We start from the raw sequence: 139,142 nt of genomic DNA on the forward strand, positions 1-139,142 counted from the left end.
ATCACTTACTATACACGGCCCTACGAAGGGGTTAGGAGCGTTTTCAAGATGATTCTTTCTTTGTCGAGACGAAAAAGGAACCCATCTTTTCGATTGAAAAATGTGAGTCTGTTTTGCCCACTTTATCCATCCCCCTCTATAAAAATGATAAAAAAGGCATTTTAAATGCTTCTTATTCCCGTGTTTGATCTTATCCATCTCTGCCCCGCTTCCATGTGGGCAGAGACCCCTGTAGAGAATGAAGAGGAGCCAAGGATCTTACTCTCAAGAGTGCTTCGATAGGCTCCACTCTCTCCCCTGAATAAGTCAGGCTCCGTTAGCCTGGGCTGAGATGGGGATAACGAGTCGACGATTGAAGCCCCCAACGTTCTGCCAGACACTGGACAGGGGTAAGCTCTGTAAATGTGTAGAGCCAAGTGTAGTGTGGTGTAGTAGTAGGCACTTCTAGGCCCCTTCCCGGCTACTGGATCACTCCAGTGCTTCGGGTACTACGGACCCTCTGCCATCCATTGCAGCAGAGCCGTTTCATGAGCGGGGGGGCTAAGCGCAGTTCTTTGAATCAAAGGTTTCATGAAATCAAAATCGATTCTTTTTTAGATATCTGGATAGATGGATGGATCTATCTTTCTATTCAGATATCTTTTGCAATCAGCCCCAAATCCTTGATTTGGCCAGGAAACAAAGCACTGCTTTGGGCCCAGGAAGCGAAGCTGCTTCTCCTCCACACTTCTTTATTTCTCCGTGCCCCTTCCGCCTTCGCGCGCCATTGGCGCTTTGCTCTCCTCTTATTTCTTCATTGGAGGGTTCGGATGGACTTCGCCGTTCTTTCCCAACGAAAATGGAAAGGGCTGTATCACATCGAGATGTCGATTCGTTTTCCGCCCCAAATGAGATGGGGAATTAGTCACCTCTGTCCCTTCATCTTTATGAAAGGAATCGAGGCCCGGCTCGCGTCGTTCCAACAACCGACGGGGAGCACCCCAGTATACGATCGCGCGCAGTAACTGGGAGTCCTATTACACCTAAGGCCAACTTCCATTCACCAAACCCAGGTTCATCTCGTGTAGTGATTGTGGACTCGTACAAGGATATGGAGTCGACGGTTGATGTATCAGACTCGACCCTGTCTTTCGTAGCATGCATTCCCATCTGTGTTGCAACTGATTCGGTAAGCTACGTGTCCGGTGCACGGAAAACAGCCTTCGGTCTCCCAACCTTACTCATGGCAACCTTCCGGCCGCCCAACGACCTATAACGCTAGTCACTACTCCCACTGGGGCTAGGAAGTAAGCCCCACAACCCAAAGCGGCGAAGAACAAATAGAATTTGCTACAAAAGCCGGCTAACGGGGGTATTCCTGCGTATGAGAACATTGTAATGGAGAAGGTCATAGCCAAAATAGGATTCGTTTTGGCTAGAGCGCCCAAATCCGCTATATATTTGACACGGGTTTGCCGTAATGCTGGAACTATGGCGAATGCATCTATCGTCATTGATGCATAAATAAATATACCAATTAGTAGTGATTGAATTCCTTCTATGGTTCCACATGAGAAACCAGTACGAATATAACCTACATGTCCAATCGAACTATGAGCTAGAGGTCTTTTTACTTTCGTTTGGGCCATGGCGGCCAGTGCTCCTAAGATCATAGAAGCAATGCTGCAGAAAAAGAAGATTTGTTGTAATGTACCCCCATAGGAAGCAACAATAGAAACACGTGACATATTTGCAGAAATAGAGATTTTAGGCGCAATAGAAAGGAATGCTGTCACCGGGGTGGGTGAACCCTCATAGATATCAGGTGCCCACATATATAGAGTCAAAAGAGAGATTGAGTCCGAGGGAGAGGGGGGTTTTCTTGGGGCTCGAGAGATTGAATAGATAGGGCCCCACAAGTTGGTTAATTCGCCGCTGGGGAATTCACACAAAAGGGAAGGACTTATTCTCAACGAAAAAAGTGCTCTCTGAACCGAACGTGAAAGTTGTTTTCCATCAGACGGCTGTTCACGTAACTCCACTCTCGGCTTGGATTATATATCCATTTGGTCCGCTCTCGGCCATTCCACACGCTGCCTAGCAGAGACGTGGTTATCTGAAGTGGATTCTCTCTTTTCTTTGGGTGTAGTCGGACATTCCACTTTGTTAAGTTCTTTTCTTTTCTTTTGTATTGTAGTAGATGCCGAACCTGCTGCTCAGTGGGCGGGCGCAGCAGCTACATGGACCCCTTTCTTTATGTTGTTGCCAGCGCTTTCCCGGGCCGAGCCGGAATTCTTTATTAGAACGTCGGCAGGCAAAGCCCGAAGGAAGGCTGCTATCCCCTCGGCCTTCTTCCTTTTCGATGAAAAACAAATCAATCTCCGAAAGCGTTTTCCTTACCCTTCCCCCCCTTCGTCGAGCCTTTCCTTTAGTGGTAAGGGATATGCACCTTATCTGAACGTCGGCAGGCATTCCGGAATTCTCCTTTTTGAGCCCCGGGTGAACATAGGCTCAAACATGATTGGGGGGGTCCTAGCTACGCCATGCGTTCAATACAAAAAAAAGCCTCTGGGAAGCAGCAGAGATTACAAAAAGAGGGTGCTTTCCTGTGTTGCACTGAAAAAAGGACAAAGGAGAAGACGCTCTTCGACTTTCTTTCTTCCTCCCGCGCCCGCCTAAGCCCGGCCCGCGTTAGAGGGGAAGATTAGCAAAGCGGAAAAAGACAGAGGGAGGGGGAGCTGCATCTTATTCTCTTCGCGTTCAGGATCGGAGAAGCATTCGGAAGGGGCTAGGCCTTCATTTCGTTGGCAGAAGCAGAAACGATCCAATCCATTCGGGGAACCCAAAAACGAACTCTGTTTACTTTTTTCATAGATAGATGATATATATAGGAATAATATATACATCCCTTTACTGTATATGTCTATGTATCTTTTAATCTCCCGATTCTCTTTTTTTTTTAGTTCGCACTGCTCTTTCTCTCTAAATTGCATCAAAGAAAATAGAGAGAGAGAGCAGATGGATCCTATCCCCTATAACGAACACTCATTCCTATCTATTGATAGAAAGATCTTCGTCACGGACTTTGCCTTAGACTGACGGAACAAAGCTAAGAAGTAGGCTGAATGGAAAAAGGAAAGGGACAAGGGCGGTCGTCGCTTGGCGCGAAGGCTGCTGGTTCGGTACGGTACTAAAGGTCCTCGGACTTCCAGGCGGTTTTTCTTTTGGGCTGCTGTGAACCCTTGGATCTCGCCAATACAGCCTCCTATGGTTTTCGTTACCGAGATATCTTTTCTTTTTTCCCAGGGATTTTTTGGGTAATCAGCTCCCATGCTGCAAACAGTCAAATCTGAACCTTGCCGCTCTTCTTTCCTCGTGGGCAGGAAGCACACCAGCTGCGTGCGTTGCGTGATTCCACTGTGTTTTTTGCACTTGACTGGGCGGACAGTTGACCGGAAGATAACTTCGATTCGCCCGGCCAGCAGGCGGGCGGCGTGCTTATCTTGTGTGACAACACTACAGAGCGAGTAGCTCTTCTAGTCGGGCAGCTGTGTGACAACACTCCAGAGAAAGCGGCGCTTTTGTGTAACATGCTATGGTCTCAACGCCCTTACGAGGTAGTGATGAGTTTCACGCGCTCTAAGCCCGGCCCGCGCGCAGTTAGGAGGATTGGCCGCTATCTGAGCGGTACCACCCATCCTACCCTACTACCTATAGGGGGCCGTCCGTCCTACAGCCGCCCGAAAAGGAACTGCAGTAATCTTGAATAGGGATCCTACAGCGATAAAAAGAATCCCCATAAAAATACCACTAGATCGAGCACCAGTGATTTCGTATCCGGTCAAAATCTTGGCTAATTGATCGAAGTGGGTAGCTCCAGTAGACCCATAGATCATGGAACAAATAGGGTGGGTAGGCCCAACCACCACACTACACGTATAGACGCGAACCCCCCTCCTTACCGTACGTGCGACTCTCACCGCATACGGCTCGCACAAAGACTCAAAAATCCATCCCGAGCTTTTTATTCCACCTCTCCTCTCCAATCCTCGATCAAACCTCTACTTCAATGAACCACGTCGCGTTCTTTATCTTTCTCACTCGTCGTTTCGTTGGTCTTTTATTGGTCATTGATTGTTTAGTCTCGTGGAAGCAACCGATGCTTTGGTCATTCGACTCCTTGATGCCAGTCTGTGCTTGCTGTCATGCTGGCAAAAGCGGGGGTTTCGGCCGGTTTTACCTACTATTGGATTTGAACCAATGACTCTCGCCGTATGAAAGCGATACTCTAACCGCTGAGTCAAGTAGGTCAAGCTGAGTCAAGTCAGAGAAAATAGAAAAAAAGAGAAAGCCAACCAAAGCGCAACCAGAGTTCCCCGCGGGGTGGAGCGCTAAGAAAGAGAAAGCGTTATCGCTATACGAAATGAAGCAGCGGCTAGCACGCTAAGATAAACCACTTGGTTTAGGCTCCTGCTTAGTGGCGTGTGATTTCAACACTATTCCAGAGGTATATGACAAAAATGGTGGGAGAGACCTCTATGTTCCTCAGCTTAAATCATTCTAAGATTGTTTACAATTCTGTCATCTATTTGACATGAGGGCTAGAGGGTGGTCTTGGAGCAAGAAAAGTGTTGAGTCCAGGCGCATTATGGTACGACTGAGACTGAGTTGGGCAGGAGCAAGCGGTTGGATTGGCCTGACTCTTCAAGACCAAAGATACTCGGCTTCCTCTTCATCAAGTCACGAAATTCGACCCAAAGATTAGTTAGCTGCACCAAAACTAGAGTAGGGCCAAGCAAAGCCTAGGATGAATCTCTCTTCTAGTCTAGCTTCCGCTTACACTGAAGCTTCCACTCCCATATGGGCAAGAAGAGCTCCTTCTCTTTTTGCCAAAGCAAAGACTCGCCTTTCTTCTTTTCTGGCGGGATATGAAGACGGAAGCATGAGGACTGAGATGAATAGCCCATCCTTTAGTGAGCTGCTGAAAGACGTGCTGTTAGCCAACGCGAGTCATCAGTATGCAGGGAATAGGGTAGGTTAGCATATATAAAGGACGTGAGATTGAAGCAAGAAAATCTCTTCCTTCCCCTTCCTATGCAAGCCTGATTAGCTAATGGAGACAGAACGGAGTCATTTTCCCTATACTATAGAGCGATAGACAGAACCAAGGCGAATCTCTCTGTTAGGCATGATGACTACGTCATGTTTTCTTTTGCTGGAAAGCATCCACTCGGCCTTCTTCCCCAGTCTACCACTGATGGCAGACTAATCCCTCAATATGAAAACAATATCGAAGCGAGGACAGAGTCTTTGATCTCTGTTTTCGAACCTTTTGCTCAACCGTGAAAGGCTTTGACCATTCCCAAGAAAAAAAAAGCAAAATCTATCATCCAATTTGATCTCTAAGATAGACAAAGTCTGGTTCACCAAAGAGCCTTATCCTACGTCACTGCCTCGTCAACCTGACTTCCATCTCCTGACATCGGTACTTGTTTTCTAGTTTGCCCAGGAAAAGTGGAATTGAAACCTGCCGCACGCGTTCAATAGTATGCGCAGCTGCTGGTCTTTCACTTGGAATGGAACAGGTATATCTCTTTGGCCCGGGGAATCCCAAACAAAATGTCGTCGGCGTATCGCGCATAGTAGATCCTGAGTGACCATTAGCAGCCAGCCAGTGCCATACCAACTCTGCCTCACCAGCCAGCGAGCGTAAGAATGGAGCGAGCGAGCCTGCAACTATGTAGCGAGCCTATTTTAAACGATGCCAGACATTGCAATGAAAGAAAAAAACTTTCCTGTCTGTGTTATAGCTAGGACTTGGATGTTCCGGAATCCTCTTGCCGAGCTGGAACGACCCATCTCCTATTTCTGCTTCCAACGCCTACACGTTGAGTCTCAGTTACTCGAGAAAGACTTATTCATAGTGGAGATAGTCAACCTCCACCAGCAAGCAGCACCGGAGTGAATCCTTTCGATCTTTTTTGAGAGGGTAATGAAAAAGGAGAAAAAAAAACGCTGAGAGACACATTGCAAAAAGAATCGCTTATTTCAATGTTGTAAACTAGTGAGTGGTACAGGAGTTATGTGGTCAGTAACCCTCATCCTAATAGGGACACCTTGATTAGTGAGGTCAAGAATAGGTTTCTGTGCATCCAAATCTGTAACCCAGTTGATGAATTAAGAAAATGACATCAGGTTGGATCTGTAAGGGAGTATATGAGCCAGTTTGAAAAAGTAAAGGCCGGACTGGACTGATCTTGGAAAACCCTAATCTTACTGAGAAGTTTTTCTTTTCCTCTTTTCTAAGTGGTTTAAAGGAGGAAGTGAAGTATATGGTCACTGCTCAACACCCTACCCTAATAGTGTGAACAAGGCTTATGAACATGCTATGCACTATGAGTTAGCACTTGAGTCAGCCAGTAAGAAATCTAGAGTGGTACCTAGGTGCAGAATTCCGAAAGAGAGAGCGCGGCTCACTTCAAACTACCGCTTTCTTTCTACTTATGAGATTTGCACTAGAAAGACAGAAGTGGAAAGAGACAGAGAGGAGACTAGTAAAGCCAATTTCACCTAAAAAGCGGAAAATGACACTAACTTCTACTGTGGGCAAGTCATCATTTCCAGAATGGATTCAGTCGTAGAATGCTGAAGTAGAGCAGTACCAAGGTTCGGTTTTGGGACAGACAGAAAGTTGGATAAGAGGATCGTTCTTAGCCCCAGCTACGAGAGAATAATATGCATCTTCCGTCATTTCATTAGACGTTCTTGTTGGATTTGAACGCGCATCGGATTACTTACCTTCTACAACCTTCTCTCTTTGAATTCATCTCTCAAAATAGAAAAGCTTCTTTCTTCTGGATTCAGTGTTCAGATTAGCTTCCTTCTGAAAGCAAGTATACCGAGCATTCATTCGATGACATCTAGGTCCTAAATCCAAAACCTTAAACACTAGATCACCGGCATACCTAGCGTAAAAGAAGAGTTGCTGCCCATTTGCATGTTCCATTGCTTTTTCAAGAGCTAGGTCTAATGGAAAAAAATTCATTAATAATGGTGAAAAGGGCTCCCTCACACTCATCTGCCTTTCCCTTCTTCTACCCGCACCGCAATCAATGTTTAGGAATTTTCCCGGCTCCCACTTTTCCACTTCTTCAGTCGGCTCACTCATTTTCTTTTCCTTCTGCTTGGCTTCGGGGGTCTAACGGTTTACCTTTTCGCCTTCTCTTGGTTCGTCCCATGGATCCTCTTATATCACCTCTTCCTTCTCAACTGCTGCCACATGCCCCTTCTTCCCCTTCAGAGACATCAAATAACATTCCCTCGCCATTTTATGGTGACCGGACTCTACTCCCACTCCTGCTTCCGTTGGGATCAATTTCATCATCAGATGGGATGTAGATACTACCGCCCCTATCGCATTCAACGTTCCTCGTCCCAGAATCGCATTATACGCCGAAGGAGCGTCAACTACCAGAAAGTCTATCATTGCCGAAGACCGGGCCGAACTCGACCCTTAGGGGAATTTTGCCTAACGGTTGCAGAGTATCTCCAGTGAATCCCACTAGGGGTGTTCGTACCTGACCTAGATGACGCAGCTCTAGGTTCATTTGATCGAATGCTCGTTTGTATAATATATCCGCCGAACTCCCTGTATCAACCAAAACACGTTTGACTCTGTTTCCTCCTATTTTCAGGACAAGAACTATCGCATCATCATGAGGTCGCTGTATGCCCTCAGAATCTTGATCCGAAAAGCTGATCACGCTACCTTCCCTTGGCCTTTTCTTGTCGACCTGAAGGATGATCGGGAACTTCATTTTGGTGCTATACTGTCGCCGTCCTTTGTTCGTGTCCCCTCCCGACGCTATCCCCCAGCGATTACGTGAATTATAGGGGGGCTCTATGGATATTGTTCGTCTCCTTTCCTTCCCTTACCTTATTATTCGGCCTACCTGTCCCGGGGTCCCTATTTCCACTGCGGGGGTCCTTCAGGCCTCTTTCATCCAGCCTTCCTGTTCCCTTGCCATTCACATACTTTTTATGAACTGATATAACTTCCCCAGCCGGCTCTTCTTTCGAGCTCATCTTTGAGTTGCAAGCACTCTATTTGGGTTGGGTGTGACCCGGACTTTCTTTATATTCACAATACTTGCTCGCTTCTCTTATTTCATGCACTTCCAACGGCCTCGGTCGTCGAAGATCAAAGTCGCTTCTATGCTGAATTCTTCTCCAAATTGAATCCCGGTGAATTCGGTGTATGCGGGAAATCGTCGCCGATACTCTGTGGGGCTATCCGGTTTGCTCGCTCCGCCCTTTCACTTACTTCGAGGGATCGCAGACTACTTTCTTTGGGGCTATGCTAACTCATAGCAGCACCTATCACTAGAAACTCTTTCATTCCTCACTAGCAGTTCTTTGGAACTAGTTCCGTAGTACCTGTAAGAGCAGAACACTTCCCTCCACTCATACTCTTTACCTGTGGGGCTGTATGGTACTTTAGCTGGACTTTACACCAGCTCTATTCACTGATAGCGTTACTGGCTCTTTTCCAGCATTTTCTGAAAGCAGCTCGCACTCACCGCTGCGCGCCTAGTTAGGCTTAAAAATAATAGGAACAAAGATCTTCCGCAATCACTGTTGTACTCAAATCCTCTCTGGCCGGAGAGGGGGATCTCTTAAGCAGAGTATTCCGAGTCTAGGGCTAGTGGAAGCGTTGAAGAGGGATATCGTTTTCAAAGAAGGCATGGGGCCCTTTCGTCTTTGTAGAGACTTTCACAATATACAAAGTGGATAATACCATCCAAGAGAGAAGGCCCATAAAAAGAAGCAGGCAACAAAACATCTTGATTTATAGGAATCAACGACCTCGCCACTGCAAAGGAGGAAGTCGAATGATTTGGATTCGGACAGGCTGTCTCGACAGTAAGAAATCGACATCATCATCTGTCCTTTCATGATGGTGAGAGGGCAAGATTTCGTGGTAAAGCACAAACCAAGCAAAGTGGATAGCAACTTATACTATGGAGGCAGAGTCTCCTCCCCTCATTTCGCAGCTTCTTTGCTCTGATCCTGATCTCTCTTTCGAAATTGCTACATGATTTGTGAAAAGTGAACAAATAGGTCAGCCACATAAAGAAGAATATGGGTGGTGTAAGCTTTTCCCGCCTGATCTTTACCTAAAAAATGGAAGTAGCTCGATTCCAGTATCAAGGAAAATGGGTTGTATAAATAGAATGAGAAAAAGTTAAACACTAGGAAAAAAGATTCTTTTAGTAATACTTATAAGCATGGAAGACCCTAGCAACGTTAGGTATTACTAAAGATGAAGATCGAAGTCCATCCAAGTCTAGAAGTAAGCCCGAGACAAGTGAACAAAGGCTGGCGTAAGCACAAGGGCGAGCTGAAGAAAGCTTTTGAATTGAAGAAATTGGTTCTGACGTCGAAGATAGGCTAGCTAGGACTGAAGCTTTGAAGCGGATTGGTACTGCTTTTCCTTTGGGCTCAGGCATGGTTGACAAGCGGGACTTTCCCTTTTTTTTTTCCCTTCGGAACTGGAACTACTGCTGGAGCATCCAATTCGTCAGTTACTGGCATGTCTGTGCTGTGGTGAAAGCACCTTTTTTCAAAGCAAAGGCGCGATTAAATAATGGGCAAATCGGAGTTTGCAAGCTACGAACTTGTGGTAGTGTAGAAGAAGGTCCGGCATATCGAGGAATAGGAGCCACACCAACCATGAATGGTCGAATCGTCGAGTAGTAAGTAGTAGGGGAAGTTAATCTTCTTCTTTTTTCGAAGCTGTCGGTTCATCCTAGTTTTGGTGAGTACTTCAATATCTTTACCATCCTTTCCCTTCGCCAGTCTTAGTTCTTAGAAAATCAAGTAAACCACTGCCCAGGATTTCTTTCTGGGGCTCGCCCCATCCTATAATGTTTCACACACCAGAAAAAACCAGAACGAAGCAAGCTTCATGCGTGGTACCAGATAGATGTCATCAAAGACAGATCACTGATTCGGAGACTACCTAATAGTATGATCTATATCATCCAGGTGGAGTATGCATGAAAGAGTCAGATGCTTCTTCTATTCTTTCCTCCTCGCCTTGTGCCAAATAGCGAATCGAATATAGAAGAAAAGTTCTTCTGCTTCCTGCTCAACAACTTAATAATAAGGAAATATCTATATACGCAACATAAGCTCCTTCGTACCCAACAACTTAATATAGGAGAAATCCAAAGTCCTAGTTTGAAACATCAAGAAAATGCATATTCTTTCTATACCAGTGGACAAGAAGAGATGGAATGTTCCATTCCTGGACGTAAGACCGTGCTGTAGTAAGCTTTCTTTTGCTCAGGAAAGTGGGTCATTTCAGATACCACAGTTTTGGAGAATAATAAGAATTCTCATAGGCAAAGAAGTAAGTCAGCACTAGTCAAAGTAGGAAAAAAAACAAGTAGGAATAGCTAGAAGTACTTACTATAGCTATAGTAGTTGGCATGTCAAGCTCTATACATAATAGGTCTTTTCATAGCTTCGAAGGGTCACAAGTTTACTTTCAAAGGAATAGAAGACGGGATGGCAAGTATAGGTAATTATAGTCAAGAAAGTAGAAGTAAAAACCTACAGAAGCAATGGTATTTCAGGTTGGATATATGCAAGAAAACAACTAGTAGAAATGCTTAGGGTATATGGAAGGTAGACAAGATATGCCTATTTCAAAGTTACTAGGTAAAGTAATGTAAGGGATAAGTAAAGTAAGAAGAGAAAGATAGTCAAAGTTGACATCTTGAAATCGACTCGCATGGGCCAAGTAAGTGCTTATAAAAGGAGGCTAAAGCATAAAACAATAATGAAAAACTATAGGCATGTTGGATCATCTATAGTCCTAGAACATGTAGGACCTGGAAAATGATCCGAGCGAGCGACAATGCCCTTATAGGAAGCCTCTCTTTTTAGACTAGTCAACTATGCACGCCTTTTCCAATATGCTAGAGCAGGCGATTGTTCAAGGGTAAGTTACTTCCTCCTTTATGCAGATGAAATACTTGCTTAAGCGTGAGGCTTAGCAAAAGTGCTTTGACACAGTAGGAAAGGTCAGTACTTATCTTTGAAGAAAGACCTAGGCCTTATGATCGATCCTATGGTAAGATGTTTTTCCCTTACTTAATTAATAAGCAGCCATAGTCCGTGCTAGGAAGACTTTCATTATAAGAATTCTAGCAGTCGGACTTTGAAACAGAAAAAGCCTTAGGAATGGAAACCCTAGGCCCAGCCTGACAAGGCTAGAGAGAAAAAGCAATAGCAAGAGATCAGCGAACGAAGCGGAGACATGATCACAATTAGGTCGATCCTACCATAGCCGAGTCTACATCCAGGACCTGACACGATGAAAAATAAGATTCTTTCTAAAAGAGCTAAGAAAAGGAGTACGAGGACTAGCTCAACGTATACCCGCACGAAAGACTTGAAAGAGCTCACGCGTATTATGCCTACCTTGGCTACTGGTGAAGATGGAGTCGTAAATTCACTTAACCAAAGCCATACCTGATTGCCTACGAAGGTCTAAGTCTCCGCATGCCCAACACCTACCCCTACCTCTATCCTTAACAAGGTCGGGATATCCACGCAGAATACTAATAAAATAAATAGATTAATGATTGGATGGCAAGGCGGATGTACTAGTCAAGATATATCTGTCCTCTTTTCCATCTTAAAAATAAGACTTCTGGCGAAAAGAGTGGAGTTGACTACCCTTGCTTAATAACTAGTTGCAGGCATGGCTTATTAGGTTTCTGAAAAGAAATTAAATTGAGTTACCAAAGAAAATAGACGGCACAAAACGGGCGTAGCGATAGAAAGAGGGCTAATTCGACTCCTGTCCGATCAGAAGAGTTTCTTTTCCCCCACCATAAACAGAGTTGATCTACCATCTATACCCTCTCTACCACCAGTCCTACCTGACAGACGGTTTATTCCCACTTTCCTCCCTCCATCCCCGTACTCTTCGGGTGGACGGTATCCTAACCTTGCTTCTGGACGGTCTGCTTTCTCAATCAATCCGGTTTTCTTCTTCCGCTCGGTACTCATCTACCCTCACCCCTCGCAGGAGCTCGGCCGTCCTGTACACCAAGAAATCAAAGGAAAGATGAATTTTTGCCATCTTGTCCACGAGAAAGCTAGAACAGACTTGTTTTGTTGGTACCAGCTAGATAGAAAGAAAGGACAGACTCGCTAACGCTCACACATCGTTAAGGTTTTGCTCTTTTACGCCCCACCAGAGTCATGTTTTCTTCGCCCTCTCCGACCAACCAATAGTTGCTCCACCACTCTTCCCCAAGTCCGTACTAACTGGACTCGCTTCTATTCTCGATTGGATATAGATGGGGAATCTCTATAGATCGTCTTTTTCGACAACCTCTCTAAAACGCATACGATAAAATTGCACTTCACGGCACGGCCAAAAAAAGAAAGAGCTTCGCTCGGTTGGCCCTCCTAGGCTTCCGCCTACTTTCTCTTCTCTTAAGTCTACAACAAGTGGGAGAGGCAGGATTCGACCTACGTAGAAAACCTTCAACAGATTTACAGTCTGTCGCTTTTGACCGCTCGGCCACTCTCCCCTTCCCTGGGATACGCCCTCCTCAAACAAAGGGTTCCTGAATAAGAAGGATGGCGGCCCTTCGTTCTTATTCTTAAGTTAAGTTAAGAAGAGCAGATGGAACTATTAGATTTGCTAGCGTTCCGGGAGAATAAATAAGGTCATTTAGTAAGTTCATAACAATTTATGTAAAGCAAGGGGCAAAGCTTCTACGACAGCTTCCCCCTCATTGCCATCGTCGGCCTTCCCCAGCTCCCCTCCTTCGTCTGGCTAAGCTAAGCATCTTTCGGCGGAGGAAAGGAGGCGACTAGTCGCTTCTGGCGAAGCTGCGAGTTCATGAGCAAGTGACATGAACGAGCTGCGAGTGAAGTGCAACAGTCGTAAGTAAGGCTCGCCATGTTCCTAAAAGGAGTGACCATCTTTTCTTCCCTTCTACTGACACTGAGCGAGCAGCAAGCATAGGCAATAGTTTCCGTAGCGTAGGGGTGGGGCGCAAGCAAGCGTTTTCAGGCTCCGCTAGCTAGCGTACTCTTCTGCTATCAATGAAACCAAAAGAAAAAACCTGTGCCCTTTCGTATAGATCGAGACGCAGTACTTTTTCTTGACTTCTTCCATACTAGGAAGAATGGAAGGAAATCCTTCGATAACACTTCTTCTTCCTTATTTGAAGAAATGATATGATATCCGACTCTTTCATTTTTAAAAGTTCTTCTTCTTATCTTAAGTCTTAAGATTAAGAAGCAAATAGCATTTCCTATTGATTTGTCCCCTCCCCTGGACCTAGACCTATGTAGATTCGGAATTATCCGTCGCTACGCTGTTCCCAAGGACTAGCAAAATCAAAATAGCGAAATTCTTGGGTCATCTCAATGGGTTCAGAAACCACACGTTTCTCTGGATCATCATAGCGTACTTCCACATATCCACTCAGAGGAAAGTCTTTTCGTAATGGATGACCCTCGAAACCATAATCAGTTGATATACGGCGTAAATCCGGATGATTGATGGAAGAAACACCAGACATATCCCATACTTCTCGCTCCCACCGGCCGGCTGATGGAAATGGACTGACTACCGGAGATATTCGTGTTACTTTCGTCCGCACTTGTTTGTACACGAATGCGTGAGTTATACCGAGTACTCAGTAATTATGGACAACTTCAAATCTGCGTTTTCGAGAGGGATGATCCACTCCGCAAATATCGATCGAAACTTGAACCCTTGTATAGGTATGCCATTTTAGAAAGCACAACAATGGAAATGGGTTAGTCAGTATTGGTATAAGATCTATTCCCATGTTCCGATCTTTTCATTTTATGTACCCATTTCTTGGGTAAAATCTCCCAACTATATTTGAAAATGGATTGGTTATCCATAAATGAAAATAAAGAAAGCTTGATTTTTGTTCCGCTTCTTGCTCTAAGCAGAAAGACTTGTCGGAAATCGCCGGTTGGGTTGTCCGACCAAGAAAGGCATGGGAGTGGAGAGGCGGAAGTGAAAGACTGGCTACCAATAAAGATCCCTCACTGCACACTTTCTATAGTTCTGTATCCAGGATCGGCTGCATGCTCTAGTGTTGAATCGGGTATAGAACCCAGGATGCTTGGTTACAATTCCGAATCCGCTAAAACCATGTTTGTTTTCTTTTTTTTTCTCGACTGGCTTTCTTTGCCCATGGGTAATGAGTTTCGATGTATTGGGCTGGGCGTTTCCGTTTAGAAATAGAAGCTTTTTCGTGCTTGCTTGCGAATGGCCTGAATGGAATGAATATTAAGATAAATAAAAGACAAAAAATAAACCATTGAGAAAGTTATTCATTCTTATATTAATTTCCTATACTTGACCGAACAACTTCCAATTCCGTTATTTCAACTACACCAAATGAATTGGTCAAGACTCTCCTGTTTATGGCCCCTTCTATTCTATTAGTTTCAGATCGTGCGGGGAAAACGGGGTTCGAACCCGCGAACTTCTGGCGTGACAGACCAGCACTCTACCCAACTGAGCTAACTTGCTGTTTTTCCAGTCTTCGAGCAATGATGTGAGACATACCTGTTTCCCTTACTAGAGCCGAGCGGTTGCCAGGCCCGCGTCCTTCCCCAATTGGCAGGCACGATTGCAGTCCCATAAGGTCCTTGACCCCTACCTTTTCTGAGATTCATGGAATCATCACATCACTATATTTATTAATTACGCATTTCTCGCTTCCACAAGGACGAAAAAATAGGACGATTACGGAACTTTTTCTGTCAATTGCTAAAAACAGCAGTTCTAGAAGGGACATAGCCAACCGCATAAACTCTGGTTTGAATGCCCACAGAGCTACAGGAGGGAGAACCATTCAACGAGAAATGACGATCAACATGGCATATCAGTAACCGTCGTTGAATCAGTAAGCGGTTCTAGTGCTTGAGTACTAATGAGGGAAAGGGATACATAGCCTTTAATGACAAAGATAGAGAAGTTCCACAGCAAGTTCAAGAAGAGATGGCTGAGCCATACATAGATTCTATATTTCCATCGCCTAGGAGTTAAGTTCTTAGCGGCCAAACCACTCCCTTTTGTGCTCTTTCGCCCAGATAGATATCAATATCTATCTCAATCCGCATAGGCGAATGCTAAAAGACAAGCATAGGCAGAAGCAGAAAGAACAGATTTACCCTATCCCAGAATCAGATCTCTAGGTTACCAAATCCTGATCAACCAAATGTCTTGTGAAAGAGGGCTTTAAGTCAGGTCTGGAATCTTTCGAACAGAAAGAGGTGGCTGATCCCTCCGCATCAGAATAGGCATACGAGTCTGCTTTAACCAACAGGGGTGTGTATTTCCTACTTTCCTGGTAAGATAGAGCGAAGACAAGCTTGCCTTCATCTGTGTGGAGCAAAGTAAAAAGTGGATAAGATTGCCAATCTCAAAGAAAAACGAGGAGGAAGGGCAAAGCCAAATGATGATGGAAACCCACAGCTTGCTCAATCATATAAGTAGTAGCTTCTTCCTTGTCTTCTTTTCCTGTGAACTTAACATCACCACTACCAATAGGAAAAGATATTAGGACATTTAGCAAAGTCCCGCTCGTGAAAGTGTAGTATTCCTGCACGATAGATGCGCCCTCTAAAATAAATCAATGCTGGAAAGTAAATATCATACCCAACATATGCACGTGCCAATGCTAACAAGCCTTGTTCATATCTAGCGCGTTGAATGCGCTTCACAATCACTCGATACATATAAGATAAGAATACCTAAATTTACCTTTAAATCTATCAGAGTTTAGCTCATTTTTAAGAGCCAGCCTCACTACAGAAAGAAAGCAGCAATGCCCTCCCGAAGGAAAACGTTTGGATTAGAGCTCGACACGAAGCAAAATGTAGATGATCTCCGCAAATGGGCGAGGTAGGAGGACGTGGACGTGGTTGGATGTTATTTGACACGAGGCCTTGTGCAAAAGACGAGTACTTCAGAGTCCACCAGGAAAAGGATATTGGTTCGCATCTCTATATTGATCCGCGGCGCTTCTATTTCTATTTCTATGAAGTAGTTTTCCTTGTCTCCGATTTCAAAGCTGAATGGATGACTGAATCTGTCGAAGCATCATTCGATATTTGCGGATTAGCGTAATGCTATGAGGAGTTAGAGTCTTCCGCGGGAAAGACATTTCTTGAAGATCTTTTAGCTCTACTTTTTAGAGAACTAGTATTCCTTACATAAGATCTCGGAAGAGCCGATGTTTCCTTCCGCTTTTCTTCCCGGTAAATAGGAATTCTATATCCTCTAGCTCTTCGTGACCTGTTGTGTCTGCCCTCGACTTAGCCTAGCCGTCTTAGAATAGAAAGGTTTCTAACCGTTGAAAAAAGGATACTTCTAAACGTTAAGGGGCGCTCAACCTTCCACTCAAATCCTTTTTGGAGTGAGCTGTGCGATGAACCTGCTGATATACTCTATCCTTCCCAGGAATCCTCTTCTTTCCTTTCTTTTCGGATCAATGAGACAAATCTTTGAGGTAGTTCAAGCTGTCGTTAGGGTCTTTGGCAAAGGAATGGAAATGGGACCCCCTCGACTTCTAAGCGAGTCAATCCTAGTAGAGAGAGGAAGACCTTTAAAAAGGAAAGTAGGAACGATTCTGAAGCGGTACTCAGGAAAGTAGTAGCCGTGTAAGTCAGTCACTGGTTAAAAGCAAGCAATTAGTTAGCAATCAAGCTCTTCCGCAGCGCGCCTTGTCTACGATTAAGAATGTCATGCCTAACCCACCCTTATCCACTAATAAAGGCAACTCTAGCTTCTGGCACAACTGGACTTATGAAACCGATCATGCTGGACAATAAAATACTTCTTCCCTCATACTTATCTACTTCGCTTAGGCAAAAGATTTCAAAAGTCTGTATCTGTCTACATGTGCCTCCGTCTATGTTACCCCTTCCCCGGAAAGGTGATTATACGTATAGTATAAAAAACTAGAATAAAAAATAAAAAGAAAGAAGAGAAAGGGCAGTAGAATTTCTGACTACGTCAAAGGCTCGTTTCACTCTAATTTAAAGGCTGTAACTCCTACTTATTTATATTAATTAAAGCTTGCCCATGGCTGCTTTCTTCCCATTCTTTCTTCTTTCCACTAATCTAATGGTTTCATTCTCCCATCGAGAGGTTATGATACTAGCAAGAGTCCTATTCTTCTCCTCTCGATCCTACCTTGGGTTATGTTTGACAGGGATGGTCAGTGAACTTCTACTGGTTTCAAAGGAGGATAGAGATCCATTGGGGAAGGCTCGAAAGGTTATTCGATATCAACCCTCGACGCGCCGCAGCCACTATTTTGACTCCTTTTATGCAATTATGAACGAAACTTTCTCGATTCCAATGCAACTTATCCTTTTGGAGTTGACGTAACAAACTACGCGAGCCTCCCGATGAAGCCAACAGAAATCCTATCCGAATACTAAAAATAAAAGGCAATTTCATTATGGTGGTATACCAGCCGCCAGTTCTGGAACTTCCAGTTCCAATCGGAGCATATAGATCCGTCAATGGATTTGTATGTATAGCCACTTCAGTCGTGCTCCTCGTTTCTCGCGACCAGTAGTATCTTCTTTCTGGGAACATGCTAAACCAGAAATTCTTATGTTCGTGATTCTTCATCAGAAAATCTTCCAGTTTTCCATTCTCATATGAGGCAGGAAAGTTTATGGGCAACAGGTCGGCACGAAGTGATTCATCATGTTCAAACATGAACCTTTCGCTCGTTGGGGACGGTTTATAAATCATAAAATTCCCACAAATGGAATGAGAAGTGGGTCCATGTAAATGATCGAGACCTCGCAAACAACAACGTTCCTTCCCCATATGGAGTTCGGGACCCAAAGGCAATCGTTGAGTGAACTGTATCTTATTCGTATTAGTTGACCTAAGCTGCACCATTATTGCAGGGGTGGGGCTCGGCCTCCGAACCGTACGTGGGACGAGTTTCTGCCTCATACAGCTCGGGCCGAAGACCGGGGAAGTTGAGGAGAGATGGGGAGACCCAACTGCTGCCGGTCGGGACGGACAGGAAAGGGGGCGGGGATAAGCTTGTGAAGAAGCAAGCTTATTGCCCCACCCCCAAAAAACAAACCAAGAAAACGTATGCGCTTTAGCAACAAAGCGCTCATCCCTTGCTTGTTGCTTCGCGTTTCCATCCCAGTCCATTCCGGGATAGGCGGCTAATATAATATGTGCAGTAGTCGTCGTCTGACCAATCGGCTCGGACACCAGACCGCTTGTGCCCGCCCATTCTGTCTCGCACTAAATGGAATGGCTCTCTTATCTTAGTTACGCTGTGCCCCGACCCGAGTCCCCACGTCCGCTTTTATCCGCCCGCAACCCGGCCAACACAACATTAGGGCCGTCCCCCCCCCCATTCTATGCTGACCCGGGCCGGGGCTCGCTTTTTGGGAAGCCCGTTCCCACCGCGCTCACGGCCCGGCTGGCCTGCCTGCGGTAGTGGGAATTCTCCCGTTCCCTGGTAAAAAAAGGGTTGGTTGGATGCGGGATCTACTCCACGAGGAGCGGTACGGACGTAGATGATATCATCACGACCTCTCTTTGCGTACCGCTAGGGATGCTTAACGCCACTTCGCCAACTGGCATTACCTGCGCTTTCGTGTCTCTCAGTGTGGTCAGCACTGGGTGTTTCCGAGCTGCGAGGCTTACACCCATTCGCATTAATTCATCCAAAGTTCCTTACCCTTATGCACGAATTTAGGAATAAGCCATCTTCCTATCAAGGTTAAGGAGTCAACTGAGCATCTCAGCGGCGGGATTGAATACCCGGATCGAATCAGAGTTCACGCCGCCCGCCCTGAACAAATAGAATAGGAGGCGTGGGCCACAGGTCGCACATAAGCCATCGGGTCGCACGACAGAAGAACACCCAACATAAAGATGCACACTCCTCCATGTGAAATAGAAAGATTCATCTTCACTTTTTTGTAGTAGTCGTGACCAACAGCCATCAACAGTCGGCTCGTTGGTAAGGCGAGAGCTTCAAGCCCGATTTCAGGTGGCACACCCCCCAAACAAGCACCACTCGACGAGGGGGGGGCGGGGAAAGCTACAGGCCCAAAACCTTCGACCCTTCTTTCTATATGGGGGTGCCCGGGGCACCTCATCTTGTCATTTTGTTGCTCATTCCCCTTAGGCCGAAGTGTTTGGCCTTTACTTCGGAGCGCCCGCTCACGCTTCGCTGACCTATCGCGTGGTAAAGAGAAGAGAGTACGAAAGAATTGTAAACAGAGCAGACCGCAGAAAGATTCTAAATATGACAAGTCCCCCATGGATTCGATAATAAGGAAATGAAGAACGGGAACGAAACGAAATAAAGCATTTCTAGCGGATGAGCTTCTCCCAATTTTGTCTGGTAATAGAATAGGGCGGCTTGCTTTGACCAACACTCCACTTTTTGCTCTGTCCATGGAGCGTATGAATTTCCTTGAATGTAGATAGACCAAAAAAGGGAATAAAGAGATAGGAATAGGAATTATAGTACCATTGGAAGAAGAGGCACCAGTGGGAACATCTCTACTGACGAACCATTTCAATAGTACGGGTGCTGCCGTGCCACGGGGCACGACCATGGAAGTAATGAAAAAGAAGAAGTTCTGTAGTTGGACCATCTGCTCTATCCGTTCGATTTGAGCTTCTCCAGAGAAGATGAGACGCTAAAAATGAAAGTGTTCGCAACGCATACCGAAAAAGGGTACCTATGTTGCCGACCATTAATGACTAGTTCGAAGACCAGGAGCAGGGGCACGTGCCAAGAAAGATTTGTTACTTTCCCTATGGTTTTCGAACGTTTTCAATAAAACCTTCTCGTACTCGTAGAAGTATAGTGTGAAAGCTCTCGGGAGAAGGGAATCGACAACACAACTGGAGCTGCCCTTTCTTTGGTTTAGTAAGAAGCTTCCTCAAGTATGTCGATTTGTAGTACGGTCAGTTCACTCGAATCCACTGACTTCATGCACGGGGACTCGACCATCATTTCTTGTGACGAGCTGTGACTGGGTGCTCTGAAACCTCCTTAAAAGGAGGGGTAAGGTAATTGAAGTAACTAGCCAGTATTAAGATTAGGCATAAGCATAATAAACTGATGCATCCGAAGACGGTGAATCTAGAATAGAGGCCGGGTGGGGAAGCAAAAGATGCAAGAGAGCCTTTTTCCGGGATTGGATTTCACTCATTTAGTGCTTGGGATGCAGACAGGCGTGGAAGATGAACATAAGAGAGCTCCGCCCTTGCCTTGCACCGGTGAACAAAAGAAAGAAAGGAGACAAGGTCGGAACTAAGACGTCAATAGCTTATTTTAAGTGACGTATTCCGCGAGCAAGGATAAAATGAGAGTATGAGCCCACACCCATATAGAAATCAGTCATATGCCTGATAGTCGTTATCTATTCTTTCTCAATGATAGTATTATTACCCGAAAACAATATGTACAGAGGAAGCTAGTTCTGTACTCTAGTTCAGTCCCCAAGGCGCGAGTGAAGCCCTTCTCCAGTATGGTAAAGTGAAACCGCTTCGGAGTTTATGGTTCGAAAGAAAGAGAGAGGAAAGCACTTCTAAAGCGGTGGGCTCTTATTCTTATTCTTATTCTTATAGTAAACAAGAGTTCCGTTAAGCTCTGGGACTCTAGGCAAGATAGCTGTAGTTTTGAAAACGTAAATTGACCGAAGTTTGTCTTTACTTTCCCCTATTCTACGTATACCATCTCCGAGCCTCTCGTTAAATCGAATCAATTGATGAAAGATGCCCGTCCTTGCTAGGCCAGTTAGAAGTTCCTGGGGATGTGATTGACCTAAGAAGCCCGTGTTATCGATAGATGTAAGTTCATAGTTGAAGACAAGGGAGTTTTAGCTTTTCGTAGATAGTCTGAGTTCGAGCTACTGTAGTCTCCCCCGTTGACCTTCTTTTTTAGATAGAATCCTCAATGAGTGGAAAGGACTCCCAGACTTGCTCCGCAGTACGAGCCCCATACAGAGCCGCGCCCTTGTGATATGATAAGAAGAAAAGGGGCCAGGCCACCCTCTTTTCTTTTCCGCACCAAGCCTTCTTGTAAAATAGGGTGTATAGCTCAGTTGGTAGAGCATTGGGCTTTTAACCTAATGGTCGCAGGTTCAAGTCCTGCTATACCCAAAAAAAACCACTCTTGTATTCGTAAGGATGCGGGACAAAGACCCTAATCAATGCATCCATTTAGGTCAGAATTCTCTATACCATAACTCCTCTTTTCCCTACTGAGATAGATTTCAGGAGTACCCTGGCCGATGAAGGAGTCTACTTTCTTGCTTACCTACCCGAGTCGGCAACTTCCTTTGATGAGTCACATCCCTCCTTTTTATCGAGTTCCGCTAAGACCTCTTTGACTTATTACGCCTTAACCTACCTGGTACTAGGACTCATTGTGGAAATCCCATAGGCCTATCCTCCTTGGGCTTATCCCCTAACTACTTCCACGGAGCAGGTGGTTGACCTACTTCCTCGGGTTGGAATCCTCCGTTTTGGAATACTTTACCTCATCCGTCCTGTGACCTATCCTCAGCCTCAGTCGTAGCCTGATCCACTCTCTTTTTCCCAGCAAGTGAATGCGAGTCCAGTTCACCCTCGGCCTCGAAAACCTGTGAAGTACGAGGAAAGAGTAGGGATCGAGTGTGAGTTCCGATCCCAGGCAAGAATGAAATTGGACGGTCTCAGCCCAGAAAGTGAAAAGAACGAGATCTATAAAGAATTCTACTAGCTGAACGAGGCTGTGAAAGAATCTCTGTCAGGTGGTGCAGATGAATAGAATAAGCCAAGCCCTGCTTTTTCTCTTTTTAGCCTTATCCGCTCTCATCTCGCATGTAGAAAACAGCGCTCATTGTGTATAGCTATCATTGAAAGACCCTCTCAATAATAACTTAAACAAAGAAAGTACGTAATGGCCTCAGGCCTGCTCTATTACATCGACCACCTTCGAGTTCTCTATATGCGAAGAGCCTGGAATGGTGATAGAACTATCGGAAACTACCCAACGACGAGCGAGCCTGAGATCGCCTACCAGTCATTCCATTGCTTGAAAAAGTTAGCCTGGATCTTATCTTATCTTATCTTAGGAGGAAGGATTGAAGAGCTCTAGAGAAGGTCTGGAAAGGATGGTCGGCCACTAGAAAGCAACAATTCAGCCGGAAGTTTGGACACATTGGCTCTCGTCTTAAAGTTCCCATTGACGACCAAAGGATTAATTCCTCATGGAGGAAAGCCTCACTACCGATGCTTTACTTTCGGCTCCATTGATCTTACTCCAACCTAAAGAATACACTGTCTTGCTCAATGTGCAAGGGATCATTCTATAAACTTGGTCTTGGAAAGCCTATCAAGAGTAGCTCGGCATCGGGAATCTATGAAGGAAGAATACCCCTTTGCTTTCTTAGGGGAATAGCCGATCTTTTATCAGAAGCGAGATTACCGGTCTGTCTCCTTAATAAAGAGTCGAGGAATAGGAGGAGAATCCACTGGCACTCTTAGCAAGAAGGAGCTCCCCTCCAAGTCATGCACCTAGGAACGAATGTTCTTGTGGAGCCTGTCTCTTTATGTGATACCGCCGCTACTCATCACATGGAAAATTGAACTCGTACTTGCACTCTCTGATTGGCTCTCTATGACATGCCAACAAATGCTCCCAAGCAATCAGTTACTTCGCTATTGATAGTACCGGGGTAACCCTATCTCAGATCAGAAAAGTAAGTCGGAGAGGAATAGCTATCCTGAAGCAGTAACTCTAAAGTATGGGCTTTTTCCACTATATATATATAATATATATAAAGTATGGGCGTGGATGTTCTTATTTGGGCATCTTGTTTAGGTCCCGGGCCTAAAGCATTTACTAGGAACTGGGCTCAAGAGTCTGATTGCATTACTAGTTGTTCAGCCCTAAGGTACAACATGTCTGGGCTTGGAATGTATGTCACGCATGAGAGGACGCATTGGACTTTATTGGGAATCTTCTTGCCTTGCTGTACTTCACAGTAAGTACAAGATTGACAGAAGAAGGCATAGGCTTAGGGACTGATAGAGAACTGTGAGCTGTTTAGTTAGCGGAGGGACGAATACTTACTAATAGCACTATCCTAGTCGTAGGAGGGGAATGCTTTCCCGGCTAGCTAGATGTAATTCACCAGCTTTCAAAGGTTTTTGAGGTTGGAAGGGGCATTCCTATTTTATTGACTTGCTTGCTAGCTTTCCAACTGTCACTACCGAGTATACGACGTTCACAAGGTGTTGGCTTACACATCAACAGTTCGTTTTTAGGATTGATATAAGAATATCCGGAGCATTTAGTGTAAGCTGGCCTACTTATGCCTCCATTTCAGTCTCGGGTGAATATTTCCATGCTGCGAAGAGCTTTCCAAAGGTTGGTTCAGAAAGGGGTTAACAATCCCGCAAAAATGAGTTTTCTGGCCGCAGGAGCTTATTAGTGAGAAGGAATCTATCCTGGCGCTCGTACTTTACTGAACTGATTGAGAACCTTATAATGTCGAGGAGGTCTCGTTGATCACGCTAGTTATGAATCTTGTAATCTTAGGAACTTGGTATGGTTCTAATAAACCAACACAACATCTCGTGCCAGTCTCTAGCTCAGTGACTGGTGGGAGTAGTTTGCAGAATGAGCAAAGCTTTTTAGAAGGCAGATCTCTATGGAACGAACTCCCTTGAGGGTATACAGACCTATTCAATATGTCATTTCCGAAACCGTACCCGCCTGCTCAATCTTAGACACAGTGGCTACGTGCCTTCAAACCACCGGGGTTCCGTCTTATGTCCGCCGACAGGACTTGACTTCTAGAGCCAAGGCAAGGAAACAGAACTTCCACATCCTCTGTTCACACTACCTGGATTGGAATTGGTTCTATCGAGATATACAGACTTGAAACAGGAATTTCTTGGTAACAGCTTCTTCTTTGAAGCAAGTGCTTTCGGGTTGGCTCTTCTGATATGTTTATTTGCTACCCATACGGAACAATTTCATTGATGAAAGATGGATGGCTATATGATCAAAGGACTGGAAGAGAGTATTCTATGGTGGATAGGATGCAGAATAAGAGATAATGAAAGAAAGAGGAGCAGTAGCTTCAATCTAAAGCATGTAATCTGAGCTGTCTATCCCGATAGGAAGTCAAGACCTAAAGTAAGCGGAAGCCAATCCTTATGAGAATGATAGGAGGGAGGCTAATCCGAGCAGTGGTAGATGCTCTTTATAGTTGTTCAATATGGCTCTTCAAGCTGAATGCGAGGAATGGAAGCAGTAGCACAACTGACTCATTCTTAGCTTCATTGCAATATTAGGCTTAGCTTTAGTATTAGTAGAAGTACGGTGAAATAGATCGAGTTTCAAGTATCAGGTATCGCAGAATTTCTGCAAATTCCCGTTAGGGCAATGAACTCTTCTCTGGCAACTCAACGGCATCAACACGGCCAGCACTCTTGATCAACTTCCCATTCTTATCTCGGGCCATCATCATCCCCATTGAATCCACTTCTCCCATGCCTCAGAACTATGGAAATCGGTTTCAGTCCCATATCAGTTTATCCATTGGTAATTCTAAAGCTTCACCATTTCCTAAGCTAGTCTATCTGAGGTTTTCTTTGCAACTTAGTTACTTTACCAGCCTCGACTGACCCGGATTATCACAATCGCAACCCTAACCTAGCGAAGGCTAGGGCCTATCTAGTTTAGTCAGTACTTTATCTAGATCTAGTTTAGTTAGTACTTTAGAGTTTAGGGTGTCTTCTCTTCCTTATGGGAATTCACTACTTATTTGATTGTTCTTGGAATTCTTATGGGCATATTTCCACAAGACTACGCTACCTTTCTTCTAGGATCTGCAGTTCAGGTTTAGGCTTTCATGGCTCTTTCTTTCGCTTGTTCCACGTTGCCATGGGTATCGAAACCCTGATACTCCCATCACTTGTCAATGAGACAACCAATCCTAGAACAATTAACCTACCTTTTCTCTGGCCTTGTGGCCTATTCAATCTTGTTTGTTATTTAAGTACATGAGAACTTCAGTTGTAGAGGGCTAAAAGCGAGTTACTCCCCTCTACCATCAAAGGGTTAAAGATTAGTTGACACTAAACCAGACATAGCTCATCTTAGGAACACTGCAGAAACACTGCTTTGAAGTAGTAGATTAGGGGATAAGAAAAGAAAAAGGCGAGTGAGAGTCTCATTTTCAAATGAATAAAGAATTCCGAGTGAAAAGTAATTTCTCATTTACTTTCGTTCCCTCTTTTGATTCCATCAATTGCTTGATTTAGAATTGACATTGCATCAAGCGAAAGGGAACTCAGCCTGCCTACCCTATACAGTTGGTCAATAAGCTACCTCCCCTCCTCGATGACTAGGGGAGGGGGGTTCGCCCTACATTCAAAAAAGCCTTTTCTAGCTCAATCCTATCTTTGCTTTAAGCTTCAACTGGGCTTAGAGCTTTCTTAAAAAACTCTGACATGGAATGGGTGCTTAGTCATCTCAACGGTATTCTAATTCGACTCCTTCACCCTTGACCGAACCTCTTCTCTTGACCAGACTTCAATCCGGACTGTTGAGGCAGGAACTTATCTAACCCATTACGATTTCGGAAGAGAAAGAATGTCTCGCTATAGGACCTTGCTCTATCCCCAAGGATAGACATTTCTTCTTTTCCTCAGATTCTAGTTCTCCTAAGCTCCGTAGAAGAAGCCTATGGTTGACAAGCAATTCCATTATACTCCTTAGTTAGACTCCTCGTCCTATTCCAATCACTAAAGGAATACATAACCTAAGACAGATAGATGATAGTCGTCCCAAGCAACAAACTCCTAGCCGCCTATTCCTTTCCTATTGGTTGATACTCTTTGTGAATATGTCAAAAGTACACCTACTTTAACTCATTCTTTCTTTACTTCATAAACTAATATGACAGATTCTAGGTGAGTGCTGGTAGACTTGACCCCAATCAATGATCTCCACTGTACTGTACCTATGCCAATGCCTATATGTACTCATCTGTGGTCCTATGTTTACTTTCCCTATATTCCAGCCAGAAGGCAATAAGCTTCTGACATTCATTAACTCTTCCCTCAGAAAGAAAAGAAAGGAATATCGAGTTGACTTATCTAGTATCTTACCTATTTCCATAGCCCTACCCAAGCAAAGACTCAGCTTATGCACGAGAACAGAAGGAGCTGTACCGGCAGGCTAAGGAGAAGAGGAGTCAGTCCCTCGGCAGGCATCATCGAACAGAGAAGACAAGATATGAGAGTTGCTTATCAAGTAGTACCACCTGAGTAAGAAAGGAATAGATTTCCGCAAATAGAGAATCTAAGTTAGAGTATAGTTGAGGAAGCTGACCCACATTTGCTCATGTCTCATGTAGAGTTAGAAGAAAGTAGAGCCCTGGTGGATTTGCACTAGTAGATTGATTAGCAAGCAGCACGAGCAGAAAGAGGACCCCAGCCCCAGACTCAGTGAATCTCTGAGAGCAACACGCCTACCTCTTGGTTGTGCGCATCGCATCTAGTTAAGTGAGTTAATCGACGCTAGCTAGCGTTATTCCTTTCTTTGATTCTCCGCTACCCACCAAGGTAGAAGACTGCTTGATCCGCAAAAGAAGTATGCTTTATTTGCTTATAGAACAAAAGTATACGCTTGGGAAAGATAGACTTCATATGGAATAGGGCATTCAGCAGATTGAAGAAGTAGCCTTTTTCAGTAGCTGTCTTGTAAGCAAGCGCCATACGTTCAATCTATACTGGCGAGAGTCTTTCCTCTTATAATACAAAGCCTGAGCGCGTTGGATGACTTAATGCCAGCTCTTTATCATACATCTTCTGTAGAACCAATAAATTGAAGGGATATGTGTTAGCACAGTCTTCTTGCTCGTCCTCTGCACCACGGTTTTCCTGTATACCGGCAGCTAGCATCCCATCAGTAACCTACTGGCGATATTTATTGAGGGGGGCTGGCCATGGTTTTTTAACCCACCCTTCCATTCAGATCCCAATCAGGGGGAGAGACGGGTTCAGCGAGCCCAATCTTACCGACGGTGAAACCTTAGCCCCCACATTTACTACATTTCTTTTTGGAGTGAAGCTAGCTACCATCCTAGTCAGAGGGAGAGGTCCTTTGCTTTGAACTGCCTTTACTCGGCTTCCGTTCAAAGATTCGTATCTGTTTTTCCGAACCAAATGATCAGATCGAACTCAGTCGTTCCTGAACTATGCTCCCCAAGGGTTAAAGCAACTCGAATCTCTCTCCTTTCCTCAAAGGAATCGTTACGAGCAGAAAACTTGGAAGAAAAGTAAAGTACTGTACCACACAGTAGCGGCGTATTTAGCTACCTTAGAACCGTTACTCCACCGAGGAGCCGTTTATCCGACGCAAGACTAGCGCAATCCTTTTTTTCCAATGGCAACTATAAAATCCGAAACAATAGGTGTCTTCGGCCGATCAATTGGAGCCGAATCCCGTAGAGTAATCCGTTTTCGTAGCAAGGAAGGTGCCCTAAGCTAGGAAGCCGTGATTGGTAGGATCTTTCCTTAGAAGGAAATTCGCAACGCTCTAAATTTATCTATTTTGATTCGCCATAGCCGCTTAGGGATAGCGCCGTTACTGTACCTGCTTTCGCTATTGCTGTTCCGCTTTGCCGTTATCCGTCCCTGGCCTTAGCATAATAGGAGGGTGCCTTTTTAGCGCAAGACGATGAAATAACAACCTAAGCTTTTCGGCATTAGCAAATTGATAAATCGAATAGATCCCCGGCCGTTGGATAGGAGCACTGCCGTTACCGTGCTTAGAATTGATGAAATTCGATTTATTACTAAACCCAGGATATTCCTATTCGTAGGTGGTATACAATTACCCCTATCCCTATTGTTTTGATACATGGCGTATTGGCTTTGCCGTAGAGCTAGCTAAAGATCCATCTTTCCTGGATTAGTGATTACTTCAATCCATACCCCTATGGAATAACAAAAAGCAAGGGCAGAGGGACCAGGATCCGAAACCATACAATAATTCGTAGGAACCCACACCGGATAGAGGGCCGTCCCTTCCTCTTAAGAGGTGTAATTGGGGATGAAATTGGAGAATCCGAATCGTAGTCCTCGTGGGAATGGTCGCAAAATGCGAAGGAGGACGCCTTGTCGAAGCTGGGGATCTAGATAGGTACCGATCTCGGTGGGGATGACCCTATTGAATCTATTGAATTTGTTTCATTCCTTTCATGCGCAGATGAACCTTGTCTGCTTTGGAAGTACCTTTGCCCTGGAGTGGAGGATTGTCCCGTGATTGAGGGATGTCCTTTCTCCTCGGAAGTAGGGTATTCGTATTCGTATTCGTATTTTAGTAGAGGAGGTTCCGCCTTGCCTACTGCTTTGTTACCAGAGCTGGATCGATTTCATCTTTTCCCAGTGCCCATGCTCCTACTACTACTTATGCAGCTATTCAACCTCCCATAGATGGTAATGGTGCTTCCCCAGCAGCTGTTCCTACTCCTTTGGCCCAAATCAGGTGACTTTTAAGTTGAAGCTTAGCTTGCCCGCAGAACGATGTAACCATGCTGGCAGTACTATACTATACTATACTATACTATGATTGCCTTAGAGCGCAGATGTCTCTGTCCCTAGGAACGTGATGCTTAGGTGCGAGGTGAAACACAAGCAGGAGATCGAGAAGAAATCATACGGATTGCAACCTACAGATGAAGAATCTGCTTCATTGTTCCCACCATCTATATCAGATGTTTAATAAGAATAGGAATCGAATAAGCTGCTGATTGACTGAGGAAGCATTTGAAAAGAAAGGAAGGGTGATGCTTGTTAAACAAAGCTGCGTGTGGGGCCGCCACGTATAGCTGTAGTTTCTGCTGTAGCATCGGTTATTTCCGTTATTGCTGTAGTAGCATCGGTTATTGCTCAGGTTACGAATGACCCAATCTATCTATGGCAACCACCCCTACTTTTAGTAGATAGAGATGCGCACCTAGAAAAGACGGATGAAAGAGAACCTGCCCTTCTGACTTCTTCTCTTGTCTGTCCTTTACGCAAAGCGATCTATGGTCTCAACAAGCCCCGATAGCGTCGGTTTTTGAAGTTCAGCACAGTGGTTATCCAGGCAGGGTTTGCTCGGAGTGATCATGATTCGGCCATGTTCGTATCAGTTTATCCTCGAGGACGTGCTATTCTGTTGTTGTATGTTGATGATATCAAACTGACTGGTGATTACTCCGTTACCATATCGCTGATCGAGTGTCGCCTTCATCAATTATTTGCTATGAAGGCGCTGACGCGCCCTAAGCCTTTTCTTGGCTTGGAGGTCGCATCGCACATTCTCCTCGTGGATATTTGGTATCTCAGATCAAATAACGTCATGACTTGATCACTCGAGCTCAACTCAATGATGAGAAGACTGTTGACACTCCCTTGGAGCTTTACGTTAAACTCCGTCCGACTGATGGCTCACCATTATCTGATCCGACGCAGTACAGACAGTAGGTCGGCAGTTTGGTTTATCTGACGATCTCTTGCCCAGATGGCTTTTCTTAAGAAAGTCAGCCTTTCATGGCTGCGCTGCCCCCCGGTCAGTTCACTTTGCAGCAGTTCATCGGATTCTTAGATATATTCGAGGTACCTTTTCTCGAGCCGTCCTTTTTTCCGTCATCGTCTTCTTTAGAGTTGCGTGCAACTACTGATGCCGATTGGGCCTTCAGATAGGTGCTCAACTACAGGCTTCTCTATTTTTTGGGGAGACTCTCCACTATCTTATCTTGGATGAGATAAAAGCAATAGACAGTTGCTCCTTCCACTGCCGAAGCGGAGTACCGTGCCATGGCACACTACTAGATAGATTGTATGGCTCCGTTGGTGACTTTCTGATCGCGGGTTTCATTTTTAAAACCCCAAATTCATCTTGCGTCAAATCCGGTCTTTCATGCAAGAGTTTCATTTGCTACTACGTTCGTCGAAAACTTCTTGATGACACCATCATCTCATTACCTTATTTTTTTCCTTCGACTTCGGCTATGACCAATGCCCCACCTAGCTGAATAGGCGTAACAAAGCTACCTGAAAAAGGCAAGGTAAGGTGTACCTTAAATTGAAATCGACAAATTGCGTTTTGCCAGATGGATTCTTTAGAAAGATTCCCGGATAAAGTTCAGTATAATATTTAGTTAGAATCTAAATAAAGGCGCATACGTGGGCGGGCAGGGGGCCCCACTACTTCTTCATTCAGGGGGGCTAGCCTCATGACTTCCCACTGGGCGAGGGGTGCACCTAACCCACCTACTCACTCATCAATTACGGTGTTCAGCTGACTTGCACAGAAAGACCCCTATTGTTTAGTAATTTGGCGCCTGATTGACTGTTGTCAACTAATCTTTTCAATGTTCGATTCTACTCTATGTTAGAACATTTCAGTGAATGCTATTTCGATCTAAGTGGTCCTATTCTCTGTCCCGTGCTAGGAAGCATTACTCCTCTTTTCATTCCAAATTCTTCAATAAGACCGATACGATTGATTGGTCTGTGCGTTTCTCTTATTACTTTTTTGTATCCCCCTGTTCCTCGGATACAATTCGATCCTTCTACGGCCAATTCTCAATTTGTGGAAAGCCTTCGATGGCTTCCTTATGAAAACATCCATTTGTATATGGGTATAGACGGTCTTTCATTATTCTTCGTGATATTGACCACATTTCTGATCCCTATTTGCATTTCAGTGGGTTGGTCTGGTATGAGAAGTTTTGGGAAAGAGTATATTACAGCATTTCTAATTCGTGAATTTCTAATGATCGCCGTGTCCTGCATGCTGGATCCTCTACTATTCTATGTTCTTTCCGAAAGCGTGCCAATCCCTATGTTGTGCGGAGCTGAGCATCTTCTATTCGCTGGGATCAAGCTTTTCCTCTGCAGGGGCCTTGTGCAGTAAACCCCCTACGGGCGGTCCCCCGTCGTCGTAAAGTAGTCAAGGTCCCCGCGAAGCTTTCGGGAAGAGGGGTAGTCTTGTGCGTAAGCATAGCATTTCTGGTCGAACCACCGAACCACACATCTTTTTTTGGTGGGAGGGTACTCCGAGTAGTGGGTACCTCGTAGGACCTCGACCCGCCTACTCAGGTCTTGTATGGATATGCAGGAAGGGGTGCTCCTAGGTGTGTGTAGGGGGGTGTGTTTGTTCGCGAGAATGGATTCCTCGTCAAGTCAGGGGGGGTGTGGACACACTTGCGCGAATTCGGGTAACGGCTACAAGGGATAAAAATAAAGGAAACTGTACCCGACCAGGGATGGACGTAAACTCGTAAGCTACCGAGGGTAGGGATAATCGTCCAGGTCTTATTGTTGTTTAAAGCCGCCCCGCCACAGCAGGCAGGTTAGTTCCTCTGTCGTTGCCGGAGAGTTCTTGGCGAAGAGACCTTAGGATAAGTTGCTAAAACAAACGGAGGGGAGGATCGACCCGTTCAGTAGAATTCCGAAGAAAGACTGTTGGCAGCAGGTGGAGACATTTCTTTGGCCCCCTTCCAAATAAATGCGGGCAGGGTAGAGCTCGGCAGAGGGTTCGAGAATAGGGTAGGGTCCTGTCCTAATAAAGATAAATAAAGGGGCGGGTCCCTTTATGCATGCATCTTCGTACAAGTGGAGGCCGGAAAGATCAAACCAATAGAACCGCTCACATCACAGTAGTCGTAGTTGCGTAAAGGCCGTGGGGGGCGACCATAACATAAGGCAATGACTTTCACGGATCTCTCTCTATCTATAGATATAACGAACGGGCGGGTTCGAAAGGTAGGGTTTTTTACGGTCGGGTCCCCTACCACTAGTCCGGCTAGCCTTCTTCGGGCAGGAAGCAGGCCGGGCCCGACGGGCGGGCATCTCCCGCAACGCAAGCTGCATTGTTCGCCACCACCCGAGAAGCAAAAGATTCGAGAGTCAAGGCGGAAAAGACAAGCATAGTGGTCTAATGACAAGGGCCGACGACGGAAGCTCGGGACGGAGCCGTATGATGCGGAAGTCTCACGTACGGTTCCCTGAGAAGGGAGTGGCTACCCACTGGAGCTTCGACCAACCACCACCGGTCAATTCCGCTTTGGGGCCACCCCTGACTCTACCATCATTATAGGGGTATGGGGTTCGAGACAAAGAAAGATCAAGGCAGCATATCAGTTTTTCCTATATACTTTACTTGGATCCGTTTTTATGCTATTAGCTATTCTGTTGATTCTTCTCCAAACAGGAACCACCGATTTACAAATTTTATTAACCACAGAATTTAGTGAGCGGCGCCAAATCCTTCTATGGATTGCCTTTTTCGCCTCTTTTGCCGTCAAAGTGCCTATGGTACCAGTTCATATTTGGTTACCCGAAGCCCATGTAGAGGCACCTACGGCTGGATCCGTCATCTTGGCAGGAATTCTTTTAAAATTGGGAACCTACGGGTTTTTAAGATTTTCAATACCCATGTTTCCCGAAGCGACACTTTGTTTCACTCCTTTCATTTATACTCTAAGTGCGATTGCTATAATATATACTTCCTTGACCACTTTAAGACAGATCGATCTTAAGAAGATCATTGCCTACTCCTCAGTAGCCCATATGAATTTGGTGACTATTGGTATGTTTAGTCGGGCGGCGGCCGTTAGGTCACCTATTTTGAGTTATGGACACACAAGCAAGGCCAAAACATGTGTGCCGGGCGTGCGACCCATCAACCTACTAGCAATAGGGGAGAAAACTTAGCATGTCGCAACAAAAGCGTCGATTCGAGGCGTCAGCAAAACACCGCCGTCTGTTCCTAAAACAAAACCCCTTAGCGCCCCGGGACGGGAGTGGGGCCCCACGCAGACAGCAGCAGCACCGGCTCTACGAAGTCCGAATCGAATCTTTCGGTTGGCTTTCCGAATAGTTGGGCGCGGCGAAGCGAGCGCTTCTAGCTGTTTCGCTTGCTTCTTTCTTATTGTGGCGGCGCGTGGCTGAAATGAACGAAAAGCGAGATGAACCTTTCAAATCGATTGATAGATGGCCTGATCTGTTCTGATAGATCGAAAGGGAATCTATCAATAATAAGGGTTGACCTCTTTCTATCTATTGATGATACAAGATATCTATCTATTCTGGATCCATCATAAAGAAATCGATATGTATCTGATGGAGTCTACATCGTATGTAGAGCGCCCAAGCGCTTTTTTGGCCTGCTCAGTTCTATTATCCATCGGTCCAATGCACTGGCTCATCTCATGGAGGGAAAAAGCAAATGTAGTTAGTTGTCTTGTTGTTGTTCGCCGCCTCGACACATTCCCCGGCATCGTCCCACACAGAAAGAAAGAGCGTGGAGCCCCGGCCCGACCTGTAAGTCCGCTAACGTAAAGCGAGGAGTTGAGCCTGAACTGGCGAACCGAAGTCACTTTCGTAACCATACTTCCTACAGCTAACACGTGTCCAGTCCAGCGGGAACGCGCAGCGCAAACGAACGTAAGCTGCTATACCGAATCCCCCGCAGGCCATCGGGGACCTAGTGGTAAGGCCATGATCCGCAGGGGAAGGGATCACTCATTCTTCTATTGGGGACAGGTGCACGAACGACAACTCCAAACGTCATACATCCGCCGCCTATACCTACCGTTTAGGTGGCACCAGCGAGATCCAGCTAAGGTAAGGAACTTCGTGTCGCGGCTGCTCCACTCCGCTGCGGTCTTTTGAACTGAACTTCGTTGCCTTCCCGCGCGCGAAACGAATGGGCGCTGTGTCGTGGGTCAGTTTTGGGGCGGGGGGCAGAGAGAGACCAGAAGAATGATTCATTTGGATCGACGAGCCATTTCGCGAATCAATAGAATGTCTCTCTATCCATATCTATTCTATCTTTATATGACGAAAAAAGAAGTATTTTTTTTATGGCATGTGAGATGATCGCGCCTAGTAGCCACATATCAGCAGCGCTTAATATGCGGGATTTCCGTTGGATCAGATCTTTCGCTTTGACGAATTTGGACCTAGCGAAAAGGACTCTAAGCCTTCGCGCAAACAAGCAAAGTAGAAGCAAGACGAGGAAGCGGAGCTGTCGTAGAAGCAGTAGCTTCCCCCGACAATATACAATACAACAGTAGCGACCATGAATAAAAAAGCCCCTAGTTTATAACGAGTTCGCAGCTTTTCCCGGGCCGGAGAAGGGCAACTACTTATTTTATTGATTGATCGCCTTTCTTTGATATGTGTTCAATTTAGTACAGTACAAACTACAACTAGATCAAAGCGGAAGGGCCACTCACTATAGAAGCTATAACTAGCCTAGCCCTAGCCAATAGTATAGAGTTTAGTAGTCGGCCAAACCCCCATGCTCACGACATGTTCTTGATATTGATTGAGTTGGAGGGAGTCAGAGACTACCACGGAATCCTTCCATAGTCACCCCGGTGACCTTCGTCACCAAAGCGTCACGACAGTTTCAAAGACCCCTCATCTCCAGTGGGGATCAGTCGGAGCACGTAGGAATGCCGACCACTACATAAGCCGCTGGCGGAGAAAGCTCGAAGAGCTTCCCTTCATTCGCTTCGCGGGAGTCGCACACAGCACATAGCTGGAAGTCAGAGGGCCCGTACTACCTGCCTAACCCTTCGGTCCGAGGGACCGTAGAACGGAAAGCGCCTTCTAAACAACTCGGCAGAAGGGAAGGGGCCTATGTATTTGCATGACCCCTGCGGATTTGACCCTACCTACACCCGGAGCCAATCCCCTAGCGGTCCTGCCACCACGCCGCAGAACAGGAGCTCGTGTGGAACCTTGGATTTCTGGCGTAACAGCGGTGGAAGGTATAAAAATATTACGGCCGCATAACCGGGCCTACGCTAAGGTCGGCCAAAATATGGACACCCGAAGGGCCCGGCGCGCACAATCCTATCCTATCTGAGCCCGTCATTGCATGCACTTCGGACAGCCGTCCGTAGCATCATAAAGAGCACCTCCCTTTCGAGGTACCCAAATGGAACGGTCTTTATTTGTGTTGTTGGTTGGTCTTTCTCAACGTGGTCTATAGCACGAAAAACCATTCTTTACAAGATAGGGCCGTTCACATGAAAGAAAAGCTAAAATCCATTCTTCATGGTCGGGCGCATTTCTCCAAATCCTCCAGGATCACAAGTGGAACGCTAAGCAAGGGTGGGGAGGCTGCGAGCTCCGCGTCGAACAGAAAGAAGCAAGCAGGGGGTGTTGCCGTAGCGCGCCCCGGAGAGCAAGCGTAGGCAACCAAACTAAAAAAGGCTACAAAAGTAGCTAGCTAGCGTTTTTAAGCTGGCTGCCTTTTCTAGCGCGCGTACTCTTCTGTGGAGTCGCACGGAACGAGCCTTGTCTTCCCTCCAACGACTAGCTCCCTTTTCTTGTTCCGGTCACCCTTCTCTTGCCGTGGAAGGACTTTTGCCTGTGGTCCAACCCGTGAGTCGCCCTCATCCCCTCATTGCTCAGTGCTCCCTGCAGCTTCGCAGGGCTTTACCCGCGTGGACGCGGGCTTCTATAAGAGAATGAAAAGCTCTCTCTTTACAATTACAATAAAACGCGAACTGCGCGGAGCCCACCCTTTTTCGTTTTCTGCCGCCACTGGGTGGCCGCTGGGGAAACACAGCCCGGCCGCCTCTCGGGAAAGGAGGGGTGGGGGATGGGCCTACCTATCCCGAGGGAGCAGTTGAGAGGTTCCATATGCCGAGCCGAAGGGCAGAACTTCAGTGCGTGATCGTAGTATGTCACCTCGTCTCGTCCTCGCAGCATCGAAGAGTACCTATGCACTATGTTCCGGTTCACTGATAAGGAAGATAGAGTTGGGGTGGGGGTCTACGATGTGATACTATAGTATGCCCCGGGGAGAAAGATGCGCAACTCAAAACGGAAGCAGGAAGCGTGTTGTAAAAAATATCGGAGGTTACCAGATCTCTGAGACTACCATTGATCCGACAGAGCGGAACAACCAGAAAAAGAAGTGGAGTTAGAAAGCCGTATGATAGGTGGTAACTATCTTGTACGGTTCGGGGGGTAAGCGGCGTACTCCGGGGGAATATTAGGCTCTATCGAACATACCGGGAATTGGAGGTAGCATTTTACTTATGTTAAGTCATGGACTGGTTTCTTCAGCCCTTTTTCTATGTGTTGGTGTTCTATATGACCGACATAAGACTCGACTTGTTAGATATTATGGAGGTTTAGTGAGCACCATGCCGAATTTCTCTACCATTTTCTTCTTTTTCACTTTAGCCAATATGAGTTTACCCGGCACTAGCAGCTTTATCGGGGAATTTCTAATCTTAGTAGGAGCTTTCCAAAGAAATAGCTTAGTAGCCACATTAGCAGCGCTTGGGATGATTTTAGGCGCGGCGTATTCCCTTTGGCTATATAATCGTGTGGTTTCTGGAAATTTAAAACCCGATTTCCTCTATAAATTCTCCGATCTAAATGGCAGAGAAGTTTCCATATTTCTACCTTTTCTTGTTGGAGGGGCGACCGTCCGTTGAACTACCAAAAAAGGGTAAACCAATGTGATCATAACATTGTAGGTGCTTGCGATGGGACGGATGCGACTTCCCTCATAAGTAAAGTAATGGGTGGCATAGCCCGTAGCAGAAGTCCCCTTTTTTTATCCATTTCTTTATTACCCCAGAGGGGCCCGCCCTGGTGGGACCGAGAGAAAGAAAGGACGGGGGGGGGGCGACCATGCATGGCACTTCTCGACCGTGTCTCCGAGGGACAGTTGAACGAGCGACTCATGAATGCTGCCGGGTCGGACGAGCCAATAACTCGAACGTGTTCGGTCAGTTTTTTGAGCAAGAATCACAGCGTTACCTTACCTTCACCATGATACGGACTCCAAGTTCTTATGGCAGAGCACGAGGAGTTTCCTTCAATATGATGATGAGAATGGAAACCAGAAGCACGACTGGGTCTTCGTAGTCCGAGATCATACTTATATATCAGTCACAGTAACGTAAGCATGAGACTTTTTGGTAGTACCGGTGAACCAGATGGCCGCGGCGAGGGAATCTAGGACGGAGGACTCGTAATATCTCTATAGATCTGGCAAAAGCGAAAGACCCCTAACGTCAGGGGCTGACCACTGAGCTCACTCAGGCCTCGCTGGGCGGGCCAGAGTGGGTGCGAGCTGGAATTGCCATAGCTTATGGTTAGAGCAATAGGAAAGGGCCCAGCGGAGAGAACAGTCAGGATAACGAGCGCGGAGCCCGCTTGGCAGGCGGCAGGAGCTGTGGGCAAGTGCTTGCTTGGTAGGCCAACAGCCCTGTGAACCGGGCGGGGCACTCGACGAAAGGGGGCACACTGAGCAAGTACGCAAAATTGGCCCCGCGGAGCTTTCAAAAAGAAAAGCAAGGACCACTACGGGAGGTCGAACCACGGACCGGAGGTAGTAGAACGTGATCCGCACCGGTCAATATTGGATCAAACAATAGGGGACCGTAGCACTGACCTTTCTTTTTCAAGACAATAGGTACTGTTCCCTACCGAGACAAGGGACACTCTCAACGGATCCTCCACGCGCTGGGCATACCATAGTTCTTCCGTGCGTCTTTATCGTGGCGGAAACAGAACAAAAGGGAAGACCCGGCCGACTCGCCCAGGGCTCGAGGGCGAGCCATACGAGAGTGAGTCGAATTCTGTTTACGTTCTCGGTTTGGTTCGGGCCCCTCTCGATCTTTTGCGTATAAGGGAAGGGGGAAGGAGTCTCAATCTATGGACATTAATGAACCACCATTGATGGGCGTTGCACATGACACGATCAATTCGACTCGACGGTCCGGTGCTAATAGAAGTCGCTTACTCTCCGTCTAGCGAAGGTGCCAGGGCAGGGCTTTTTTGTAGTAATAGTGGGCTGGGCGGGTCTCATGAGATTTCATCTATGCCGGCTCAAACGAGGGTCGAAGGACCATTCGATTCATTAAGGGGGACGGCCCATTTGTAAGGCGGGGGGGGGCCTGAATGAAGAGCGGACCAGACTCTTCTTTGTTTCAGCTGCTCCCACGCACGCAGACCGGAAGATCTCAGTTGTCCTGGACTAGACAAGTACGTAGAGATCTTCGTGGAACCGGGGAGGGAGTCTCAATCGATCTTTTCTAGGATTCCAACTCACGCCACGCACGAAGATTTATCTATTGATAGAGTTAAGGGCTCGGCTCCCCCGACTCTAAAAGGTTAGGTTACTACCAGCTTGCCTCTACGGAAGAGGTGTACTTTGTACTGTCTAGAGGTCATATAGATCGGAACCCGGAGCGAGTTGAACGAAAGCCTTACCCACTGCTACAACTACTGGCGCTTCAAAGGGCTTAGATTCTAAGGTAGGGGTGTCAGCCGTGAAAGCCTTTGGTACTTTAGTAAGGCGAGCAGCCCTTAAACAAAAGAAAAGGCGCGACCATCCCCCCCTTCCCCTATTTTTGCATTTCATTCTCTATTTGGCCCGCCTCATGAAAAATGATAGGCCTATTGATTCGAAGTAAGTACGAAAGGGTCGGTCAATAGCATAGCTCTTTTTTTTTTCTCCTTTCGAAGGAAAGGCCTTCGCATTCTTAATCTGGTAGGGCCGGACGGCTTTGTTTGCCCTAGCTTGGCGAATCGCGCCCCTGACCGTTCTCGCGAAGTCTTTGCAACGGCTGGGAAACCTGTCTACGAAGCTAAGCATATTGCCACGCCGACCATCAAATACGAGATTGGGCCCCTTCTCAAAGATGGAATGGCCCAGCCCAATAAAGGAAGGTTAACGTACGCGATGCCTTCCATTTGTACGAATCGCGAACATACCACGCACGACCGGACGTAGAGCCAAAATTCACTGGCAGACCGAGTCGGGCGCAGGTGCCAGATCCTCAAAGTATCGTAAAGTTAAGTTAAGTATCGTAAAGTATCGATCAGCCTAGTGTACCAACCACGTGGTACGACGGGCACTCAAAGACCTGGCGAATGAGGGCCCACCCAAGAGCGCTTATGTCATATGGGAACTCTTGGCTGGAAACAATCCTTATGGTTTTTATATCCGGTTAGAATAATAAGAAAGAATCAAAGTCCAGGTTGGTTGGTGAGCCTAGTGATAGGAGACTATCTAGCTTGGTTCGGAGAGCACTTGTTGGGTTTAAGATTAGTTTTTTGCTAAATGTTACGGCCTAAATGCTGAACTATTGACCCTACTTGTTCGGATGGGTGTTCACCCCAAAGTGTTCCCGGACTGCATGCATACATCCGTAAGTAACTTAGTGCAACATGGCAAATTTCATTGAGAGGAATCAGCAAAGAAAAGAAATCTTCTCCGGGTGACTGGATCGCCCCGGAACCACAAGAATCCTTAGAATGGGATTCCAACTCAGCACCTTTTGTTTTGGGATTTTGAGAAGAGTTGCTCTTTGGAGAGCACAGTACGATGAAAGTTGTAAGCTGTGTTCGGGGGGGAGTTATTGCCTATCGTTGTCCTCTATGGTAGAACCCGTCGGGGAGGCCTGAGAGGCGGTGGTTTACCCTGTGGCGGATGTCAGCGGTTCGAGTCCGCTTATCTCCAGCCCGTGAACTTAGCGGATACTATGATAGCACCGAAGGTTGCCAATTCGTCAGTTCGATCTATGATTTCGCATTCATGGACGTTGATAAGATCCTTCCATTTAGTAGCACCTTAGGATGGCATAGCCTTAACGTTAATGGCGAGGTTCAAAAGAGGAAAGGCTTGCGGTGGATACCTAGGCACCCAGAGACGAGGAAGGGCGTAGCAAGCGACGAAATGCTTCGGGGAGTTGAAAATAAGCATAGATCCGGAGATTCCCAAATAGGTCAACCTTTTGAACTGCCTGCTGAATCCATGAGCAGGCAAGAGACAACCTGGCGAACTGAAACATCTTAGTAGCCAGAGGAAAAGAAAGCAAAAGCGATTCCCGTACCCGTACCGTAGTAGCGGCGAGCGAAATGGGAGCAGCCTAAACCGTGAAAACGGGGTTGTGGGAGAGCAATACAAGCGTTGTGCTGCTAGGCGAAGCGGTTGAGTGCCGCACCCTAGATGGCTAAAGTCCAGTAGCCGAAAGCATCACTAGCTTACGCTCTGACCCGAGTAGCATGGGGCACGTGGAATCCCGTGTGAATCAGCAAGGAAAGGACCACCTTGCAAGGCTAAATACTCCTGGGTGACCGATAGCGAAGTAGTACCGTGAGGGAAAGGTGAAAAGAACCCCCAGTGGGTAGTGAAATAGAACGTGAAACCGTGCTGAGCTCCCGGAGGGGAAAGTGATCTCTGACCGCGTGCCTGTTGAAGAATGAGCCGGCGACTCATAGGCAGTGGCTTGGTTAAGGGAATGGAACCCACCGGAGCCGTAGCGAAAGCGAGTCTTCATAGGGCGATTGTCACTGCTTATGGACCCGAACCTGGGTGATCTATCCATGACCAGGATGAAGCTTGGATGAAACTAAGCAGAGGTCCGAACCGACTGATGTTGAAGAATCAGCGGATGAGTTGTGGTTAGGGGTGAAATGCCACTCGAACCCAGAGCTAGCTGGTTCTCCCCGAAATGAGTTTGTTTCTATGGCAGAAATGAGCTTAGCTTCCTTTCTGGAGTGAAGTGGAAGCATGAGTGCTTACACGAACGGAGGAAAGCGAATTACTTACTTGCTTGGGGCTCGGTGGAAAGCTATTCCACTGGCCGGATAAATAGTGGCTATCCCGGCACCTTGACTTGAATTGAGTTGACTGCTTCTTAGCATTGACCTCTTAGCCGAGTTCTGTCACAATCGCCGGCTAGGCTGCTTACTCGAAAGGGACTGACAACTCTTTGAGGCCGGTGTGAATCTACCCATTTCTTATCCATTGGCCAGGTCCCTGTTCTGTCTTTCGTATTCTACTCGCATTGAGTGAACTGACACATTGATTGGTATTGGTACCAGATGTGAATGAATGAGATCATTTCTGTTTGTCGGGATGGGATGGGAGCTGATATCGGTCCTTTGGACCTTGATAGGTGGAAGGGGAGTTCATGAAGTCGGAAGTTTGATACAGCCTAAGATTGGATCTCTTGATATCTGACCTTGTTTCCAATTCGGCTGCCAGCAGATCAGAAAAAGTGTGTCCAGCATTCAAGTAGGCAACCCTATTATTCCAAGCGTGGGCCGGGGCAATCATTCCTTGCTGCTAGAGACTAGAGAACAGACAAGAGATTTGAACCGAGGCTGCAATCAATCAACGGCTTTCCTCCCTTCTTCGTGTAGTGTAGATTGGCAGTACGGGAGACTGTTCTTCTTTTGTTATTGGAGTCGAGGTACCCACCACCGGGAAAAGGAAATCGGCCTTCATTCGTTTTTCTTCGTCGTAGTCGTTTTCGTCCTCGGCTAAGGTATCATCAGATATAGAAGAAGCAGAGAGTGGGGTAATAGCAAAAAAGGAATATAACTCGTCCGAGGAAGTGGGCTGTGGCAAGGTCTCTTTCGTAGAGAGGGTAAGTTCTTGCACCAGCATAAGCTTTTCTTGCACCTTCTTTAGCATAGGGTTGGGTTGGAGGTGAAGTTATGGCTCAGCTTTCTTGATCTGCTTTCTTGAGTGACAGTAGTTGTTTCTTTTCGAATAGGAAGTCACTCGGATTCGGATAAAGGAGAAGGACCACGATCAGAAAGAAAAGGGGAATGCCGAACTGGATACTCTGCTTAAAGGAATAAGCCTCCCTTGGATAGATCGAAGAAAGAAGCACTGTGCGTTACCAGGTGTAGTGGAGAAAGCAAGGGCAAAGGTTTCATCAGAAAGAGATGCTCGAGCGATACCAGGATCACGATACGATTAATCTGATGGCGCAGCACGAACAGGAAATAGATAACCGCAAGGAAAGGGAACAGTTTAGTCCCTCCGATCCGTCAATCAACGATAGGGTTACCCAGAATTCTAATTAATAGGAAGGTTGGACTACCTCGAATGGCAACATGCTCGCTGATTCCTACCACTCCTATCTACATAACTGCTCCAGAGAAGGGAAGGCAGATGTCGAACCAGCGATTGAGTGTACTAGTTCATTTAATGATTGCAAAGCGGAGGCTAAGGACATAACGAACAGTGCGCAAAGAAGAAAGCATGGGCATGGATACGAGACCAGAAGGAAAGAACGATCACCGTAATGCGATTAACCAGAGTAGCCGCCAGGGTGCAGTGCACCCTACGCTTTGAATTCTTCTTGGCAGCTCAAGACCTTTCTTGTTCGTTCCTTGCTCCCAGCAAAAGAAGCAGCTTCTTAAGTGGATTTATCCGGGACTGATACTCTTTTCCGAACTAATAACCAATGATTTCCATTTTGACCAATGGATACAGCTCATGGTAAGACAACATATGGCTTCTTCCTTGAGGGAATGTTCTAGCCGCCTCCTTCCGCCGTGCTTCCTCCGATCAAACAGCTACCTAGGCTTCCTCGCATACTCGGCTTTATCTAGTTTAGGATTGACTATTCTCTGGTGGATTATCTGGTGTCATAGTAGGAATCACCCCTTTCTTCTCAGATGGTCCAGTATATTGGTCAAGGCAGCTTGCTCCAATCATGCTTTGTTTATTGAATGAAGAGTTCACTCGTAGAAATGTCCGTTCTTTCCTTTGAGCATATCCGTTTGATTGCTCGTAGCGCTAACTAGCATAGCATCCGTTTTCTTGCTTGGTTTCTTTAGTATCACAAGCCACGGATTGAGCAACTAGCGCGGTCGGGTAGCTGCTTTCCTCTTTTCCAACCTCTTACCAACTCGGGATGGCCTCCTCTCGGTCAAGGATCCGACCTTCCCCTCGCTCCGGGGTTCTATACTTTCGATGCTTCTCTCGATAGCTATCCCCTGTTTAGTTTCTCGGCTTCCTATCTCTTAGGAAAGACTAGCTGGATCAGGTTAAGGGAAGGAAGTACGGGTCAAGTAAAGAAATACAACTGTTATCCACGAACAACCTTTTCTCATATGAATACCGTGCGCCAGTAAGTAGTCCATCAAAGCTAACCCGGGTTAACTACTCTCTAGGAAGCTTCCCCGTCCTAATCTAAGGAATGAATGAGGGAAAGTCTTGTCTCTTCTTTTCCGACACCCACTTCTGGATTGCCAATTCTCAGATTTCTCGGTTCCTTCTTTGGCTCGCCTTGACGGATTACTTCGATTACTACCGGACTTCCAGATTAGCTGCTTTTTACGCTTCACGCCTTTCCCTGCTGGGGTGGTGTCTTTCGTAGTCAGAAGCCTTGTTTGGCCATCAGGCATTATGTAGTTGGCACGGGATGCGTACTCCTCTCCTCCTAAGAAGCAAGGCAAGGGATTTTTCGCAAACTAGCGCGTTGTCGACGATGAAAAGAATGCGAACCGAAGACCCCTTCCTCTCGAAGTGCGGTGCGTGCCATCGTAAGTGTGACCCTCCATCTCATATTTATTCATTCAGCAGAAACATAAATCTACTCGAGGAATCACTCCTTTCTTCTTCATTATATATAATCTAAGGTGATAAAGAGTAGGATTTGGAAATTCCTGATCCCGCCAAAGCAAAGTCCGTCCCTCCTTCCTGACGAATGCTTATTTGCCATCTAATTTCCCAGAAGAGCAGAAGTATATCTGGGGATCGTCCACATTGAGGACTTGCCATTTGCATCTTTCATCTCAATGAAATAGTATTTTATCACGTTGAGGATTTCCCCGGTAGTTGTTTTGGTCTAATCTTGATTACTAATCATCTGGCTTAGCTCGACCTACCAATTTAACTTATCCTAGGGACTCGTTCGTTCACCGTGGACTATACTCTACTAAACTCAGAGTCGAGGTCTCTTCTTCTGGAATTGATCCTTTTCTGAGTTCGCTTATCAACTTATCTTTCCTATCGTCGTACTGGTTAAGGGTAGAAATCCAAGGATAAAGGAGAGGAAAAAGCGTTCATTCTGCCCAATGCCTTGAACCCGTTCGGTCTCCCTTAATTGTGATTGAAATGACGATGGCAACAGGTTTCGCTTCTGCAGCGGGCATATTATAAGCATCAGCCATAAAATCTAGAGATCGCAATGCGTTACCCACTTTTGGATCCGTAAAACGGAGAACATCAGTCCATAGAGGGACTTTCCTGAATTAGTGATACGAAAAAGTAAACGAATAAATGTGGGAAAAGTTGGGGACAGAAAAAGTTCCGTAATCGTCCTATTTTTTCGTCCTTGTGGAAGCGAGAAATGCGTAACGACTTGATTTTTAGATAGAGGATATTGGAAAGAAGTGCGTAGGTAGGCCTCAACGTGTTCATTGAGTAGCTTGAGGAAGTTTGCCATTGTGAGACGGTTAAGGCCACCCCTAAACTCCTGGACCAGTCTACCAGTGCTAATACTTTTCCCCCACATCTTTAAAGGAATCCTAACTTTGATGCCCCCACTATCTGTAAAAGAGACAAGCAACCCTGTCCCACCAAGAAAAATGAGAAGTTTCTCAGAGGTAATCTCCTCCCAGCAGGTCTAACTTATCGCAATAATTTTTGAGTCGCATTAAAGAAATTTGGAATTCGTGGAATGCCTAACAAGATGGTGATCCACAGTAAGAAGATAGTATGTAACTAGAGGGCGAGAGTTGTAAGCCAATAGGGGGAAGTAGAATGCTCAGGTGGGAGGAATCCAAGCCTAAGCACCGGATAACTCGTACAGAAGGATAGAGGAAGAGAACCGGGTGGCTTGACACCTGGTGATGTTAGAAAGAAGACAAGTGCTTATGCTTATAAGGAACCCCAAGGTTAGCTTATAGCTCTTGAGTCTTATCTTATCCCTCCTTCATCCCTATTGCTTCATGCTATGCTTGTACGACTTCTTACTGATTCCTATCTTCTCGGCGTTGGCTTGTACTTCTGCTTATAGGGTACCTGCGTTCTTCATCAATACTGAAAGCGGATGGACTGTTGGCCAAGCTAAGGCAAAGCCGAATCTCAACTAAATCTGACTTATTTTCACAGAGGAAGAAGCTTCTTTTTAGCCTAGTGCTTAGAACGAAAGCCATTGCAAAGAAGCGAAGGGCGCTAAGCGGGGATGGTCAAAAAGTAGAAACTTATACTTTCTGGTAAACAACTGGTTAGAAAACCGTATCCCTGCCCCATTAAGCGTGCTTGGGAAAGACTCCAGCTTTATGAAAGAGGTAGGCCCCCGTAACCAATTTGAAAGGGACACTGGCCTACTAGGAATTTGCAAATAGAAAGCCAGGACATGAAAGTAAGACAGATAGGAAAGGGGATACCTAACCCCCCACCCAGGAAAAAAACTATGTGTGGTCATACTCTCTGCCACAACTTTACTTTACTTTTGCCCCTTTCCGCCCTATGGTTCTTGCTATTTGTGGGTCCTTTCCAAAGGGTTTCAAGTGAGATAACTAGTAGTGTAGTGCAAATAGTGGGCTCGTAGCAGGCTGTCTTAGGGAGTTTGACAAGATCCCAAGTTTGATTCTTTTCAAGTGCTCTTAGCTCCTCCAACATGGCCTCTTGCGGCTCCTACGAGCTTAGCTTACTATCAAACAAACTTATATCCTGCTTTTCATCTGTAGGTTTTCCCCCATTCATAGGTCATCTACTTCGGCTTTTCCTTCTTCATCTTGTTGTTGAAGAATATCGTCTCCATCCATTTAGGGAATTCATACATCTGGACTCGTTGCCCATTCATTTCACTTCTGCTCGCAGCACTTCCGTACGGGCCAGCAGTGCCTAAGTCAAAGCCTTTGATTCTTCTCCCTTAGTGAAAGTGGGGCAAGATTAGACCTATGATGAGACTACCTATTAGTGTGTTGCTTTGGTGCAAGAGGTGATCCTATTTTATCATTCGTTGAGGAGAAGAAAACTGCGAAGGAAGTGATAGATCATGGCACCGGGGATGATGCGATTCAAATATTAGGGAGGCCACATCCAGTACCACACATTTTCTTCCGTGGATAAGAAAGCCTATTATATTATATTAAGTAAGGGCCTATGGCTTGGGCTACTGTGACATCTGTTTAGTCATAACTGCTTTTATAATTAATAAAGGCACTGCGGCATCTGTAATGGACTACCTTCCGCTACTGTTTAGTCTGTTCTCTTTAACTGTCCCTTTATTGTTTATAGGACTCGTATTGAAGTCTTGGAGTTTTATTTTACTTGATCTTTCTCACCCACTAGACTCTTTCAATATCATATAGAAAGGATGAATTAAATATCATTAATCAAGGCGCGTAGCGATTAAGGTGAATCAAATCCTCACTCTGTCCTTGTGTTCATGATAGCCCTAGGCAGCATAGTTGGTGTCCTGTAGGAATGGTTGTAGAAGGTAGGCAGTCCCAATCCTAGCCCATTGCTTTTACTTAGTCCATACACTCCATGGCTTACATGACATATCGGACATACTACAGCATGAGGCATACTGGACAGACTGCATAGGCTTAAGTAGTAGACTCATGGCTTACATACTGGACAGACTGACTCCTGTAATGCTTATTGCCAATCTAGCTAATGGGCTGACTTCATTGGCTTGCTCTCCTCACCTATGGATTCGTATTGAAGTCTTGGATGATGTAGTTTATCAATCTTAGAGCATGGTTCGTACCATACCTGTAGTGCCGTTCCTTGTGGTTCTTCTCCTGTGGTTGCTTTAACGAGCTGGAAGCGCCCTTCGACCGGCCCAGCGTTGCCGAAGAGGATTCGAAGACAAATGGCAATGAAAGGTTGTGGGAAGAGCTTATTTGAATGAAAAGAGCAGAAAGAAGCAAGTCGGGGTGAAGAAGACGTACGGTGAGACAAATACTGACTTGTAATCGCTGAGTCTACTGACTTGTATTCGCGGAGTCTATAGTATGCTCTTTTCTCTCTTTCTTGCAACTTCGTTCTTTTCTTTTTTGCATCCTTTTCTCAATGTCTTATTTGATCTCTTCCACCTTGCCTATGCCTATCGGGTATCCTGCCCCGGTGTATGTACCATAATGGATTTTAGCATAAGAACAGTGCTCTTCCTCGTTGGCTCGGTCCCCCCTCTCTCGTTGTCAGTTTGTCCACTAATTCTTCTTACCAAGGCACAAATCTGCTGCATCTATTTCAAGAGTTGCACCTCACTCGTCACCACGCCATATTGGCTTTTCTCTTTCCACTGCCTCAGCCACCACTCCTTAGCTGCATAATCCTTGACGAGATCGTAATGTTTAATTAGTTCCAGCCACGCTGTGTCAGATTTCATTCCTGATGCATTTTTCTTTTATTGTCTGGTGATTTTGAAAAGTCGGCACCCACAGATCTTCAGTGCGAATATTAGAGCAGACAACTCAAAATCGTGCGTAGGATAGTTATGCTAGTGGGCAACTGGCCTTTCCCATAGGCTATGACACAGCATAAGAAGAAAGCTTCGCTCAGCCTAAGTCAATAGGGTATGATCCGTCTCTGGCACGGGCATGGCTAGAATGGGCACGAACTGGTCATTGTCATAGGGATGCTAGCCATGGTGTAGTAGCATGATTATAATAGGGTTGAGGTCAAACTTTCTATTTGAATAGGGACCAGTTAATATATACATTTTGAAACTAGAAGGTGTTTCCTTAGCTTCAAAGTCTGGGTCGAATAAAGAGAAACTCCACTGGTAATGTGAAAAGAGCCCTACCCGCCTTCATAGAAGATAAGACGGAACAAACTTCTTCTTTGAAACTAGGCTAAGGCTTGTATTCTTTAAAGTATTTGTTTTCATTCTTTACCTTTCTTGCAGCTTTGGAAAGAGTTATCCAGCAAAATGAGATTCAAGTCCCTTGCCCTGGTACTTTCCTTATGATAGATGGTAGTTCGGTCGTTTATTCGCCCTCTCCCTAGTTTCAGTGAAGAATTGCTTGCTCTACCTACTACAAGAAGAACCTATCGTAGCATACTATGGAAAATTGAAGGGTGTGCGGACTTAATGACAAAGATTAAGGCCAGTACCTGTGTGTACTTGTGGTGTGGTATAGTAAGTGGTAAAAGGCAGGCTACTAAAGCGTCCGATGTGTGCACCTTTTTCACTGCTTCTACTAAGCCTTTTTGCATGGATTACGAACAAGACCCTCCTTCATCCCTATTGCTTCATGCTATGCTCTAAAAAAGCATTACCATTCATCCTCTCATTTTCCATAAGAGCAAAAGCAAGCTCAAAATCCAGAAACTGCGTTCGCAGCGGAACGGAAAGAAGACCCTTCCATTTTACTTTGAGGTGAAATGCAGAGAGTACACCAATTAATGTCTGCGAGTTAGGCACCAAGAGCAATAAGAAAGCGTTGGAAATGTTGGCTAATGGATGCAAATCTCATCCTTTGTCTTTGAGTTTATCTCTACCGCTGACGTCCACAACACTGCCTGGATTGAGACTCATTATCTCCTCCTGCCCCTACTTCTATGAGAGAATCATCCCACTTTAAGCCATATATCCCCCACATTGCTAATTAGTTTCCTTGCCAAAGTTTTTATTTCGGTATGTTATTTGAATACCGAACTTCTGTTCAAGCTATTTTTTAATAACCTTCACTGCAACAGGATAGATCCCTTTCACTTGAGATTCTTATTAATTATAGAGCTATCCAACCTTTTCTTCCTTCTTTCCACATCAAATCCACAGCACGCATGCTCAGGTTGAAAAGTCTTAAGTTAGACCATCTTCGCCAACTTATGCATGGATCCAAAAACGATATTCCTGCTTGACACACTTTGCCTTTACCCAGGATCACTCTTCTTCGGAAAAGCATACTCCATCTACTTTTTAATAGCTCCACTAAATGCTATTGCGTGAGGGTACTGTGCACCTACTTACATCTTAGCCTTGTACTGCGCCGGGTGCTTTGCTCACTATGAAAGCTGGTAATAAGATTCGATATAAGGAATGACTCAGCTACGCTTCCTTCTTCCGCACCAGTAGCTTCTAAGTCCAAATAAGGTTATTTCCTGGTCAATCGATCACATGATGACTTCTTCAATAACTCTTTGACCCTAACTATGTATGCATCTGCTTTGCCAATAATGAGATTTCCAAGCATTCCAGGCTTTGACACCACCTTTTTCTAGGCCATGTCAGAGCTAAAAAGAAGTTGTTAATTGATAAATAAAAGCAAAGAGATTTGAGCCATATGCATAAAGCTTAAACTTACTTATTGGCATACGAGCAGAAGCACAGGAAATGATGAGAGGCGCGCAGCGATTGATTACTAGCATATTCAATTAGACAGGTTTCTTTTCAATCAACACAAGCAGCAGGCGTAGCTTTTCATTCACTCGCTCTAAGCACGGGAATAGAATAAAGGTATGGGTCCCCCACCTTACCATCCGTTCTGTCAGACCAATTGCTAAAGAGTTTTATTCGATTTGAGACAATCAGGAGATGGGCCTTTCTCAAATTGAACAGCCGGCCGCTACTAAGCTATACTATATATAGGCTCTAAAGGTCTTACTTTAAGAGTACTCCTATTATGTATGGGTGGATCCGCTCTACGTAATGAAGCCAGCCTAATTGGATAGCAGCAGGACTTGCGAAGTACCCAGGCAGGATAGTAAGCTACTCATAAGGTTTTAGGGAATGGCGTTTGGACTCCAAGTCTATGCCTCCAACCATGTTACAAGTGCCCAAGTCTAAGTTCTTCCAAGAGTTCAGACAGGGGATAGGGTATTTACCGGTAAGCTCTTTCTCAATGCATATTTTAAAATCGATGGGGGTGGGTCGGATTTGAAAAGAAAGGACCCCTATTACGGAAGTAGCTCAGTCAGTCAGCTATCTTGAACGTTCTTTGCAAGCACTATTGAGCACTAAGCAACTCTTGCTGTCCCTAAAGGGCCCTTCTACCTTTTCAGAGATAGCTGGTACATGACATCCATTATATGCTATTTTGGAAGTGAGAGAATGCACAACATACTGACAGATAGGCCAAAGGCTCCCTTGGCTCCAAAAAGGAAGGACGGTGCCCTCTTTCTCGCTACATCGGTTTTCGTTTGGTTTATGCTTGCTTTCGTACTGTGTGTGATCTTTCCGACCTCTTCTCTTCCTTTCTTTTTGGCGAAGCGAAGAGAAAAAACGGGACCATGAGCACAGGAGCCGCAGGCGAGGGTACATGGACCGCATACAGGGTAGTTCCCCGCACTTGAAGCATAGCCCACGAGCACGGCGATAAGTTCGTTTGGTAAACAAACGGCTCTGCCCTAGCTTCTACTTCCTAGTTTAGTTGATATCTAGGTTCCAGTGTAGTAAGTCTTCCAAATGTATAAACACTTTTCTGGTGTGGTTGAACCTATGATTATGATCGGTTGGGCGATCCGCCTATAGCCAGCCTTGGTCCAGGGCGAGCATTCACAAAGGTTTTTCTTCTAAAGGAAAGAGGGCTAAGAAGTTCCAGGTGAGCGATCTACTCATCTTCCTGCTAAAGGCAATCTCTATTACCGGAACGTTTTTTCTTATTCTTTACCCAGGCAGGCCTATCTCAGTTCCGTTAGTAGTTAAAGAATATAAGGTACCATGATGTATTATTAGTTGGAACCAAGCATTATAGAAAGTACTAGTTATTACAAGCCTAGGTAGAGTGCTTTTATCCAGCCAGGTGAAGCTCCACTCAACAGCTTCCATCCGCTGGGCTCTTCTTTACAGTACAGGCCATCAACAAGTAGAGGAAGGTCGATTGGATCATGTCCGAATCCCATTGCAGAAGAGTGAAAAGCAGATTTATGTATACATACCATATGACTGAACAACTCTTTTGACTGCAGACCCGTAGGAGGAAGGTGGAGTTAGTTAGATGAATTGCACCCGACATGGCTCGATGCGTCGCAGCACGCCATCCGTGGAAGAACACACATGAATAGAATAGGCCTCCATACTTGCCCAGCCCACAGCAAGCATCAGTGGTGGTCACAAAACCTGCACATTGTAATTCGATCATAATGTGAGTGCTTCCCCAGAGGCAGAAGCTGAGTCTACAAAAAGGTGGGAGCATAAAATGTAGGTGAGTCAATTGCGTGTGGCCTTCAAGTATTTCGTATTGTAACAATATTCAATCGGCATCCAAACAAAGGTGCATGTACGGTTCCTAAGGGATACAATTTTGTCCTAATCAACCAAACAAGCAACGGATTGAGCAACTAGCGCTAGGCGCATCCGTTTTCTTGCTTCATCGAGAAAGATTAAATAAGTTGATAGCGCGATCTCGTACTAACACATACTCTCTAAATATTGAAGAACTTGCATGCGGCCACAACCGCGGTATGAGTTCTGATCTCAGACTTTGTTTGGGGGCTGCTTGCCCCTTCGCGTCGACAAGGAAACTGTGGACGACAATGGGTTTAGAATTAGAATAGAACGAGGACCCTATCGAACAAATAGAGGAAAGGGCAGAAAGGGGCAAAAGTAAAGTCTAAGCGACATATGGCACGAAAAGGAAATCCAATTTCGGTAAGACTTGATCTGAATCGTAGTTCAGATCCAAGTCGGTTCAGTGAGGGCGACCGCGAAAGTCACCGAATGGGTTCGGTCCGTCTTTTCCTGATCTTTGTTTGTCCCCCCAAAGGCGTGAGAGGACGTTGCAGATGTCCGGGACGGACACGACTTCTTCTAACGCTAGAAGACCACAGGAAGAAACCCGGGACCAGAGCATGTCGTGAAAGACGCACACGGGGCGGGCGTGCTTCGACCGTGTCTCCGGGGCACAGTTGAATGTAGATATCATGAACGCGAGGATAAGGATACCAGGCCGAGAAACCCGGGCAAGTACTCTACTCCCCTAATGTGCCGATCGCTAGCGCATCCAGGGCCCCGGCGCCCAGCTCCGCTGGAGAGGCCGTCACTGATCTTAAAAGTGCGTCTGCGGTTCGGATAGACTGATTCTGCGAACGCCTAGCCCCAGGAATCAAGAAAAAAACAAGTGCTAAGTTTCATTTCAGATCAGTGAATAAACCGAAAAAAGAGACCTTTTTCGCTCGGCGCCGCACTATGCTCCGCTTCAACAAATGAGAGTTTTCGGTGGAACCGGTGAACCACGCGAGCTGGTTAGATGCGTGGGGCAGAGGGCTCGTAGTACCTGATAGCGCAGCTATGCAGTGGAAGGGAAGGAGCCTAAATCGACCCCCTTCTTTCTTTTTTATTCAAAGACATAAAAGCACAGTACAAAGAGATTGGACTCTCGGATGAGACCTTGCAGCTACCGTTCCGACGCGCCCCTGACCCTATCTTGATTAAAAAAAACCGAAAACCCTCTCTAAGGTGGAGCCTAGTTGAAGCTGTCATTCAAAGAAAAAATGGGAATCAAAATCCACTTTTAGGGATATAGATGAAGTCTCGCTCAGTAAAGAGAGTTGTAGATTCGTAGAAGAGGATCAGAGTACGCGCGCTACAAAAGGCAGCTAGCCAATGAAAGTAAGTGGAAAGAATATAGTACTTTTGTACTGACCCCTCCGGGGCCCCCGGTTGTTTTGGCGCGCCCTACCCCAACGTTAGACTATTGCCTTTTTAGCCTACGCTTGCTGCTTGCAGCATGGATTCGATAGATCTATCGAATCCATGCTTCCCCCGCCCCGAAGCGAGACTCTATCCAGATCTCAAAGAATAACGAGCTAGGCGGCCGGCGGGCAAAGAAAGGGGGCGGGCCGGCCGGTCGGGGCCTTGGCGATACGTTCTTCTTTCGAAGCGTTTTGCCAATAGAGCGAGGGCGTCCTTCTGGGGTGGGGCGTTTACTTGAAAATGACAACCGCCTGTTCCAGCAGCGGGGGCCTTGCACGAAAGCAAACCGCCCGATTAAGTAGCAGTTGCTTCGCTGATGGGCCCTGCGAGGGGGGCATTGTCCCTCAGTTCTTACCAACCTCAGGTGTGTAATCGACATCTAACTTATTATCTTCTATTTTTCATGCAAGCTACTGAGATATGCCTCAGCTGTCCATTTCTTATTCATTCAGGGCGCCCCTAGTGGACTTGGCGGTGCTCCTTTCTAAAACCAGAACAACTCTGAACGTTAGGGAAAATAAGGGAAGACCACCTGAGCGAACCGACCGAAGGGACTTTCTTACTTATCCGAACCGAACGTTAGCGGCTTAAGCTAAGCCTATCACGAGCAGCGTTGCTGCTTGATCGGCGGGGAGGAAGATCTCCAAGTATGGGGCAAAGGATCAAGCGCTTTTACTTTGCTTTGTCCCCCGGGATCCACCACAGGTTGGGTTTGAGAGCCGTGTGATGGGTGACTATCTAGCACGGTTCAGAGAGCACGTGTATGTAGTCTGCGCTGGTGAATGGAAGCCCCCGCCGCAAAAAAGAAGCGGCTTTTCCCACGGCTCTGTCACCATTGACTCTATTTATTATTATGGTAAATCATTGTATCAAGATGTCAATCTTAGATCTTATTTCAGTTCGATACGTCCACCTACGAGACTCACCTTTGGCTTTCGTCTCGGTAGGTGTATTATTCTACATTTTCCCAAAAGGACATTCATTCATTTCTTTCTTCCCCGTCGACCACTACGACTAAAACGACGCGACAAATCAAGACCCGGAAAGGATAAGGGCCGGTGGTGGGCATTTGGGAAAGTCGGGCCGATCGGGTGTCTTCATTCAAGCGAGGGTACAGAGGAAGAACGAAACGAAGTGAGAGGCCGGGGGGCAGGGAAAAGAGTCGAGTCGATCGACCGGGAGAAGCAAAACGAAATCAGGATTTGGCCGAAAAAGATGCAACGTTATGGATACCATGACCGATCACCATCGAGAAAGAAGAATTTTTCTAAATCACTTCGGGTGAGCGGGGCCTTCAAGCATCCGAAATACGCCGGGGTTGTAAATGACATAGCCTTCCTGATAGAAAATGACGACTCCTTCATAAAAACAAAGTTATTCAAGTTCTTTTTTTTACCAAAGAAGTCCCGCTCTGACGGCCCGACGAGTCATCTACTAAAAAGGACCCTCCCCGCTGTGCGCCCCTCCTTGAATTATTCGGTCATGCAATACTTTTTTAATACAAAGAACAAAATGCATTTCGACCCCGTCGTAGTTCTCAATCATTTCGTGGCACCGGGTGTGGCTGAACCATCTACGATGGGGGGAGCGAAGGGAGGAAGCTTAGATAAGAGAATACGCTCTCGCATCGCTTTTTTTGTAGAAAGCTCGACCAGCGATAAAAAGTGTTTGGCCCGAGCCAAAAAGAGGTTGATCCACTTCATTCGCCAAGCGAATGATCTTCGCTTCGCGGGAACAACAAAAACCACCATCTCGCTCTTTCCTTTCTTCGGTGCTACCTTTTTTTTTTCAAGGGATGGGGTTGGGGTGTATAATAACCCATTTTATGAGTATGCCCGGGAACAACTCCTAGGTCAATTAAGGATCAAATGTAGGAACCTCATGGGTAAGGATAAGGTAATGGAATTGATAGAGAAATTCATAGACCTAGGTAGGATAGGCAAATTGATAAAGGGAATAGAGATGATGATAGAGATCATACTGAGAAAGAGGAGAATTCCGTACGGGTACAACTCTTATTTGAACGAAGTGCAAAAAATGCGATCTTTTTTGTCTAATAGAACAAACACTAATACCTTAATTGAGTCGGTAAAGATCAAATCAGTTTATCAAAGTGCTTCTCTGATTGCTCAAGACATCTCTTTTCAACTGAGGAACAATCCAATCTCATTTCGTTCCATTTTTAGTAAAATAGTTAAGGATATTCCATTAATAATGCCAAAAGGGGTGGAGGGGATACGTATTTGTTGTTCTGGTCGATTAGGGGGTGCGGAAATAGCTAGAACTGAATGCGGAAAGTATGGAAAAACATCTTGTAATGTATTTAACCAGAAAATCGATTATGCTCCTGCGGAAGTATCTACTCGTGACGGAATTTCAGGTGTCAAAGTGCGGATCTCATATAGTCAAAATAAGAAGGGACGTGCTATATCCGAAACGTACGAAATATAGTAAATATAGTAAATGCAGATGTAGTAGGGGTCGCGAACCGGATGGTACACAACTTGGTTTTGGAAGATATGGCACCAAAAGTAGTAGAGCTGGTCGTCTTTCATATCGAGCCATTGAAGCAGCGCGTCGGGCTACAATCGGACAATTCCGTCGTGCTATGAGCGGACAATTCCGAAGAAATTGTAAGATATGGGTAAGAGTTCTCGCAGATCTTCCTATTACGGGGAAACCCGCAGAAGTTCGAATGGGAAGAGGAAAAGGAAATCCTACGGGTTGGATTGCTCGTGTGTCCACGGGACAAATCCCATTTGAAATGGATGGTGTGAGTTTGTCAAATGCTCGACAAGCCGCTAGATTAGCGGCGCATAAACCATGTTCGTCAACCAAGTTTGTTCAGTGGTCGTAACGTAATTGGTTAGTGGGGAAAAACCGGGCCGGGACTCAAAATAATTTTACGAAGTGTTTGTTCCGGAAGTGGAAAGACAAAGAGGGATAGGGAGCTCGCCTCCTTCTTTTTTGTAATCGCCGAAATGGAAATTGTACGACGACCCTTCTTGTTCCAGGCATACGACCCTGAGACGTGACGGTGTCACTTTTCCGGCCCGGTAAAGTGACAGTTATATAAAAAAGAATAAGAAAGAGAAGCGTGATGTTGTCAGCAATCAAATTATCGTAAATAGATAGTATAGTACGGTTGCGTTGTTTCAATTTCTGTTCGTCGGTCCTTGGGTTACGAAGAAGAAGATGCACAAAGACTCCCATGTCTTTCTTTTGGTTGGAAAACCCAACCTGCGATTTCAGATAAGTCTTTCTGCTTAGAGCAAAGCAAGAAGCGGAGCTACAATCATGCTTTCTTAAGTATGGAGAACAATATTTTACTTAGTTCATTTGAAACGTCAGTACTACTCTGTGCTATTTGTACTATTATTTTAGTAGGCACGGCCACGTGCAGAAGATTAAGGGGGGAACAGACCTCACTTGGTAAACGACCGAGGGAAGATGAAATTCTTGACTTACCCCAAAAGCGAATTTGGAAACGGGGGAGTCATCATCCTCCGGTCAACCCGGAAGCCCCACAAATCGAGGGGGTCCCGGAAGCCCCTCAACTAGAGGCGGGGACTCCAGTGGCTTCCCCCGTCCAAGTAGAAGAAGTGAAGCAAGAAGGACACCAGAAATGCAGGGACATAATTGGAATTCAAGATGAATCACGGTAAACACTTGTAGATCTTTCAGCTACACCATATGACCTAAAGTGAGAATAACTATTCGTTCTGGTATCACCCCTCTAAGCACCTCTTAATGATCCTAATTACCTAAAAAGAGAAAAGACTGGGACCGTCTCAACTGTAGCAGGGGTAATGTGCCCAAGAGCTCCTATCCTAGGCTTTCCCAGGCACCTAACCTAGCCTTGACATAGCATTCCTGTCTACACCTCTAGGCTACGAGCAAATAGTATTTCTAATACATAAATTAGAGTGCTTTGTTGGCTGAAAGACTATGGAATTAGAGAAAGAAACAGTCTCCCACTGGCAATTCTTCACAAGTTCGAAACTTAACACGAACCCTTGATCGCTGTAGCTGAAGTGGTAAAACAAGAAAAATTGGTTCTTTTAGCCTTTCCTTCCCTATTTGACTTTCCTTATTCTAAATGGGAATCTTTCTTTGAAGAAATAAGAAAGGACTACTTGGAAAGTGACACAGACACTGGTACATCAGGAAAACCTTTAGAACTCACCGTTCAACTTGATCTTCGCAGGAAAAAGCTTCTTCTCTATTAGGACCTAATAGCAATAAATAGACCAGCCAGGCGAGTGAGAAAGGAGGAAACATTACTCTCTTTCTGCAAAGTCCGAGTCCCATTTGATGAGCCAAAAGAACCATCTCTATCTCTTCTTATATTCCAGAGATTACTCGCTCACCTACAATGCTTTGGGCCCAGTCTTCTCTATGCATGGATGGCTTTGAAAGAAAGATAACTAGAATCAATCTCTTCTCCTAGGAAAAGAATCGGATTTCTTCGAAGAGCTGCGAACTTGACCAGAAGAAAGGTCAGTGTAGAGAAGCTCGGTCAGTGATAGTCTTCCCCCGACCGTATTCTGACTAGAAAATCTGGCTTCTATTACAATTACAAGTTCCGTTCCTAATGAAACTACTCAAATAAAAAAGTACGTGTACAATACAGAATTGTTATATGGGAAGTTTACTATTGGATATAACATGAGAAGAGCAAGCGGAGAACCTGTGCCCTTTATCATAGGTCATGCTATTTCTCTTTGGAAGATTCAAGTGGGAATGCTGCGCCCAACATGGATGTCTATGCTATTATTGAGAAAAAATGAATCAAAAAAGCAGCAGAATACGAGAAGGATTTATTTTCTGAAAGGGTGTATACATTAGAGTGTACCTGCTTGGTAGGCATGAAATCACTGACAAAGAGTTGCCTAGCTCCGATGAAATTGCAAGCATAATTTGGAATTTAATAGAAGCGGGCATAGCTAGGGGTGAACCACGAGAAGTTAGAGCAAGAGCTCCGGGTAGGTATCGTAAACATCCTGAGTGTATCACGGCATTGAAGCAGAAGAAACAGAAATGTTTTCCTTTCATTGTAGCCGATATAGAGACTGTTATACTAAATAATGTGCTTGTACCTTATGCTGCGGGGCTCTTAGTGGTGAATCCGGGGGATGATGTGGCTGCCATGGATGATCAAATAGACACATATTTTTTTGAAGATTACAATTTGATAATACCTTCCCTTGAAGAAAGGAGTACTAAAATGTTGGTAGATTTTATAGAGCGTATAGCCAAACTGGGATCTACTCACAAGGGCGTGAAAACAGTTTACTTTTCGAATCTAATTTCTCGATCCGATCGACTTAATGAAGTTTTTAGCCAGTCATATGGTCGAGTACACCATCAAACCGCTGATGAGGAACAAGAAGCTTTACCAGTTATCAATTTATAGGAAAAAAAGGGGGAATAAGAAATTGGTGTTCCATCTACGAGATTCATACACTCAACTCCCTAATAGTCTAGAAACATTGGCTAAGACTTTATGTCCGCACTTAGGTTCAAAAGGCTCAATAGCACATGACGAAGTTCAAGTGTCTTCTCTTCAGGAGAATAGAGCCCAATTGTTGGATTATATGGAGCTGGATATCAGTCTTTTAGGTGATGTGATGCTTCGGGCTAAATCAATTTATTGGACTAGATACAATGTGGATATCGGGGTATGTTTGACATTGTCATCGCTAGCTAAAAAAATATATCGAATGAAGTATTTGCAAAATATGAATGAAAATGAGATTCACGAAGGGATTTGTGGCAGCCATCAAGGAGCCAGAACCTTAGCTAAGCGAGTCCTACGAGATGGGTTTTATTGGCTGGCCTACTTTGCGAGCAGAAGCGTAATATTTAGTGAGTCTCAGTTTGAAAAGTGCCAGTACCACAGTCGTATGACTCACAGACCTCCGACAACCTTGACGAGTATAGTGACCTGACCCCATGGCCGTTGCTTTTGAACCTGGGGAGTTTGCTTTTGTACTTAAGCAAGGGAATTTGATGAAAGTGATTGAGCTGACCTACTATCTATAGTAAGACATGCCCTTTCCACAGGAGTGGAGGAGCTCCCACGTGATGGTGTAGTGTGAGGCTGTTTGGAGACCCCTCTGGAACTTGACCCTAGCTCCATTTCTTTTCCTCTTAATAGCAAGATTTTCTTTGTCGTAAGACGGTCGATATGGGTCTTTCCATTGCATCCACACCTCACTGGCATAAGCTTATTAAATGGTTAAGGGTGAAGATCGGGCATGGCAAGGACTGGGCCGTATACATAGGTTCTTTGAGCTGCTGTAAAGCTTCTTACGAGTTCTTTTGAAACAGTTCGGTAAGCGGGCTTGCTGATCTACCCATACCCAGGCGCTTCTGAACCGATAATATCTTAGCCTGAACTCCTTCATTTAGTAGCCGAACATTTCACATTGCCTATATCTTCTGCCGGGTCTGGACACCCTCTGAGGCGCGAAGCGGTGAGCTCAGCTCTGAGACTTGCGCCTTTCTAGCTAATAAAACCTCTTCGACCAATCCCCACATTAGAACTCCGCGTTGTGGAACTACGACATATGTCCCTCCCGCGTATTCCCTAATAGTGCTTCTCGGAAGGCCGTCTTAACTCGGATTGTCCGTCCTTTGAGAGTATTCCCAATTAGGTTAGGGATTTTTATTGGTTGGTGAGGTATTTTTATCATTCCCTTCGTATTGCAGGAAGTATGCTATTACCAATGTGTTGCTTGTACTGGAGAAAAAACCCTCAGATCAGTTGGATTTTTTAGAGTCACGCGTTAGGGTAGGAGTCTTTGATCATCTCTGAATCAAGTATATATTTTGGAATGAAAAGAGGATTTTCCTAGTAGAAATCCCTTATATAGAGTAAGTATAATATATTAGTAGATCGCCATTCTTTCTATCTATATCATTTGGAGAAACTCAAGACTTTGTGAACTGGATGACTACAGCCCCGGGGTTCCCTCACTCAAAACTCTACCAAGTGAGCTGAATTGAGATACTCTATATAGATTTCGAATGAGCTAATCCGTATAGTGAACTCAACGCCTAGTTCACTTCACTCTTTCGCTTACCAGATGTGAACCAAGCTTCTTTTCTTTCTCCCATAGTTCTACTATCAGTGTTTTGCTTTGTTCTTCAATCCATTGATTTCTTCTAGTTATTAGTACAAGTAGGGCGTCTTACTTTGCTTTTCTTTCCAAGCAAGCGGACCACCTATTCAAAGAGATCTGACTTCTCCTACTACTACTTCTTCCTAGGTAAGCAATTCCACTACTTCTCAAAAGCCTGACGCTCCGCGCCTCGTGCCTTTCTTCAATCAACTCGTAGGCTCCTCGCTTGACTATATTTTATTAGTGCATATATTTCTATTTTCGTAGTGATTCATTGCGACTCGTCCCGTTTCATTAAGGTCATTGGAAGGCTGCCGGAGTAGCAAACTTCTCTCAAACCAGCCCCCAGCCAGAATTTTGATTTACCTTATCGCTAGTGCAAACCCAAAATACAATACGATCTCATGTACTCTTAGAAAAATTATATGGTTGCAAATAGACAACAGCTAGACTAGTGGTAGTAGTAGCAAAAGTAATGGGTTGCTTTGAATGAAGAAAATAATACGAAGCTAGGCCTCGGGAGATGGGAGTTATTAAGAAGAGAACGGATGACACAATCACCACCACTGGCTTTACCCAAATCCCCCCCTTTGCCCTCGAGAACCACTACAAGAATACCGCATCTTATGAAAAAAAAAAGAAGATAATTACCCACACCCCAATCATGATTGAATCGTTTCATCATATCATGAAAACAAGAATTAATGATTCTCCTTCTAGGCTGATCCCTACAATGGCTTACCATTACTGTGTCTTCTTTCTCTCTCTATGGAGCACTGTTACTCTATTATCTTCAGAAAGGATAGTAGATGGAACAAGAGACTCTCGAAGAATTTGCTATCGAGCTCTAAGTTGAACGATAAGTAACGATGGGTAAAGCAAGGTATGCATGGGCTAGACTAAGAGATGTAAAAGGATTACGAGGGTTTGCTTGAGAAGGTTCTAATAGGGGATCGGGATTCAGGCCCAGAAAACAAACCACTGACCGACCAGACCAATTCAAGAAAAGAAGGACTCTTGAATTCAAAGCAGGATGTGGAAGCTGAAGGAAGGCCCAATTCATCACAGAGCAAGCTTCACCTTCTGTTTTTTCTTCAACCGAAGCACTCTGGCATAAACGTTTGTTTAGGCCATCCCTCCAACAAAGTCATCAGTCATCTGTTCTATGAGAGGAGAATCCCAGTCAAGCCAGATGATCAGCAAAGTTGTTCAGCTTGCTGTCAGGCCAAGGCACACCGGATCCAGAGACCTAATCTACGATAGAATCACTCTAGGGTTTGATCCTCATAAATACACATCGATTCACTCATATCACTATGAACGCGCGCATAGGAAAAGGGAGAGGACAGAGCTCTCCATTCCTTCTTTGAGAGAAGAGATTGTTGAGAAATCCACTGTGAGAAGGCAGGGACAGGCTAACTGGTTGGTCAAGGGCTACGACTCAGCTTAAGAAAGCAGCACACTGGACCTACATGCGGGCCATCTGAGAAAGAAGAAGACGCATCTGAAAATACGAAATACCAAAAAGAAAGTAACTAAGAAAAGCAGTCCGCACTCCCATCCCAGAAGCAAGTCCGATCGGAATTCCTACTCCTGCGTATTGCCTCTCGCAAAGTACGAGTTTAGTCCAAGAGATGAGGGTTCTTCCTTTCTGCCACTCCGTCCAAACCACTCACACGCTTCTTCGCTGTACTCTCTATACTCCTGCCCCTGGTCTTTATGCATTAGTTTCTTCGAACCTTCTCTTTATTCTGGGTGAAGTAGCTCTCTGGAGTACTAATAAGGGGCTGGCTTTCCTAAGAGTTATTTATAAGTCAAAGTTTAAATTATAAGGTAAAGTAAAAGTTGTAGTCACTCTTGTGCTTGCAGACTCTTGACAAAGGTTTCTTTCCATTGACTAGTGAGATGACAGGGCGGGAAATCCAGGTAGGTGAATCACTGAAAGGAAGATTTCTATCACTACAATGAAATTTGTAAGCCCATCTTATTAGCTTATGTCATTCTTCCAAGTAATAAGCCAGCTTTTAACGCCTAAAGTATACCTTGAGTCTTTTTACCTATGGGCAAGCAAGCCCTTTTTCCATACAAAACTCATGTTCCGTAGGACAGAAAGAAACTGACGGGAAATACAGCACGGATTATAGGGAGTTATACTGCTATTTCTATTCAGCCGTAGACCTTAAATCTGAATTGGAACCCTTAAGAGCCCCTTTTTTCAGTCTCAACTCACCCACATCGCCAATGGAGGAGAAGTGCTTGTGGGTGGCCAATCCCTGGCATGCATTTCCACGAAATGGAATAGAATGCTTAATAGGCAGGCCCCTCCTTTCATGTTAACATACGTCTAAGATTTTAAGTTCGAATCGTTGGTGCATAGATTTGTATCGCATTTGCTAGTTAGTCTTATGTTACCTGACCTGACAGAGCTCAGTGGCTTGCTTTAGAGAGTAGAGGATCGCTTAAAATATTGCATTTCCGCATAGATGGACTCATGGGTAATCCAATCCCCTGACAGAAGCGGCTTCTTCTCCTTGTCAATGACTTTATACACCCATTCTCACCCGTGCTTGCTGGTGAAGCTACCCTTATGGAATAAGTTGACAGGAATGATACGTGCACGCCTAACAGTAGTCGATTCTAATCATTGTCTTGTACCCAACATGCATGAAGAAAGAGTTTAATAGCATTTAAATAGTTGTACAAACACTTCGTGCCTGTGGCCTCTGGAAGCAGATCTACGAGACGGAAATGAAATGATTGAGAGAGAGAAGCCCTAGTAATTCAATGTGACCAGCCAGCACCTATTGGTTGGGATTACTCAAGGTATACCAAAAAGGTTGAGTGTCTCCTCGCCATTCATTTTGGAATGCCATCTAGGCGAGCAATAGTTCTCCGTTTCCTTCGTAATATTTGGCCGAACCCTGAAAGAAATATATAGGGCCCAAAATCATAAGATTCTCTGGAATCTCCACTGTTGCCTGACCCGAGCAAGTAGTAAGCAACTGTAGCGAGCACTGACTAGTTTCAGAGAGTCACTGCTTTTCTTCCTTGGATTGGAATACGCGTTCCAACTTACTGAGCTACTGGACAAAGAGGAGTATATACCCGGTCCAGGAAAGCTAGGGATAGTTGTTGATGCAAGGGAAAAACAAAATAGCACATCTGTTTGCTTGGCTGTCCCAACAAATTACCTGCTCTTGACTGAGCTGACTGTTCGTTTCACTAGTCCTGTAGCAACTGAGCCACCAGCCCATTTCGCTCCAACTTTCCTTGGTGCATATCAAGCTGTCCCTAGGCATTCCACTGTCTCGCCTGCCTTGGAACCTGCTTAACTAACTACTGCTGAGCCAACTAGTGCCTTCCTTATCACCAGAAAAAGCTACTTGTTATAGTCGTTCATGTAGCACTGTGCTACCATTCCTTTCTACCCAACTAAACTAGTCATTTACTCAACACACCGGTTCAATATAAAAATCCCGATGAGTAAGTTAATTCACTGGGTCCACTAAGTCTTTCAATGAACTCGCATAAATAAACTATTCGAAGAACTCAGTCCAGTCCAATAAGTAGATTAACTTGAAAGTAAAAGAACTCCAACCTGGAAGTACACGCATCAAGTAAGTAGCAGCAGCTGAATGACCTGGAACCCGCATCAAAGCCAGCCAGGTACGAGATTCACTCTCCCGAGCCTCCTCTTTATTCAGAAATGAAACCAAGCCATCTGATCTAACCTTAGGAAGGCGGTATGGATTGACTATAACTAACCAAAGCCAGTGAGTGGGATCTCATTGGTAGCCTAGCCTGGGATAAGCAAGGAGCGCGCATCACAATCCATATGAGGGTGGAGTCGTTGGTTCGAACCCAACTTGTATATTCTATATATATAGGAAAGAGGAATCTCTAGAAAGAAAAAGAAGTCTCTTAGTAGAGAAGATAGAGATTTTCTCTATTGATGTGAGCCTATATAGTTGAAGAGATTGAAGGCTACCCACAAATCTCATATATAGACGAGTGGAATTCACAAAGTCACTTCGCTTCACTTTACTTCAAAGTCTATTGATCGAAGTAATGCGGTTCACATCCTCATCTTCGGGTTGGTTGCATATTTTTTTCCTGTGTCCACCAGGAGTTCTCGCTACCCTTGGTGTGTGTCTTGGTGGCAAAGAATGCATTCATATAGTTGATGTCTTTTTGGGGAGAGGTGAGATCCCTGTTTTTTTGTAGGCTTGGTCTGAGTGAGTCTGAGTTTGAAGAGTAAGCACTCTCACTTTCAAATAAGAAATAAGCCAAGCACAGTTGGAAATTCTCAATCTCTTTCTGCACTTTCACACAACATAAAATTGTGAAAAACGCTGAAGAAACAATGCACTCCACTTATGCTGATTCAAACATGCTAACAAGAAAGCAAACCCGAAGCGAGGTGAAATAGGATAGGGAGTTGGAGCTTTCATCAACCCGGAACGATAGTGGAGGAGAGCCCGGATCCAGAGTTTGATGGAAGGAGGAAAGGGTGAATTCAACCGGTCTTTTAATGCCATCGTTCCTAAATGTTAATCCTCATGCTGTCTACGATCTGCTCAGAGTTGAATTCAAGAGATAGGAATATAAGACAAAGTTTAGATTGACCGATCTTGTAGATAGATTGGATAAGAAGATCCAACAAGCTCGCCATGAGCAATTAGTTCTCAAACTAGCCACCGCCTACGAGGGGTATGTGTTATACTCCCCCTCCTGACTTGAGCTGTTATAAGAAAGGGACAGGATCTTGCTCCATAAGTATGAGGAGAGTCGGTACAGTAGGCTCATACACCAATGCTTTTTCCCTACAACCGGATCCTAGAGGAAAACCTAATGCACAATAGGTAGCTCTTAACTTCGTCTGGTTATGCCCATAAGTCATCATGAATGCGATAATGCCCAAGAGTTCACGTAAAAAACTAGGCTCTAAGGTTAGGATAAGAGCACTCTAATCTAGTCTAGGTAGATGAGGGAGATCCACCTAAGCCCACCGTCTATAAAGAAGCACACGATCTAATCTAGTCTTATTGTTAGTCTCTCTATAAAGATGATCCATCACCTAAAGGGCGGACTCTGGACAGAAACTGAGGATTTGCTATAGGAAAGACCCTACCCTATAAGTTAAGACAATATGCTACATTCTATGATATCCTATTCAATCCCCCGGTTAGCATGCGATGCTCGTCGTGCTAATAAATCCTCTCTTCTTAAAGCCCAACCCAAGTAGGACAAAGAAATGCAAGTAAATACCCTCGATTCATTCCTTTTATGCGAGTGGGAAAGCTAGCTAGAAATCAATGACAAGGAGTAGAGCCTAGAGCAAAAGGGCCAGGCGTCAGGTTAGTTAAAGCAAGAAAGTCAATGCTGGTGCTCGCTTATTCAATCCTTTTTTCTCTCCTCCTTTGTGCTAATCACTAGTGCTAAGAACTAGGTCAAAAGGAAAGTCAGCCCTTAATACGGAGTTTTCTACTTGTTCTTACTTGTGTTAGTGAAGCCTGATAGTTCAACTTGCCTGTCCAAAGTCAATCTATGAAAAGTCTTCCTTATAGGCGCACCCAGCTGTAAGAGAGTAGAAGCAATCGGAGTAAATAAATCCCATAGTGAAATGAGCGTTAGATGTTGACTAGACAAAACTAGCTAATACATGTAGTAGGGTAACTTTGCCTTTTTTCTCGGTTATGTGAAAAGGTAGAAAACTCGCTACACTTTATAGGAAATGAACTACTCTTAATGCAAGCTAGTCAAGCTGGATGAGTTGTTAGGAATGGCTCAACCCAGGCAGCGCTAACCCTGTCTTTCCCAAAAAGTATCGTCTTTCCCTAGGGAGGACAAAGATTAACCAATAGTAGTCCCGAGGATTGTATGAGCAAGGTCCGAACTGTTTCTATTAGTAGCAACATGAGGAGCCCCGAAGGGAGAATAAGAAAGATTAACCGACGCCGCGTTTTCAGAAGAAGCAATTGGATAAGAATCATACGCTGTGAATGAGCAGACGAATCGACCGAGGGCTTACACACAAGAACAGAACCTAACTCTACTTCTTTTTCCTCCTCTCCTCTTTACTGCCCCCGCTATCAACAGGTCAGTAAATAAATATATGTAGTGGAGAAAGAAGAGTAGCCCCCCAGGTCATCAATTAGTAATAGAATAATCCCATCCCAGTAGTAGTCCTCTTGCCAACAAGATTTGATCTACTTAGACTAACGGAAACCATGGCCTAGTTCCTCGAGTAGTTACTCGTTCTAAACTAAATACGTTCGTAGCAGTAGCTGAAGAAGAAAGAGATCACTAGAATTCCCAAGGAAATCTACATTACTTGGCCGAGGAAGAACTAGAGTTGGCAAGGTTGACCTCAGCTCTGAGAAATAAGAAATCCGGCACCTATTGATTGAGCTCCATCTAACATATCGATATCGAGACATTTTCACGCTTTTGATTTCTTTGCTGCTCTTTCCTCTATTGCGGCGCATGGATAGGATAGGCGGCTAGGAATAAGTGATTTTAAACCTGAGGCAGAAGACGAAGCTACCGACTCCAATGTTGATGCACATTAACTAGGAGTTTTTGAGATCAAGCAATCAATCCTCGCCTCGAACTGGTATAAAGGAAGAAGCTGGTGGTGCAGGTTTGTATCAAGTCAGATGTAGAATATTTACTTTACATAAATGGGTTGCCCAAGGGATACGATTTCCGGAGTTCAGGAATAAAAACTAGTTCGATTCAAGGAAGAAGTTAGAAGCGGGTGGAAAAGAATCCCGTGCCGGTTTACGTTCGCATACAGTCGCAGGTGCGGAAGAAGTAGAAGCAAGGTCAATTCCAGGCAGAACGTCATTCGATGCTATTTCGATTCAAGCAGAACTAGACCCGGCCACAATAGTAGTTGAAGTATTAGCACTCAGAAAAATCATAAGTAGAATCGGGCATGAAGAAATGCTTTGGTTGAACCAGGCCTATTAGCATATGCATTAGCAGATCTTCTCACTCTAGCGATTTCAAGCGGACCCATCTCCCTTGCAAAGCGTTAGCGCTAGCCAGGTCAATATCAATAGTTCATCTCTATTGGTCTTACTTCACCCAGCTTCCATATCCAACTCAGACGTAGCTGCCTTCTGGCACTTTTTGAACTATATCCCATGACTTGACCTTGCCCGAAGTCAACAATCAAAGGTCAGAATGAAACCGTATCCACCCACACAAGAAACTTGCCCTGAAACTTAAACCGGCAGAACCGACTATGGTTAGAGCTGGATCTTGATCTTCCTCGAGAAAAGCACTGATCAAACCTGGAATGCCTTACTAGCAGGAATGAAAAGGTATGTATGAACCAACAAAGGTCAAGTTTATATATATTAGACAAGATTTAACCTTCCTTCACCGTGGCTTACTTGGATGGGAAAGTCGTAGATACGCGTTCTATTCTAGTCTAGAATAGGATCCATGTATAAACCAACAGTCCTAGATGGACACGAAAAGTAAGGTGATGAACGAACTTCAGAATACAATAAACAGAATCAAAACAAGCAAGAGAACTCTTAAAAGAAAGAAATCTACTGCTCTATCATTGACAGATATCTTTTAGTCTATAGCCCGCCCTACCTAGGGGGAACTCACACTCGCTAGAAGGCAAAAGCACTTGAAACAGTAGTGAGGTAAGAAATAAAACTACTCGCTTATTCTCAATATGCCTGCTCTTCGAATTCAAAACTCCTCAGCTATACCCCTTTCTACATATGTATATATGAAAAAGACAGCAGCTATACAAAGCTTTATCTCGCCACTTGATAACTCGTTTGCTTCTGGCTTGGCTGTCTTACTGGATTTCATCTATCCTTAGCTTACTGGCCTAAGATGTATATGCTTGGAATATTCGTAATCTCCCTCGTGGTTACGTTTTATTATCTTAGAAGGAGTTGCAACCTACAAGGCCTATAACGCCGGCCGTATCAGATCTTTCCATTGCCCTATGGTCACTTGCTTAAAAACTGAAAAGAGACAGACTAAAAAAGAGACTGAACTTCACTTAGGCTTTCTCGCAAGCTTATTAGAGCATTGAATTGACCTCTACTAATCAATGAGTAAGATGGCTTGGATTCTACTAAATCCAAATCCAAATAAAAAGAATGCTGGCTAGGGTGACGCTCGTGCTTCTTTCGAGTAAGGCAAACTGAGTAAGGGGTCGTGTTATTAAGTAAATTTCTTAGCTATAAGCCTGGCCTTTCACTTTTATTAGTACCCCTTTTTCCAACCTTTTCCATTCCATATCTCACCAGTCTTCTTTCCCTGGGTTGTTCTTGAAACGCGTATTAAGTACTTCCCTCCACAAGTCGATCACACCAGATCACAAAAGTAGGAAAGACCGGGTATCAGAACTTAAAACTCATAAACGTAAACTTTTCTCTTTAATAGCTTCAGTACTCATTCATGCCTATTGGCAATAATATGTTTCATCATAAGAATACCGTGAAACCTAGACATATTAAAAAAGTCCATAACTGGGATCTTCTCCACTCTCATAGTTGCAACCATGAAGCCCCACAATTTATTGAGTAGCGAATGACTGAACATCAGTCATGTTTGAATCATGGAATCGTAGAATCAACGCAATGATGTGCTTCATACTGGAATCTCCTACTACAGCTGGACAGGTTGCGGGGTCTGCGGCTCCCATTTCGGGGCACTATTGCGGACCTCTATTGGTCCCCTAACTTTTGCGGAGAATCAAGATCTAACACCTCATTTCTTTTATTTCTCTATGATATTTTGGAAAGAGATAGATCCGGCACTGCACAATCCTCTGGCCTTGGCCTCCCCGCAACCGGTCATCTCTTCTTTTCATGGAATTGCTTGCCCAGCTGGAAATGCAGTCAATCAGGTCTCTCTGCGCCAGGAAATGGTCCTCGAGTGCAAGGGCAGAAGGGATCCAGAAGTATGGTCGAGCAGAGACATACCTTATCTAAACTGGGTCTGGCTCCGGTTTCATCCTGTTATTAGTTCTCAGGAGTTGGGAGAAGAGAAGCAATGACTAGATTGGTGGTTCCTATGTTTCCTTTCTGCCTTTCAGCCTCTCCCGGCGGGGCGAGCCGGCGCATCCTTTCCGCTTTCTATTCTAGAAAGGGGTTTCTATCACGACTGATCCGCAGTTCGATGTCTTTAGCCTGACCCGAAACACCACTCCCGCGAGTAGAAAGAAAGAGAGATGATCTACTTGCAACTTGCTACTGCTGGTACCTTGCAATCGTATCCCGGCACCTTTAAAGCACTTTCCGGTGTCTTTCGCTCAGTTGCTAGCCCTGAGCTGCCTTGCCCAACTAATACTAATGCACTAGCATCTACGGACGTTCTGCCTTGATTTGACATAGATAAATAGGATGAAATGGGCCCAAGGGAAAGCATTCTTTTACTTCATGGCCTGGCACTATGCAGGATTCGATCTCTTTTCTCGTAGGAGGATCTTCCGCTTCATCTATAGATTCGTTTTCTCGTTGAACTCTTGCTTGAAAGCAAACATGATATAGTGATATAGGCCCGGGGCCAATGGGAATCTCTTTTTCTCTTAGGCAAAGCAAAGCAAATAGAAGTGAAGTAAAGCTTTCTCGATTCGATATAGAATAGAATAGTGACGAGAAAGGGCAACTAGATCACAGGATGGGGCATGAAAGCATTGGATTTGAGCTTTTAAAGAAGAATTCATTCGATCAGTGCGGGTTCACTGCCTTGCTTGAAGCCAATCTCTATAAGGGAGATGCAAATACTTCATTCTTCCATAGTGCTGCCAATGGAAGACACAGAAAATGTCATATTGCTTGCTTCTTTGAAATAAATACTTAAGAAGCTTGTTTTTTAGTGAAGATCAAAGGAAGTCACTAGAAGATACTTTCTGGCACTTCTTTCAACTGGCTAAGATATTCCCATAAGCGGCGCTTGCATATTATGCTCTACTTTCCCCTTCCTTCAACCTTGCATTTTGATTTAGAAACATTGGCTCATTTAGATTTAGTTAGATCTGAGGCCGGCATAGGCTGCAAGAGATGTGCCGCATAAGCTGAAGTATCTAAATAAGATAGGCACCTGGATCTGGAAACCTGACAAGCTCCATGACTCCAGTCATCCTAGCATCAAGTACTGTAGATACTGGTGTGAAAAACCTTCTATGTCGTCAACAACTATCATAATTAACCCAAGAACCAGTTTGCAGCCAGTACCAGTACCTGTAATGGAGTGGAGTCATACCCAAACTTTAGGAGCCACAACCCACCATTTTCCCTTCCTTGCTTATGGTTTGGGAATGGTATCTCCTTGAACAAGGTAGCTGTGTCACATATATTCCGTTAATGGGATGGATTTTCTGCTTTCGGATGGTGTGATTTCAACGTTGAGTACCTACTAAGAGTTAGTTCTCGATGGGCAATAAATCATATTGATGAAAAATCACCAAGGAGCATGAAACAAAACACATAACTTACGTACCCATTGTACTTAGAGCCAATAAACTACCAAGAATCTTCTGTCTCAACCACTTTCTTATTGTCTTTACATCGATTTCTAAATATAGGAAGGGAAAGTAACGGAGAGCAAGCAAAAGAAATAAATCTATCAACGACCGACTTCGGACTAGAATCTAGAAACATACCTAAGGGAAGAAAGCATATTTGAGGTTTACTCCTTCCATGTCTAGTAGGAGTGCGTGCTTCTTATCTTGACGCTATACATTCGGTTCAGTCAGTCCCTGAGACTTCCCAAGGTAATCTTACCAAACAAGCAACGGATTGAGCAACTAGCGCGAAAGCCGTTGCGCGTTAGCGCATTCTCCACCACATCTTGCTTGGCTTGCTGAATCAGCATATGGATATGGATTACTTCATTGAATTTCTTGGCCCGAGCTCTTGTGATTGGTCTACTTGGCAGGTGGAATGGATCCTTAGCAGGTTCATGTGTTCCTTGTTTACGTAGCTCTTCTGTTGGATCACGTAGCCCCTCCGTTGGATTACGTTGCTCTGCCCTTGGATTACTTGAGTCATTTCTTGGTTTACTTGGCTGCTCCGCAACATGCTGGTTCCTTTTGTCATAATACCTAACGGCTGTGGGCAGAATGAATGAAAAAGCAGATGAAAGACACTATACATACCAATAGAATGATAAATTTAGAATAAAGCTAGGTGACGTCACGGCATTTGAGAACCAATTGCTTCTTTTGCTTTTCACCAACCTTCATGTACAATCTTATTTCGTATTGGAGTACAGCCTATCGTAGGCCCAGCAAAGGCAAGACGGAAAGCAAGCATTAAGTGAAGAAGCAAGGTCCAAACAAAGTAGTGAAAGATTTACATTGAAAAGCTTCTCCATGTCTATATCTGTCCGATGGACCAAGCAAGTTCAAAGGAAACGGCTTCTCTACTGCATAAAAAAACCAATCCAATGAAAAGGTTAACGATTCCTATAAATTGAGAAAGAAGCATGTTCTTCATGCCCAAAAGCGGATAAAGTAGATGGAACCTGTTCTCTAACCTTCTTTTTGTAGCAGATACTGCATAAAGTTTACCTGCCTTGTAAGGCTTTTGTAGGATTAATCAAATTTTCTTTTTATCGTTCTATCTCAGAGTATCCATTCATTCGATCTTGCTATCCGCTCTCAATTGAATCCCTTCTCTGTTGTCGACAGGTGTGTCCGCATCAGGACCAGAATCACGGTCTAGTACCTCCGTACTCGCTCCTACTTTATTAATTAGGAAGTGAAGTAGCCCCGTCTTATTTTCTCGAAATGCGTAGATCAATGCTAATGATGTGATTACTGCCTGGATTCTTGTCAAGGGAAATAGAAAAACACGACTTTTGCCATATAGCGAGATGGACTTTTGACTACGGCAATCTACTGGACCGAGGGAAAACCTTCCTCCTTTGTCAACAGTGAGTAGAGGCAGGCTATTGGTTGGTTCGAATCAAGCTGTCTTTCTATCTCTGGCTCTGGAATTGACCTAGCATCTACAGACGTTCTGCCTGGAACATAGAATAACGTTCTTCCCTTTCCGATTCCGATCTTCACTAGGCGTGAGAACTCTTAGGTAAGCTGCAGAGCAGCAGAAGTGAGAATTGGATTGCTTTGGAACTCTCCAATAGCGTTTTCTTTGCTGGCTTCGTAATGGATTGAGGAGCCTATTTGCCTAAGCGAATCCCATTCACTGAGATAGCGCTGCGCTGGCTTTCAAATGGATCAAATCTTCCCCCTTTCTCTCGAGGTCAAATCAGCTATCATCCAAACGGGGTTTCTGACGAAGATGCTTTCTTTCGTATCGGTCGTATCAGGAAGTGAGAACAGAACTCTTATATTATACGAGTGATTTCTATTCTAGCTGGCACTTCTACTTCGGGTAACCTATTACAAGGAATGTTTTCCTGGCCCCACTAACTATGAAATTCTTCGATTCTCATCTCATAAGATCTGCCGGTTCGCGCCGCACTCTTGCTTGAAACTCTACTTTCGACTCTCTAGATGACCCTGACACAGAAGCCGATTCTTCTTTCGCTTTCAGAACTACTTTGGAGCAGCTACCACTGATTCCGGTGAGGTTGGAGGTGCGAACTCAATAAAATAATTGGAGTTGGCCATCGGAAAGTTCTATTTGGCAAGCAGATAGGACAGTCAAGGTGCCGGGATACGATTGCAAGGTACCAACAGCAGCTTCTGTTCGTGGATACGCCGGTGGAAGGTCAGCAGTGCCAGTCAAGGGGTTCTCGTCCTTTGGGCAAGCTTTGTTGAGATGTTCGTGGAGCAGTCTTTCGTTTCAGGAAGCAGGTCAAGCATCGGATTAAAGTAGCGGGGGAGATTTGAGAAATCGATTTGCAGAACAGGACGGAATAGGCATTCTAGAGAATAGCCCCGCTTTTCTTATGCATATGCATGTGCCAGACTTTCTCTTTTAAGAAAAACCCTTTTTCTCTTTCTTTTCCTTCCTCCGAACAAGTCATCTTCCTCATCCGAATGAGAATTTACTGATTGCCAAACCACCTAATTATCTCTATGAAGGACGCATGCTCACACATAATGGGAATTGCATATCCTTGGGTTTTTTGGAGAAGAGTCGCAACTCGAAAGAGCCAAGAAGGGGAGAGAGAGGATGCGCTAAAATAAGGTAGACCGGACGGGAGAGAGAAGCGCCATACTCGCATTAGAGAATCAAGTCAGGAGAGGGAAGTAGACGACAATCATGAAATCGATATGCGGGAGAATACACAAAAGATAGGCAATATACTCCACCTAGTCGTTCTGTTTCGAAAGTAGGAGAAGCTATCACTTTCACTCAAGTCACTCTAAGTCTAAGGAAGGGTTATAGCCATATCTGTTTAAGGATCTGTCTTAAATGAGACCTAATCCCAGCCCCCTTTTGAACATACATTGTTGGATTCTTCTTCTAATGATTGGGAGAACCCACGCCACACTAATGAATGACCTCTTTAGATTAGAAGAAATAGAGGAACATGCGTCTTCGAACGATGCAGTCTCACTACGACCTGGAAATTCTCTTATTCCCCTATCCAAAAAGGGAGTCATGATGCCAATGAACCCCAACCCTGCCACACGCGAAACACACAGCGATCTAAATGCAAAGAAGATATGATATATATGGGCTTTTGGATTTTCAAAGAAAGCATGTTGTTGTTCTCCGAACTCTTCCCTCGAAGAACTTTCGATATTCGCGCGCCCTCATCCACGTCTTAAATATTGGAATAAACCAGCGCATTGATTTTCTATTTATCATAACTTGGGCTTACCACTGGGAATTCACCATTTCTCCATACAATACAGCTTTGAACTTCACTGAAATTACAAATCGATTCCTGGCTCGAGTAGAGTCTATGACATCAAATGAAAAGAGAATCCTAGGTTGTTTCATAGGCAAGACAATCAAAGCTCTTTTATTCTATGAATTATACCTCATTGGGTCTGAATCTGTTCTGTAGACTAGCCCCGTCAATCCTTTGCTAAATAGTCTTTCTTCAGTCGCCGATGTCACCTTTGGTACCGGAAATCCTATATGACCATCGTTGCTGCGAATGGTTCTCTTGGGGCGGCCCACCTAGAACTAACTCCCTTGAGTCCTTGACTACATGAAATGGGGGGTCTGACTGGCAGGAAAAGAATCGAATGGACGGAAGAGCACTGTAGCAGAGCATAGAGATCCGAAGCAATGCATTCAGCAAGATATCATGGATTGTCGCGAAAAGCTAGGATGGAAACTGGTTATTGGCTATGGCCCAAGCTATTGTCTTGCAGTGGAGGCGAAGCAAGCATACTCATCATTGAGGTCCCACCTGTCTTTGTTCTGCCTTCCTATATGCTTTTCACAGTCTCGTGAGGGAAGCTTGGCAAGCTAGCAAATGCTGGGTGGGGAGGAGATATCGGCGATCAAGAAACATATAGCCGGTTAGGTGTGACTTATGTGCAGAGTGCCTTAGTTCAATAAACTACAGCAGAAAAGCTCATTTCTTCCAGCATCATTTCTTCTGTAATTAGATTAGAATGGAAGCACAAAATTCACTGTGCTAGCATGGTACTGTCACAAATCAGTGCTGTGAATTTCTTTGTACTACGGAGTGGAGTGCTTTAATCCACTCGATTCCCTTGGGGAAGCAGAGGAGTATTCAGTGCAACTGTACCCGCAACCGAGCTATCTGAAATTGCTAACTCACCTCTGTCTCTTGATACGACTATTATTGAGGGGAGGGAGAGTCCATTCATTTGCCCATCCTGGATAACGGGTAGAGATCCTAGCGGTGAATAATAAGAAGCCTTTGGATTTCATCTAAGCTGTTGACTCCCAGTATGGGATGGGAAGACTGTGCCTATCTATGGCCTCTCTTTGTTAACGCCTTAACCTCGTTGCAGGTATTCCGTAAAATGAAGTCATCTATTATTAGGTAGCAATTCAGGAGCCTTTCCTGTACTTGAAGGCGGATTAGCAAGGGAATGAATCTGATGAAGCTGTTCCTCCGCTAGAATAAGGGGGGCATGATCGCTGATGCAGAAAATCTCTCCCGGGGTGAGACCCAATAACGAAAATCCATGAAGCAGTGAAAATATAGCCTGGTTAGAGTGCCCTCCCTCTCCTTTAATTTGTCATAGTTTGTTTGATTTATCAATGCGAAGAGTGAATCAAAAAATTGAACTAGTGCGCTAAGTACGTTGCTACAGACCGGAATGGAGAATGGCAATAGCATTTGGAAGGGAGTGTTTCTATTTCAATAATTAGACAACAGCCGTCAGTCAAAATACTGATATCCCCCTCGTTCACTTAAGTGGTAAGAAATGCTTTAGGTGAACATGCATGCAGCAATAATTATGTCTTATTCAATTGTTATTGATTCCTACTCCGTACTTGACTATGAGATAGAGGAAGGATCTTATAATTGCTTATATAAGCGAATTCAAAATTCTAAGACATAGGTTTCATTATGCGGGGCGTAGCGAAAGCATTCAACCTTCTAGGACTAAGCCTAAGGCCTATGGTCCCTCAAAAAAGAGAGATCAATCGTTCCTTACTTTACTGCAAGAAAGAACACATTGAAAGCTACAAGCCCTTACACCAGGGATGAAGTAGCTGCTTCGATAGGACCAGGGACACTACCAGACTGAGTTGAGTCTGACACTAGGGAACTTGGATTCATAGTACGTGCTCTACGCGATACACAGACAGATAGAATAGCCGGAGTACGGTAGGAATGGACTGCTGCCAAGCGAGTGGATTTATGAACGAGCCATTCATTTCATTTAAGTAGAACCGCCCCTTCTACGCCGCCTACTTACTTAATAATCAATTGCTCGAGCACTTATTTATCTTTATTTCAAGTAATTTACTGTCTGCTTCGACTGCCCTCAATTCATTGATTCGTATTGCTTTCACTACTCCTACTGATGACTTCGTGACTTTCCTCCTTCTAGGTGCTTCAAATCTACGTTATCAATACGGAAGAGGGCCACCTTACATGAAGCCCGCCCACCTTACGGGAATGGTAGTAGGGTTGTCGAACCGTCGTAGTGAGCGGGGTGTGTTGACAGCTTTCACACGGGCAGGACTACGTGTTAAAGTCGATGGCGAAGAAGAAGACAGGGCTTATCGGGAAGAGGGGGTAGTATGAGTAGGAGGTTTGATTGATTTCATTCCTGAGTCTTCTTTCTTGCATTCCATCGTTACTTGCGGTGCAATCTGGAAGTCTCAAAGCGAGAACTGATTTCACTTCTTCCACTGAATCCCAGGCTTGAGGGCTTCACCCATTTTATAACCCCGCGGTAAATTATTACTTTATCAGTTTCTGTGCTCATGAGAACTAACAACAGATCGTCACCAGCGTCTGCAAGTACACAAAGGAACTGCTGAGTTATGTAAAAGCCGGTTTCATCCCTTGGTCATTATGGGGCAGTGTCATAGTCTACACTGAGAACAGTGAATTTCATCTCAGGAACGAGATCTATAGTGGCAAGGCGGTAACCGCACAGCATAAAGAACTCCCTAAGAGCATGGAGTGAATATCCTACTCATCATCCTTGAATTAGTAGCCAGCCCAAGCATTGCCGTGTACTTTGCAATATCCGAATGTGGGTCCGTTCAGTTGGAACACGACTTCAAAGCCTTCTGACGAAGGTGGAGATAAGATTACCCGAATGATATAACGCGGATAAATAAAAGGAATGAAGTTGGGATCAGAAATTAGTTGCATTGGTGGTGTGGGTAACCAAAGCTGGGTGCGCGTAAAGATATTGGTAAGGACAATCTCATGCGTGGCATCTGATGCAGTGATAAGGAACTCATTTGAGGTGAGGAGATTTCCGAGTTGATCCAACTGTCCTATCTTTCAATTCGCTTATTGAATTTGTGGGCAAGGACGCATATCTTCAGCTGAGGAAATCTTCAGTGGGCTAAGAGATCCAGGGTTAATCCCTGATGTGGTCACATATAGAATATGAAAATATCAGGATGCTGCGGCGATTCCGCTAGAGCTTTTGAGCTGCATGAAGAAATGTCAAGTTGCTCCTCAGAAAATTAGTAGAATAGTTTCATTGGCCTTCGTCAATGGGACAAACGCTCCAGTGTATGCGTTACAGTTACTGGGAAGCTAGCATTTTTGCTTGTCATGGAATCAAGTCTATTTGTTCGAATGTTCTTTTTTTGGAAAAACCAACCACAAAAAAAGTCTCCCTTTCTCTTGGAGCAGAGCTTCATCATAAAAGTGGAGAGTCACAATGAGATTTAGTGGAATGGATATGAAGGGTATAAATATGCTATTTGCTGCTATTCCATCTATTTGTGCATCAAGTCCGAAGAAGATCTCAATCTATAATGAAGAAATGATAGTAGCTCGTTGTTTTATAGGCTTTCTCATATTAAGTCGGAAGAGTTTAGGTAAGACTTTCAAAGAAACTCTCGACGGGAGAATCGAGTCTATTCAGGAATCATTGCAGCAATTCTTCAATCCTAACGAAGTCATTCTGGAGGAATCCAATGAACAACAACGATTACTTAATCTACGGATCAGCTTGCGAATTTGCAGCACCGTAAAAGTAGTAGAATCATTACCAGCGGCACGCTGTGCGCCTAAGTGCGAAAAGACAGTGCAAGCTTTGTTATGCCGAAACCTAAATGTCAAGTCAGCAACACTTCTAAATGCCACTTCTTCCCGTCGCATCCGTCTTCAGGACGATATAGTCACAGGTTTTCACTTTTCAGTGAGTGAAAGATTAGTATCCGGGTCTACAACTTTGGTAGAAGCTTCTACCGTAGAACAAATTCGAGAGGCCTTCTTATTAGAACCCAGAGACCTAATTCGAGAAGGCTTTATAGTCCTCAGAAAGGTGAGGGTGGGGGGTATCCCCGGGACCTGTGGAGACGGGGTGGGCCTGTAGCTCTGAGGATTAGAGCACGTGGCTACGAACCACGGTGTCGGGGGTTCGAATCCACTTCTGAGCGGGCTGGCGGCTCCACCGGGAGCGAGCCTACTGAAGGAAAGTTTTATTGTTGAACTTCTTATCCAATATTTATCTTTTGTTTGGAAAAACCAAACCCACAATCTTTAAGTCTCCCTTTCTCTTTTGGGAGCAGAGCTTCAAAATCAATCAATCTTTTCCATGATCGAGTTTCTTCATTATGTGTACCAGACAGCGACGGATAATGCTAAGTTTTTTTCTATATTACTGAGTATAAGTGTCGTTGCCTCTATCTACCTACTACAAATACTCCGCAATTATGTGCGGATTCTAAAATTAGTGGAGGAAAATAATAGAAAAGAGGGTAAACTGTTGGGGCTCTGCGTGGTACATGAGTTTACCTACTCATGGAGAAGAGGAGTCACCCTAAGACCCATTCATTTTGGCTCGAAAGAGCAAAAGTGCGGAGTAAAAGAAAAAGAATCGGAAGGAGAAGTGTGATAAGCTTTGAATGGGATGGATAGTCAAGAAAAAAGGCACCTAATCTTTACCGTCTCCACTGAGATTTCAGACCAGAAAGGAGTAGACTCTAGTTTCAATTGCGTATAGAAAGAGATTCGTCTTGTAAGAGCGAGCAGGTTGAAGCGCTTAGGCTACTTCAGCTATATGCTTAACACATGCAAATCTAACGAAGTGCTCCTGGACGACTCTTTCTTTGAGATTCCGTAAGTAACCTAGTGCATGTGCCTTTGAAGAAAATGAAATGAAAGCTTTTGAAGCGAAGATTTTTTATAAATCATAGCCGGGAATCAATCATGGGCAGATGAAGTCCCCGTGCTGCTTTTCAAAATAAGGCAGAAATGCGTACAGGAAGGATGGGCTCCGGGTCACTCTCTTCACTGATGCTTCGAAGCTTCCACCTTTAACTCGTCAAAGCAAACCTACTGAATGTTGAATCTCGATCGATGTCAGAAACCAACCGTAGAAAGAGAGGTCGAAGCACCTGATCACTCGTTCAGCTCGTTTTTCGCTCGTGCCTGTATGAATTGCATCAGTCATTGTGTTTTGGCGGTGGAGAAGTACAGAAGTAAACAGTGTGTTAGTATTTAGTTGTGCGAAGCGTTGTTGACAAGACTTACTCAACTCACACCTGCTTCCGGTGACAACTACCACTCTCTTATGAATGGGAGGGTAGAGTACCAAGACATAGGGATTAGCCAGCGAAGGCGGTTTATTTAGTACCAAATATACGTATTTTGAATTCTTTTCAGTGATAAGGAAAACTGAAAAGCTTCTCAAACCAGAGTAGGAATTCGATCAATCGCTATCAATGCCAGGAGGCAGATCAAGATTCATGGGAACGAGAACCTTTTCCGAGAAGAGTCAAGCGAGGGATAGGATAGATGAATAGGTTTAAGCCTTTCTCCGCTTTTAGGGATTCATTTACAATTTCTAAGGCTTCGTTTTTCTCCGGCAAGCAGCTAGGGAAGCATTTATTCCCAAGCGATAGGGCTTATAGTTCAGATTGATGCCTTAGTCCACTCGGAAGATAGAACTAATAATGGAAAAAGATATGCTTAAGAACTCCAACAGTAAGTTGATCAGTTACTAATAGTATAGTTCGGTAGGGACGGGAGACAAAACTGCCACTGATGAGAAAGCGATAAGAAGCCTGAAAGCGATTCTTACACAAGATACGATGACAGGAAGATCAGGAATGGAACCGGAGAATATGAAATTGGCTCTCGACCCAGGCCTTGCTTTGTTTACCTGTCCTATCGTATCGAATAAGGTTTCCTAGCCTAGCCCATCACGGTGTCTGCTACCGAAAGAGAGAATAGGTCTAAGGGCAGCATCTACTCGTTCATCGCTTGCCTCACCTCGAAAGAGGCATGGCTTCTCTCTTCACTCACTCGCCTGTTCGCCTGCTTCAATAGCATGGAAGAAGGTGTTCTAAGAGCATAGTTTCACATATCTCTTGATCAATAATTCACTTATAGCTTATAGAAAGTAGAAAGACTCTTATTTCGAAGATCCATATCTAATCCCACTTCGTTCATAGCGACCGCACTTCCCATGCGCGCTCTACTCTTCACTCTTGCTCACCTCTCTTCTTCAACAAGGATTTGCCGTTCCTATCTGTTTTTCAAGGTAAAAGAAGGAGCCGGCCTGGGGCTGCTGTGCCCTTCCTAATGGTTTCATAGCTTTTGCGCGTATCGTAGGATTCGTACGTCTATAAAACGTAGTCCTCTATGGCTATTCCTGAATCGTGGGAAAAGGTATGCGTATACTTAAATTGAATTGATCGTCCGGGTATAGAAATGTGTTCAGTCTCCTTTCTCTTTTGGGAGCAGAGCTGAAAAAGATGGGAAATTCCAATCTTTATGCATAGACAACTACATCCTTGGGTAAAAGGTAGACTCAAAGAGCAGCTCACTAACACAACCTCGACGATTCAATAGCCACGGTCGGACATTGACTTTTTACACTCACTTATCTACATATTGGCAAGTAGCAAGTAATATATATGCTATGCTTAGTACTCGAAAATGAGCTTAGCTTAAAAATGGAATAGGTGTAAACGTCCAGGAAAAGATCTCTAGTTAACAAAACCAATCCTAGACCTAGCAGATAAGGCGGGTAAGAAGCATACTACGCACCCTTGATCCTTTCCCCTCGCTCTGAACCTGTGTCTGCCCTTTACCCTGCAGCCTGGAGGGGAACTTAGACTACTGGCACTTTAGATGGCCGGGCACTCCTTATTTGAACTCCAAAAAGCTGGAAAAAAGAGAAAATCTCGGATAGCCTAACGAGTTTTTTTGCCCTCGAAAAGGGAGCTACTATCCCTGCAGGATTTCCAGAAAACGGAATGTACCTAGGGAACCCTATTGATCAGATCAGAGACTGAACCTAGTGATCTTTCTCCTGCTGGCAAGCATCGATACCTGTCTCCTAAGGAATTGATCTTCTCTTTCATATACCAGGATAGGATATAACCTCGAAGGACTGCAATTGGAAGGAATTAGCACTCACCATAAGCAACCGCAGAGAAGGAAAATGACTGGCCTTAGACGGAGGAAAGAAAGAGGTAAAGATACTAGCTTTTAAGAATTACTGATTTTGGCTTGCCCAAGAGGTCAGATACTGATAAAGGTTATGGATAGTGAATAACTACTTAGGAATAGGCAAATACTCCGGATAGATAGGCAAGAACTATTCCTTATCCATAGTCAAATACAGCTTACGCATAGTTTACTACATCTCCAAAAGAGAACAGAGATAACTACTTAGACTGGCGCTATCAACTACTTGAACTCTATTACAGTCAAAATGGAAGAAGTAACTACTTATGATTATGACATACCTCTTTCAGTAGCATCTACTACTTCAGATATTATACTTTAGGCAAAAGGGATTTAGGAAACTAAAGGATAGTTATTGACAGTATAATACTCTAGAAAGGGAATATGCGCAGAGAAAAGGGTTTTTCTTTCGCCCAAGGCTTTCCTTAGATGACTAACTTGACTTTTCTTACTTAGACACTGGTGAAACTTCCTTTCCTAAACCTGCTTTCCTAAGCTTTTTTGAGAAACTCTAACTAGTCTTTTTTTTTCAAGGTATCTCCATAAGGTATCCTATCTATTACTACTGGTATTGTAAGAACTGCTAGGCCCTTTAGATCTATATCTATCTTACTATCGAAAAGTGCTTCTACTCCTAATAAGCAAATTCGCTATTTTCGTATCATTCCTTCCATGCTCAAGGGCTATTGGGCATTCTCCTAACAGTACTAGGGTATTTAATACCATGATAGAAGTATTAGGATTAAGACTAAAAAGAATACCATTCATACCGAACTATCAAGAATAAGGTGGATTGGCTAAGGAGGCGGAAGTTCCCAGAGAATAGGTCCCGGTCAATCCCAATCCCTCATTCTGAGAATAGTGAGAAAAGCAGTTACTTTATCGTCTAAATGTCGGAAAAAAGGATCCTATCCTCCAGCTGTCCTTCCCTGGAAAATCGAGTTCTTTTTCGTCGTCTGTATGAAATAGAAAAAGTAGTCTGAAGACAAAGGTCGAGGGACAGAAAATACTCCTCTAGGGAGCTCACCTATTGATTTTAGAAACCTATTTATTTTATAAATAAGTCTTGGTTCATAGTCATAGAAAGGATAAGCCTGGATTTCATGCTTCTTACTCACTCTTTCAATGCTATGTCTTTAAGAGATTGAGCTTTCCTATGTCAAGGACGAGATCTTGTGCCCTTCATCGATTGGAGCGGCATTTAATTTAATGCATGGACATGGAACTGTTCTAATCCCATCATACCTTGTGATACACATTTCTGGTAGGCGGGTAAAGATGCCAGGGCGGAACAAAAAGAGTAAAGGATTGGCAAGCAAGTATCAAGCAGAAGTGGTCCACTTTTGGCAATGTTGACTTGGGATGTTTCTTTCCGCTTTGCGAAAAAGGAGTCAGTCTATTATACGATTGATAGCAGTAGCAGCCACCAGTAGAAGTGGTTCATAGGTCAGCCGCTAAGCCTGGAAGTGAGAAGTTCTTTCTAGGCGAACTCTTTAGACTGGCTGGATAGCGAGCACTGGCATACGAGTCCGGGCTGCTGCTAGCGAAACAAAGTGCGAGGGATGCCTATAAAATTTATCCTAAAAGATCTTATTTGAGATAGGTCAGATTGGACTTAGTGGCCAACGTGCCGGGATGGTAGAGTCAATATGGGATGTGGAATTCCAGGAAACGTTCTTATCCGCGCTCACTGATAATGTGAACCTGGCCCTTAGTTTCCTCCAACTGATTCCAGTTTTTTTGAGCCTTTTGAAGTCAGTCCTTAATAGCTAAAAATGCTTTGTGGGTTACCTTGCTTTATTCGGATATGCTTCTTTTCGGACAGGAGGGGCTGATTGACATTCAGGCAATGGCACATGGATTCTATTGAGAAGGGCTGAGATGCGGCGCCTTGAATTAGGTCTCTAATGTAAAGTTAAGTAAAGTAAAAAAAACTCTTCTTTAGACCAGAGGATGGGTATGAATTTAGTTTCTTTAATCGGTCTAGCCTGGGAATGGTAATTGGCAATTTGCGGAGATTCTAAAAGGGTATGGTATAGGTCCGGGGGTCACTTTAATAGGGAGGTTGTAGCTGCTTTGGTGAAGGTGGCTCGTCATGGGTTGAGCCGGTCGATGTGCCGGGGCGGCTGATTATACCCTTGTTGGAATTGAGGAACATAACCCGGTGTGGGTTGGGAGGTGAAACACAGTCGATCTTATGATGATCCAATCAATTGAAAAGTGATACGCTTTCTTGGTTTGGTAAAAGCGTTCTTAAGTTTCCGTTTTTAGACGTACATCACGATATCTTTTTCTTCCTCATTCTTTCTTCGTTAGGTTCAAGTCTGACGAGAATAAAGAGAGAATCCCATTCTACATGTCAATACCGACAACAATGAAATTTATAGTAAGAGGAAAATCCGTCGACTTTCTATTCAAAATCGTGAGGGTTCAAGTCAAGTCCCTCTATCCCCAATAAAAAGCCCATTTTACTTCCTAACTATACTATACTATTGTACCAACCTCTATTTTTCATTAATGGTTCAAACAAGATTCACTATCTTTCTTATTCTACTCTTTCACAAACGGATCCGAACTTACTTCTTTGGATCTTATCCCATTCATACAAATGAACATATTATAGTATAGTATAGGCAAGTAATCCCTATTATTAAGTAAGTCATTATCATTATCCTGACATTTACTAAGTCCAATTTTAGAATACTTTTTCTTTTTTAGTCCCACATAGATACAAGTACGTACTCTACTAGGATGATGCACAAGAAATGGTCAGGATAGCTCAGTTGGTAGAGCAGAGGACTGAAAATCCTCGTGTCACCAGTTCAAATCTGGTTCCTGGCACAGAAAAAAGGATCTACCGAATAGGTATTGATACAAATTACTCGAGATGGATTGGGATACATATTCTAGAATAATATAGAAGGAGTATTATTTTTTAATCTAAATCTAAATCTAAGTAGATAAATCTCTAAATAGAGACACTTCTTTTTCTTTAGGGTCAAAATCTCGGGTTATTTTCTTTTAATAGAGTTGTATCTCTCTGACCAATTACAAGGATAGAGGTGGGGATACCACAATCGGGTAGATACAACTAAACTCATGGAAAATCCCAATAAATCCATAAATAGAACAACTGAAAAGATACAAAACATGGCAAACACTCCATACTCCTCATGGTCGGATTATTCTTCAAGGTCGGACTTACCCAAAACTACAGCAATATCAAACATATGTTGCAAACTGATGAAGAGAGCATTCTTAACAGCTTTGCTAAAATCAACATGTATAAGCAATCTTTACTTGCTAAGAAGCTGTGCGATAGAGTTTTCCATAATGAATATAAAGTATTACCACAAATGGAATACACCAATGAGACTGCTTTCAGTTACTATACTATATAGATAGACCTATATGGAGTCTCGAATGTATATGATTTGATAGAAGAGTTTCATGAATTGCCTCATGTTTTAACATGCTGCGGTCAAACCCTTATTTACGACGGTGAGATATTATCTCAAAAAAATACAAACATTCGTTTAGTAGCTAAAAATGCATGGGAGAGGTTAGGAGATCTTAGAGACGATCCAATAAGAGATCCTGTTATTGATACTATATATGAAGGGGCAGACTATCCCCATAATGAGTTTTTATCACGAAAACTGAAGTGGGCCGAGGATTGAAAGGTATTTTGTTGGATACAATACAGTATTTTCTAGTGCTATAACGCAAGTTAGAACTTGCACTTTTAACAAATCAAACAATAAGTTTGTCTGGGGTATGTTTAATATCCTTGTATTAATGGGGATAGGAGTTGTAGTTTGGTACAGGTATGTTCAGTGTGATAACCCTTTTATTATCCCCCAAGAAATAGCTCACCCATTGGCAAATTTGAATGCTTTTAAGAACCCAGAAGCCGTTATTAATGGTTACAAGAGGGTGACTTTCTTGATCAATAAAGACATAGTGAATACTGTTCTTATCTTAGTACATTTATGAATGATCCAACCTTTCCTTTACGGAGGTTTTTAACGTTAACCAAGCCGAGAACATGGATAATAATGTTGCTATGAAGCGAGTGTCGGCACTGCCATCATGGTAGCAAGCTTTATAGCTACCAATGCGTTGGTTTTACCAACCCCATAAGATGTTTGGTAGAATACAATAATGATTATTCATATAGGGTTCCATGCAGATTCAACAATGACTGTTTCCCTTATTCTTTTACAGTAAGAATTTAGAAGAGGATTTACAAGCGTATTCTAATAAATTGAGCACACATTTCGTTGAACGGTTGGTTTCCTGTATAGTGAGTTCGAGTCTAGGTTACTGTACCTAAGATGGATTATATAGCCTAAGTCGGGGAACAGCTGAGTAGATATTAGCTTTAACCATAGCATCCTTGTGCATCAAATGGGTAGCAGTTTCATACTGTGACCCTTTATAGCTATAAATTCGTAGTGGTAGGCCGCGGGCTTTCCTGTTAATCAACCCCCGAACTAGGTGTGTTATCGAAAAGTAATCTCTGTCTGGGTTAGACCCTTTTGGAGTAAGAGAATGTATAGTCGAGGAAGACAAAACAGAAGTGGTGAAAGCTGACAAACTAAAACCGTTAAATAGTTTACTTCTTTTATTAAGGAAAGACGATGTCAACTGTTAGCTATGAATGTTTAAGGCAATCAGGTTGAAGGGATAAATGTTCAACCTCAGGTAATACTTTCTGTGGAAAGCAGTTGAGATTGTGATAAAGGTTGAGTAGTCATTGGTTGGAGGGATTCCAGTCTTTTAAGGATAAAGAATTCAGCTATTTCATTTCTAGGAGGCATTTCTATTTAGATTTCAAATAAAACCCTAACCTAAAGGCAGACTAAGACTAAATACTCCCCTCCCACCATTAAGTGAGATATTTGCCAACCCATTCTTTATTAATCCCCGCCGCCCCCCTTGTCCTGTCCTGGGGGCTCCCCGGCCGGGGAGGCAAAGGGGATTGCTATCGTCACCCTTTCTCCCGGAAAAGAGAAAAAGTGACTAACTTTTTTTCTTTTCGGTTGGTTGGTCCAAAGAACGAGAGTCAAGCTTCCTTAAGTCCGTTCTTCCTCAGTAGCTCAGTGGTAGAGCGGTCGGCTGTTAACTGACTGGTCGTAGGTTCGAATCCTACTTGGGGAGATTTGATTCATTCTGAATTCGAATTGATAGTTATCGCTTTTCTGACCCTGTCCTTCTCCTTTTTCTTTTCTAAAGACGCAGCAGAATCGTCAAACGGGACATAAAAAGTGGGAAGTTGATTGTAGGATTTCTATTCCTCACTCTCGTATAGGTGAACTTGGTTCGTTCAATGAAAAGGATCCACTGGGAATGAATGGGAAGACTGGGGTAGTATCTTCATTAGCCGGAAGGAATTAGTCTCCACTAGCGTAATTCGAAGAACGAACAAGAAAAGGCGTCACTGTTTAGGTAGGAGGATGGATGGATGTGGTCCAATGGCTAAAGCTCTGCCAGCTTCTTGTAGACTGGCAGTCTCCGAGAGGAACCTTAACCCCCCGGGGGGAGGCCGGGTGGGATGGTATACTTTTTTTTCGCCACAAGTGGGAACTCAGTCCTTGGTAAGACACAAGGGGGGAAGGAAGATCTTCACTCATTCATTTTCATTAAGTGCCTGCGGTGAGACGCGACCCACAACAAACGAAGGGGGTGGAGGGAGACCGAAGAAGGAACAATTGTCTTGAATGCTACGCTGGGATCAGCAGCTTCCAGTGAAGACAAAATGAGTCGGGCAGGAAGAGGAAGATCGTGCGGGGAAAACGGGGTTCGAACCCGCGACTTCTGGCGTGACAGACCAGCACTCTAACCAACTGAGCTATTTCCCCCTTTCGTAACTACTGTCGATTCAACAGTCACCTACCGGTTACCTTTGTAACTATACCAAAACCAAAGTAGCTGTACAACAGAATGCCCTTCGCCTTTAGTACTTTTTTTTTCTTTTGACGACAAAGAAATGGCTCTGCTCGCTTAGGACTCGGGGCTCCGCGCTCTATCAGCTATCAGTTAGTTGGCGCTACGCGCGACTTCAGTTGACAAAAGCGAACAAGATAGCGCTAGCGCCCGCGGAGAACTTTCGTTTGTTCGCCTTCTAAAAGGCCTACTGACCTGCCGGTGAAAAGCCGGTTACAAAATAAATAATAAGACGTAGGTAGTGCAAAAGTACCAAAACAACTGAAGCCTACATCCCACTACGTCTGGGTTCCCCCTTCCTATGAACCTTGAGTCAGAGGTCTTACCTTGAGTCAATAGGTAGGGTCAACTATACCAAACCAAAGTGGAAGGGCCACTATCTAAGCTATTAGTGGGCTGGTTTGAACTATTGATTTACTGAATCGAGTGAAGCTGTGTTGCGTAACAAGACTATAGGTCGCCAAGGCCTAGAAGTACAAGTGGTCGCCCTAACGGCCACTCTCAAACTCACTACTTGAGTGACGAAAGTCACTTAGCTTCTTTAATAGGGCTTGCCCTCCGGGGCCCCGGGAAGAGGAAGAAGGAGATAGAGCAAAGGGTCTCCTCTTCTGTCCGCTCTTCCCGGCATGTAGAGATCCGATTGGGCTTATAGTTTAATTGGTTGAAACGTACCGCTCATAACGGTGATATTGTAGGTTCGAGCCCTACTAAGCCCATCTGACCTGCTTAATCAATGACTCCGGTAGTCACCTGAACCACTCTCTCGGATAGCCCACAGCCTCTCTTCTGGATGCGAAAGAAGATTCGATCAACGTACAAGGTTTGCCTTCTTGTGATGTGAGAAGGAGGGTTCTTAATTGTGTTCTCAGTGCAAAAAGGAGTCTGGTTCAGTGAGTCTGAAGAGAGAGAAGATCAGTAGAGCAGTTCGGGGCTTTGGGATTTGCCTGATCGACCCCTACCAGTGTATTAAATGAAGATTGACATTCGTATGTACAATTTACCGGTTCTTCCTCCCGAATTGAGACCCATTGTTTATAGGTCTGGGGATAAAGTAAAGTATCGTAAAGTTAAGTTAAGTATCGTAAAGTAGTTGACAAAGCAAGTAGGAATAGGTCATGTCACAGATAGGCAAGTATAGAAGCAGGAGAAGCTGATAGACATTTGTGAATAGCAAGGCCAAGCTGTATACATATAAGCATTTTAAGGAGTTGTTTGTTGGCATATGGTTTGTTGTCACCACGGGATGCTTATTGTTGAGAAACATAAAAAAGGTAGGCATATTGTTCAGTTCACGTTTAGGTCAGTATAGAAGTAAAGCACGAGATAGGTGTTTACAAGCTAGCTAGGGTTTCTAATAGGTATAAAAGGGTAAGCTAATAACCAAGTAGTAGGGATAGGTCAACGCAAGTCACGGGTAGCCAAGAGAGACGTATTTAAGACTTTTAGTTCCAGGATAGGCAGTCATGTCAAGTAAAGTATAGCTTAGATAGTTCCTATAGAAGTATAGCTAGCCAAGTGACTAGGTTTAGCGGAGATAGAAATAGCGGGCGAGATATCAGGAGACAGGACTAGGACTTTGAACGAAGCAGGAATCTTGTCCTTTCTTTCCGCCCACCCAACTATAATAAGAGTTAGAAAGCTCAATCCAAGACATGAAAGCGGATAACCAAGGTAGTGTAGTCATTGGTTGGAGGGATTCGCCTACTGGTGGGAGGCTGGGAAAACATATTCAATCTCGTAGTGAGGAATGCATTTGAAGAGGGATGAAGGAGAGTTTCTGATTGAACTCCACCACACTGTTTGAATTAGAACTGGTTGCGGTTGCAGTTTGGGAAGGAGAGAAACCATTGCTCCTAGGTTTAGGGCTCAAGAGGGCACAATTTTCTTTTATGGTGGTATTCTTTTCTTTTCCTCTTACCTCCCGCTCCGTGGATCTGTGCTACAGCTCTACTAGGATGACCTTCTATTATCATGTTATGTCCCTCAGCTCCCCATGTGGAGTCACAACCTACGTGCTATATCTGGAACATGAAAAGTGGTTTTCTAGAGCAGATTAGAATTTCTTCACCGTATCGTATGAGGTAGTACTAGCTTTCATCTCATCTGATGTTCGCCTAGTCCTAAGCAGCAACAAAGATTAGATAATCTGTAATATTGAAAATGGAAAGAGAAGGGATGCAAGGGTATCCCTTCTCTTTCTTTTTTTCTTCTGCTAATCCGGCTTGGCTTGGCCCTGCTCTTTACTGAACTTCAACAACAACCTGATCCCTATCTGTTAATCCGATTCGTGGCCCTGCTGCTTTCGTTGCTAGCACTTCCGTTTTCTTCGAAGGGCTGGCTTTCCTATGAATTGGAATTCCTTGCTTCTTGCTAAAACCGTGCCTCCTTTCCGAGTTCCTGCTTTCAAACTAGTACCCACCCAGATGAAAGGAGAGTACGGCTGAAGGCAGGGCCAGTCAGTGCATTTTCTTGCTTTTTCACACTAGGATGCTTTGCTTGACAAGGGCTATCGTTGCAAGCGTTCCTCTTTCAATTCAAAGTATCACGAGCAAAGAACATTTGTAACTAGTTTTCCTCCGTCCACCATGGAATGAAGATGATCAAATCAAGGATTTGAAAGGGAAGTAGGGTTTACTACTTGCCAACCAGGAAGGTAGGACTTACTCGGATAGGGAGCTCGGGGAGCAAGCAGTAGAAAAGCAAAATAGCGAAGACAGGGAAATGGGGGAAGGGGAAGTTCTTGGTTGAGTGCGGTTGTTCTCCGATAATCCGGTTGAGAACTTTTCCAGCGATGCAGAGGAGAGATCATTTACAAAGAAAGCTATGACTAGGCTAGGATATTCTTCATAAAGATACTCTGGACAGGATCATCGATTCGCTTCCATGGTTGAAAGTAGTGGGACTGCCACATAATACAATGAAAATGAATTCATTCTCGGTTGAGCAGGAGATTCTGATCCAGAAGATGCCGCAGAAGACTTTGAAACGGTTACAAATGGATTGGCTCACTCCGCTCTAGATTTGGTTATGCCAGCCATAGGCAAAAGTGAGAAACCTCACCCTCGGGAGAAAGGAATATGCCTCCTACTAGAAGCGTTGGCCAAGGAAATACCCCCGTATGAGCTGCTTTCGGCAATGGGTGCTGCGGTCAACTAGACCAAAGAGGAAGGGCTACTACCTCCAGCTCCAGTTATTAGTGGGCTTTTTTCTCTATGGGAATACTTAATCGAATTCAGCCGTTTTTCCGAAGAAAGAAGACTCCTCTCTATGGGGCAAGGCATAGAAGTACAAGTGGGAAAACGAGGAATGGGGCGTCAAACTGTTGGAAATAAATGGGTTAGTTAAGTGCAAAGCTGATGGGTCTGTCGATAGATAGTTGGCTCGCTTAGTAGCAAAGGGATCCGGGTAGGTAGATTAGAATGAGACATTCGTTGAAAGAAAGGCCTAGTCTGACGCTTCCTAATTGAATGAACTGATCGAACTTCTTTTCTTCACTCCAAAGCAAGGAGATTATATGATAATCAGCACCAACGATTTGAAGGCCAGGATGAAGTAATATCCCTTACGGGAATCGAACCCGTGTCTTCGACATGAAAAGACGATGTCCTAACCACTGGACGAAAGGGACCAAAAAGCAATTCTTCATATACCTAAGAAAAGAGAAGAGAATAGAAGTGGTTCCTTTTCTTTCTATACGAAATTCGACGATTTCGTTTGTGTTCATGTTGGCGATTTCAGATGTGAATGAGGCCGGTCGTCTCCCCTTCCTACGGGTTCCCAGTGACACATCAACCACGCCCCTTCCTTTTCTCCGATCATAAATAACCTGATCTCTTTCTTTGTCTTTCATCCCCTTCTTTCTAATTCAAAAAAGAAAGGGGGGGCGGTAAGGCGCCTATGGTTTGACAGGCAGGCTCGCAACTTACAAAGGGCACTCGCTGCTCGCAGGCCTGCTCTTTCTATTATGATTTCTATGTCTATGAAAGCTCCTTTGACTCCAGCCCCATAAGCTATTCTTTCACCAGCACCTACGAGACGACTATTGCTATTATTTTGCATTGCCATTCTTCTGGATACTTCGAGGGGATCTGTAAAGAGAAGAAATGGACAAAAAAATGAGCTAAAGCCAAGCGAACAACTCGAGTGAAAAAGCCAGGAAAGAAAAGCTCTAACTTGAGTAAAAAAGCCAATAACCAAGATAAAAAAAGCTCGGCGAGCGAGTAGGTTAGGTAAAAGACACTAAGCTAAGATTAAAGGTAAGTAACTAGTATCGATCCACGGGAGCAAGGAACAAGAAAGGTCTTGAGCTGCCAAGAAGAATGTACCTGGGTCGGGAGCAGGGGTTGGTGGAACAACTGGACAAGCCTAAGTATCTAGCTTTGCTCACCTTGTTGAAACTAGCCCCGTTGCAATAGAGAAATCCTTTCCCGTTGAGAATGAACAGCTTTACCATTCCACTGTCTTTGCTGGAACTGCTGTCCTCACTGAACTAACTGCCCGTTTCACTTGTCCCGTAGCTGGCTTGGAATAAGAAAAGTCTTTTCTTCCTTCCCCGAAAGGAAGAGTTTTGGGCTTAAGGCATAATTGCTCTATTGCGGCTACCCTTGCTATGTTATCCGATGCTGTTCACAAAGCGGCTCTTACTATAGCTATAGACCCGGCTATCTCCGAGTTGAAATTGAACCCAGCCCCGTCCATCAATCCAGAGCTCAAGACAACCGCGATACTTAAATCGCTCAAATAGCCAGCCACCTTAGACGGACACAGCCATTAGAAGAAGAAACGGAAACTCGATGGAGTACCAGAGATCCTCGACAAAGAAAGTCCCGATTCGAGGAACGGAATACATTTCCTTGATTGAAAAGACCGGTAAGAGAAAAGAAAGTAAGCATAGTCTTCTGAAAAGACCGGGAACCGTTTGATTTTCCGTCAACGAAGAACAAAAAGTAACGCTGTGCAAACTCATCTGATCCCTGTTTGGGACTTCTTCTTCATGTCACGAGCCGGAATCGAACCGTAAAATGATCATTCATTCAAAGTAGACTTTTGTCATAGGGCAAAGGAGCTTAGAAGGGTGATGTAGGGAAGTCGTAAGGGATGACCTTAGATGTTGTATGACGGAACGATGACTTAATGCTTCCATTTTTGCTTGAGAAATGACGTAGGTGATAGACTCACTCCTTCTTTCCATTTTTGATTGAGAAAGCGTCTGGCCCAAAGAGGTCTACAGTAGTGCCTTGCGAGGTCGTAGACCCGGTAACCCATCGTTCGCCTAAGATCGAAAATGCGATGTGACATCACTCTTCATTCAGTTCAGTCCATTTGCTTAACACATGCATGTCCAAAGAGATGGCGATGATCTGTCAAATCGAGATTGTGTGGGTGTTCAGTGGATCAAACCCTGTATTAATGGTTCTGGCAGGCTGCTGGCGTGGGACTTCTTTCGCTGGGCCCTTTGGACTCTAAATCCTTCCGGAGTGAGTGGTTCGATTCCACTCTCAGAACGATCAAGTCATTCCGAAAGAAAATGCAAGTGAAACGAGACGAGAATCAAATAAAATTGTAGGCTTATTTCCTAAAAGCGGTGGTTCTCGCCTCCCTGTGCCGCGGGGTGGGCGACTGCGGTTCGAGTCTTTTTCGATCGGGTAGATCCATACCATATGTTCCGGGGGGGAGACGAGGTGTAGCGCAGTCTGGTCAGCGCATCTGTTTTGGGTACAGAGGGCCATAGGTTCGAATCCTGTCACCTTGATGTGGTATTCACAGGGGCCGAAGTGCAAAGCCCCGTAGCCTATCCGTGGTCGGGAAGGCAGGCGAAAAGCACGCACCAAAAAAAAAGAAAGCTATAATTTTCTTTTTTTCTTTTCTTCTTTCGTGTTTGAAACCCATTATCAGGCTTTTGCTTTTGATATTCTATATCTATCTAATATTATAAAGCTATTTCACTGGTTTGATTTACATACCTCAGTCATGTTATTTGTCTAGCCTTCAATCAGAATAGCCTCTCCACCGGTTCCGAAGATTCTTTCGGCATCAATGTGCTTTTGGAATCTTCCTATGAAACAAATAACATTCAGGAACTGTTTAGGACAGAACAGGCCGCAGATCAGTAGAAAGCGAGCTTTTTTCGCGTATAGCCAAGCCAACCTCGAAGCCCAATTAGCGCACGGGCCCTCAACTCAACCCTGGCGAGTACGCTAACTTGGTCAGGGAGCATTTAGACGGTGCAGTTAGTATTGACCACTACCGCCAAGTCCATAATTCCTAAATTGATGAAGTACACATAATGGAGCTCAAAAGCCGATTACAAAATATACTTTTTTAGCATCTTGAAACCGCACATAATAAATATTATGAATGAATCACCTTACAATAACATACGAGAGACTGCTTTCGATTTTTTCGAACAACAAGTCGAACCCAATGAACAATTCCATTCAAAGGAATGTTCTAGAGGGGGCCCTTTTCCGCTATATTCGCGATATTGAACAAAATGGAAGAAATTCTTCACGATTTCTAGAGTTCCGGGATTACTTCACTGATATCGATTTTTTCCTAAGCACGGCCTCTACTCTAGGTTAGTTCAAAGTGTAGTACAACGAACTATCGATACACCGAAAACGAGTAAAGATGGGTACATAAAATGAAGACATCGTGGATTACCCAAATTGGGACGACGATAGGACATTTCACTTTCTTTCGCAATATTTCTGATCATGACTCAACCACTAGGAAAGGGGATTGCTTACTCTCAGCCACGTTTTTCGCTTATGCTTAGTCAAGTGAGGATTCCATTCGAAGTAACGTAACAGGAGCACCATCTTCAAAACTTCTCGGGATCCGGAGTTTATCGAGAAAAGGTCCCATCCTTCAATATCATGATTGGGTCAACCAGGCCAGATCATAAGTTCAATAGTTTGATCGGGTCGACCAGGTCAGGCCCGATCATGAGTGAATAGAAAATCGAAAACGTACATAGCTGTTCCAGCGGAAATACTTTGTTTAATTCTACCACTTCTACTAGGAGTAGCCTTTTTAGTGCTAGCTGAACGTAAAGTAATGGCTTTTGTGCAACGTCGAAAGGGTCCTGATGTAGTGGGATCGTTCGGATTGTTACAACCTCTAGCAGATGGTTTTAAATTGATTCTAAAAGAACCTATTTCACCAAGTAGTGCTAATTTCTCCCTTTTTAGAATGGCTCCAGTGGCTACATTTATGTTAAGTCTGGTCGCTTGGGCCGTTGTACCTTTTGATTATGGTATGGTATTGTCAGATCCGAACATAGGGCTACTTTATTTGTTTGCCATATCTTCGCTAGGTGTTTATGGAATAATTATAGCAGGTTGGTCTAGTAAGACGGGGGGCGGCCGTTCGGTCGCCTATGATATACGGACCAATTGGTCAAAAATGGGTTTGTGCCGCAGGTGTTGAACGATCTACTCTACACAGGTGTGGGCTTACAGGGCTAGGGCTCATAAACCCTTTCTTTCATTGGGTCGGTCACTTTTCCGGGCCGGGATCGAGAAGTGGAAGTCATAAAAAATGATCTTCGCACCCGAAAGGTAGCTTGTCAAGCTGGTCTCACTATTGGAATGGAAATTCTAGCTTTCTTTTTGGCTCTTCTTCTTTGTCAACGCTACTAAGGACCTGACGGTTCGCCTACTTGATGAATGAAAGAACATGAGAAAGGGTTCTAAAAGAAAAGGCGACGAAAGTATACTACACTACACTACAGTACAGTCAAAGTCAGCGGCTGAGTGCCTCGCCTACTATTTTTTGTAGGCGAGCGAGTTAGAGAAGAGGCTTAGGGATAAGAGAGTGTCGGTGCGTACGTAGCCTTCATTCTACTACGCTACACAAAGTCACTTAGCTCGACGTTAATTAAGAGAGTAAAGGAGGAATACCCTACATAGAAGAACCGCTGTTCGCTTACAAAGGTATAACCTTTCGCTCCCCGGGGCAAAGCTGCTTCGCACCACTGATAGACGACTACTTAATTAAGATTCCATTTCAAAGGCGCTACTTTGTTTCGCAAGCCTTTGTCATTGTCAGTCAACTAAGGTTGGCCCTCGGCCCCCTGCGAATCCGTAAATCAGAGAGCATGCCGCAAAAAAAAGGATGGTCCCCTATGCATTGAATTCTTTCCGGAACGAAAAGAATTCAAGTACCTGACCCCCCCATCATGGTGAACCTCTCCTTGTGATCGGGATGAGGTAGATGCCTCCCAGCCGGGGGGCGGATCGAATCGGAGTTTCCTTAGGTAGCCACCGACCTACAGTTCTCCTTAAACTTCTGTGCTTGGTGGAAAAGAAGCGAACAAAGGTACGCTCGCTTGCTGTCTTGTTCTCTGCCGCGGACTGGGATCGCTCGCCAGCTAGGCCCTCTAGAAAAAAGTTGGAGCAACATTGTATGAGAACATATTACCCATCTTCGGGGACAAGGGGCGGAACGACCTCTCGATCTACTTACTGCAGCCCAGGACGGGCGTCGTCGTCTAGGCGTGACTTCTTGTTTTGATCTCCCCTACGCCTAGGACGTTGTCTGGGCCAAGAGCCATAGTTAGTTGCTGTTTCCATTTGGTTCTTCTTTCTCGTTGTTGATACCGGCAAGACCCAGCCAGATGATGATGTCTGCTGGTTGGTAGTGAGAGGACTCTTAGTACCCCGCAAAAAAAAGGGCGCTGGTCATGTGATTTAGTTTCTTGCTCTCCCTTAGCAGCGGGAAAGGAGTCTATCTATCTGCCTAGCTTTGGTAGATTTCCCCCAACGCAATTCAAAAACGGAAATTCCACGAATCCCTGAGGTGGATAAGCCCGACGACTCAGCAGCAGTGCGGAATTGAGTTTCTGGTCCGGTGGATCTGATCTATTCTATTCTGGGGCAATACATACCAAAAGGTTCGAAAGAAGGAAGGCGCAGTATATAACCAACCCGCCCATAGCCGGTCTAACTGCTGAGAGAGAAAAGTGCTTTTCTTTCCCTAAGAGTCCTCGAGTACACACAGCTATTGCTGATCCTTTGCGAGATCAGGATGAGACCCTTCAGAATTTCTAATCAATCCATGTTAGGTCAACATCGAGACAGAGCATCTCAGTTGGCTCTGTCAAGGAAGTGAAACAGGCATTCCTAGGTTGAGGTTACCATAGGATTGACCCTCAGTCAGGCCTCCGATTCCAAGGAGTTGATTCAGCAAGTTCCCCGTGCTACCCCGCGGGAAGTCTAATCGGATCAATCGGTGGTTCCGTAATGAGTAGTCGAATACACATTGAGGGGGCCTTGCCTCCTCCTTCCCGCCCACACCTTCATTCTTTTCCTCCTCTGATCTTAGAAAGCCAAGAGACTTGAATTTAAGGCTTCAACAGTTATAATTATACGAATTCTACATACTAATTCGAATTAGCCAATAAATTAGCTATCATCTTTTCAATATAAATTATTGCAATATCAATGAATTGCAAAAATGCAATATTCAATAAGTAAAAAACAATACTCTGAAATAACCTACTAAAAAAAAGGATATTATTAAACACTAATAAGAAAATAAGATTTGATTTCTATTCATCTTAATGTTTCTTATTATTATATATGCCCCTTTGTTTAGGGGATTCTATGTCTAATTATTCCAAAAATTGGATTGATTGATACGAGTTGATTTCCTGTTACGATGGATGGAAGAAAGAATGGATAGTCCAATAGCTGCTTCAGCAGCCGCAAGGGCTATAACAAAAATGGCGAAAATGTAGTTGTGGAAGTAGTCTTGCCCACTTTGCCTTACGCTCATAGAGATCTATAAGTATCCCTCTTGTCTAAGTAGGTAAGTACGCTCTGCCCAGTACTTTGGCATTAAAGCCTGAGTCCTTTGACCTTCTTTCTTGAATGTTCTGGAATCCCAAAGTTAGAATTGAATGCAAAGAAAGAAAGTGAATTCCAAGTGAATCACGAAAGAAGCAAAGCCGTAACTCGCTTCCGCCGGCAAGTAGGCATGAAAAGTAAACAATGGTGACCCCTCTTGCATCTCCTCCTTCAAAACCCTATCCTCGATCAATGGTATTGGAATTTGAGCCCAGACAAAGCTTTCTCCTCAGGAATTTCATTAATGAATTTTATTATCTTGATAGACCGATGAGCTATAATGTCTCTGGGTAGGGGGGCCCGCCTGGATCTATGATCGTCAATATTGGGGTGCTATCATAAGGTGGTTAGATCTCAACCAAGTAAAGGGCGCCCCTGAGGACGTAGACTTAAACTAGGGGGCTGAGATTGTCTGCTGAGAAGCTCTGGAATGATAGAGAAGGCAAAGGATGCTAGTACTGGACGAGTAGTAAGAAAAAAGAGTTCCTGCTGTCCAACTACCCGATTCGTTAAAGTAGCACTGGTAAATGCGTAGATAGCTGTCCAACTAGTCTATTCGAGAAAGTAAATAGCAACGGAGACATACTACTAGCACAGGTCGCGGGAAGGAAACCCGGGGGAGGAGGATGAGATAGCTTGGTGGGTTTGTTTGTAACAACTAGCAATACTCGTTCGGTTTCAAAAGTAGAGCTATAAGACCGGGTAAGCAATAGGAAAGAAATGTAGTTGTAGTATAGTACTGTACAACACAACTAGCACAGGAAAACTATTCGAATCGCTTGTAACAGCAAGCCCGGAGCTAGCCTAAAAGAATTCCATATCTGAGCGTTCTAGTCATTCCTGCGAAACTAGAAGCTACTACTCGTTCCAAGGGTGGAGGAGAAGTATCCGTCTTGTTCTTACGCCGACGATGTCTGGTTTATATTTCATAATAGAAGAGGTGGATTGGATAGTTTATATCATGGAGAAATGTGCCTATCTCTCGATCAAATAGTAATCGGATTGTAAGAAAGAAGTTATGGTAGTTTTGACTTAGGGGCCTACTGCCTATTAAGAACCTGGAGTGAACCTTATTTATTTTTGGGGAGAAATGACTCTTGTGAATTGTAGAAGCAATAGCATGTACAAAGCTAGGTTGATCTACAAAGATAAAGAAGAAATAGACCTACCTTTCCAACTATCTTTTGAAAACACTAAGCAGGATCAAAGCACTATTAATAGGTCCTCCTGAAGTAATCCTTAACAGTTGTGAAATAATGGCTTTTCTAACCAACAGGTCTATTGTTTCAGCCAGTAATCCAACCAACAACTGAAGTTTTTCCCATCCCAAGTCTAAAGATAGAGATGAACCCTCTGCTGTTCAAGATTGGCTTAGTGTTAAATCATCCACTGCTCTCTTTCCTCTTGTTTTTGGTGAATTATCAGTGTGCAGATGAATTCAATCCACTGCTATTGAAGAAGCTTTTGGAGGCATATCCTCTCTTGTCTTGTCGGACTAAGAGCTCTTGTCTCTTTCTTTTCCCACGGTAACTAGAGATTGAATAATAGAAGCCAGATTCAATATCATAAGAAAATAGAGATTGTAGCGTAGAGTCAGGCTATCCCATGTTAGCAATAACAGCTTTGGGATCTTTCCTGTTAATGATGAATAGCTTGCCTCAACAGATAATCAGAATTCTTTCTATTCGCGGTATAACAACCGGAAAACGAATCGATCTAGATGCCCCACTCTTGCCTTGAAGGAATTGAATCATCAACTGACTTACTTGAGGAATAAATCAGCTGCTTTCGATTCTTGTCTATCGGATTCTATTGAGAAGAAGGGACAACCATCCATCCTCCCCGATAACGATAAGTGGTTGTCTACTTCCTTGAAGCCCTACTTCCCTAGAGAATTTATTTAAGCAAGTATTGGCGTAGGAGGTGCGAAACCACGGCAATGCAATGACAGATAGGGTTTTTGGAAAGCGGGTAAGGAGGCAGGTAAGTATTAGTCGGTGGATAGCTGTTTTGGAAGAACACTCGGATTAGGGGGAACCCCAAGCGCGAGCGAGGAAGTAAGAAAGTAAGAAGCTAGCAAGGGTTGTCAAACCAGCTAAGGATGTAGCTGTCATCAACCAGAAGCAAGTAAAGACGGGAAGCCCTCTACTCTAGTATTTCGCTTAGGAGGGGATGCCACCTCGGAGAGCAAGCCTGGTCTTGCAAATGAATTGAAATGAAGTAGTTGTTTATTTAAAAGCAAGGAAAGATAGCAGTTAAGGAATATCGGATCGGGTTGCTCGGGGAACAGGATCTTAATGATCAAAGAAGTGATTCAAAGAAAAGTGCCGGTAATGTAATGGTACTCCGCGCCATGGCTCTGGTACTTAGGAATGATTGGGTTGTCCCTTCACTCAGAAGATAGGGTTGTTTCTTGCTTTGGTTGAATCAACCCTTCACTCGGGCTAGACTCCTTCCTATTGATTCCCTTCTTCTATAGACAGACCCCCGGCTAGGGCAGCAGCGTTTTAAAGAAATACGAACAGTTTGGTTTTCAGTGAGCCCGCTTCTTATTCTTAGTGATAGGTTTCTAAAGTATCTATCGCTATGTGCCCCTCCCCGGAAAAAAACAAATAGGCTCGGGCAATTATCAGCTTAGGGACAGCAAGCGGATAGTAGATCTGGCTCCATCCCTTGAATCCGCTGTAACTGATAGAATCTTGTACGAGAGACCCGCAAATAAATAGGGAAACCCGCTTAAAACGCTTTTTAAGTAGAAGCTGAGCCATTACCTGCTAGCATATCTCCCCACCAGGACTCCCCCCAAAGCAAAGCTAAACCCGTTCTTTAATTCAATACCTAGAGACCCGAAAGCTCCAGTCCAAGTTGAGGCGCAGTAGGAGGGATTTCTGTCACCATTATTTATGGACCACGTAAACATACTTTTTTAGTTTAGATTCTTATGCTGGACCTGCAGCCCTAGCCTGGGACACCACTGTGCGACATAAAGATCGGATCAAGTTATGATTTTCTCATTAAGAAAGAGTACCCGAGAAGAATAGATATGATCCGGAAACACTCTTATTCGACGAGGCGTAGAGCGTTTTACTTTCTTCTTTACAATTTCCTTAATGCGCATGAATGAGAGATTACAGCACTTAGTATGAGCATATCGGCCTAGCTTCTTAGCCATAAGAATAGTTCTACCTACCAAGTCAACCCTACTCTTGCCCACAAGAAATTATTATTAGATACTCAATTCTTCATTGACTAGCCCCCCAAGCAATTACCTATGCCCTCCCTAGCTTATCCATAAGATAAGAAGAGACATATCTGAATAGATAGTATTAGACCACTTCTCACAAGCCCAGTCATACATAAAGGAGGATTTCTTATAGGCAAAAAGAAAACACATCTATATCGGCGTCAAGAGTTACCCAAGTCCGAAGTAATGCGTCTTTCTATCTAGTCCAACATGCTTACCCAAGACCCAACTTCTTCACTACTTGACCTACTTTCTATAACTCCCAGACTCTGCTTATTATGCCCGAAGGAGCGTATTTAGACTGAATAAGTAAATAAGGCGCGGAGCGATAGAACATCTCTCAGTTCACTAAGGATGAAATACTCTTGCTAGCTTTCGATGAATGCCTCCAGTTTTGGAGTAGATATAGGCAAAATTTAGCAAGTAACATGGTTGCTGTCACAATTCCTTAATCTTCTCGGCTGGAATCTACAATGGGCTACGTACGCCCTTGTTTTTGAATCACGGAAATGCAGAGGTTTTAATTAGTGCTTACCTGCAGTCCACCCTTTCTTTGAACCTTGTAAATGATCGAATTTACAGATATGAACTGAGTGCCATTTGATGAGTAAGATCGAACAAGGGAGAGGGATATGGAAAGGATGAAGTAATGAAAGAGGAAGTCATTGCTAGTAGTAACGACTTGTCACGATCCATTGGTTCATATAGAATCCATGTCCTAGGTCTATCAAAAAACATTCTTTTCGCTAAGCGTATATAATAAAATAGAGTGAAAGGGTCCACCCCGAAACCAAGGGGGTACTAACTAACAGCTGAGTCCTCTCCGAACCGCAGGAGATAGTTGCCCATCATACGGCTCACCAACTTCACTTGCCTCTAAGGGGGGGGCTCGCTCCGGGCAGGTTCGGATCACTTACTATACACGGCCCTACGAAGGGGTTAGGAGCGTTTTCAAGATGATTCTTTCTTTGTCGAGACGAAAAAGGAACCCATCTTTTCGATTGAAAAATGTGAGTCTGTTTTGCCCACTTTATCCATCCCCCTCTATAAAAATGATAAAAAAGGCATTTTAAATGCTTCTTATTCCCGTGTTTGATCTTATCCATCTCTGCCCCGCTTCCATGTGGGCAGAGACCCCTGTAGAGAATGAAGAGGAGCCAAGGATCTTACTCTCAAGAGTGCTTCGATAGGCTCCACTCTCTCCCCTGAATAAGTCAGGCTCCGTTAGCCTGGGCTGAGATGGGGATAACGAGTCGACGATTGAAGCCCCCAACGTTCTGCCAGACACTGGACAGGGGTAAGCTCTGTAAATGTGTAGAGCCAAGTGTAGTGTGGTGTAGTAGTAGGCACTTCTAGGCCCCTTCCCGGCTACTGGATCACTCCAGTGCTTCGGGTACTACGGACCCTCTGCCATCCATTGCAGCAGAGCCGTTTCATGAGGCGGGGGGGCTAAGCGCAGTTCTTTGAATCAAAGGTTTCATGAAATCAAAATCGATTCTTTTTAGATATCTGGATAGATGGATGGATCTATCTTTCTATTCAGATATCTTTTGCAATCAGCCCCAAATCCTTGATTTGGCCAGGAAACAAAGCACTGCTTTGGGCCCAGGAAGCGAAGCTGCTTCTCCTCCACACTTCTTTATTTCTCCGTGCCCCTTCCGCCTTCGCGCGCCATTGGCGCTTTGCTCTCCTCTTATTTCTTCATTGGAGGGTTCGGATGGACTTCGCCGTTCTTTCCCAACGAAAATGGAAAGGGCTGTATCACATCGAGATGTCGATTCGTTTTCCGCCCCAAATGAGATGGGGAATTAGTCACCTCTGTCCCTTCATCTTTATGAAAGGAATCGAGGCCCGGCTCGCGTCGTTCCAACAACCGACGGGGAGCACCCCAGTATACGATCGCGCGCAGTAACTGGGAGTCCTATTACACCTAAGGCCAACTTCCATTCACCAAACCCAGGTTCATCTCGTGTAGTGATTGTGGACTCGTACAAGGATATGGAGTCGACGGTTGATGTATCAGACTCGACCCTGTCTTTCGTAGCATGCATTCCCATCTGTGTTGCAACTGATTCGGTAAGCTACGTGTCCGGTGCACGGAAAACAGCCTTCGGTCTCCCAACCTTACTCATGGCAACCTTCCGGCCGCCCAACGACCTATAACGCTAGTCACTACTCCCACTGGGGCTAGGAAGTAAGCCCCACAACCCAAAGCGGCGAAGAACAAATAGAATTTGCTACAAAAGCCGGCTAACGGGGGTATTCCTGCGTATGAGAACATTGTAATGGAGAAGGTCATAGCCAAAATAGGATTCGTTTTGGCTAGAGCGCCCAAATCCGCTATATATTTGACACGGGTTTGCCGTAATGCTGGAACTATGGCGAATGCATCTATCGTCATTGATGCATAAATAAATATACCAATTAGTAGTGATTGAATTCCTTCTATGGTTCCACATGAGAAACCAGTACGAATATAACCTACATGTCCAATCGAACTATGAGCTAGAGGTCTTTTTACTTTCGTTTGGGCCATGGCGGCCAGTGCTCCTAAGATCATAGAAGCAATGCTGCAGAAAAAGAAGATTTGTTGTAATGTACCCCCATAGGAAGCAACAATAGAAACACGTGACATATTTGCAGAAATAGAGATTTTAGGCGCAATAGAAAGGAATGCTGTCACCGGGGTGGGTGAACCCTCATAGATATCAGGTGCCCACATATATAGAGTCAAAAGAGAGATTGAGTCCGAGGGGTTATTACTGGCCGACAACAATGACAAAGCTCTTATCCTTTATGAGGATGGCTGCCTTGAGGTGTGGAATTCAGAAGACATTTGATCATGGTATCCCTATTGTAAGAATACCCGCGAAGGTAAAGCTAGGTAGTAATTAGGTTCTAGGTAGAGTGAAGGCTCAAGCTAGGTTTCTTTTGTTCGCCATATCAGGTTGGCTTTAAGGCTGATAGCGATAGCGGGGAACTAGGGAGGTATGTTATTAGGTATTCCAAAGCTGAGGTGGTTGGACGATAACAAATAATGCAGTTTTCCTTCATCCCCCCGGAGGGCGAGCTCGGATTCATAAAGGGAAGGGATTGGTATCCTAGGTTGAATACATAGAATAAAAGGTGAAGAAAGGATAGAGTGATTGTAAGGAAAGGAATTGATACTATAGAACGTAAAAGAAATGTGCATTTTATTGAATGTATAGCCTACAAAGTGAGATCCTTGAAAGGAAGAGTAATACCAAGGAATGGATTCCGTATCTGGACAAGAGGGAGTTAGACTCTCTTTAAAGAGAAAATGATCATCAAGCGACGTTGAAGAGATAATGCTATTATACCTCGTGAGGACGGCTTAACCCTATTCCCTCAAGCAAGACTTAGTACAGCTAATGAATTAGTAACGAATAAAAGGTTGAGTGGGTGTTGGTGGTAGTACGTCCACACTAAAAGAGTATAGTTGCACAATTATCAACCACCTATTTTTGATCGTTCTATATCAATATTGATACTATATCAACATATAAGTCGGAATTCAAGTATCCACACTCAAGAAATAAAAAGAAAGCTAATCTTTGTTTCATGATGGATAGCTACTCTCGATAGAAGGGTAGAGGGAGGTAGCTAAGGTTGGTATTACGAGGAAGGTTGCTATTATTAGATAGAATTTTTTTAACTATATATCATATTCTTAACTAGGCTAACGCGGTAAAGGCAAAGGTTTGATAAAAGTAGACACAATAGTAGGGGAAAGATGTACTTCAATGAATTTATCTCCGTAATGTACAGTACATCCTTGAAGAAGGGAGAGTGCTGAAATAGATGCACCCAAGGCCTCACCCTTAATCTTTTCATCCAGTATGATAGGAGTACTCGGCTAGTATGATAGGTCTACTCGGCAGATAGGAAAGCCTACCTCGCAGAAGATATCTACCATGATGCTACTCGGCTCTTAGAGGGGCGATCGATCTTTTTTCCAACTCGCTACTCTTCACCAGCAAGGAGATTAGCTCTTCGCTTCAGCCCTCTGAACTTATACCCAACTATAGGACTGTAGAAATCAAAATGATGGGTAGGGGAGGCCTAGTGATGGTAGATGTGGTTAGGGTTGTACCGCAGGAGTGTACCCTCGATGGTGGATAGATCTCCAGCTTTCTTACTGGATTTTGTTTTGATTGATCTTGCGGGTTATCTTATCTATCTATTTATTCAGCTTTCTTATCAGGGTTGTCAGACTTCTTCTTAGAAGCTTTCTTCTTACTAGAATCTTTGATATTCTGTGTACCAGATTTCATCTGTTCAGATTTAGCGAGTTCTACTCGGAGATCCTCATTCTGCTCCAGCAAGCTCTTAATTAGCTTATAGGATGTGGGATTCAAACTATTAACATCCCCATCTCCTACATGAATAGGTTTAGTTCCAACCCATTTACCATACCGGTCAAAAACGAAGTCTCGCTTCTTACTTTCTATACCCATAGTGATACGCGCTGTTTTCTTTTCCACCAGCAGCTTATGCCAGTTCCTACTGAACTTTAGTTCGTATTCGAAAGTATGCTTGAGATGAGGGTCATCTAGCTGGTTTATGAACCACTTCTCATTAGCCATTATTTTTCCAGCACCTTTATGCTTCACGATCTGCTCATCTCTTACCGTCTGTAACATGTAGGACTTGGGAGCTAGGAAGACCCCTTTAGTAACATCGTGTTCTAGCTTGAAAGCACCTAATTTGGTCGCAGATACTTCATCAGCGGGAAGAGGGTGCTTAACAACAATAGAATCCGTATCAGTATAGTAGCAATCCTCCCTTGCTATATATGGATACATATGTATCCTCGCATAGGCTGTGACGGCTGCTGAGATTTGCACTGCTGCATTAGCCGGGGGTTTTTCGCGTTTTCGCTGTAATTCAGCACTTCTTTATTTTTGTAGGTTATGAGGAACCTATCAGCACATAGTTCTTCGCTATGCATAAATCCTTCATGCTCCATAGGGAATTTGAGTGCTTCTTCTTTATTAAGAATTAAGGTGGTAGTGCTTTCAGGGTTAATACCAAACCTGCCGTAGAGACTATTCATAGTGGTCTTGTGAATAAAATCTAAAGCTTTCTCCCCTCTAGCCTTTGCTTCAAGCCTTCTTCGGTAGATATCATTCACAAAATCCTTGAATGGTGATTCCATTCTGTCAAACAGATAGCCGCAGATTGGGTAGACCTTGTAACCGATACTTACAGCATACTTTAGCTCCTCAGAAAAATAGACACCTATAAACCTACCAGTTGGAAATATGAGCGTACCGTCACTCTGTTTATAAGGTAGAAATGGCTTGTGCATGTCAGCAGGGCATATTATGAACGCTTTAATGAAACCAAACATATCCTTCAGCTCAATCTTGGTTTTCTTTAACCCAAGATTATTTTTCCATCTAGGCTTGCCCGCTGGCATCTCTGATAACATAGAATAGGGGTATAGAGAATTCACATCGTAATACTTCAAATGTTCCCCGTAGGTAGATATACATCTGTATGACCGCCGTAGTATCCACTCCTAATGAATTGTTCTTCATTGTCGTTTAGGATGTAGATCCTATTCTTTTCACTATCGTTTATGTATTTACGCCTAAAGATGGAGAGGGCCAGTGAAGATATTGTTAATCGATTAAGTATGTCGACCTGATACAAATCATAATAGATAGCTTTTGCTTCGAGCATAACAGCGCCTAGTAGCATAATATCTTGTTTTAGGTAAGATAAGTAATCGTCCTTATATATCCCCAGATTGTCGAGCGAAACACTGTCGTGGTTGATAACACCCTTACCGTTTAGTTTAGGACAAAAACAACGGGCTAGTTCTTCTAATTTACCTTTAAAAAGGTGGTATGAGTCTTGGAACGACAATATGTTCTTTCGCCTGCCCTTGGGGGATACTGTATAGACACTTATCTTGTAAATAATACGGTTTCGAACCAAGGGTTCTACTACCAAACCCCTGTGTTCCATTGTTAAATGCCTTAGTATAAAAAGACCATCGAACTGACCTAAATTATGAAAGTATACTACCAAACATGTTCTTGCTGATCTGGCTTCTTTGATCAACCTGTTCATCATAACTGTGAGCATCTTTGTACTCATTGACTTAAAATCTTCGTATAGTATTTTGTAGTCATCAGCATAGAACATTATAATTTTATTTTCATCTAATCCCTTATCCGTATCAATCGTCATATACCCCCCTGCGTAGGGGACGTGTGTATTGTATTCGTCGTTTTCTCCTAATTTATAGGGAATCGTTTCTAGATCGGCCACTATGAATTTCGTTTTGTTCTTTATCACTTGATTTTCTTTTGTTATATAGCAATTATAGCGAGCTACTTTATGCTGGTTTTTGGGCGTCATAGGTTTTTTAAAATTAGTGATTTCGCAATACTTATAGAAAACATTCTTTAAAGAATTATCAGATTCTTCTTTAGTAGGAAGTCGTACTACATCTAACACCCATCGGTATAACAACTTATCATGATAGCCAGGACCTCAGAATCGCCGTAGTTTTCTGCAAACACCTTGACTGCTTTATAGATTTCCTGGAAAATGAACTCCTTAGGAATTAGCGTACCGTCCGCATATGTAAGCCTAATGGCTGTGGTTATGGTAATATTAGCTATATCGTCGTCTGTTTTTAATCTAAGTTGAAGGGTGAACTTGGCCCCACCCTGGATTTGCGGATAGGCATGCATATTCATGAGCTCCATATAGGCTATACTAAGCGTCTCAGTGCTAGCAGGTGTCGGGTATGGTTCCTTGAACTCCTGTACAGCAGTGATTTGTCGTTCATACAAACGGTAAGATCTGGATCTTCCTCTGTAGTACTTTTGTAACTCGTTCAGATATCCACGGAAAGTATTGCCATTTTGTAGAGTAGAGCAGTCATTTTTCAATTCCATTTTCAGAGCCTCTTCCCTGGCGAATCTTTCACTCTACCCCCTCTGACTAAGACTATAGAATGTTCCTGCGAATTATGACCTTCGCCTGGAATGTGAGCAAATATATCATGTCGATTGCTCAACCGTACTTTTGCTATCTTACGTAGAGCTGAATTAGGTTTTTTCGGTGTTCTCGTCGAAACACGCAGGCATACTCCTTGCTTCTGGGGACATTGATCCGAAGCACGCCCGCCCCGTGTGCGTCTTTCACGACATGCTCTGGTCCCGGGTTTCTTCCTGTGGTCTTCTAGCGTTAGAAGAAGTCGTGTCCGTCCCGGACATCTGCAACGTCCTCTCACGCCTTTGGGGGGACAAACAAAGATCAGGAAAAGACGGACCGAACCCATTCGGTGACTTTCGCGGTCGCCCTCACTGAACCGACTTGGATCTGAACTACGATTCAGATCAAGTCTTACCGAAATTGGATTTCCTTTTCGTGCCATATGTCGCTTAGACTTTACTTTTGCCCCTTTCTGCCCTTTCCTCTATTTGTTCGATAGGGTCCTCGTTCTATTCTAATTCTAAACCCATTGTCGTCCACAGTTTCCTTGTCGACGCGAAGGGGCAAGCAGCCCCCAAACAAAGTCTGAGATCAGAACTCATACCGCGGTTGTGGCCGCATGCAAGTTCTTCAATATTTAGAGAGTATGTGTTAGTACGAGATCGCGCTATCAACTTATTTAATCTTTCTCGATGAAGCAAGAAAACGGATGCGCCTAGCGCTAGTTGCTCAATCCGTTGCTTGTTTGGTTGATTAGGACAAAATTGTATCCCTTAGGAACCGTACATGCACCTTTGTTTGGATGCCGATTGAATATTGTTACAATACGAAATACTTGAAGGCCACACGCAATTGACTCACCTACATTTTATGCTCCCACCTTTTTGTAGACTCAGCTTCTGCCTCTGGGGAAGCACTCACATTATGATCGAATTACAATGTGCAGGTTTTGTGACCACCACTGATGCTTGCTGTGGGCTGGGCAAGTATGGAGGCCTATTCTATTCATGTGTGTTCTTCCACGGATGGCGTGCTGCGACGCATCGAGCCATGTCGGGTGCAATTCATCTAACTAACTCCACCTTCCTCCTACGGGTCTGCAGTCAAAAGAGTTGTTCAGTCATATGGTATGTATACATAAATCTGCTTTTCACTCTTCTGCAATGGGATTCGGACATGATCCAATCGACCTTCCTCTACTTGTTGATGGCCTGTACTGTAAAGAAGAGCCCAGCGGATGGAAGCTGTTGAGTGGAGCTTCACCTGGCTGGATAAAAGCACTCTACCTAGGCTTGTAATAACTAGTACTTTCTATAATGCTTGGTTCCAACTAATAATACATCATGGTACCTTATATTCTTTAACTACTAACGGAACTGAGATAGGCCTGCCTGGGTAAAGAATAAGAAAAAACGTTCCGGTAATAGAGATTGCCTTTAGCAGGAAGATGAGTAGATCGCTCACCTGGAACTTCTTAGCCCTCTTTCCTTTAGAAGAAAAACCTTTGTGAATGCTCGCCCTGGACCAAGGCTGGCTATAGGCGGATCGCCCAACCGATCATAATCATAGGTTCAACCACACCAGAAAAGTGTTTATACATTTGGAAGACTTACTACACTGGAACCTAGATATCAACTAAACTAGGAAGTAGAAGCTAGGGCAGAGCCGTTTGTTTACCAAACGAACTTATCGCCGTGCTCGTGGGCTATGCTTCAAGTGCGGGGAACTACCCTGTATGCGGTCCATGTACCCTCGCCTGCGGCTCCTGTGCTCATGGTCCCGTTTTTTCTCTTCGCTTCGCCAAAAAGAAAGGAAGAGAAGAGGTCGGAAAGATCACACACAGTACGAAAGCAAGCATAAACCAAACGAAAACCGATGTAGCGAGAAAGAGGGCACCGTCCTTCCTTTTTGGAGCCAAGGGAGCCTTTGGCCTATCTGTCAGTATGTTGTGCATTCTCTCACTTCCAAAATAGCATATAATGGATGTCATGTACCAGCTATCTCTGAAAAGGTAGAAGGGCCCTTTAGGGACAGCAAGAGTTGCTTAGTGCTCAATAGTGCTTGCAAAGAACGTTCAAGATAGCTGACTGACTGAGCTACTTCCGTAATAGGGGTCCTTTCTTTTCAAATCCGACCCACCCCCATCGATTTTAAAATATGCATTGAGAAAGAGCTTACCGGTAAATACCCTATCCCCTGTCTGAACTCTTGGAAGAACTTAGACTTGGGCACTTGTAACATGGTTGGAGGCATAGACTTGGAGTCCAAACGCCATTCCCTAAAACCTTATGAGTAGCTTACTATCCTGCCTGGGTACTTCGCAAGTCCTGCTGCTATCCAATTAGGCTGGCTTCATTACGTAGAGCGGATCCACCCATACATAATAGGAGTACTCTTAAAGTAAGACCTTTAGAGCCTATATATAGTATAGCTTAGTAGCGGCCGGCTGTTCAATTTGAGAAAGGCCCATCTCCTGATTGTCTCAAATCGAATAAAACTCTTTAGCAATTGGTCTGACAGAACGGATGGTAAGGTGGGGGACCCATACCTTTATTCTATTCCCGTGCTTAGAGCGAGTGAATGAAAAGCTACGCCTGCTGCTTGTGTTGATTGAAAAGAAACCTGTCTAATTGAATATGCTAGTAATCAATCGCTGCGCGCCTCTCATCATTTCCTGTGCTTCTGCTCGTATGCCAATAAGTAAGTTTAAGCTTTATGCATATGGCTCAAATCTCTTTGCTTTTATTTATCAATTAACAACTTCTTTTTAGCTCTGACATGGCCTAGAAAAAGGTGGTGTCAAAGCCTGGAATGCTTGGAAATCTCATTATTGGCAAAGCAGATGCATACATAGTTAGGGTCAAAGAGTTATTGAAGAAGTCATCATGTGATCGATTGACCAGGAAATAACCTTATTTGGACTTAGAAGCTACTGGTGCGGAAGAAGGAAGCGTAGCTGAGTCATTCCTTATATCGAATCTTATTACCAGCTTTCATAGTGAGCAAAGCACCCGGCGCAGTACAAGGCTAAGATGTAAGTAGGTGCACAGTACCCTCACGCAATAGCATTTAGTGGAGCTATTAAAAAGTAGATGGAGTATGCTTTTCCGAAGAAGAGTGATCCTGGGTAAAGGCAAAGTGTGTCAAGCAGGAATATCGTTTTTGGATCCATGCATAAGTTGGCGAAGATGGTCTAACTTAAGACTTTTCAACCTGAGCATGCGTGCTGTGGATTTGATGTGGAAAGAAGGAAGAAAAGGTTGGATAGCTCTATAATTAATAAGAATCTCAAGTGAAAGGGATCTATCCTGTTGCAGTGAAGGTTATTAAAAAATAGCTTGAACAGAAGTTCGGTATTCAAATAACATACCGAAATAAAAACTTTGGCAAGGAAACTAATTAGCAATGTGGGGGATATATGGCTTAAAGTGGGATGATTCTCTCATAGAAGTAGGGGCAGGAGGAGATAATGAGTCTCAATCCAGGCAGTGTTGTGGACGTCAGCGGTAGAGATAAACTCAAAGACAAAGGATGAGATTTGCATCCATTAGCCAACATTTCCAACGCTTTCTTATTGCTCTTGGTGCCTAACTCGCAGACATTAATTGGTGTACTCTCTGCATTTCACCTCAAAGTAAAATGGAAGGGTCTTCTTTCCGTTCCGCTGCGAACGCAGTTTCTGGATTTTGAGCTTGCTTTTGCTCTTATGGAAAATGAGAGGATGAATGGTAATGCTTTTTTAGAGCATAGCATGAAGCAATAGGGATGAAGGAGGGTCTTGTTCGTAATCCATGCAAAAAGGCTTAGTAGAAGCAGTGAAAAAGGTGCACACATCGGACGCTTTAGTAGCCTGCCTTTTACCACTTACTATACCACACCACAAGTACACACAGGTACTGGCCTTAATCTTTGTCATTAAGTCCGCACACCCTTCAATTTTCCATAGTATGCTACGATAGGTTCTTCTTGTAGTAGGTAGAGCAAGCAATTCTTCACTGAAACTAGGGAGAGGGCGAATAAACGACCGAACTACCATCTATCATAAGGAAAGTACCAGGGCAAGGGACTTGAATCTCATTTTGCTGGATAACTCTTTCCAAAGCTGCAAGAAAGGTAAAGAATGAAAACAAATACTTTAAAGAATACAAGCCTTAGCCTAGTTTCAAAGAAGAAGTTTGTTCCGTCTTATCTTCTATGAAGGCGGGTAGGGCTCTTTTCACATTACCAGTGGAGTTTCTCTTTATTCGACCCAGACTTTGAAGCTAAGGAAACACCTTCTAGTTTCAAAATGTATATATTAACTGGTCCCTATTCAAATAGAAAGTTTGACCTCAACCCTATTATAATCATGCTACTACACCATGGCTAGCATCCCTATGACAATGACCAGTTCGTGCCCATTCTAGCCATGCCCGTGCCAGAGACGGATCATACCCTATTGACTTAGGCTGAGCGAAGCTTTCTTCTTATGCTGTGTCATAGCCTATGGGAAAGGCCAGTTGCCCACTAGCATAACTATCCTACGCACGATTTTGAGTTGTCTGCTCTAATATTCGCACTGAAGATCTGTGGGTGCCGACTTTTCAAAATCACCAGACAATAAAAGAAAAATGCATCAGGAATGAAATCTGACACAGCGTGGCTGGAACTAATTAAACATTACGATCTCGTCAAGGATTATGCAGCTAAGGAGTGGTGGCTGAGGCAGTGGAAAGAGAAAAGCCAATATGGCGTGGTGACGAGTGAGGTGCAACTCTTGAAATAGATGCAGCAGATTTGTGCCTTGGTAAGAAGAATTAGTGGACAAACTGACAACGAGAGAGGGGGGACCGAGCCAACGAGGAAGAGCACTGTTCTTATGCTAAAATCCATTATGGTACATACACCGGGGCAGGATACCCGATAGGCATAGGCAAGGTGGAAGAGATCAAATAAGACATTGAGAAAAGGATGCAAAAAAGAAAAGAACGAAGTTGCAAGAAAGAGAGAAAAGAGCATACTATAGACTCCGCGAATACAAGTCAGTAGACTCAGCGATTACAAGTCAGTATTTGTCTCACCGTACGTCTTCTTCACCCCGACTTGCTTCTTTCTGCTCTTTTCATTCAAATAAGCTCTTCCCACAACCTTTCATTGCCATTTGTCTTCGAATCCTCTTCGGCAACGCTGGGCCGGTCGAAGGGCGCTTCCAGCTCGTTAAAGCAACCACAGGAGAAGAACCACAAGGAACGGCACTACAGTATGGTACGAACCATGCTCTAAGATTGATAAACTACATCATCCAAGACTTCAATACGAATCCATAGGTGAGGAGAGCAAGCCAATGAAGTCAGCCCATTAGCTAGATTGGCAATAAGCATTACAGGAGTCAGTCTGTCCAGTATGTAAGCCATGAGTCTACTACTTAAGCCTATGCAGTCTGTCCAGTATGCCTCATGCTGTAGTATGTCCGATATGTCATGTAAGCCATGGAGTGTATGGACTAAGTAAAAGCAATGGGCTAGGATTGGGACTGCCTACCTTCTACAACCATTCCTACAGGACACCAACTATGCTGCCTAGGGCTATCATGAACACAAGGACAGAGTGAGGATTTGATTCACCTTAATCGCTACGCGCCTTGATTAATGATATTTAATTCATCCTTTCTATATGATATTGAAAGAGTCTAGTGGGTGAGAAAGATCAAGTAAAATAAAACTCCAAGACTTCAATACGAGTCCTATAAACAATAAAGGGACAGTTAAAGAGAACAGACTAAACAGTAGCGGAAGGTAGTCCATTACAGATGCCGCAGTGCCTTTATTAATTATAAAAGCAGTTATGACTAACAGATGTCACAGTAGCCCAAGCCATAGGCCCTTACTTAATATAATATAATAGGCTTTCTTATCCACGGAAGAAAATGTGTGGTACTGGATGTGGCCTCCCTAATATTTGAATCGCATCATCCCCGGTGCCATGATCTATCACTTCCTTCGCAGTTTTCTTCTCCTCAACGAATGATAAAATAGGATCACCTCTTGCACCAAAGCAACACACTAATAGGTAGTCTCATCATAGGTCTAATCTTGCCCCACTTTCACTAAGGGAGAAGAATCAAAGGCTTTGACTTAGGCACTGCTGGCCCGTACGGAAGTGCTGCGAGCAGAAGTGAAATGAATGGGCAACGAGTCCAGATGTATGAATTCCCTAAATGGATGGAGACGATATTCTTCAACAACAAGATGAAGAAGGAAAAGCCGAAGTAGATGACCTATGAATGGGGGAAAACCTACAGATGAAAAGCAGGATATAAGTTTGTTTGATAGTAAGCTAAGCTCGTAGGAGCCGCAAGAGGCCATGTTGGAGGAGCTAAGAGCACTTGAAAAGAATCAAACTTGGGATCTTGTCAAACTCCCTAAGACAGCCTGCTACGAGCCCACTATTTGCACTACACTACTAGTTATCTCACTTGAAACCCTTTGGAAAGGACCCACAAATAGCAAGAACCATAGGGCGGAAAGGGGCAAAAGTAAAGTAAAGTTGTGGCAGAGAGTATGACCACACATAGTTTTTTTCCTGGGTGGGGGGTTAGGTATCCCCTTTCCTATCTGTCTTACTTTCATGTCCTGGCTTTCTATTTGCAAATTCCTAGTAGGCCAGTGTCCCTTTCAAATTGGTTACGGGGGCCTACCTCTTTCATAAAGCTGGAGTCTTTCCCAAGCACGCTTAATGGGGCAGGGATACGGTTTTCTAACCAGTTGTTTACCAGAAAGTATAAGTTTCTACTTTTTGACCATCCCCGCTTAGCGCCCTTCGCTTCTTTGCAATGGCTTTCGTTCTAAGCACTAGGCTAAAAAGAAGCTTCTTCCTCTGTGAAAATAAGTCAGATTTAGTTGAGATTCGGCTTTGCCTTAGCTTGGCCAACAGTCCATCCGCTTTCAGTATTGATGAAGAACGCAGGTACCCTATAAGCAGAAGTACAAGCCAACGCCGAGAAGATAGGAATCAGTAAGAAGTCGTACAAGCATAGCATGAAGCAATAGGGATGAAGGAGGGATAAGATAAGACTCAAGAGCTATAAGCTAACCTTGGGGTTCCTTATAAGCATAAGCACTTGTCTTCTTTCTAACATCACCAGGTGTCAAGCCACCCGGTTCTCTTCCTCTATCCTTCTGTACGAGTTATCCGGTGCTTAGGCTTGGATTCCTCCCACCTGAGCATTCTACTTCCCCCTATTGGCTTACAACTCTCGCCCTCTAGTTACATACTATCTTCTTACTGTGGATCACCATCTTGTTAGGCATTCCACGAATTCCAAATTTCTTTAATGCGACTCAAAAATTATTGCGATAAGTTAGACCTGCTGGGAGGAGATTACCTCTGAGAAACTTCTCATTTTTCTTGGTGGGACAGGGTTGCTTGTCTCTTTTACAGATAGTGGGGGCATCAAAGTTAGGATTCCTTTAAAGATGTGGGGGAAAAGTATTAGCACTGGTAGACTGGTCCAGGAGTTTAGGGGTGGCCTTAACCGTCTCACAATGGCAAACTTCCTCAAGCTACTCAATGAACACGTTGAGGCCTACCTACGCACTTCTTTCCAATATCCTCTATCTAAAAATCAAGTCGTTACGCATTTCTCGCTTCCACAAGGACGAAAAAATAGGACGATTACGGAACTTTTTCTGTCCCCAACTTTTCCCACATTTATTCGTTTACTTTTTCGTATCACTAATTCAGGAAAGTCCCTCTATGGACTGATGTTCTCCGTTTTACGGATCCAAAAGTGGGTAACGCATTGCGATCTCTAGATTTTATGGCTGATGCTTATAATATGCCCGCTGCAGAAGCGAAACCTGTTGCCATCGTCATTTCAATCACAATTAAGGGAGACCGAACGGGTTTCAAGGCATTGGGCAGAATGAACGCTTTTTCCTCTCCTTTATCCTTGGATTTCTACCCTTAACCAGTACGACGATAGGAAAGATAAGTTGATAAGCGAACTCAGAAAAGGATCAATTCCAGAAGAAGAGACCTCGACTCTGAGTTTAGTAGAGTATAGTCCACGGTGAACGAACGAGTCCCTAGGATAAGTTAAATTGGTAGGTCGAGCTAAGCCAGATGATTAGTAATCAAGATTAGACCAAAACAACTACCGGGGAAATCCTCAACGTGATAAAATACTATTTCATTGAGATGAAAGATGCAAATGGCAAGTCCTCAATGTGGACGATCCCCAGATATACTTCTGCTCTTCTGGGAAATTAGATGGCAAATAAGCATTCGTCAGGAAGGAGGGACGGACTTTGCTTTGGCGGGATCAGGAATTTCCAAATCCTACTCTTTATCACCTTAGATTATATATAATGAAGAAGAAAGGAGTGATTCCTCGAGTAGATTTATGTTTCTGCTGAATGAATAAATATGAGATGGAGGGTCACACTTACGATGGCACGCACCGCACTTCGAGAGGAAGGGGTCTTCGGTTCGCATTCTTTTCATCGTCGACAACGCGCTAGTTTGCGAAAAATCCCTTGCCTTGCTTCTTAGGAGGAGAGGAGTACGCATCCCGTGCCAACTACATAATGCCTGATGGCCAAACAAGGCTTCTGACTACGAAAGACACCACCCCAGCAGGGAAAGGCGTGAAGCGTAAAAGCAGCTAATCTGGAAGTCCGGTAGTAATCGAAGTAATCCGTCAAGGCGAGCCAAAGAAGGAACCGAGAAATCTGAGAATTGGCAATCCAGAAGTGGGTGTCGGAAAAGAAGAGACAAGACTTTCCCTCATTCATTCCTTAGATTAGGACGGGGAAGCTTCCTAGAGAGTAGTTAACCCGGGTTAGCTTTGATGGACTACTTACTGGCGCACGGTATTCATATGAGAAAAGGTTGTTCGTGGATAACAGTTGTATTTCTTTACTTGACCCGTACTTCCTTCCCTTAACCTGATCCAGCTAGTCTTTCCTAAGAGATAGGAAGCCGAGAAACTAAACAGGGGATAGCTATCGAGAGAAGCATCGAAAGTATAGAACCCCGGAGCGAGGGGAAGGTCGGATCCTTGACCGAGAGGAGGCCATCCCGAGTTGGTAAGAGGTTGGAAAAGAGGAAAGCAGCTACCCGACCGCGCTAGTTGCTCAATCCGTGGCTTGTGATACTAAAGAAACCAAGCAAGAAAACGGATGCTATGCTAGTTAGCGCTACGAGCAATCAAACGGATATGCTCAAAGGAAAGAACGGACATTTCTACGAGTGAACTCTTCATTCAATAAACAAAGCATGATTGGAGCAAGCTGCCTTGACCAATATACTGGACCATCTGAGAAGAAAGGGGTGATTCCTACTATGACACCAGATAATCCACCAGAGAATAGTCAATCCTAAACTAGATAAAGCCGAGTATGCGAGGAAGCCTAGGTAGCTGTTTGATCGGAGGAAGCACGGCGGAAGGAGGCGGCTAGAACATTCCCTCAAGGAAGAAGCCATATGTTGTCTTACCATGAGCTGTATCCATTGGTCAAAATGGAAATCATTGGTTATTAGTTCGGAAAAGAGTATCAGTCCCGGATAAATCCACTTAAGAAGCTGCTTCTTTTGCTGGGAGCAAGGAACGAACAAGAAAGGTCTTGAGCTGCCAAGAAGAATTCAAAGCGTAGGGTGCACTGCACCCTGGCGGCTACTCTGGTTAATCGCATTACGGTGATCGTTCTTTCCTTCTGGTCTCGTATCCATGCCCATGCTTTCTTCTTTGCGCACTGTTCGTTATGTCCTTAGCCTCCGCTTTGCAATCATTAAATGAACTAGTACACTCAATCGCTGGTTCGACATCTGCCTTCCTTCTCTGGAGCAGTTATGTAGATAGGAGTGGTAGGAATCAGCGAGCATGTTGCCATTCGAGGTAGTCCAACCTTCCTATTAATTAGAATTCTGGGTAACCCTATCGTTGATTGACGGATCGGAGGGACTAAACTGTTCCCTTTCCTTGCGGTTATCTATTTCCTGTTCGTGCTGCGCCATCAGATTAATCGTATCGTGATCCTGGTATCGCTCGAGCATCTCTTTCTGATGAAACCTTTGCCCTTGCTTTCTCCACTACACCTGGTAACGCACAGTGCTTCTTTCTTCGATCTATCCAAGGGAGGCTTATTCCTTTAAGCAGAGTATCCAGTTCGGCATTCCCCTTTTCTTTCTGATCGTGGTCCTTCTCCTTTATCCGAATCCGAGTGACTTCCTATTCGAAAAGAAACAACTACTGTCACTCAAGAAAGCAGATCAAGAAAGCTGAGGCCATAACTTCACCTCCAACCCAACCCTATGCTAAAGAAGGTGCAAGAAAAGCTTATGCTGGTGCAAGAACTTACCCTCTCTACGAAAGAGACCTTGCCACAGCCCACTTCCTCGGACGAGTTATATTCCTTTTTTGCTATTACCCCACTCTCTGCTTCTTCTATATCTGATGATACCTTAGCCGAGGACGAAAACGACTACGACGAAGAAAAACGAATGAAGGCCGATTTCCTTTTCCCGGTGGTGGGTACCTCGACTCCAATAACAAAAGAAGAACAGTCTCCCGTACTGCCAATCTACACTACACGAAGAAGGGAGGAAAGCCGTTGATTGATTGCAGCCTCGGTTCAAATCTCTTGTCTGTTCTCTAGTCTCTAGCAGCAAGGAATGATTGCCCCGGCCCACGCTTGGAATAATAGGGTTGCCTACTTGAATGCTGGACACACTTTTTCTGATCTGCTGGCAGCCGAATTGGAAACAAGGTCAGATATCAAGAGATCCAATCTTAGGCTGTATCAAACTTCCGACTTCATGAACTCCCCTTCCACCTATCAAGGTCCAAAGGACCGATATCAGCTCCCATCCCATCCCGACAAACAGAAATGATCTCATTCATTCACATCTGGTACAATACCAATCAATGTGTCAGTTCACTCAATGCGAGTAGAATACGAAAGACAGAACAGGGACCTGGCCAATGGATAAGAAATGGGTAGATTCACACCGGCCTCAAAGAGTTGTCAGTCCCTTTCGAGTAAGCAGCCTAGCCGGCGATTGTGACAGAACTCGGCTAAGAGGTCAATGCTAAGAAGCAGTCAACTCAATTCAAGTCAAGGTGCCGGGATAGCCACTATTTATCCGGCCAGTGGAATAGCTTTCCACCGAGCCCCAAGCAAGTAAGTAATTCGCTTTCCTCCGTTCGTGTAAGCACTCATGCTTCCACTTCACTCCAGAAAGGAAGCTAAGCTCATTTCTGCCATAGAAACAAACTCATTTCGGGGCGGGGTTCTTCCCTAATTGGATGCTGAACCAAGCAAGAAAACTTAGGATGTGCTAGACTCGCGATAGTGAGTAAGAGGAAAGCGTTAGCGCAACTGCTTTCCAGCTAGAAAACATCATTTCAAGCACTGGCCTTCCTAAAATACGGACTAGAACTCATCTCATCCATTCCCAAGGCTAGCTCTGTTTTGGTGCGGGTCTAGTAGACAGTTCCCTCTCGTGGTTTCATACATCCATAGATTTGCATTCAGGATATCATCCGTGGGTACAGGAAAGGTTGACTTCTCTCCTTCCATCAAGTCCAGAAGCAAGGTCAATCAAGTGCAGGATCAGCAGGAGCGCGCCCATTCACTAATCGAAATCGTCTTTTCTAACGATTTATGGTATGGCCCGAGACCAGAAAAAGAGTAGGAATGATAGATTCCGCTTCCAAAACAAGGGTTCATGAGCCTGTTTCAGATGATTCCTGTGTTCGATTCGAAAGGTGACGGGCCTATTCCGTCCAATGACCACAAATACAATCGTACTTTTGATTCTCTTAAAGCACTGAAGAAGCACTGAAGTCTATGGCACGCTTTGGTTGAGCTGGCCTTGGTTCTCACATGAATCACGTAAGCAGATTTGACCTCTGGAAACCACAATATGGATTTCGAAAACTGCATTTCCCCGTGATTTTAGGCATCACTCTTGCCCTCTATGGACGGTACGAGGAAAAGAAGAAAGTGTGTTTCGTTTTGCACAATCAATGGACTTCAACCGATTCTTCAGTTGGCTAAGAAGAAGGCAGCCAACAGGATGGGAAACTTAAAATGGATAATGCCCCGGCAGGCTCGGCACTCATGCTTTCAGGCAGGCGCGGAGTTCATCCCACTATACTAGACTAGGTTCGCGAGCCCTGTCCGATTGGACGATAAATCTTATTTTTTCATAGTTTCTTTCGAAACAGCCCGCATTCCCACTCTTCCTTTTAGGAAAAAAAATAAACATGTGAAGAAAGCCCGCTAACCCACTCTTCCTTCCCTTGCCTAGGTAGGGATATGCAAGAATAAGCAGGACAACCTACCTTATGATTCAGTAATATGACGCTAGCTTAGCTAAAATAGCAAAAAAATAAACTCATCTTAGTTGGCAATATGTCTTCTTTCTTTGTTCGTAACTTTAAACTCATTGAACTAGCGCTAAAGCACTCGCATCTCTGAAATTCTAGGCCAAAAGCTATGCTGACCGATCCATAAATCTATAAACAGAGTTTAGAGAGCCATTACTTCTTTCTTCCCTTGGATCTGGAGGCAGACTTGAGTATTAAATAATAGAACGCAGCATGGACAACGAATAAAGAGAATGTACGGAACAACGCCTTCTCTTTTTTCCGGCCTGGCAAATCCCTGACCAAAGACAGTGCCAGAAGATAGCCAACACAGGACAGAATACTCTCTAGAAAACAGATCGCCAATTGGCGACTTGGTTCATCGTCCCACGAGTCGGTGACTCATCTCTACTTTTTAGTTCGTAACAGTCATATGCCAGACGACTTTCTACTTTCCTCCTGATGAAGAACCCCCGCAGACTCTGATTCCTCTGGCGAACAACTTCCTTCTTTTGGGAGATATTATTGATATGGAATCCAATACTTTCCACTGTTCGACCTGACCTCTTCGCGACTAAAGACCCGCCTGTTCTAAGAGGATACTACTTACTTAAGAATAAGCCTCAACTCTCAGATAGAATAGATCTCTTTTCAAGCTCCTATTTAAGTGTAAGTGCCAGGACTGGACTTCCCACACGTATTATATACCTGCCGATGTCCCAATTCATAAAAGAGCTTCCTCTTAGCCACTTGAACTGATTTAAGAAATCTATCTCTGGCAACTTGAAAACAACCCAACCTATTCCTTGGGCGCTTATGCTTTCAACAGAGCTGACTTCTTTGTGACCAGCACTGATGCTTCGTCTGCTGCGATCGGACGATCAATACAGATATAGAATGTGACACCGTCGACTCTGCTGCCTTACATTCTATTAAAGAAAACCTCACATATATATCATTGAGTCATACTTTTAGTTTTCATGCTCGTATAACTGTCAAATCACTACTAATCCTTTCTAGACAATCCCGGCACGGCAGGCACTGGATAGAGATCTGACCTTATGGAAATGGGAAATGCCTATGCTTTTTCGACTCTGACTTCCCCATAACCTGGCGCTTCGCCCGTGGTCAATGGTACACTGGCCAACGGCACTACGGAAAAAGGTCTAGTTGATACTAGAGAATCCCCGCTCCAATTTCCTACGGCACTCTTTCTTTCTGTGTGAGTGCATACCTACTTTCCGGATAGTTTCCCACTTCTTAACCAGCGGCAGGCTTGCCCGTCACCCCGTCACCATTCACATTCACCTTGGGGGCCCCATGCTCTTCAAGACTTCTATGTATGATACCTCTCCCTCTGCTAAGCTTCCCAACCCAAACCTTTCCCGGCAAGCAAATAGAATAGAATCCTATCCTATGAAACAAGCTTCTACTATTCAAATCAAACCTCAGAGTCTTCGGATGCACGTGCTTTGTGAACATTCCATCTCCTGCACAAGACAAACTCAGCTGTGAAGGAATGAATGGGAATGGGCTTGTCGGCTGTGAAGACTATCATCTGTAGGCGAGCGAAGCAAAGCCCTAGTTCAATCTAGAGGCCGTCACGAAGGGATCCCTCGGGTCAACAAGCAAGGGATGAGCGCTTTGTTGCTTTATTATCACATTAGAGAAGCGGAACCTCCAAGCTCAGACATCTCGAACTCAGAAACTACCCTTCTATCCCACCCTGCTCCTCCGGCATCGGAAGCAGAACTACCTGACCGAAGGGAGATAGACAGGAAGGGAAGACGGTCATACAAAGGCCGAATAAAGCTCTCTTGAAGCTGCATCTGAATAGACCTAGAGTCACTCAGTACATACGAACCCTTGAATAAATAAGAATTGAGAAGTATGAAATGTGGGCATCATAACAAAAAAGAAAAAGACCGAACCTGTAAGACTAATGTCTACTTATTTATACCTTTGAGAGGTCCACTTAGACTATTATTATTTTCTCTTTAGCTACGTAGGTTATATAAGATTCAATTCAATCTAACAAGCGGACCCTTCGGCTACCACAAGATATTTAGAAACCAAAGAAGCTGAGCCTACTTTACGCACTTAAGGCAGCAGCAGATGATGAAGAAATGGGCGGTAGATGATAATGAGAAAGGGCGCCCCTTGGCATTTCCTGCGGGGGAGTCTGATTGATCCAATCACGACGAATGATGTCAACCCCCTCTTTTGCGCCTAACTTGACTCTGATTCCCCCACTATGAGAGCTGATCCAGGGGCTAGTTCGGCTACAGAATGGAATTTACGAAAGCCCGTCTTTCCGACTCAATGTATTGCCCTTTGGGACCAGGATCTGACGAGGAAGTGAGAGAGGGGACACCAAACATAGGTGCGTACCATTGCCCCAATCCAATGGACTATGTCATACAGGGAGGAACCCATGGAGGTTGGAAAGAAAGCAGGTTTTGCTTCTGCTTCCTTCGAGCTCCCACAGCAGTCTAGAAGTCTTCCCCAGGGCGCTAAGCGATAATTTCTGTCCTCAGGACGTGGGGGAGCAAGTTTCGAACCCGACACATCCACTGCACGATCCTTTTCAGCTGTAGTTCCGGGATTGGATTTACAAGGGGGCGGGAATTCTTTGTTAGCTTTAGGCTAGCAATCCGGTTCAAAGCCAGATTGGCCCACTTATTCGAATATAAAGAAGAGGAAGACAAACTAGCCAAGAGACAGAAAAAGGTAGAGACCAACCACCGAAACAAGGGAGTAAGGGCTAGGGGTATATGGGCCAAGAAAGGTCCGATGTATCGGTCAGCTATACCTAATCCTTCACTTAAAAACGCATCACACCCTTTGTAGGTTCAAGCCGAAGTCAAGCATGATCACCTACTGCAAACTCCAAATATCGTGGTCGGCGTACCTGGTCCTGAGCAGCTTTTAATCTAGAATAAGTTGAATCTTCTCGGCACTCTCCTTCATCTTCTGTGGCCCCGTCGGTCGGTACGTGCCAACCCCAACAAATCGGGTACGACAAAGGTTCCCGTTCGCGTGCATCCAGCAGGAATTGAACCCGCAAATTTACCAATTATGAGTTGGGCGCTTTCACCATTCAGCCATGGATGCTTAACAGGGATCATCGTACATCGTAAATAACCAATTTTCATATAGAAAGACATATCATAGAAAAATGAAATCGAAAATATTCGGAGATGACTATGAAAACACCTCTCCGGATCCTCGAATTGAAAGAGAGATTGAGAGGGATCAAGAATCCTAATTCTCGCTATTTGGAATGGATCCAATTCTATTGAGTCTGACCCATAGTGATCATTTCTCTTTAGCAAAGAATGACCTTGGTTATCAAAGGATTGAACAACCGAGATCCATTTACTTATGATACCTAGTTGACATTGCTAACAAGGATCTAATGAATTATGAGTTTAATAGATTCTCTTTAGCAGAAAGACGTATATTCCTTGCTCATTATCAGACAATCACTTATTCCCAAACCTCGTGTGGGGCTAATCGTTTTCATTTACCATCTCATGGAAAACCCTTTTCGTTCCGCTTAGCCCTATCGGGTATTTTAGTGATAGGTTCTATAGGAACTGGACAATCCTATTTGGTCAAATACCTAACGAAAAATTCCTATTTTCCTTTCATTAAGGTACGAGGGCTTCTTATTCCACAAGAACGAAAGCACCTTTTCATTCTTTCATATACTAGGGGTTTTTACTTGGAAAAGACAATGTTCCATACTAAAGGATTCGGGTCCATAACCACGAGTTCCAGTGCACTAGATCTTGTAGCACTTAGCAACGAGGCCCTATCCATTAGTATTCCACATAAGAAATCCATTATAGAAACTAATACAATTAGATTAGCTCTTCATAGACCAAACTTATTACTGCAATGCAATCTCGACATGTGGAGTGGAAGAGAAGAGGATTTTAGCTTCCAATACCGGATTGATAGCTGTGAGTGGAAGGATGGATGTCCTAACACGAACGGAGTCAGGTTTACTCCACAAGTGCCGATATCCTCTGCCCTCGAATGCGGAAGTTGATTGTGTTTGTATCATATCAAGCCTGCTCTTGTTTCTATATCGATAAGTGCCAGCTCTGGCAACCCAGTTTGAAGCAAGCGCCACTTTAGCGCGTGTACAGAACTAGTCTCAGAGGATGATTCTTGATTCTCTAAGCTTTTCGCAGCGCAGCCTAGGAGGTAAGGTAAAAGAACCTAGGTGTTAGTTGTTCATTTCACTCTAGAAGTTTTTGCTCCAGCAATCTACTTCCCATCCCAAAGGTAAAAATCCGATTCATTGATTTCGATTCAAGAATCTCTTATTTCTCCGGTAGAAGGTGCCAGAAACATGGATTTCTTGACTGTCTGCAGAATGCGAACCTGACCGATCTCGTTCCTCGGGGCACTTACTCTATTGGAGCAATCCATCCGGTGGGGCCAGACGCATCGTCGGCAGACTAGAGCGAGCCTTAGTGAATCCTGAGTGGATCCAAAAGCATGAAGCTTCCTTTCCTGTGCTGAATATCTTACGCGGGGCTGCAGTGATCATGCCCCAATCCTCGTCTTATTCCGGCTGCCAGCTCTGGACCAAAGCCATGAATTGAGCATGTGGAAACCCACCCCGTAGTGAAGAAAGCTCCCGGTCACAGGAATCCAATGTTTCTGAAAAAAGAAGAAACTGTTTTAGACCAAACTAGCGCTCAAAGCATGGGATAAGCAATCCTTCGGAAAAGCTGGAGACAGAGTGAGGATATGCACTCAGGCAGTCAAAGAAAATCGATTCAAGCAAGACTTGATCCCTCATGCTGAGCTTCTTGATTTGATCCAACCCCTCACTCAAAGCTGTACAACTCTTGCAAGAAAAAGAGAGCGAGAAAAGGTCTACTCGACGAGAGAGACCCACACATACTTTAGCCCCTTTGGGACGGTTCCCTGTATTGCCTAAAACGATTCCGATTGGAAGTAAGAATTCCTCTTTCTCTAAGGCAAGTTCACCATTTCATTTCTATTTTTGAGCAGATCGGACTTATGAAAGATACGATTTCTTCGAATTCCCTTTCCCGATCCACGAAGGATGCTTGCTCGTAAACTGGTGCGCAGCGAAAAGATATTCACGTCATATTCTATTTGAATCTAATTCTACGAGCCCCTTTTCTCCTCAGAAAGCAGAAAGCAGGAAGAAAACACGGAATACACGGCGGAATACACGGGTTCTCAGACGTGCCGGAGTTCTTGGGTTGCTAGAAGAAGCTCTGACGGGCGCAGTTCATGATTGTGCTGGCACTTCCTTAGCGGCCTCAGCTTGAGATATATTTGTCACATCCATAAAAAACCCTCTTGATTCCACGTTCGCGGATGAGCCTCTAGCCTACTCCACGGGGGTGCCAATCTAGCGGGCCTATCTTATCTATTCTTCAGCGGTTTCGACGGGAGATGCTTTCAATTAAGAAGGCGTCATATACCATATACGAATGGGAATGGGAATGGGATTGATTGGTAGCAGATGTTCAACATTCACACAAGCCTTAATCGACCTTAAGAGCGTATTCCATATAGACTTCCGGCTTCTTTCTTCGTATCTCGCAATGCTACTTTATTTCAATGCAACACCTCAGTTACTGCTTGAACAGCTGTCTTCTTCGTCAATGATTATGGATTCTTTCGTTGATGCCCAGAATGGCTCATTCCGCAAGGATAAGTTTGCGTATAGAATTATTGAGGGCCATGGCTCTACAGGTGTGGCCTTAAGCTACGCTCCGAAAAGTTGGATCTTTATGTGAGAAAGAGTATTTATGGTCTATAAGTGTTTCTTACTCTTTAAAACCAACTTCTTCTTAAACAAAGGGAAGAGTACACTCCACGAGATCCAATGAGGAACGTATAATTACTAGAATCGTGCCGGTCCAGGCCCGGGACCTCCTTCTTGTCTGGTTAGCTAGCCCAGTTCATCTAGAATTGTCATATAAAGTCAAGGCGCCGGGATTCCAAGTCTAGGTTTCTTTCCTTCTGTCTTTCTTTGGCACAAGAATGTGGGGCTAAGTCACAGATAGTGAAGTCAAGACTCAGCTCGGGTAAGAACGGATGACAGGTCGATAAGTTTACTAGTTTTGCAGCTTTACGAGCATAACTTTAGAAAAAGGAATCCATTATCTTAGTAGCCACGTGTTGAATAACTTTAGGGATGAAGCCTTACCAATCACCCTATTCCGCCGAACCAGCATTCCTGATACCTTCTTCCTGTGCTTATACTCTCTGAAATGGAGACTAGGATCTTTTTCTTTCTTCCGGCACCTTTCTTTAAGCTAGTCGACTCTCCCTCGATGGAAAGTGGATGACCGGAGGATAATTTCTGTTTGATCGCCAGTCTGGCGAGTCACTCTTTGATTCCTTTGATTCGGGGAGTTCCACAGATCCATTCGACTTTCTTATATATTCCCACTCCACTTGGCAGTAGATCAATTCCAACAAGGGTCTCTTGGCACAGCCACTCTTATTGAGGAAGCTTCTTACGTAGTTGATATTCCTCTCCTCGAGTATTTTCTCCTCTCCCATTCCATTATAGTAGTTCCCATTATAGTTGTGCAAGAGGAAGTAGTTTTGAATCAACCACCAACAGGACAAACCTCTTACTATGGCTATCAATGAGAAGCCCTGAGTTTTGAAGTTAGCCTTTCTCTAGCCAGATTAGATACCTGATTATTGCAACCCATTTCCATTGCCAACTAACGCTCATACGTTTCCATTGCTGGGCAGGCTACTCGTAGAAGAATATAAACACAGTCTATCAGCAGAGTTAGACTGGGCTGAGGTGGAGACCAATACAAAGTTTCTCGAGAGACAAGCAGAAGATCTATCAAGTCAATTCCAAGTTTCGGCCTTATGGGACTAAGACTCTTTCAGATTGATGCTGAAAATAAAGAGAATTGACGCTCTCCTTTCGATTCGATACGACATTTTGAGATCTTTGAGCGAGAATAGCATCCGAACGGAGAATTCCACTGGGCTTGAAGGCGCAGGCCTTAATGATGTGGTGGTGGCAGTTGATTATTTTCTTAAGTAAGTAAGATTCCCTAAATAAGGACTTTTAGTGGGCCCAGGTTTATTTCATGATTTTCTGCTAAAGTGCCAGTCAAAGGATAGATTGATAGCTTTATCACTCAGCTTATCAGGTGATTCCTGTTTATGTTGGGGTAGGCTTGATGGATGGCTATATTCCTCCAAGAGGGAGGGGAAGAGCCCGAGTCAAAGTTCTTTGTTGACCAATCAAAGAGATGAAAGAAATATAGAAAGAATGGATTAGTGTCAACTCCATGAATCGGTACAGGTAGAAGTAGAGGGGGCATGCCAAAAAGAATTTGAGAAGCCTCGTTTCTGAGCTTTTACAGCATCTTTTGATTCAGAAGCATCTCCCACGAAATCACATAACATAAGTGATCCTGCGGAACCGGCTTTCCTACACTCACTGATCATTCAAAAGGATTTTATTTTCTCACGACTGATCCGCACTTCAGCTCCGATATTAATAAGCACTGCCTTCTAGCCAGTCTAGTCCCGGAGACATTATACTCTGGGTCTGGCATCGCCTCGCAAGATCATCTAGTCTAGATTTACTCGGGTGTGCCCGATTTCCATGATCCCTATTTCATAGCTTGGCTTGGGTTGAAGGTGAAGTCTTTATATTCTAGTTAGAGTCACTACTTTAGCTTTAGAATGAGGAACGTATCGTATATAGAATGAGGAACGTAGAATTACTAGAATAGAAAGGCGAATAGAAAGACTAGTTACTCGCTCTAAAGTATTATACGGTGAACTATTCTCACAGAGGAATGAAGGGAGCTGGAACCAGGCTGCCCAGGAAGGATTTCTGAGCTCTACTCTAGTATTGACTGGCTTTCAAGGAATGGAGCTGCCTATATAAAATAGAAAAAGCTTTGCCCAGCGAGAATTTCATTTCTTTAAGTAAGCTGCTAGGTCTTATTTGATGAAAAGCAAGACAATCCACCATGGATCGGAGGGGGCTATATACGAAACTGAGGAGCTCTTACCTCTATTTATGATAATAGAATAGCTTTGGGTGGCTTCACTTATCTGATAGCCAATGAGTCACTATTCCAATCACCGCCCCTCGCTCGTGCCCATCCATTAACGGAACGGACTTACCGTTACTAAGCTCGTAAAGAGGAGGGCTATCTTTCTTTGAGGTTGCGTATGATTCTTAATTTGAAATGAATGAATCTGTTCATAAGATTTGGATCGAAGAAGCTGCCTTACCTTCTTCTCAACCCCGTCTTCGAAAGAAAGCGAGCTGCTACTTTCTCTATCCATACTCTATCCATATCTGCCACTAACATAACTTTATAGCATAGCTGGATTGGATCCTTGGTAGGAAAAACCAAACTAAGGAACAGGACTGGATCCTAATGGTCAATCACCCCGGCAGCACTTCTATTTCGGTTATCCCCCGCCCGCAGAAGCTGATTCGATTCAAGATATGCGAACGAAAGGAACATCGAACACACGATATGTGATTCGAGATGAGATTGCCATCCCAATAGGAATAGTCATAGGGAGCTACCAGACCCCGGCCATACTATCCGAATGAGACGAACAAGCATTCCTCCGTTTTAGGTCACTCCCTTCTCAGGATACATACGACTAGAGCGTAGATACTTTACCCCCCTTCCAGTAAGGGATCCTGCCAGAGGAATTCGGGGAAGAGAGGGACAGCTATGCATCGAATTTGGATTCTCTCCTCACATTATACGTGTGGGTGCCAAAGTCAATAAAAAAAGAGACCTGGAGAAAGGTGGTCCTGCAAGAAATGTTTTGGGACTGGCCTCTGACTTGAGGGACTAAAAGATTATTTTATTTTATATCTATTTGGAGAAATGTCCCGGCACTTTTATAGGTTGAGGTTCATTTTCACCCGATCAACCTCGTCGATCGCAGGCAGCTCAAAGAGCGAGTGCAACAGTCTTTCTTTCTTACCTGGATAATGGAACATGCTCTAGAAGCCCGCTTTTAGAAGCTTTATCCGTCGTTCCATTCCAGCCCCTCTTGGGATAATGAATGTAGCGTAGGATAAAAAAGTGAGTTCTAGGCCCGATTCGTCTATAGAAAAAGGCTTGTCCTTTTAGAGCTCATTGGATAGGAGAGAAGAGTTTTCAAGGCATTTTTCAGGACATATTTATTTATTTACTCTTTTTATGACTGGCCTAGAGCGCCCGCCGAGAACTTTTAAGGGACCAAGAGTTGCAAAAGATCGAGTGGAGCTTGGGAGAGTAGATTTCCAATCTGAAAAAACCAGCATCTGCTTATGGTGCAAAATCCCATATTCGCTTTTCAGCTAACTAAGTAGAGTGCCCGCGGATATATATGTTCTTTTCAGGGATACGCTTTTTATGAATATGCAGTTCCAGATCTTGGTAGGTCTGTTTTTTCTTTATTGGCGCCTGGAGGACTAGCCAACTACCTTGGGAGGGTCAATTGTTTGAAAAAAGGTTGCATCTCCACGGAGTCAAGGGTGCTAAAGCGCTTTTCAGCCGGGCCATGGAAAACTTTTTACTTCTGATTTCTATCCTTAAAACTCCGATTTTTCGAACTCTTTGTCCCGATCTCTTAAGTAAAATCCGGTTGATGCCCAAATTCCCATTGAAATGCAGAAGTCGAAAATCCATTTGGTTAGGAGATATGAAGTAAGCAGTATTGGATGGATCCTTAGTTCGGGGGCTACTGGGCCGGTTCTTGGAGATCAAAAAAGTTCTCCGTTTTCTTCTAAGTGTTGATGGGAACAGTCGTAAAGATCCTTTCTAGTAAGAAGATCCTTTCTAGTGGACCTCGGGAAGTAGTGTAAAAGCATGAGCCCATCTCTTCTCCCGATATCACAAGAAATGCTTCTACCCGACCGGATTTCATCCAAGTAGATATCCGATACTTGACTCCTAAGCGGTAGGACATCCTTCCAGTCACTGTTCTCAAAGGACAGGCCAGATCACCGAATACTGCCATTGGTAGATCCTGAAAAGGATGAAGCGATAGAGCCTTCTCGTAGAGCGATAGAAGACAGATAAGCCGAACCCTATGCCAGCCGGGTCATGCTGTTATTGTTGATGATGCCGGTGATCATCTAGCCCTAGCCATGGATTGTGATGTGCCGGATCTAGATGAGTGAGCCTTTACGTTCCGTCCCCAGTTGGTTCTTCCAAAAGGGATGGAAGCCCGCGCTATAACATGAAATCATGAAATAGAGAAGTAAGTCTAGTGGGCCCCGTTCAAATCAAGTTCTGCTTACCGCTGATTCCCCACGGGCTACTACTGATTCTACAGCTCTAGGCCCAGGCCAATCCAATAATACGAGTAGAGAGGTGGTAGGATATGAGTTCCAATCTCACCCACAAGGGTATGTGCTCCTTGGTTATCGAACTATTCCAAATAAATCTACATAGGTAGAGATACAGTGCCAAGTTCGTGGGATTTGACTTCCTTGTCCATGCCGTGCTTCCCTGACTCGAGAACGGATTATTCTTCTACCTCTCAGAGCGGAGCAGCTTTCTTCCTCGCATCGCGAAACAAGACAGATCTTCGTACAGTCCAATCAAAAGTCTATGCCGAATCCTCAGATAGGTAGAAGGAATTCACCTCCCCTCAATAATCAATAGCTCCACTCCAAAGTTATTTTATTCGTCACATGGCGTAGTTCCTCATTGGATTCAGGATTGCATTGCATTCATCCTTAGCTTTGCTCAGCTCCAAAGTTATTTTATTCGTCACATGGCGTAGTTCCTCATTGGATTAGATACTGTTCCAACAGAAATGATACCCTTCCACTCACTTCATTCTACTTCCAATACGGGACAGGATGCATATTCCATAACGGATTAGAATCCTTTTGTTTCCATGAAACCCCACCTACAAGGTTCGTTTTCCCACTTGTTGGGATGGCCTTCCCGGGTTGCCAGAGCTATTTAATGATTCCAGAAAGAAAAGAGTCACTGTGAGGAATCCAAAAATATCTGGGTGCCTGTGCTATTCATGATTTCGACTAGTTTAGTTCTCTTAAGGCCTATGGCCCGCGACCTAGAAGGAAGTGTGCTGCGTTCCTTCATCTCGTACATGGATGAATACCAGATTTTCCCTTACTAATTCTGATTATGAAAGCATCTCCTCTTCTCGAAGCAGATAGAAGAACTATTTAGGGTTGGCCCGGAACTTACTTCTAGTGATCTCTATGCCTTTACCCCAGACTATCAAGTAGAGCTTAGAGCGCTTTTATCCCTAAAGCATTCGTGCTAGCAATCATGCCAGAACTCACTTCCATGGACTGAGCTATTTCATGAAAAAAGAAAGATAGTGTCGACCCAACTCAAGAACAAGTATTTTCCAGCAAGTAGGAGTGACGGTATCAAATGATATCAAGTTGAGCATAGCCGCTGGGCTAGCATGAAAGAATGATGTGCTCCAGAATCTCGTACTAGAGACGGTAAGGTAGCACGGAATTCATTGAAAGGTGTGCCAGAGAGATAAACGGTGTGTTCAGTCTCCCGCGCATGTTCGCGTTCTCCACAAATCTGGCTTTCTAAGGGCTCACCTTGAGTGGTAGTTCCCGATCTTAGTTCTCATAGTGGACTCGCAATGACATATGGAAATGGATCTTCTCTTCTCCTGGCTATCAACGGAAAATCTCCTATCATCCAAAAACAAGGGGTTTCTTACTTCGGGTGGCCAGTCTGCTTTCAAGACAGTTTCCTCTGCATAGGTTGAGGGGTTAGTCTCTTGCTTGAAAGGCGGGGTATCTAATTTCGAATAGAGTTTCCTTGCTTGCCGCCTAGCTGATCTTGAAGATTGTGGAAGACTCCTACTGCCATCTAATGGTTCTTACCAAATCCCACTGTCCTTCTTTTGGGGTGCCGGGCTATCTACTATGGTATGCAAGAAATCAGCCATCTCTTCTATTGGAACCTTATGGTGACTATTTGCTCGCTCGGAAGTAGATCTGGATCTGGATATTTACTATTAGTATCTCTCTTTCTGGAGTGCCGTTCTAAGGTTTCTCTTGACTCAAGAATAGTAGGTGCGGGTCTAGTAGACGTAGACAGACAGTGGCATGATTCATATTCCGGACTTTCATATTCCTCTACCTAAGATAGATCCGCGCTCGGTGCGCTATCGCCTATATAAGTTAAGTTAGTTAGTTAAGTATGGAAATTGGGAACTCTTTATAGGAGTGAGTTGCTCATCGGAAACTCAAAGTCAGCAAGCAGTTCTTGGATTGGCCCGAGAAATCTCCATTTGCTAGTGCTCGTCCCACCATCAGCCTCATAGCATTGAAAGGACAGGATGGCAATCGATTCCATTCAAAACTGGAAGTGAAACAAAGTCAAGTAGTCACAGACCCATTTATTCTTTTTTGTCATTGGATTGGATACGTTACAGGGTTCGTTCACAGACCCACACTCGAGACTGTTCATTTCATTTCCATATTCATAGCAAGCACACTGTTAAGGCTCATCTTTATGCGGGTTCTAAGCTAAGCTGGCACAGAAAAATTCTTGGATTATGGACACGCTACTGATCCTCATTGATCGACTCGGGCCTGCCCCTATATATGTATTTATTTGATCAGGGCCTATTCCCACTATCACAACAAAAATAGAATTCCCCGGGTGTCTACGGAGCTCACATTCTGAGATAGAGCTGGCTTCTCACTACCGGCACTCGCTAGAAGAGAACTCTCTCTTGACTGATCCTGATCCCATTCATCGCAACAAGACTGGTACCAATATGGACTTGCTTCCTACCAATCCTTCCTATAATGAGTTCCCATTAAAAGTAAAGTAGAGTTCCCACCTCCGCCTAGTCCGTTTTCCCGTGATTTTCGCTATCACCAGATTTTCCCTCGTACGAGAGTCTGAAGAAAAGAATCAAGTATGGAATCCCGGGATTTTCGTCCTCAAGCCTTTTTTATTAGCGAAATGGGATGATTTCATGCCAAAAAAATGGACTTTCGCCGTATAGCGAGATAAAGAATTTGAATTGTCAATCGACTCTCTAGAGGGAAAAAGCGAGAATGAACATTTGCCGTATAGTGAGCATCAAGTTTTTCATTTGAAATTGACTCGTACGAGGGAAAAAGCGATAATGGACGATTTTCCCATTGAGACTCAGTTTTTTCAAAGAAATCTGATCCTCCGGCCAAGCCGAGTTCCTGGAACATATGGATCAATCAAGTGGTAAGCCGCCCGGAGAAACCTTTCCCTTGCCTCCCTTACCGAAATCAAATCAGGGCGACCATCAAGCTAGGAAGAAGGATACCGACCTTCTCCATTGATCATATAGAAATGAATAACGAACTGGCTAGATGAGAACCGGCTGAAAAGCAAAGAGACTATTTCAACCAAGCAACCATGGGAACACAGACCCGCACCCACGATAAGAACTCTTTCGGAGGAAGCTTCACCTTTATATGTATGCCATCCATTTCTGAGTGAGGCAGGCTATTATCGTTCTCCGCAAGGAATCAACCTTCGAGAAAAAAAGGGAGTCCATCTTTAAAATCTTATGCTGCCCCAAAATGATGGAACCAGCCACTAAAGGCAAGCTACATCTCTTCTAAAAGAGGAATTAGGAACGGGAAGTAGGACTCATTTCACAATGCAAAACACATAAATGAGAGCACTTTGCTTAAAGCTGAACCTACGAATCTGTACTTGCGCTTTTCACTTGCTCCCCTCAGAAAGAAGTTAGAGCTGACATTTATTCAGGAGGAAGTGTTGTTGCCATGTAGGTTAAGTCTTCCTTGCTTTCAGGGACTTCTTTTTGTTGTCAATCTACTTGGTTTCAGGGATCTCTGTATGTGTGCTGTGCATATACTTCCCTATACCCTCACTTCATCAGGAAAGCAGTCGATTCTCATCTCAGAAGATCTTACTAAAACGCATCGCTCATCTACGTAAATTCCAGTCAAGTCAGGGAAGTTGCTGAGTTGATAGGTCAAAGTACTACTTTTGCCACTAGGTGAGATACACTTTTTTGTCAATCGAGCCTGCCGCCCAAGCGAAAATAGGGTTCCGTGGTTTTCCCACTAGGGAGATAGACTTTTTCTTCTCTTCTCCCTGTGGAAAATAGGCTTGAGTCATTTTCCAGCACAAACATTTTTCAAAAAGAAATCCACTTTCCCAAGCTAAAATAGCAAGTACTACTTTGACAGCTATATGAGATAGACTTTATCTCAATCCATCCTCTCTTTTACGAGAATGAAGAGGAACAGGAATTTGGGAGTTAGTTGGTTTTCAAAAGATAGGAGTCATTAGAGTTGATACCGCATCCCTTATTCTTATTCGAAGGAAGCAATCCCACTACAGGCTAGCATTACCGATACTTGTACCAATACTTCTCTTAGCTTGTCATTTCTCCTATCTTTTGAAGAAGGAAAGGAAGAAGTAGTTTTAGTTAGAAATTAGGATTAGGAGAGTGCTGCGCTTGTGTTTTTGGAAGAAAATGCAGCTCTATCCTGGATAGATCCTTGATTCACCGCCAGCGGAGGGCCAGAAATAAAGAACTTTGTCTCAACGGAGAATCTCTTCTGCTCATCTCCGCGAAGAATGAACCCGTTACCACTACAAAGTGAGAAATAAACCGCCAAGGATATACCATTTTTGGCTTCCATATCTGCACGGGGCAAGGGAAGAAATATATCGTAGAAAACATCCTCTCCTCAAGCTAGGAAGCAGGATTGGAAAGCTATGGTTATATGCTGCCCAGGTCTTGCGGTATAGGACTTTACTACTCTACTCGGATGCCAGAATCAGAAGATATCATATTCTCCCAGTTGAGGTAAGAACCAAGGTCATCTAGCCTCTCATATCTTAGCTTAGGTATGGCTCGGTGCTGCTTACTCGAAAGGAAAAGAGAACTCGACTGTGTGTGCTACTACTATCTCCATATCAGGGTCGGGGGTATCCTTTAAGGAGTTGTGAGATGAGAATATTTCCAGATCTAGATCTCTTTCTTTGTAAGTGGACACCATTCCAGATACGGCTAACTGCTTGTTTTTCTTTGCTTGGCTTGAAGGTTGTATCTGTTTCCATCCATTGATACGTTAATATTTCCATCCTTTCCTTTAAGCTACTCTCTTTCCTCAAGGTTGGTCCAACTTACTGATGTCGAATTCAAATAGTCAAAGCCTTATCTTATAGTTCTAACGTTGAAAGAGCTTAAGGATGCATTTCTTTTGAAGGAGGAAGGAAAAGGAGTTTCGATGCAACTACTTAATTCGTAACGTATATAAGTCGTGGGGACACCAAAATACCTCTCTTCTCTGTCGTCGCAATAGAGCAGTTACGATACTGCTTCCAAGGAATACTCTTTTCACCAAAAGCAAAAATCCCTTTCGTGGCCGGAGGAAGATAAACGGCGATACAGTCTGAAAAGATAGTTGGTCGTGTGCTAGTGGAAAACCTCTTTGATAGAGCAGGGGAAGTCCCCATTGGGCATAGTAGCTCACGTTGTATTGAGGCAGATTCTCCATCCAGGAATTCCAGTCTTTGACTCGGGAAACGAAGAAGGCCGCCCTTAGACCGGAGTCCTTGGGCACCCTATATACCCACCCCCGAATGGACAGGTAGCCAACCAACCTGGCGGGAGTCGGCGGCAGAAGTGCCTGCTTGGTACGGCTAAACACTTCTCTTTTCTTATTTTTTATCCACAATTCCTGGCTCCCTTTCTTAATTGGGTAGACTTGGGCCATTGTGCAATTACCATCCTTTGTGCGACCAGGCCCCACGGGAATCGCCTTGAAGATGTCCACCCCTTTCTTAGAAAAATGGAAAGAAAGGTGCTCAGCGACGACTGCCCCTTCTACCTTTACTTTTTTGCCACTCTGTCTCTTTGGAGCATCCGTTTCCTCATATTATCGATTCATAAAGGTCCATGAAAGGAAAGAAGACCGCTTTCCCTTGCTTCGCACCTCGTCATAGCCCTGAAAAGCTCACCCGGAGTTCTAGTTAGAGAATGGGGTATGATTCACTACTTGCCTACTGCTACCTGGGTCGTGAGATCGAAGAAGGTATACTATTAGACAAGGTTCATTCCAGCTTTGCTGCTCTTTTTCTTTTGATTCTTTCTGTTTCTGTTTACTTGAGCTAATTCTTTACTTGCTTTCGAGCTAACTTGGCGGAATGGAATCACAGCAAGAGACAGGGCTAATGGTTGGTTCTGTCTACTATATTTAGTATGATTTTTATATCTTCGACCTTAAGAGGCGGTTTACGAAAGAGAGAGAGCTCGTGGAAGACTTGAGAAATGGAAATATCTTTCCATTTCTTCCTAACAGGATGCAATGCAGGTACTGTTTAGTTTAGTAAAGAAGGAACAATCCTCGTATTGGAACCGGTCGAGGAATATCCCTCACCCTCGTATTTGAAAAGAAGTGAATCAAATACAATAGTAGGTAGGAAAGAAAAGCCATCCTTTGAGTAGTAACTTTACCAACCAAGGTAGGGATAGTCGAGAGCAGGATGCCGGCCTTATTCTGTTTAGAAGAAATGAAATTGATTCACCGGCAAAGAAACGACTACTGCGAGCAGGAGCGATGCAACCGACGGGAGGACAATCCTAATTGGATTGGCGGACTAGTGAAATTCATGTAATTTAGAGTTGGCAATGGGAGCTGGTGATAAACAGGTAAGGAAGCACTCGACGAATAGTGACATTTATGAATGCAAAGCGGGGCCAAGGCAGATATACGGATCAGGGGTATAAGCTAAAACAAGCAGAAGCAAAGCCGACTTCGAACGGGGATAATCGATAAGGCAAGGCAGCCCTCCGGTCATAGGATTAACGGATTAGCTGGAAAAGTCATATGCCTCGGAGAGCAAGGGTGGTACACCAGGAACTCGGATTGCGATGCTCCGGAGAAAGTCATATCGGTTTAGTTTCGATCATATATGATATTTAAAAGAAAGAAGGATCTGCCAATGGTACATTGGTGCATTGGGGATTTCCAGGAAGCAGGTCGAATCGGAGCGGAGCTGAGGCCCCGGATGCTGATTAGCGAAAACAAGAACTAGCCCCGCAGGGCAGGACCATATTTTGTAGTAGTAGCTTTTCTCACTGGTAAAGCTGGATAGGTTAGAGGATGTGAGCTAGCAGCAGCAAGTTAAGTAAGGGATAAGATTGGTCCCTCTGTGTCCGGAAAGATACCTTTCTGATCGCGACTTCGGTTACGCACAAGAAGATGGGAGCTATTGGCAAAGGTAACCACCATCACTAGGCAACCAACATATGCTTTTCCAAAGCCAGAACTAGGATAGCGAGCTGGAAAGGAGAAGTGAACTGGTTGAGAGGAAGAATCAAGTAGAACCGATAGAAGCTCTTGTTGCCTTATTTGAATATGGACCAATCGACAACCTTTTCTTTGAAAAAAAAGAGGAATCATGTTTCCGACCTTGCCACCGGACTGTTTGATGGAGCGGGGAGCCTGTAACAACTAGAACAGACAAGAAGGCTTGCCAAGAATAGACGAAGGCCCTTAGCCGAGGAGCAAGAAAACGGATGTGCGAACAGAGAACCTCTTAAGGTCTCTTACAGAGAAGATTCTTGCCTGGGTCTTCGGTTCCGATGTTAGTCCAGTGGCAGTTGCCTGTCATATAGTGGGTTCTTCCAGCGAGAGAATTGAAAAGCAAAGTGAAGTTTATCCAGAAGTTGACCCAAGTTTTGTCTGCTCGTGAGAAGACGGAAGAGGAACTTTCTGAACTGCTCGGGCAGGGTCACCAGTTGGCAAATAGCATTCGCGCCTCCCATCCGCACGTGAGAACTTGGAAAGCTCAACTGGGCTCGAAGCACACTTTCGCAGACTGATCTGCTTAGACTTCGGGCGTTGGGGCTTAAAGGGAAACCACGCAAAGCTCCGGTGATCCACTCTATTCTATGGCAACCTCCACCTCCTGGATGGATTCAAGTTAATACAGATGGATGCTCGAGAGGTCAGCCAGGACCGGAGGAATCTTTCGAAACTGCAGAGTGTACATGGATGCTTTGCGCTTTCGTTGGGCAGCGGATTCGCATATCAGGCAGAGTGGGTTGGGGACGGCTATCGCTATAGCACACTCCAAGGGCTGGAAATACCTCTGGATCGAGTCAGATTCAACATATGTTGTTTTTTTATTAATATTAATAAGTCAATGGCATCTAGGTAAATTGCTTACTCTTGCTGTGACTAATAGTTGGCCTATTCGCCAACTCGATGTAAATAACGCGTTCTTGCAGGGTTCTTTAACTGATGAAGTATTCATGGAACAACCACCTGGGTTTTCAGACTTTTTGACTCCTGATTATGTTTGCAAGTTGCATAAGCCTATTTATGGCCTTCGGCACTCGTGCTTGGTATAACGAGCTTCGTACCTTTTTAGTATATGAAGGATTCCTCACATTCCTCATTGTTTATACTTAACTCCCCATTTTAGGTTAGGTTATTTATATACTAGTTTATGTTGATGATATAATCATCACTGGATCCGCAGCAGCTGAAGTGAATGCTTTTATCTCTACTCTTGCCAAACGATTCTCTATAAAGCCAGCTTTCTTATTTCCTTGGAGTTGAAGCTCACTACACTGCTAATGGCTTGTTCTTATCTCAAAGGAAGTATATCAGTGACCTCTTGCATCGACTTAACATGGCTGATGCCAAGGCTGTCTCAACGCCTATTGCTACTACTGAAGTGCTTAAATTATCAGATGGCTCGCCACCGGCTGATCCAAAATTATACCGTCAAGCTCTTGGGTCCTTACAATATCTCTCTTTGACTCGTCCTGACGTCTCCTTTGCCATCAACAAGCTCTCTCAGTTCATGCATTGCCCATCCACACTTCATTGGTGTGCTGTAAAACGCCTCCTCCGATATCTAGTTGGCACTCTTGACTAAGGTCTCTTGCTCCGTAAGAATTCTCCTCGCACTCTTCACGCATTTGCAGATGCCGATTGGGCCGGTGATCCTAATGATCGAACTTCCACTTCAGCTTATGTTGTTTTCCTTGGAGCCAATCCTATCTCTTGGAGTTATAAAAAGCAAAAGACAGTTGCTCGATCCTCCACCGAAGCCGAATATCGGGCCATTGCCTCCACTGCCGCTGAAGTCAATTGGATCATGAATCTTCTTCAAGAGCTGAAAGTTCCAATCTCACCCACTCCAGTCATCTATTGTGACAATGTAAGTGCCACTTATGTTTGCGCCAACCCCGTGTTCCATTCTCGTATGAAGCGCATTGCCATTGACTTCCATTTCGTTCGAGATCAAGTTGCTACTGGTAAATTGCGTATTTCTCATGTTCATACTTCTGACCAACTTGCCGATTCACTTACTAAGCCCGTGCCTCGCCGGCACTTTTAAACTCATCGGAACAAGTCCTCAATGGCCAGCCAATCTTGCGGGGGCATGATTCAATTCTAAGCTAAACCCATTCAACTGCTGTAAAAAGGTCTGAGCCCTGCGTTGATAGAAAGAGCGCTCTTTTCATGAAACTAGAAATCTCGTAAGAGAAGAAGTGAGAAATCGGATCGACAAAGCACCATTTCCTCCGCTCAAGGAAAATCAATGCCGAAGACTGACAACCAACATCGATAGGTATTACAGTGCCTCTGAGTTATCTCGTACTCGCGGTTTGACCTACCCAACCAGCAACTGAAGTGGAAGACTGACTGACTCAGGTGTTGGCTTTTAGCTCACCTGCCAGTCAATATTCTTATTAGACCCGTGTGACAATGGTGTTTCCAACACAAAAAGTATGGTATACTCAAGTAAAGTACTAGCTTCACCGGAAAAACAACTGTAACTCATGTGTGATCGCGGATTCCACGGTAACTGTTTGTTGTAGTTCCAGCTCTACATTAGGAGCATAGGGGCTCTATCTACATACAGAGTTTGACCCACGGTACGGCTGAAAAAGGTAAGCCGGTTAAGTGCTTTAACCATTTAGTCAAAGAGACTGAGCGAGTGAATTGGTTTTCTGTTTTGTCAGCGGATCTTACGAGCTTTCATAGAAAGCATACTATATATATATTTTACCGCGTACAAGGACAAGTGGTGGCACGACACGGA

The 139,142-nt window shown here is 44.3% G+C and overlaps 2 protein-coding genes, 5 non-coding genes and 1 pseudogene across 8 annotated transcripts; 5 read left to right on the plus strand and 3 right to left on the minus strand.

Moving 5' to 3' along the window:
• Positions 1 to 12,247: 12,247 nt before the first annotated feature.
• LOC118474955 (NADH dehydrogenase [ubiquinone] iron-sulfur protein 3-like) lies at positions 12,248 to 14,188 on the minus strand (annotated as a pseudogene).
• A 6,971-nt stretch (positions 14,189 to 21,159) lies between these two features.
• Positions 21,160 to 21,232, plus strand: TRNAK-UUU (transfer RNA lysine (anticodon UUU)). The gene has a single exon. It is a non-coding gene; the product is annotated as a tRNA-Lys (tRNA).
• A 30,196-nt stretch (positions 21,233 to 51,428) lies between these two features.
• On the plus strand, positions 51,429 to 92,438 carry LOC118474953 (ribosomal protein S3, mitochondrial). 2 transcript variants are annotated; one of them, XM_035963797.1, is made up of 2 exons: positions 51,429 to 51,521; positions 53,364 to 92,438. In XM_035963797.1, the coding sequence occupies exons 1-2, from the start codon at positions 51,448 to 51,450 to the stop codon at positions 54,967 to 54,969; spliced, it is 1,680 nt and encodes a 559-aa protein (XP_035819690.1). In that variant the 5' UTR covers positions 51,429 to 51,447; the 3' UTR covers positions 54,970 to 92,438. The 2 variants fall into 2 exon arrangements, with proteins under 2 accessions (XP_035819690.1, XP_035819689.1); XM_035963796.1 differs by lacking the exon at positions 51,429 to 51,521 and having other exon boundaries at positions 53,230 to 92,438.
• On the plus strand, positions 76,874 to 77,588 carry LOC118474954 (ATP synthase protein MI25). The gene has a single exon (XM_035963798.1). The coding sequence runs from the start codon at positions 76,897 to 76,899 to the stop codon at positions 77,554 to 77,556; it is 660 nt and encodes a 219-aa protein (XP_035819691.1). The 5' UTR covers positions 76,874 to 76,896; the 3' UTR covers positions 77,557 to 77,588.
• TRNAF-GAA (transfer RNA phenylalanine (anticodon GAA)) lies at positions 83,429 to 83,501 on the plus strand. The gene has a single exon. It is a non-coding gene; the product is annotated as a tRNA-Phe (tRNA).
• On the minus strand, positions 86,451 to 86,524 carry TRNAD-GUC (transfer RNA aspartic acid (anticodon GUC)). The gene has a single exon. It is a non-coding gene; the product is annotated as a tRNA-Asp (tRNA).
• TRNAE-UUC (transfer RNA glutamic acid (anticodon UUC)) lies at positions 90,166 to 90,237 on the minus strand. Its single transcript has one exon. It is a non-coding gene; the product is annotated as a tRNA-Glu (tRNA).
• TRNAP-UGG (transfer RNA proline (anticodon UGG)) lies at positions 92,287 to 92,361 on the plus strand. The gene has a single exon. It is a non-coding gene; the product is annotated as a tRNA-Pro (tRNA).
• Positions 92,439 to 139,142: the final 46,704 nt, after the last annotated feature.

This window comes from Zea mays, unplaced genomic scaffold (assembly GCF_902167145.1).
Source record: "Zea mays cultivar B73 unplaced genomic scaffold, Zm-B73-REFERENCE-NAM-5.0 scaffold_36, whole genome shotgun sequence".
In the NCBI taxonomy this organism is placed as follows: Eukaryota; Viridiplantae; Streptophyta; class Magnoliopsida; order Poales; family Poaceae; genus Zea; species Zea mays.

What these genes read in the sequence shown, in the direction of transcription:
- LOC118474954 (XM_035963798.1), top strand. Translation starts at nt 76,897, where the DNA reads ATGAGATTTAGTGGAATGGATATGAAGGGTATAAATATGCTATTTGCT.
- LOC118474953 (XM_035963796.1), top strand. Translation starts at nt 53,245, where the DNA reads ATGGGTGACTATCTAGCACGGTTCAGAGAGCACGTGTATGTAGTCTGC.